Genomic DNA, 144,179 nt, shown 5'->3' on the forward strand with positions numbered 1-144,179 from the left:
ACTTTTGATTAGCTTGTATAAGGCAGGGAACTTCTATTATCCTCTTGGTGCAGCTGGGTTCTTTCATCATTTTGGATTTTTTTTATAGTGCACTATGACTGACTGAAGACATGGGAGTGAGGAGGACAGTGGTACATAACACGCCTGGGCTGGTTTTTTGAAATTTATTTTACCTTATTTGATACCTTTTTCTAGAACTTCCCAGTGACTGATTGATGGAGGAGGTGGGAGGGGTGTTGGGACATAGAATATAGTTGAGCTAGTCGGATTTTTTTTTATTTTCTGCCAATATTAGTTAAAATTTCTCGCCATCCGCCCTCATGGACTCTTTTTTTCAATTCCCTGCCGATGCTCACGAATTTCTCAGCATTTTATACGCAAGACAATTGGGCTAGTTTGAATTTGCCACCAATTCTTAATTCCCCACCGGCCACCATCTTGGATTGTGTAACATCCGCCATACACGCTACGGCGTCGCAACTGTGCTGTCACCTGGCAGGGGATACTGGAACTGAGCGACAAAGTGCTGTTAGGTATACTACTGCTATGAAACTTTCAGGTTCTCCTTTCCATATCAGAAGACTTAAAAGAGAAATTGTAGCTGATTATTTTATCTACGTAAAGGTGTATATAAAGAATTTTGGGTGTTTTACAGGATCATAAGTTCACGACCTTCTTTGTGTGATTCATATTACCTCCTAAAAGAGAGAAACGTTATCAAAATCTTGTAGAGTATTTTGCCCATTTGCGTCTGCTATGTGCACAGAGTTCTAGAGATTTTAAAGAAAAGTACTTTGGCCTTATGCGTTTTAAAGATACAAGTTACAATAACTGCAGTAACATAAGTGATAAGTATAGTGCAGTTCACGTCGTCATCAAAGAAAAGTGTGATTTGTATTTTCTTTAAATTTTGTATCAAACGTGTGTTTGAATGGTGTTCAAAAGCAGTTCGTATGTTCATCTTTAAGTTAAGTCCTTGTACATCCTTTTTCTTTTCGCCAAAGGCTGGCAGACATGGAAACCGAACTGTCAAATCATTGATAACATATCCTTCTCGACATTTGATTGCGCAATACTGTGTGCTTCTGTGGCTTAAGATACTGCAGAAATTTCTAGACACCAGTGTTCTATTTCAGTAGTCAGATAAAGATCTGAATCCTGTTTGTGCTTTACACTAACATTTTCGTTTACTACTGTTTTAACACCATAACTCTCAGACCAACATTTCTTTGATATTTAGGCATAAGGCATCCTTAAGATCAAAATAATATTTCACAGTAAAAGCAATTAAATCGAAAGCTTTACATTTCTCAGAAGGTTACTTTGAGTAGTATTGGAAGGTATCTAAACCTATTGGACAAAATCCGACTTAAAATATTTCTTATAACGCCGATTTATCCATATCACAATGCATTTAACCGAACTGAAGGGTAGATTTAGATTCTTAGTCGTTAATCAACGCATGCCTATGAGTAACTCGGGATAAGTGTATCTATATTTATCCCAACTTACGCCAGAGGTACGGCTAGTTTGGTGAACTTTTGAAATCTGACTTAGATAAATTCCAGAATGTCATAGTAATATTTAAAAATTAATATTGCGGCCCCTCGTAGCTGAAAATTCTTTTAGCTTCCCTTTCTTCACGTGGAAATTGCATTGATGATGGTTGATTTCTAAACCAAAAGGAATTGAAATGGAAGTGTGTGGTAGCAAGATTCAAGCAGTACTGAACGATCTATCTCTGGTAAGTAAAGAATTGCTTAGGAAAATGGCCATCTAATTAATAAAAAATAAGTCTGCAGTTGCTAGATGCCGTAAATGCGCTGTTTGTATCTAGCTGTAAACCTGATGGGTATCTTTTTGCGTTTAAATCAACAGGAGTGTTCAATTATGTTGACTTATTAATATTCTAATATAGATGCGTGTTTCTCATGTTCTTCCTTTTTGTGTTAAGTGTGACTGAGACCCATATATTTATCCAGTAATTCAGCGTCTATACGATTGTGAGTTGTCGCCAAAAATTGAGTCTCACAAACACAACCAACTCGGAACGACCTGGGTCCTGCATGAGGACATATTGCTTAATAGAGGTTCAAAGATCACCAGAGCTACGGGCAATGTGCACACTTAAATGAATGCAATACTAAAGGCACGCCATTCCTAAACTACTCTGCAGGCGGCATCTGGCTGCACTCGCTCTGGGCTGGTAGTTCCTGTATCCGTAGCTGCAGTGCCAGCTTAATTAGTGCAACATGCACTGCAAGTTAGCAATGCAACACAATGGCACATACCACAGCAATGCGGTACACACACCACCGACAGTAGTAACATAGGTTCCAACACACGATGTCAATACGGTATATTATTGCACCTTATTTAGAAAACTACGTATTTGTATACAATGAGCACATAAAAATGTACTTAAACATGAAGTCATAATATTTTAGAGTCTCTTATCTTCGGCGAAAACTAAGAAAACGTTAAATGCCTCGCATAAAAATCCTGTAAACTAGTATGATCCAACCATAACGATTTTTCTCTTTACACAGGAGCGAAATTTTTCCTGTCAGCTTCAAAATGTGGGCCAGATACGTACCTGAGACCTTTGCCTTTCGCGACAAATGCTCTACTGACTAAACTAACAAAGCATGATGCAGTAATCGATGTCACAGCTTAACTTACGGCAGTATCTGCTTTTCTGCCATCGAAAATTTCCAGAAATTCTGCATACTTTTACTCCTGGAAGAATGAATATTATAGAGAAATGGATTCGTCATGGCCTAGGGGAAAGTTCATCTCTGATGAGACAACTATTCGGATTTTCAGTTCCTCATCCGACTGAGAGTTTTAATCAGCCAAGAAGTAGGTAAACGAAAGGCAGGAGCACTGGTTAATGCCTCCCTAGCTCCCAAGAAAATCAGCAGTATTTGCTTCACAATTTTTTTTCTAGTGGCCATGTGGTCAAAAGTAAATGGAATGCTATATAAATGTAAACAGGACGGACCACTTTCACCCATAATGGGGAGTAACTCGGGATTGATATGAGATACAGCAAAATGTTTTCATAATAGTTGTAAGTGGCAAATAGGTTTACGAATTGCTACTAATGGCCGTGACCTTGAACGTGACTATCAAGGTAATTTTTTTAAGTTGAAGTGACTTTTTAGAAAGGAAGCCCTGATATTTAATATTTGACATTTTTCTGGGAATTTTACATACCAAATGATACATTACTGATGATCTTGGCAAGGCTGAATGAAGATCAAATAAGCAAATATATTTTTATGCTATTATGTTTTAATTTGAAGTAAAAGAGGGAATGCAGTACAATACAATATCAGATACAAACAGGAAGGGGCCTGAGGGATGACGCATCGTTGCCAACAACTAAGATCCTAAAGGTAATTATCGAAGGACAGTCGTAGGCTAACAGGCTTTCATTCGTGAAAACCTCTATTTGCGAAGAGAAAAGAGAGATTTGAATTATGAGTTTTAATCCACGTGTTTATTGACAAAAGTAATGCATTACAACATAAAGGTTATTTTGACATTTGCAAAACAGGTCTAACATAAATAAAAAGTAGAAAATTGATTTACTAGTCGTTAAATAGGTCCCTTCCCCTCTCATTCCTCGGTATGTCCCTTGCTATTTGTGTCTCAAGATTGTAGTTTGTTGTATCCCTTCTCTACTCCAAATTAATCCCTAGTAGAAACAAAAACAGATTTCCTTATTTGACCTTCATTGGACTTTGCCGCAACCTTGAATAACGTATCATTTTATACCTACAATTTCCCTCTTAAATGAAGTATTAGGTTTCCTGTTTAAATATCACTTTAACCTCAAGATAACCTAGAAAATCACTTTCAAGCTCATGGCCATTCGTGGCAATGCTTAACCCTCTTTGCTACATACAACTTTTATCTAAAACTTTTTGCTATATCTTATCTCTATCCCCTGTTATTTATCATTAAAGATTTAAAATAGTGCACCCTATATACAGATTGTTTTCGTAAGAGCGTGTAAAAATGTAAGAGGGCACAGAGAATGCTCCACTGAAAAATTTGAGGTAAGGATCCGGGGATCAGAGAAGCCAGCTTAAGGAGATATGGAAGTAAACTTGTCTACTGCTTTCCCTAGCATTACCGTTTTCCAGCTTTTTAACAACTAACATGCATACATATATATACGTATTGTCTTGTATATTTACATGTACATTTCTTATTTCTTACAAGTAGACAAGGAGGACGAGCCTGATTACTAGGAAGTCATGATACAGGGCTTGCTTACTTTACTTGTCCATAAGGTGGCTCTGTTGCATCGTATTTACGTTGTCCTATGACAGAACGTTTTGTGAATCAACGACAGACCCATTCTTTACTCAGTGCTGTTCAGAGACGTAAAATAAAATATTACTGGTACATTTTCATAGAACTCACTGACCTGCTCGCTGCTGAAAGGGTGCACAGGAACAGTTTCCTAGCAGGCATCATCCGTCACGATAATTGAAGACTGCGGGAGGCTGGTTCATTGGGAAGAAGAAACAATGGACCTGGGAACATGGGACCACACCAGGGATGTTTGTCAGGGTACGTCATAATCTTGTTCGTTGATGTCATGCTTCAGTTGAGGTTGTTGGCGAATTGTTTCAGCTCATTTTGTAAGATACAGTACAAGTGGTATGTTCATTGTATCAGGGATGGTATTTGGAGTGAACTGTAAGTAATGTAAATAAAAAAATACCCAGTAATATGATTTTATTTCTATTATCTTCTTAAGGTTGCTTCTTCGACCCTAGGTTCCTTACTTCAATTTGTTCAGTGGAGCATCTTTTACATCCTACTAAATTTTTGCACGGTCTTGTAGAAACTCCCTGTATAATAGAAAGTATCCTCTCACCCTACTTAATTGACCATTAGGTCAGTAGATGTCACGAAAGATAGACACTCCGGTGTAAATGGAGGGGGGCAGTACTGTGTTCCCAGCAGAGAAGCAGTAACAGAGGAATAGGCCGCTTAGGAGAGCTTAATGCCTTCGAACGTGGACCAGTCATTGCATGACCCTTGTGCAGGCGATCCACCAAGGACATTTCAACCCATACAAAGCTGCCCAAGTGGACTGTTGGTGATGTTATTGTGGAGTGGAAGCGCGAAAGAGCAACCACGGATAATCTAAGACCAAATAGATCTCATGATCTGACGGATAGTGTCTGTCAAGCATTGCGATGGGTCGTTATAAAAAAGAACAAGGAATGCGTGGTAGAGAACACCCATGAGTTCCAAAGGTGTACCAGTAATCCAGCTATCAGAATGATGTGCGTCGGGTGTTACAATGAATGGTGTGTAGTGGTGGACCAACTGCTCACCAGCCATATATTTCTGTTGTCAGTGGTAAGCGAGGTTTGAGGTGGCGTTGAGAGCGAGCCCACTGGGTAGCCTACGACTCAGAATGATTGATATCGAATGATGAACGACGCTCTACTCTGCGGAAGCCCAATAGAATGGTCTGGGTTTGGTCAATGTCTGTCATCACGTGTAGTGCCAATAGCGAATAACGGAGAAGGGCGTGTTATGGTAAGGGGGCGTTTATCGTGAATGGGATGTGGTCCCATTATTACACTTAAGAAAGCCTTAAATTCAGGAGATTAAAAATACATTTTTCAGCATTGTGAACTCGAAACAGTAGAGGAGTACTTTTCAGAGGATGAATGTATCAGCACGATAATGCACCGTGTCATAAAGCACCATCTACGAGGCAATAGTTTGTGGACAATAACATTCCTCAAATGAACAGTCCTGTCCGTAGTCCCGACGTGAACTCATTGGAACACTTTTGGGAAGATTAAAAATGTCTACTTGCACGGCAGCCTCCAAAGTCAATATCACCTCTGCCGTCGACTCTTGACGCAGAATGGGCGTCTTTCACAGATACATTCCAGCAGAATTCAAGCTGTCAAAAGGCGAAGGATGAATACAGACTTAATTACAGAGCGGTAATAGGTGTCCCCTTGCTTGCGTTACATACACTCTCAAGGTTATCATTTGAGTAATTGATATGACACGTAATATACAGTACATATGAACCATACCTGAGTTAGGTGACTGCTTACATTCGGTACATGAAGCCCAACGTTTGATCGTTCGAGTGACGTCTTTTCCGGACTGCGAGCCAATGGGATGAGGCTCTAAGAACCTGCAACATCGCAGCGCGTCACCAATCGTTGGTAAATATATTAAAAAACTAAAAACCTGCCTCGATTGAGAAAAAAGCACCTATTGTTAAGTGTTAACCCAGGTTTCGGCGTAGATAACTACAACTTCTTCAGAACAAAATAAAACCCACAAGTCCCTAAGAAGACCACAGCTATACAATTATAAACGAAAAAGAAAAGGAAAACACAAACAGTACATATGTACAAAGTCAAAACCACTACCTAACTTAATGGTCTATGCTCCACCTTACACCGGCCTATGTTCGATGGGCCATGACCCACCATAAACTGCAGCTACAAACGGTCGCTCACTTACAAGCCTGACACGCTATCTATGCACATGCGCAAGACAAGGCAAGTTACTTGAATGCGCATGCGCATACGAATACGAGAAAAATTATACATAGGCCGGGGCTAAATATCCAATATACTCCCAACCGTAGATCAACGTACATCAAAAAATGAAATCGATAGGACTAGAGACGAGCCAAATAGGAGATGAAACCTAAAAATAACCGCAAAGATGAACTCTTAAAAACTATACCTAAAGCCAGTAGTTAGCTTGGGGGGGGGGGGGGGGGGAGGGTGAGGGGACGTAATCTACAGACGTCGTGTTAATAAAGAGATAGGGATAAAACGTGAGGTGTTCAACAGGCTAAAATCACCTTCATCGTAAAAGGAAAATGAAGATAAAAAGAAAGAAGATGAACAGCTTTACTAACCGCGCTCGCCAATCAGCTCGCGCGTGTGATAATCCTCAGATCATCAGATTTACAAGTATGAAGAACAAAGTAAAGGCTTGAACCTTCAAAAAATCTTCTATTTCCGACAATATGATACCTGCAGACTCGGCCCGTCCGTACGCCCATAAGATGGCCATTTTTCATTCTAATATTCATCGAGTTACAGCTATCCCTCTTGCGCCAGATGCGGTAGAAACTGAATTGGTCACACTTGAGAATATTGCTATAAATATTGTAGTTATCTACGCCGAAACCTGGGTTAACACTTGACGCTAGGTGCTTTTTCGCAATCGATGCGGTTATTTAGTTTCTTAATGTATGAGGCTCTGTTATCTTGTTTCAGTTTGATGGTTCTACACATTTTACGTCGTTGAATCACACCTCGAAGCGTCTTCCAATACCGCAGTAAGAAGTGTATACTTTCATTAACCAAATAAAACCTAAGTTGGTGTCGTAAATCGGCAGGTAAAGGGTGACAATCATTGAACTATTGAAATAAAATCGTCATTATTTCTGAACGGTTTGCGTTATGACGTTCAAACTGCACGGGTGGCCGCGGTGCATGGTGGAAATTAGTACGTGCATGTATGACTTGGTTTAGCGACGAAGCCCACATTCATTTGGATGGTCGGTCAATAAGCAAAATTGGTGCATAGGTGAGGGGGGGGGGGGGGGGGGGAAACTGAGAATCTGCATTTCGCAATCGAGAAGTCTCTTCACCCTCGAGGTCACGGAATAATCGGTGCAGTATTCCTGGATGGTACTGTGACTACCGAACGCTACGTGAAGGTGTTGGAAGATGATTTCATCCCCATTATCCAAAGTGACTCTGATTTCGATAAGATGTGGTTCGCGCAAGACGGAGCTCGGCCCCATCGAAGCAGGAGAGTGTTTCATCTCCTAGAGGAGCGGTTCGGGGTCTGCATTCAGGCTTCTGGTTACTCCGAAGCTAGATTGTCCGCCATATTCTCCGGATCTGAACGTAACCGACTCCTTTTTGTGGGGCTATATTGAAGAGAAGGTATTCAGCAGTCACCCAAAAACCACTGCTGAGCAGAAAACAGCCTTTCAGGAGGTCATCGACGGCAACTATGTACCGTCTCTTCATCGGATCACGCAGAATTTCACTTTTCGTCTGCGGCACATCATCGTCAATGACGACAAGTATGCCGAACATCTCATAACTTACATCCGAATTACTATAGTGACATTTACGTATTAGATAAAGTGCGTCCACTCTGTAGTGTGCAACTAATTTACGTTTTTTTCTCATTTAGTTCAATAATATTCAGCCTGAATAAAAGTTAAAGTTGCGTTCGTACGACAGAAAATGCGTTAAATTGTCCACCGCATCTCACTGTAGAGTAATTATCCGTTCTGGATAAACCTGGAGCGCCCTGTCTGAGCTGTATCGCCAGTTGTACACATCGACTGAGTGTCCGAAAGCGTCAGGAAAGTAGGCTCGACTGAGGGTATATGCTGCGTGCGGCAGGAGTGTATATACGATATCTGAGCAATCTGTGACAGGTAGGCGAATCGAAAGGCTTTGGACGTGAGGGCAAAATCGGTGAACGGCGCATTGAACGTAGGCTGCATGAGACTGTTTCCCGAGTTGAACAGTGTCTAGATCGTAAGTTCAGTATTGCAGAGGCAATGTTTCGACACTTGTAACGACAGCACAGGATGATCGCATGTGTCGGACAAGAGGATATATAATGTCCGAAGAACCAAATACGGCGATCAACGGTCTAATGTGAACCGTTAGGAACCCAGTTCTACCACAGCTGTACTGAGACCCACGCAGCGTATAGGCTTGAGCGGCCAACGAGCGAATATAACATCCCATTGTCTTTTTAAGATTTTGGCCACTTAGTATAGCTCCAGCCAGATGTTTCAGACACTGCTCACAGATATTTTGTAAGTTTCAAATGAAAGTGTGATGGCGAGGAGTAAAATGTTGTTGTCAATAACAACTACGGTGAGTGAACGGATTAACATTTTTCCAAACAAGACCCACAGCGCATTTCGTCGACATTTGCACTGTTCAGTAGAAACTTTAAGTGCGATATACAGAAAAACGTAAATGGGGTAAGAAACAATAGGAAATGTAATTACTCTGTTAGAGCAAGTGGAGATCACGTGGCCCTTATACTAAAATACTGATTTGTCATGTGATACAGGTAAGTGCGTTAAGACGTTTGTCGTATGCTAATATTAACAGTAACATCACACTTTTCGCAGATAAAGCAGTTGTCTACAATGAAGTACTATCTGAAAAAAGCTGCGCAAATGTCTAGTCAGATGTTGTTGAGAAATTAGAGGGTTGTAAGGATTGACAACTTCATTCCAATATTCAGAAACGTAAAACTCTACTCTCACAAAACGTAGTCACACTTGGAATCAGTCAACCCGTGCAAAAACCTGGATATAATAATGTATAGGAATATAGAATTGAATGATCACAAATGCTCACTCGTAGGGAAAGCGGTTGGCTGACTGTAGTTCACTGGCAGGATACTGGTACAATCCAATGAGTCTACAAAGGTGTTTGCTTACAAATCAATTGAACGTCTCATCTCTGCTCAAGTTCCATATGAAGCAGGACTAATGGAGGATACCGAATCCGTCGCGCTGCAGTCATGGACTGTGCGGCTGGTCCCGGTGGAGGTTCGAGTCCTCCTTCGGGCATGGGTGTGTGTGTTTGTCCTTAGGATAATTCAGGTTAAGTAGTGTGTAAGCTTAGGGACTGATAAACTTAGCAGTTAAGTCCCATAAGATTTCAGACGCATTCGAACATTTTTTTTTTTAATCCGACGCGATTGGTCACAGATTTGTTTGACTCACGGAAATTTTGAAAATCTGAACTGACAGATTCCTGACGATAATCACCAATCATCTCGGAAAAATCTATTTACAAAATTACAAGAATCAGTATGAAGAGACGATTCTACTTTTCTGTCCCTACATATCCCACTCCCTTGCGAAGAAATGATTAGACGCTAAAAGGTATTTAAGCAGTCATTCGAATTGCATTGCACCCGCGATTGTAACAGCATCAGAAACACTTGGTAACACGGTAAGTACCCTTTCCCATGCCCTTCACAGTGATTTTGACAGTGAGTATGTAGATGAATATGTACATGTAGATGGTTCCTCGAAATTACGACTTGCGAACGGCGGATGGTTGCTGAATGATGCAACAGCTGATATTCGTACTTGTCCAGCTTCACATAATACCAGCTAATGTGCCGTCGCTAATATTTTTATATCGAAGGCAAGGTAGCCGATAAACATTAGTTTCCTGGATAATATCAAACGAGATATGTGAGCCCCCATTCAAGTTTTTCAGTGCTGTTGCTTTGTAAGCACTTTCTTCCGTTGTACAGATGGCTTTTCTGTGCGTTGCAGTCCCTTACAAAGAGAATGCGAATGGTGCAACAAAATGTACTTTGTGTTATAACCAGCTCCTCTTCTCGTCCACTCCATATCAAAAATTATCTTTGCAGGTATGAATGTGCTATTAAAATATACTGGTTGATGGTGGTGGTGAGGAGGTGGGAGGGGGTGACAGAGATCTTCTTATGCTCTCCGGTAGTGTAGTGTCAACCTTGATTTTCTCCAGAGAGGACTGGCAAAATTGCATCTTTTCGAGTTAGAAGACTTCTCACCTTATCTTTCCGAACTACCGATTGCGGCATCCTCCCTCACTCCTTTAAGAAAACGGGTATTTGCTGCAATCTCCGCAGTCTCCCTCTGTTGAACATCATTCTCGGTTCCGTCGCCGAGTTGGTAAGCTCAGTAGTTCATTGTAACATATTTTGGTATGATTTCCATTTTGGACAGTGAGCTCACATACTTGCCTTTTGATAGAAAATCATTAATTTCATGAAATCCTCAGTAGTGTTCTTTATTGAGAACTGTGAATTTTGCCCATTACTTTTCGCAGCTGATGTTTGAACTTCCGTTCTTTGTTCATACCAGTACCAACCACGTGCCAGCACTGTTTCATTAATTGAGAAACCTTATGAGTTTATTTAAAACTTGTATTCTCTCAGTTTGGTCGCATAATGTGAAGTAAATTAATTTCTTGCAACACAAGTAGATTGATGATCTCGTGTAATGAGCCTCGTGTAGATGTAAAGTTTGCAACATCGTAAGCAAAGTCGTCGCTTTCAGTGATCAAGTCACAGAGCTGATGGGTATCTGTGTGAACTTGACTGTGGAGTTTTAGGGTTGGGTTGGGTTGGGTTGCTTCGTGGAGAAGACCAGACAGCGAGGTAATCGGTCTCATCGGATTAGGGAGGGACGGGGAAGGAAGTCGGCTGTGCCCTTTCAAAGAACGATCCCAGCATTTGGCTGGAGCGATTTAGGGAAATCACGGAAAACCTAAATCAGGATGCCCGGACGCTGGATTGAACCGTCGTCCTTCCAAATGCGAGTCCAGTGTACTGGCCACTGCGCCACCTTGCTCGGTGGAGTTTTAGGGTGTTTGTTTCTGGCCTAAGAACCTTTGTGTGGCCTGACCAACAAGCGTAAAGGAAGTAAAGATATTGTGAGCACAGGCTGTTCTGCTGAGTTGAGTAAATGATTCCACGCACAAAGAACTACAAATTTCTTAATGTTTTCTAAATTTAATGATATTTACAGATTAATTAATGTAGTAGTGGGGATGCTCTGACATCGATTTTATTCTGTAGCTCAGTGTCTCTCGCCTGCTTGGTTCAGTGGTGGAGGAGAAGGAACTGACTCTTCTGATCGCTATTTAGCCTGTAATTTCTCAAATGTCAGTGCTGGATTTTGTCCTCTTTGTGGGGTCTCCAAGTTTTCATGTCCTCATCTCTGAAGCTGTTCACACCTGTTCTCGCCTGTCATTTCATTTAACCATGATTATCAAGCAAATAAGATTATTTATAATGTTCCACTGGTTTGATATCAGTTCATGGGTTTAAGCGGATTGTTTATCTCAATATTAATCAGAGTTGCTTTATATATATTCGTCCTCGCCAAGTGCTCCCGCATCCAATATTAGTTTACCCAGAAACACAAAGATGTCAAGTCCTTATCGATTGAAAATAACAAATCAAATTTGATATGGGACGATTCAGGAAGAAATTCATATTAATTGCGAGGTGATTATACATGTCACATGAAACCTAACAAGTTCTATGAGCAAGTGTCCGATTTTCGATTGTTACGGAACTGGAGCAGGTTGAAGACACACACATCCATGAATGATTATGAAGACATGTGTTAATATTAGTTACCGAAATGTTGTAAAGACGCTGTGGTGAACAGAATAATGGTGCGACAGATGACTGATCCATCCTGCAAGCGGGGTTCAAGAAGTCCTCCACACATATCAATGCACTTGTCAACGTGTTGTCGTATCGGCGGTCCTTAACTCGGACAACAGCGTTGGAGATGCGAGTCTCAAGTTCTTCACATGCATCCACCCTCCGTAGCGTACACATCCTCTTTAATCAGCCCCTTGAACAGAAATCTAACGGAGTTTAGTCTGGTGATCTGGCAGGCCAGTTAATTCGTCTGTCAGACCAATTCGCCGTTGGGGGATGTGTTATACAAATACTGAAACAGTGAATCGATGATCCATCATGCTGAAGATACGTTTTCCATCGTTGATCTAATGTCACGTCCTTAAAACGTGCAGGTCGGTCTTCCATCAGTAAACGTGCGTATGCTGCGGCTGTCATACGATCTGGCAGAAACACAGGTATTATCTCCAAGACATCGGTCATACCACACCAGACGTTCACTGAGAATCTAACTTGGAATCTTCTTTCCTTACTGTCATGTAGGTATCCATCACTCATTTACGAAAGTTACAGGATTCATGATACCATTGTTTGTAAATGTAGCCTCATCTGCAAATAAAGTGTACCGCACGACATCTCTGAGTCCAGCTAACGTAAGGCAAACAAGACAAATGTACAAATGGCTCTAAGCACTATGGGACTTAACAGCTGATGTCATCAGTCCCCTAGACTTAGAACTACTTAAACCTAACTAACCTAAGGACATCACACACATACATGCCCTCGGTAGGATTCGAACCTGCGACAGTAGCAGCATCGCGGTTTCGGACTGGAGCGCCTAGAACTGCTCGGCCACAGCGACCAGGTGCAAACAGAACACCTGTTGTTAAAATACACTAGCATGTGCAGCAGTGCTCAAATGGTACCCTTCCTGACTACAACGTCTTACTTATTGTTGTTGACGGCTACAGTCAATTCCCGCGCCCGGATTCCCGGGTTCGATTCCCGGCGGGGTCAGGGATTTTCTCTGCCTCGTGATGACTGGGTGTTGTGTGAATTCCTTAGGTTAGTTAGGTTTAAGTAATTTAAGTTCTAGGGGACTGATGACCAAAGATGTTAAGTCCCATAGTGCTCAGAGCCATTTGAACCATTCTACAGTCTATCCCAGTTTTTATACCGGCAATACTTTACGTATGCTCCTCAAAATATCAGTGTGACTTAAATACTGACCAGCAGAATTTTTCTAACGATATCGATGTGGATTGTGACCTCTGCCTGGTCGCTATTCTACTGTCTGTACCTATGTTGAGATACACAGATACCTTGCAAACTGGTACAGCTTGTTCAATACTTCTAGTGAACATAGTGCTGTAGCTTTATGATTGTAACTTGCTTCTAAATTATTGGCGTTGTAGCAGTGGTAACACCGGTTCCTGTTAGATAATCGAAGTTAAGCATGTGCGGCGTTGGGTAGCACTTCGATGGGTTACCGTTCAGGTCTTCCGAGTGCTATTGGCAAGTGGGGTGTACTCAGCTCTTGTGAGCCCAGTGGAGGAGCTACTTCATTGGAAAGTAGCGGCTTCCGTCACGAAAGCTGACAACGAACGGGAGAGCGGCGTACTGACCACATGCCCCTCCATATCCGCATCCAGTGACGCCTTCGGCTGAGGATGAGATGGTAGTCGGTCAATACGTTGGGGTGTCCGAGGCCTCTTCGGGAGGAGAGAGAGAGAGAGAGAGAGAGAGAGAGAGAGAGAGAGAGAAAGAGAAGGGGACGGAGGGAGGGGAGAGACCTTGCTACCAAAGGCTAGTCAATCTTTTATAAATTTACAAATGTTAGCACAAAAATCTGTCTTTACACAATAACCTGGAAATGAGAGGTAACTTATAAATGTTTTTACATAAAACGAAACATAAAAACATAATTACAACTGTCTGTCTATACCATTTCGAAATTTAGTAAAAGTTGGTTTTTGCGGAAACTAACTATCAGATCACGCTGAAACTCAAAATAAGTGGGGCTGGTATGGTTTCAGGTCATCTGGCAAAGTATTTTGACGTAATTAAAATCTATGATTTTACTCTAGATCGTTGTACGATACTTTGTCGGGCATGGCTGTGTGTGATGTCCTTAGGTTCGTTAGGTTTCAGTAGTTGTAAGTTCTAGGGGACTGATGGCCTCAGATGTTGAGTCCCATAGTGCTCAGAGCCATTTGATACTTTGTCTTAAGTCTCGTGCATATGTTTAGTGTGACTGTGTGACGGGGAAGTACCGGTTTCCTTCGCTCACCACCGTTGCTATGTAGCCACTACACTTGCTCCTCCACAGGCTCTCCTACTCTGTGAGTGATTTGAAAATTCTCACGCCTAGCTTGGAAAACTCAGTCACAACAATGCGCAACTAATGTCCATCTCCCAAAGAACTTTGCACTTCGGTCGTGTGACTGACATATTACAGGAGGATACTGGGCGGAAATCAGGAGGGTCTCTATATCATTAACGAGGAAACGAATAAGTGGAAAACATGAGCAGAAGGAACATGACGATAGTACCTGTCTTAACACGTCACTTAGTAGCTTCCATGGTGCTAGATAAAACTGCAGATGATAAAAACTATGGAAGAAGGCAGAGATTGGAATATGTACAAGTAATAACTGAGCATGTCGAGTGGAAATACTACTCTGAGATGAGGAGATAGGCAGTGAATACTAAATACAGTGTGCCGCATCAAAGTAGATGGCTGATGATGCAGACAAAATGGCGGTACGTGACACATGTGACTAAAGGTCTGCGCAGCTGCAGCCGGGTAGGGCGCAGGGTAGCGGTGTCTTGCAGCTGCGGCGGCTGCAGCTGCAGGCTTGGGCGCGTGCCGACAGCTCCTGGTCCCGTTAAGAGGGTTAACTCATAAAGAGAGGCGCTGACGCACTTATAAATAAATAACGTCGTCCCAGCCGCTCTCAAGGAGACCCGAGCGGGAGCTGAAATTCGGCGGCCAAAAGCAACTTCCTCTCTCGACTTCGTTAAAAGTTTAAGCATTTCTCAACGGTACTTTAATGGCTAATTCAGCTACGCTCCCTCTTTTGAGAGTTATTGATGCCTAACTTGCTTGCGGTATCGCTGCTCACTTCAAGTCTACTTATAAGCATCTCCAGCGTCTTCGTAGGCTACGCGCTCCTCGACGAAGGAACTCTTTCTACTACAGTTTACTTCCTTGGGCAGTAGAGCGAAAGTAATAACCAAGTCGAAGGTTTGTCTTAAAGCACGCCCCCTGTCTTCATTGGACTTGTGAAAGTAAGAAACAAATCAAGGTCAGAACTTCCATATACTTATGGTACTCTGTAGAATCACAGGAGAAAATAAGGTGCTGTTCTGGTGTATTCATCTTCATTCACCCACGGAACTCCCGCGACCAAGATACTCTAGTGTAGTTGTATGAATGACGAATAAAGTACCTGTTCGATCTCCATTGACCACGTAGACTGATGATCATATAACTTACACAAAAAGGAGGACATATGTGGTTGAAACACCAGAATATAGATACACAGCAATACACATGGGACTGTGAGCACAGAGCTGCTCATGACTGCAGACATGAAATCAGGGAGGTCTTGGGCACAGTACTCGTTAACGACCCACAACGCGTTCTGCGCGAGAATCCGTACAGTTGGCAAAGTATTTGTTTCAAGGCAGAAGTGAACCAGTTGCCGTTCGACTCTATCCCACGCGTACTGGATGGGTGAAATGTTAGACAAAGCCACAGTTTGGCAGACAAGAGGGAAGGAAGCTTAGGGTTCAATCTTTCGTTGCGGACTACGATAGAGACTCAGCTCAGGCTCAGACTGAGGCAGGTTAGGGAAGGAAATCAATTGTATTTTTCAAAGTAACCATCTCAGGAATAGTCGTAGACGATTTAAGGTAACCACAGAACACATGTCAGAGTGGACAGGTGGAATTTGAACCGTTATCCTCCCGAATACGATTCCAGTGTCTGACTGCTAGCGATCTTGCTCGGTGCGTCTGTTTAAAACTTGCTTAGGACTTTCTGGAAGAGGGCACAGTAAATCGACGGCAATAAAGTCCTTTCAGCTCTAGTTATTACCCATACTGCCAGCAGTACAAATAAGTAGCGATCACATGCTGAATACCAGCACGCTCTAATTTATTACACTTAGCGTTCAACTGGCAACTTACTAAGGATGAACGTCACCATGGTAACACCCGATATGGCTGCAGCCATCATTCGGGAAGCGTTACATTTTTCCACTAACTACGCCAAAGACTGCCACCATGTACTTGAAGTTCTTTGACACATTTCAGATTTATGACCAGTTGTAGCCATTTGTACATAGGTAGCCACCCCCTTTCATACACAGATTCAGTACAGGCATCATTGATGAAACAGCATGCTTATATGTGGCGAAAACATCACAGTACGTTGTTCGGGAGAAAGATTATTGTTTCTGTTTTACCTGATATATGGAGGAAAATGGGCCTTAGAATGCATCAAGGGTACGTATTGATAGCTTACTAGGTGTAAAGTTTTGACTTCGACTCACACCTCGCTAAAGCGTCCTGTAACGTAACACTTGTCGCAGAACACTGCCCAGGCCTATATTCACGCTGTTCTTCTGTAATATTAGTCCCTCATTTCTGGTGTAGTCCTTTACACTTTCTAATAATTTTTTGATGACTTTCACAAACTACACTGAATTTTACCATATTTTAAAAATATGATACACGTTTTGTCTAGCAGGACCGCGATAATTTCATTAAACATTAAGTAACCCCTATCAAACCTTCAACAGCTAACTGTGTGAGTTAGGTGACCGAGAGCTCGTACAGTGGATTTGAATACAGAAGATGGAATGTTTATCATGAATGTTAATGGAAAGAAGATAGCAGATAACGATAGGAAATGAGCAGTGGAGGGAACGAAACTACACTGAATTTTACCACATTTTAAAAATATGATACACGTTTTGTCTAGCAGGATCGCGATAATTTCATTAAACATTAAGTAACCCCTATCAAACCTTCAACAGCTAACTGTGTGAGTTAGGTGACCGAGAGTTCGTACAGTGGATTTGAATACAGAAGATGGAATGTTTATCATGAATGTTAATGGAAAGAAGATAGCAGATAACGATAGGAAATGAGCAGTGGAGGGAACGATGGTTATATGGAAGCATTCTTCAGTATGGCAAACACTACATGGAATTTTTGATGGATTAACATTTCATTCTTGGATCTACTTATCAGGCATATTTATTAAGTCATCATGCATAGTAGAATCTACTGTGCACCAAGATACTCACAAGAATGTAATTTCTCTCTTACTTATCATATTTCACGGACTAAAATTTAATATTCTTTCAGTTATACCCCTGATCTCTAATATTTCTAATAAACGGAACTTCAGAACAGCTGGAAGTAGCACAAAAGTGCTAACCCATTATCTTGACTCTTTTGCTTCAAAATGATTTAATTATAAAAACGAAAATAATGAAGGGAAATTCAGATCGAAAGATATCAGCATTGAAGGAGCCCACTGGAATATATATACAGATTGCACTTTTTGGACACCAAAATAACTGAACCAAAAAAATCAGAAATATGAACTGAGGGATTCAGAACGTGGTTGACTTTTGTAAAATATTATCATAGATTTGGCTAAGAAGCTATATCTCATATTACACAGAAAAATATGGACCACAAGTTAAATTAAGAATTCGAAACCGAAAGTATTAAAATAGCCGCGATGTAAAATTACAGTAAACACCGATCGGAAAGCAGCCATGCTCTAGTGGAGTGTGAAGGTCATAAGCAACGGCGGGCGAAGACTACCGTCATTCTGCTAAAGTCCTTGTGAAGAGGGCAGGAGAGCAGACAGTTTTAAAGTAATCTCTGGCCTTTATGGTGACAACTTTCCCGTAAACGTGCAAAACCATCAGTAATCAAAAGCAGAGGATACAGAAGGCAATAGAAACAACGGCTTTAAAGACACAAAATGTATATCCACACATAGGTCCTGTAACTGAAAATGAAAACATGTTATAATGATCGCTTCATTGCCAAAAGTTTGCCGATTAGTTCCCATTCCTGGTGTCCGTGTGAAAACTAGCAAGGAGTAGTTAACTATGAAAAATAAATTGAATAATCAAAGGGTAACATGCTACAAGCCCGACAGTAGGATGTCAGATTCGACGCGGTAGGAAAAGTGGAATATCTGGCAAGGGGAATGCAAAGGCTCAATCTAGATATATTGTTGGTCGATGTCAAGTGAAAAGAAAAAAAGGATATCTTGTTAAGCGATCAGTATAACGGGAGTAGAATTCGCTATGAACTAGAAGGAGTTCAGAGAGTGAATTACTGTGAGCAGTTCAGTTATTTGATTTCATCCTATTCGACAAAAAGTTGACGACGACAATGCTTCATGTCAACATGCTGACATTACAAGCAGAAGATGAAGAGATAGGGAAAGTACATATAGACATTGATTGGGCAGTTCTGTGAGTAAAGGAAGATGATGATCTAATAGGCAAGGGTAATAGGAATGTGGTCGCAGGGGAAGAAGGAAACGACGTAGTTACGGATAGAATACAGTCTTGCAACTTAGTAATGATTAAGAGCAGACTGAAGTTTTCAGGGAATTGTCCAGAAGAATCAGTCTGGCAAGAAGTGAAATACTGAACTACCGAGGAACGGTCAGAAGCGTTCCAAGGTCTATAAGGCTGTAGATACTGCGATAACGAATACCACTGTTGAGGAACGGTCAGATGCGTTCCAAGGTCTATAAGGCTGTAGATACTGCGATAACGAATACCACAGTTGGAAGTTCTGTTAAAGAGGAATAGACAGCCCTTGAAAGGCCAATCGCAGAATTAGAACAGGCAGATATACATGCAAGGAAGGTGACTGTGAAGAAAAATGGACTGGGAAAGACAGGAACACAGCAGTAAAACTCAATTAAGAATGAAATAAGTGGGGAGTACAGGGCAGCCAAGGCGAAAAAGCTGCAGGAAAAAGTGTGCAGAGATCGAAATGAAATGTTCTTCGAAAGGACTGTTTCAGCATATCGCAGAGGCAAAATAAGCTTCGGCGAAAGTAAAACGAGGGACGGCAACTCGATGAGTGCAACGGGAATTCCAGTCTTAGACGTAGAAAGGACGGGTAAGTGGAAAGAGTACACCGAAAGTACCTACAAAGCGGAGATCTAGTCTGAGGAAGTGTTGGAAGAGGAATTGTCAATATAGATGGAAGTCATAGGATGCGAATGTTTCAGCATTTAACAAAGCTTTGGAAGACGTACGATCGAATAACGCAGAAGGGATAGACAACTTCTGAATTTATAAAATTATTTGTGGAAGTGAATGAGTTTTCTTTCTTGGGCAGCAAGAAACTGATTATTCCCGAGGTAGAAAGGATATGAAATTCCGACCGGCAGAAGCATGAAAATCATTCTGAAAAAGAGGAGTTTATCAAAATCTAATATTAATTAAAGTTCATGATACCTTTTCTGACAATATTTTGTTGGAATATAGTCTTGGACAGAAGTGAGACAGACAATAACCAGGTCTGACAAGGGGAGAATACAAGCTTTGGGTATGTGCTGCTACAAAAGAACGCCCAAGATTGGGTAAGTGGAAAGAGTAACTGATCAGGTGGTGCTGAATGGAACTGGTGGGAAACGAAATTTGTGACTGACGGGGCACATTCAGAAACATCAAAGAATCGTCAGTTTTGTAATGGAGGGAAATGTTGGTGGTAAAATACTTTGAGGCAGGCCAAGCAATGAGTACAGTAGGCAGGTTGAAATGGAGGTAGATTGCACTAATTATTCAGAGATGAAGAAGCTGGTACAGCATGGAGTAACGTGGAAAGTTGCATAATTTTCTTTTTTGTTTCTTTCTCCCTTTTTTATTTTTTATTTTATTTTTTTTTTTTTTTTAGACGATCAGTTACCACAGTATCTGTCGTTTCGGCGGTCAGACGATTGTTGAAAGCAGAAATCGTACACATGAAAGCATTTTGGCGGTCCTTCTGCTCCCGCACCACGCAAAATTTAGTTGTCGCTTTGTTTTCATACCAAGTAATACTCTCACTGATTTTTTTACGTCTGATTTGAGGCAATCGATTATAAAATAATACTGTCATGTTTGACAACATGTCAGAGAATATCAATTTTAGTACGTTTCTTTTAAGTGGTTTGAAGCATCTTAACCGGTCATAGTCAATATGTCATGGATTTTTATCGATCTCAGCGATTTTTCAAATAAGAGTAACATTTTTCTCTGTACTATTCTCAAAAACATATCAAGAGAACTGCAATTATTCGCGAATGCCTGAAATCTGTGTTGTATTAGTTTTTATCCATCAGCTCGAACCTATTGTCCATCCACTACGTGCAATGGGGAATAACTAGTAATGCGAGAAAAAGGTGAAAGAAAATAGCTATAATCGTACATACTCTTTGTAGCGTGGAGCAACTATGGAAATGTTTAGTCTATAAGACAGGCGTAATTACTTACGACGTACGAGGGTCACTACAAAAGAAATGCACACTATTTTTGTAAAAATACAGTTTTCATTCTGCATGTCTGAAAGTTTTACAGTGTGTAATACATCCTTTCCGCTTGTTTGGAAACTTAGTTCAACCTGTTCTCGTGAGTGGCGCCGTCACAGCATGTCTTCAAGGTGGCTGCTACACTTGACGTTCGTCAGAAGCAACATACTGTCATAGAATTCCTGTGCTGTGAAAACGAGACAGTGGGAAACATACACAACAGGTTCAAAAAGGTGTATGGAGATGTTGCTGTCGATCGCAGTATAGTTAGTCGGTGGGCAAGCAGGTTACATGATAAAAGCGGGCACGGCAATATTGAGGATTGTCCTCTCAGCGGCAGGCCTCATACTGCACACACTCCAGACAATGAACAGAGAGTTATTGTCCTCTCAGCGGCAGGCCTCGTACTGCACACACTCCAGACAATGAGCAGAGAGTTAACGAATTGGTGACTGCTGAAAGACGCATCACAGTGAACGAATTGTCACGCTACGTTGGGACAGGGGAAGGAAGTGTTTGCAGAATACTGAAATTGTTGGCGTTAAAAAATGTTTATGCCAGGTGGGTTCCCAGGATGTTGACAGTGGCTCACAAAGAAATAAGAAAAACGGTATGCAGCGAAACACCCGCCTTACAGTCCTGACCTCTCTCCATGTGACTATCATCTCTTTGGGAAACTGAAAGATACTCTTTGTGGAAAAAAGTTTGAAGATGATGACTCCCTTGTGCACGCTGCCAAACAGTGGCTCCAACAGGTTGGTTCAGAATTTTACCGTGCGGGTATACAGGCGCTGGTTCCAAGATGGCGTAAGACAGTTGAGATGGATGGAACGTATGTGGAGAAATGAAAATATTGCTCCTAAAGGATGTATCTACACTCTGTAAAACTTTTAAACATGTACAATAAAAGATGAATTAAAAAAAAAGGTGTATTTCTTTTGGAGTGACCCTGTTAATAAGCACTTGCCGAAGTGTAGTTACCAATAAAGGTAGTTGCTGTTATAGTTATACAAAAGCGCAGCAATGTCTTAGCGTGTTAATAACACTCACCCCTCTCGCAAGCAAACAATGATAATGATATGGATAATATCTTACCACACGTAACTTCAGTACATATTGGGCTATTCACCTTAATGCAACAGACTCGTTGTCGAGCCCCCAAGAGCTGAAGGAAATTGCTGAGCAGATCCGCACGGACGGCGCCTCAGTGGGGATTAGGGTGGGCTCCGTCAAGCTGGTTTCTTTTGAGCACCTCTCAGGGGACACATCCTGGGTTCGGAACGGCAGCGGCCCACGACCTTTGATCTGCCGGCGACTCGGCGGAGTCTCCAGGCGTGCCGAGGAGACGAGAGGAGAAACGACGCATGCGCAGCACATGGATCCCGTGCCTGCTGTCCGCTGTCCGCTGTCCGCCGTCCGCTGTCCGCTGGCCTCTCTTGAAAACGAGAGAGGGGCGAGGAGACGGGTCTTGTGAAAGATGCACTCTGTTCCACTCTGTTCCCCTTAGGTTGTACAATACTGAAACACGACTGATAAAGATAAAAGTAACGAAATGGTTGACGCAGATATAATGAAAAGTTGTAAAGAAAATGTATAGACATGAACCAGTCAATATCAAAATATCATACAATTTTCTTCGCAACAGTACTCAACTTCTTCACAGTGGTAGTACTAATAATGATGATAAATCGTATTTAAGAGACTGATGGCGTATTGTAAGCTCTCATGAGGGCGTTTTGGATATAACGACGGCCAGTTACGCAAAACACCGTTTTTTCATGTGATCCAAACACGTTTCAGTACCTCTGCACCAGCGATAGTGGGTTCCTTCATTAAAGCCTGTAAAATATAACCATATTCTTAAGTTATTAGACCTGAAGGCAGTTTTAGATTGTTTCCTTTGTTACCTCGATTTTACGTTACATGATTTTCCAGGACCATTTATTTGTTTTCCTGTACTGACGGCTTGTCATCTACAGCCAAACGATGTCAACTTTCCACGGCCATATGTGTTTAAATGTGATATTTCCCACATTTATTGGCTTTAACTTAGGAGTTATGCTCTGGTAAGTCGTGTTTCTTTTGCATTCTGATATGTTGTGGAGCGATAAATACAAACGCTTCGCATATTTTGTAGAAATTCAGTTTACGGAAAGGACACCACAAACAGCTAAAGGACCTTACATACACACATTCACACACATACACACACACACACACACACACACACACACACACACACACACACACACACAGAGAGAGAGAGAGAGAGAGACAGAGAGAGAGACAGAGAGAGAGAGAGCAAACAGTAGTCAAATTCGGCGCCAGACTTACTTGAGAACAAATGAAGGCTTATTGGGTTAGGACACACAAAAACAACGTACACACTGTTTTCTGCTGAAGTGTAAAACGCTCTTTACAATCAGATTTCTGGAAAATAGGAATATCATTTGCGCCTGGTGTTCCACAAGTCATCAGAACGCAAAATAAAAAGGATCTACCAGCGCTAACCGTAAGTGACAGAAAATATACGCGCGAAATTTCGTCTCACAATAAAATTACTTTGAACATAAAAGGCTGTGTTAACTCGCGAATAAAACTCACACGAACATCGTTTGGCCACAGACAAGCCATCAGTACGGGACAAGACACAAATGGCCCAGCAAAACATTGTAATATAAAATTATGACAATAAAAACCAACAAAACCTATCGCTAGGCTAATTTTCTTAAATTAATTATAACTCTAAAAAGGAAAAAGTGCTTCAAGAAAAGTAAAGCCCCTGATGATGGCACAGAGGGGCTGAAACAGTTTTCGTTTACGCGTAAAAACGGTGTTTTGCATAACATCCAATAAGTTGTACTGAAAATACAGGAAATACAAGAGCTGCAAGCGCAGGAGATGAATGTCATGGAAGCATGTAATTACGACTTCATGCAGAGATGAATCAACATTCCTTTATGGACATAACGTTGTACACACTCCGTAAGAATGACACTTTGAAATTCATTTATCCCATATACTTCCATTCCTTGATGTCATGTGGGACAATGTAACGTGGAAATTCAGTTTACGTAGAAAGAACATTTCCAATCGAGGAATAAATTTTCCCAACTGCACCGTACATAAATTCTTAACTAAATTTAACGAGTCTTAGACTTATTGTAAAATAGGTGTACATCTACCCCCTTCTGACTTTTGGAATCAAAATAAACAAATTATCCCAGCTACTTTTCCAACAAATCTGCAAAAATTTTCAACTGGCTACTAAATTAATTATTAGATGTCAGTGACAAATAGCAAGACATTCATAGCTTAGCTGAGGGTTTGTTTCCTGCCGTCTCAAAGTGTTCATTACACGAATGTTTTAAGTCGATTTTCTAAGGCTTCTGACAGCGATATCCGAAGCAGGGCAAATGCAGATCGATAAAAGCGTAAGTACAGAAGTACGTGAAGAGCCTGAGGGGGAAATAGGAACTAGGAGATCCTGGTGTAGTGGAATCTAGTCTCGGCATGAGCAGCATATGATGATGGTGTTTGGTTTGTGGGGCGCTCAACTGTGCGGTCATCAGCGCCCGTACGAAGTCCCAATCTTCTCACAGTCCAATTTATTACACAATCCAATCTACCCACTGTCACGAATGATGATAGAATGAGGAGGCCAACACAAACACCCAGTTCACCGGCAGAGAAAACCACAACCCTGCCGGGAATCGAACCGTGAGCAGCAGAGTACATACTGCCAATGAGAATGCATACACTCCTAAACCGCAAAATGGTCTCAGGTAAAGAACACAACACAGGGAAGTGGGTGCCCATAGAAGTACGGGAGCCGCTATAAACAGCACAGGTAATCAAAGTGAGTTAATGAACGATCGCTAATGATTTTAAAGCAAGTCAAGAAGTCAACGCTGAGAAAAAGAAAGTCAAATGTGTAATATGCATAGCGACGTTGCGCCTATGAACCAATTAATCACTGTTTAGTAGGCGAAGATGAAAGCCCCGAAAAAAGAGCTGCTAGAAAGAAAGCACCTATATCAGAAATGTAAAATATACTGAGCTTCGTGCAACATAAAGGGATCGTAGCACCTGCGATAAATCGAAAGAACAAGAGCTGATCAGCGCCTGTAGTTGCTCAATTTGGAAACAATGATCCATGAAGTAGTTGTAAAACGACGATTTACCTGAAAAACATGTGGATTATAGGAATGAGAAATAAAGGACGGGAAGCCAAAAATGTTGGACCGAATAAATGTATGGAATCTCTACTCAGTAGCAAAGGGAGCTGAAAATCGATATGGCACCTGAACTTTCAATACTGTGTGAGCTGATCAGGAGAAATTGTTACAATTGTGTCAGGTTTCTCCACGCAAAAATTAAAATACATATTAGTTTTTGTTCGTCGACATCATTCGGTAAAAAGGATTAAAGTAGCCTTTCAGTTATCAGAGGAAAGTAATTCAGATGGATACAGACGTATATTCTATGCAGAATTTGACCCAACTTTCTTAGTTAAATACTGACCTAGGAATAAATGCATTTGAAATTACAGCTTCAGCGCACCATAAGAGAATAAAGAGGCTTAAGCTTCACGAATATTTATAAAAGTATCTTTAAAACCAGTACTCGCAGAGACCGTTTGTAGAGAACAATGAAATATATTGAAACTTTCAGTGTTTTCTCAGAGATTTCCGTGTTGAACTAATCTGTGCAATAATTGATGAAGGTAGACTTTCGATCCGATGAAATAAATAATGAAATATCTTACTTCCAAAGACACGAAAAGTGTAGAAAAGGGCGAAAAGACTGGTTCAAGCCAGAGAGAGTCGGCAATTGGTTTGTTAGTTACTAATCGTATAATTGATAAAAGTTCCACAGATTGGGGAGAGCACTATAACATACGATAACCACAATCCATAAAAGACAAATGGAGGAGAGAAGAGCAGAGGAATTTGAAATTCATATTATTACAAAGTCGCAAATAGTAACAGTGGTAAATTGCAAAGCATTTGCCAAAGGGTTCAACAGTGAATAAATAGCTGATGACACGAAAGAGCAGGAAACATCAGTAATTAAGAAGGAAGCGAAAACTATAGAAGAGCAACTAACGCAAAATGATGAAAAAGACACGGTTGAAGTATAACCTTCAACTGCAGTTATAAAGGTGTTTTAAAAAAATATGAATACAGTAATAATTTTTTCTTATATAATCTGCTAAATGTTATTTTAGTGGGTGTAGTTATGAATACAGTGGCAACAAAGTCGTAGAATTTCGGCCTGTCACTCAGAATGTATTACTTGAGAAATATATCTTCCGTCAAACTGGAAATCGGTGTCTCTTACGGCTGCAATAATAGCTGAATGAGGGAGATAGAGTAGCACAGGTTTCCGTGTAGTGGAGTTTAGGCGGGGGGCTGTGTAAACGGGCGCTTGTTTTACCACAGCATTTGTTTAACAACATACCGAAACAAACCATGACGTGAATAGAAAACACTGACATTTAATGAGATATCAGCAGTATATTACCCATAAATAATTGTTAAGTAAAAATGGACGTCACACAGTAATACACAATAGAATAAGAAACTCGTCCTAAGCACATCACACTCTTCATAATCTGAGTTCATCGTACCTTATATTCCGGCAATAATGATAACACAGTGTGATAAACGAATAAAATCTCAACAGGAACTACCTCTACTACCAAAAGACTCTACCAGTTATTCACTACTGATACGGACAAGATGATTACACCGGCCACCTAGTCTAGTGACAACAGTCATCATCTCAAATTTAAGAAAACATGTAACTGTGTACAACAGTAGATCACAGCATTACGCTGAATAAAAAAATAATTGATTTCTCTTTCGTATATGGTTGAATATGCCATCAACGTGACAAAAATACACACTACAGAACGTATGCTCTTGTGTACACACAACGTGCAGTACCACAGCTTGTAATTAACGCGTAGCATTGAAACACATACACCACCCACCGACTACCATCACTGTGCTCAGTACTCTCCATACAAGAAAACCAGACTAACACGTGACAGCTACGCACCCATCATGCCCTAGCCTAGTACTCTGTAGGCTACACTACAGCGAAAACTATCTCCATTGTTCCTCATCTCTGGCGGTGATTGCCGTCTTGTCTGGACATGGGGATAGGCCACCAGACGTGTAATGCCGTGTCTGGCTCGACGGATAGTCAACAGAACTGCGAAATTCAGTTTCACAGCACAACAAATACAGTATGAGTGTTATGATCGGCAGAAATGATGGTCGTAAAATTGACCTTATTCCTGAAGTTTAAATTCATTCACGCTTATTTGGTCCGTTTTCGTTGTACAATGGAAAAACTTTTAACTTACCGATAAAGGCACGACGGGCCAAGGAATAGCAAATTTGGATTTTTTTTTTAACCCATGCAAACAGATTGCGATCTTTTGTAAGTTAGTTCACTTCAGCCTAATCCTGGTAGACGCTAACATTCTATAAAAATAATCCATTTTGACAGCGACCTTACGCTGCCCTTTCTTATTTTCTCGTAGTTTTTGTCACATTGCCGTTAATTTCTTGGAATATGAACATAATTAAATAAAATATTTCAGAATATCACCTAATCACAAATTCATCAAAATATTTTGGAACGGTAATTTCCACAGGTCTGTTACTACCTTCAGGATCTTATTTCAGGTAATATTATAATTTCTTAACTGACACTTCGTTCAAAAGCGTGTGACATGTTGTAACGTTCTTTAGTAATGATGAGTTAGTTGTGTTTGTTATTGGATGTGCATTGCGTAACGTTCGTCTTAAGAAAAGTTACTGTGTAATGTGTTGTCAAGCAAATTGTGTGCTTAATCAGTTTTACAGTAATCCAAAGAAAAATTAAACAATTTGACTAGTATGTAATGCCTATAAAGAAATCAATCCCTCTACAATTTACTCAGTCTGGTAAGCTCCGAGTTCGATGGTAGTGTGCAATAAACTAATAAAATTCCCTATACAAATAAACAATGAAATTCATTTTCGGCCTTAAAATAGCTTCATGGACATAATGTCAGTAGATTAGTTGATAAATGAATAATGTAGCAAATGTTCAGTGATAATTTTGGGTATTGGCTCAGCGCTGTGCAGTGCTGTCGACATTAAATTTGTTACAAACATTAATACTTTTCTGATTCTGATTGAAAAAGCATTTCTCTTAAACAAGATTCATTGGATTTAAATAAACACGATGTGGAAGAGGATGATGTACCGATAAGAGGATATGCTAGGACCGATTGCTAGAAATTTGCATTCAAAATAAAGTTTCTCCTTCACAAAATCTGATATGAAACATTTTACGTTATCCTCAAAATCAAGGAATTTCTCAACTATACTACAGTTCTCATTTACTGACGTAGTTAACACTACTTGGATTGTTACATGACGAAAGGTCTGACATCGTTTGACAAAATAGATTCCCAAATTTAACTTGTATCAGATTTACAAAATACGCAAAGTATTAGAAATCGAGCGTACCATATCAACCTGTACATTAAATGTGATGGCAAATACTTCTTTCCTACATACAACGGTCAGTACTGTTAGATTTAGCAAAACACATAGTCGAAAACGAAACGCCAGGGGAGAGTTTTATACATCGTCCCAGGCCTATCAGCCTGGAAGTCTTAAGCGAATGGAAAACGATGTTTCTTATGGCTTTTTCCTACTTGCTTTAGTTTGGGCAGTTTGACTCAGTTTCAGTAATACTGTCATAGTTGGAAACAGTTCCCATATCTAGTGAATGTCTGTTTCCGTACATCACTCCTCAACCGGTCACAAGTTAATTTCCACTACCTTGGCTGCCAAAAATCTGAGGCCAATTGTTAACTACTGCCATAATAACCACGAGGGCTAGATTACACTACATTTTGCACAGAAGGGATGGAGCTGTCAGTCTTTCTGCACTCCATAAACGAGTGATGGAACAGGAAATCACCCTAATATGCAGTACAATGTGAGGTATCCTCTGCCACACATTTTAAAGAAATTTGAAGATGGTAAAGTAATATTGGGGAGTTTTTGGAAGAAATTCGTCCACATTCACAATAGAGGAACCATGCTAGAATCTGCTGTACGTGGCTCAAGTAAACCGGTCAACATCCGAATATGGATGGCAGGTCTGGACTTGAACTGCTATGGTCCCACATATAAATGATGTATTAACTACCTGAACACTTGTGAATGGGCTGGATGTGGGCTGTGGTTGGCGTGTGGGTTAAAAAAAATTGAAGTGGTTATATTAGAAAAATCTGTTGTCTGTCTTAAATGAAAGTAAAAACGGACAACAATTTTATGTGTGTTCCTTCACACTGAATCAAATAAATTATATGGCAGTTGATCGTGTGCTGCAATATAGGAAAACAAACTCACGCTAAGCCATCTTTTTCATTTTGTCGATTCGGTGAAGTTTAGTAACACACTGTTCCTTGGCTCAGAAATATGGAGAACACAATGTGGTGTTTGTGGTTCAGTGGTGAACGTAACGCTGGGAATAATTTTGGTTATTTATGACAGAGCGGCAGCAACAGTAAAGGACGTAGTGGCGCGCCAGCTGCGGTTATCGTCACAACAGGGGCGGGCAGGCGGGCAGCAGTTGCATCACCGCGTGCCACTGGCTGGCCTCACCAGGTCCCTCCCACTGCCCCAGCTGGCGCGTTGCCAGCCTGGCGGCTAGACGGCGCCACGCCGGGTTGGTGTGTGTGTGTGTGTGTGTGTGTGTGTGTGTGTGTGTGTGTGTGGCCGGTATTGCTCCGTGTAGCTGGTGGCTGCCTGGTGCCGACCAGCCCGCAGCAGGTGCTGCAATCTCACTAGTTTCCAGACAGACTAGGACCACCGGCGTCTATAAGAGGTAGCCCCCAATGCAGTTCAGCGGCAGTGTAGTACGATGGAAAATGGTATAAACAAAGTTGAAACTTTTAAGTAAAATTCAAGCAGCATAAGTAAGTGAAAATAATGTAACTATATCGTTTTAATGGGAAACATTTTCACGTCTAAATTTCGGTAACATATTCTGGTCTAGAAACGCCTTTGCTACACTACTTTTGTATATGAACATTAGCTGTGTAAATTAATTTCCATGTATGTGAACCAATTAATTTGCAAGCAACTGACTATCTGCTCATGAAATTGAACGTATAGAATGGTTATCAATACTACACGAAATGGCTTCCTCGAAAAAAAGTTCCCAAATATTGTCCTGCTGTAGTGTATTGAATATGTACCTTTTGATACATGATTTTCTCCCAGTGCATACAATGTTAAAGTAACTTACATGAATGCAGCCGGATGACGTCGTCAACAACCGCCGATTTTTCAACAGGACCACGCCCTGCAACATTGCCTTGAGAATGGCAGTGTGTGCTCCTGTGGAAATATCGGCGGTTATCGACGATGTCAGCGAGCTGCATCACTTTAAGTTATTTGAATACGGCCTCGTTAGAAAAATGGACCTACAGTTCCTAATTTCATCTCAGCAAGTGCTAGAGGTCCTACAATTGTTTCTTACCTTCCAGCGAATAACTGCACTCTTCTCTGGCTGCACACTGCGAAAATGTGAAATACTGCATATACATGTAACAAATAACTGCTCAGGAAATTGCCTTCTCTTACAGCACTTCCGGCTGCTTTCATATTTCTATCTTTCTCAAAAAATGTGGGCCCCTGTCAGCGTTATAGTTCAAAACGTGACAGTGCAAAATTTAACCCTATTCACTATCCATTAAGCTGTAAAAATAGGCTTCAATGAAAGTTTATAAAGGATTAAAAACCATATTTTGAAACTAGATTAAATCCTTTTTATAAAATAGAAGTGACTCGTCTAATATGGTCTATAACGTTTCCTCAGCATTGTCGTACACCATAAAAATTATTCTTACACACAATATTCAAATTACGTAAACTTTACTCTTTGCTTTCCTAATGAGATAATTTTAACTAACAGTGGAGGGAGGAGGCTAATTAGAATACCGATAATGTGTCCGCCTCGACACCAACACGTAAAAAAAAGGAATAATAAGTTTGCTGATCATATTGCAATTATGTCGGAGGAAGCAAAGGACAGCAGAGCAGTGGAAAAGCATATATAGTGCCTTGAAAAAAGCATTTAAGATGATCATCAACAAAAGCAAAATAAGGATGATGGACTGTGGTGTAACTATATCTGGAGATTCTAAGGGAATCAGATTAGGAGGCAAGACTCTTAAAGTAGTAGATAACTTTTGCTGTTTGGGCAGCAAAACAACTAACAATGGCTGAAATAGTGAGAATATAAATTGTAGACTGACAATGGCAAGAAAATCGTTTCTGAAGAACAATTTTTTTTAACATCTAATTTAGATTTAAGTGTTAGGAATTATTTTCTGAAGGTATTTGGGGTGTAGCCGTGTGCGGATGTGAAAAATGGACGATAAACTGTTTAGACAAAAAGAGAAGAGAAGCTTTGGAAATGTGGTGCTATAGGGGAATGTTGAAGATTAGATGAGGAAGTACTGGGGAGACAAGAAGTTTGTGGCACAACTTGACCAACAGACGGGATCGACTGATTGGACACATTCTGAGACATAAAGGGATTAGCCAATTAGTATCAGAAGAAAGTGTGAGGGGTAAAAATCATAGAGAGAGACCGAGAGGGGAATGTAGTGAGGAGATTCAGAAATATATAGGTTGCAGTAATTATTCAGGGATGAGAAGGCTCGCTCAGGATAGAGTAGTATGAAAATCTCCACCTAACCAGTCTTCGGACTGAAGACCACACCAATAACAACAACGACCTTCATGTATATTGTGTTGAACCAATGGTATCTTTTCACTAGAATAATTACAAGGACAGCGCTTGCAGCAATTAACTCACAGCTAATTACCTTTTTCAAAATGACCCGTTGTGCATAGATACGTTTTAAAATAATTCTTTCTCTTTAGTTCTCAATAACACATCTGGGAGCACCCGAAACAAAATACACCCTTTATACGGCTCGTCCGCCATCCAAACTCCTCACACTGTGACCACTCATACTCCCTCTCTCTCTCTCTCTCTCTCTATCTCTTTCTCTCTCTTCTTCTCTCCCTCCCTCTTCCCCCCTCGCCACAGCAATGCTCCGTAATACGAACTCTTGTAGCCAAAGAATACGTATTTTTCATGAGTTCTGGGATACAAAGATTACTATCGCAACAAACATACCAAACAAGCTGAGATTTCTCGTGATATATACACTGTTCAAGGTGAGGTCGTACAGAATCAGCCTTATAGCCTAAAACTTTATGTTCGATCAAGGCGCTACTCATTCAGCGGAGTAAGATCCTTTTATGTTAATAAACATTGCACAGTTTTTCACTGTAAAAAGAGTATAATCTTAAATTAAAGTCCTGCAAATTATTCATCTTCATTATATTGTAACCGTGAAATGCAGTTCAGAAAATTATGCATCGCGATTAGAGTAACACAATTTTAGAGGCACAGATTCTCTTAAATATGCGATATGTGGGCAACAGTTATATTCTACTGAATTTGTAGCCTGTCATCAGTACCCTAACACCAAAAAAGAATTCTTCCCAGAAATGCTGATATCTGTTATTTTCATTCATATGGTCCAATACACTCCTACAGTTATTGTTACTGGACTGTGACACGTTTGGCTAATGAAATGGATTTCTTCTGTTGGTCAGCATCATCAATCTGCATGTATTGTGTAATAATTTTAGTTCCTAGAGTGAAGAATGAACATATTTCCACAGGAATTATCCGTTTAAAAACTATATGTATGTTCACATTTGGCGTTCAGTCACACTGCCAGCACAGACCCTTCATCCTTTGAAGCACTCATTATATACAATACATTCGTTAGCCACAAATCATTTACCAATTTTCCACTTGTATCCTACTTTACGAACCATTCTCGAAACCGCCATAGAGTCTGATTTAAATAGTAACGTGTACATAGCAACGGCACGTCTATAATTCGCAGCTGAGGTGGAACGTGATCCTGTGGCCACTGATTTATTTGTCCGAGATTTTGCACTCACGCAAGACGTTAGCTTGCTCATACTGCTGCTTCCACACATGTTACCTACATTTGTCAATCGCATGTCTTTCTGTACGACCAGTACTGCGGTATGCCTAGTTCTGGAAACATGTTGATTGTATCTGGATCCTCTAGGCATGTGTGACGAATCAATGCAGTTGATATCACAGTTGTTTTCTATAACAGGAATTCTGCACATTAATAAGTGTTTTATAAGAAATTGTAAAACATTTTGTTTTTTAATGATACAGTGTTCCAAATATGCAAAATGTGTAGTTATCTGTATACAATGGACTTTCACACGGCAGACAATTGTAACGTGAACTTGTTACAAGTAGGTGCTCTCACAGAGTTCATTGCAAACCAAATAAAAGATCTCCTTGAAACCTACTCAAGTACTCCTCCATTGTTTGTAATAACTATGGTGCTGACACGTAGCATTCGCAACTGGCTACTAGCGCTGCTGTCATAATACTGAATCAGTCAATATCTACAGTATACACTGATTAGCCAAAGCAGTATGACCATCAACTTAGTAGCAAGCTGGCCAACATCTAGAATGCAACAATACAGCGATCCTGCGTGGCAGGGATTCAACAAGTCTGATATCTATGCACAGACAATGCATCTATGATGTGTTTCATTGGATTTTAGGAGGAAAATTTCGCGGCCAAGACATGAACGCTCCTCAAACCACTGTATTACAGTTGTTGCCTTGTGCTACGAACAGTGATCATGCTGAAACATTACATCGGCAACGTTACGTCATCATTGAGAAGACATCAAACGTGAAGGAAGGCAGGTCATGTGCAATAGAATGGGAAGTAGTCCATAGGTCTCTTGGTACTTTTCGTTTTATGCACACGCCCTTCGGGATCCCAGGGGAATCTCCCCCATAGCATAATACTGCTCTCACCGGCCTGCGTCCATGGCGCTATGTATGTCACAAGCAAACGTTTGCGTGTCAGGGCTCAAATTTTGACTCGGTGACACAGAAAAAGTGATTCATCCGACCACGCGATATGTCATGTTTCCATTAACTCTAGAAAAACCAATGCATTTTCCATAATTATAATGCCAAGTGTCTGGGGGGTGGGGTGGGGGGAGTGCAAATTCTGATATATGTATTTAACTTTCATTAAAAACATATTTTCTAATTAGATAACGATGTACAGAAATGGTAGAGAACCTGAAAATATCTTTAAGGACAATCTTAGTTAAACAAACGCATTTTCCGTAATGTTTAAATCGGATGTAGGGGTACCTTGTGAACACTACAAAAAACTTTAAAAAGACAAATTTCGTTAATTCTCGTTGATTTTAATTAAGAACATACTGCTAAAATTATACGGATGTCTCAGAAAGGTTCTCAACCTGACAATATGTATATGACATTTGCTCCGAGAAGTCACGTTCGCTACTAAGATTTAAATTTTTGGATTAAGTTTTATTCAAAAACATAAAACATTTACGGATTTTGATATAATGGATCAGTAGAAGCAATAATTTGCTTTTTCAAAATTTTAAAATATTAAGTATCAGAGTAGGTTACGATATTTTTGAAAGGTGGGCACAAAGTACTCCCGCTCCCTTCCCACCGCCGTTGGTATCGCAAGGGTTAATCCATGGTCAAATCACGAAGATTCCGTAATCACAGCTATCGGAACTGTCGATGTTGCTGCAGCTACAGGGAAATACGTTGGGTCCGCCTACTGCGGACTGCAGAATTATGAATACTGACAGCGCTCACAATCGATAACATAGGACGGTTGTTTATAACTGACTTGTGTATTGTTAATCTACGGTTGTTTGTTGAAGACGGTAATAAATTCTGTAGCTGGTCAGGTCTAATGGTCAATTGCATCGTATTCCACATACAAAAATTTTAAATATTGCAATACAATGTAATTTAAACTGTATTGTACATAGTGTTTCAAAGTTAATTATGCAAGAAATTAGTGGGTTTCATAGGGGACGAGACGGTTAACATTTAACCTCCTATGGCTTCCGAGGACGACTGGTAAGTGACGAGCTTTCGGATATTCAGCTGGGTGGATTCCGAAAACAGGTATCAACAGCCAAAACGACACGATTACAGTTCATATCTCTGTAACCGGACACTGGTCGGAAAAGTGAAGTCTTTGAAAGGAGAAAACAAAATTCTTAAATGTTCTTAAGAACGAAATATTAACAATTTTTGAGTGGTTATAAAGCACTTACTTATCTTTAGTCGACAGTAAACGTTTTAAACATGTCTTGTGATCCCGGTAAAGTAGGGAAGATGGACTTATATAGTTGTTAATCAGGTCTACCTATTCAGGAACTGGCCTTCACAGGGAAATCCCGGAAAACCTGGAGGTTAGACCCCAACTAGGTATTACAGATGATAGGAAAGACAGAATAATTTAGAAATTTGAGAGATGTTCTAGAATTAATAGGAAAGATAAAATCTGCCTCATAGCAAAAAAAAAAAAAAAAAGAAAAAATCTTCACACATGAAAATTTTTTTCAATCTTCTGAAAATTTTTCTTCATCGATGTCTAGCTGAACTGCGGTGAAACTGATCGAACAGGAACATGGGACACGGCACGGAGGACAGGCGTCGCATTGGCGTTCCGGACAGGAGACGTAACGGATTTGAGAGACCAGAAGGAACCTCAGGAACAGGTACTCAGGATTGTGGCATGAAACAATCAAAATTCGTCTAGGGAATGGTCAACTAATAAAGATTCCTGGAAGAGAAGGGTTAGTCGAGTTTCTCCAGATTCATTTTGAGCTCAAATATGGACCTGACCCATCCAATGTTCCATCTGAGGAATGGGAATATCCATTCGTCTTATACTTTCCACACCTAAGTGTCTTAATCGATACTGTAGTTGCACAATATCACAACTCCAGATCGGAAAACAATTTTTGAAAACATGGATAATTTCATCCATCTTCTTGAGTAAGCCGAAAGGTTCTAATCCAGGTTTTAATTCTTTTTTTCGTTGGCTTTTCCAGGTGGAAGTAGATCTGAATCTTTCCTAATTTGGTTTCAAGTACGAATGTAGATAGCATGTCAGAATATTAAAAACTTTATTATTTGAGACAATTTCAGAAAAAATGATTACAATGAAATTTTGCTGAAAGAGAACGTTTAATTTAGTCTTGCTGCATGACCTCTCCAGCTGAAATTAATCTTTGTTAGTAGTGATTGACGCAAATTTTTCTCTTTTAAACTCCGATTGCCGCATTTTCGCATGAACATTCATGAATGCAATATAGCAATAAACAAATCCAAATGGAAAATGACACATTATTATAAATTCAATGAAGAACTTTCTTACTAACTCTAATTGTATAAACACACACTAAGGTAGTTAATTAAATTGTCTTGAATAGAATTTAGCTCGCGCAAAAAAAAAAAAAAAAAAAAAAAAAAAAAAAAAAAAAAAAAAAAAAAAAAAAAGAAACAGCGAGTCTTTATGTCTGTGAACAGTTGCAATCGATTCTAATTTCCTAACGCGGTTCATTTGTTCTCCTGTGAACTGTCAGTTTACAAACACTAACTTCACACGCAAGCGCCGTATTCGATCATATAGATTCAGTAAACTTATTATCACTGGAGATTAACACTCCCTGAATGTATATTATTTCACACGCACAAGCTTCTTTAATGATCATCGCGTAGACAGATAACCTGTAAGTCTTCACAGCAGCAATAGCTACAGTTCCACTTACTTTTCTAAATATTCCTATACTGTCACAGAAGCAATCGCTTACTGTTCATTAAACTATCACAGATGGTTGGCATGCTGTCATTTAACCTATCACAGTAGCTGATGCATACTGTCCTTGGCATATCAATTTTTTTTCAACACCCAAATTCTTCATACAGATATTTCATTTAATTTGAAACACTTTCCTTAAAAGTACCTCTTTAGATCTACGTGGGGAAATAATCCTTTTATTCTTCCAGAATCCGGATATGCTAATAAATACGCACCAGGATTCGGTATATCAACCATTATATATAGACCTGCATAAATTAGATTCTATTTTCTGATGGTCTTCTTCAACCTTGATGACTTGATGTGTCTTCTTAAAAGAATTTTCTGTCCGATATTGACAGTCTGAATCCGTCTGATGTTTCTATCATGGATTTCCTTTCGCTGTCTTTCTTTCTCCGTAATATTAATAAGAGCATTGCGAATTTTTTTTCCCATGACATTTTGGTATCCTCGAGTTTAGGCAAGCTATCTACCCAAAAGTTTCTTTCGTTATCTCTGAACATCAGTTCATTCGGGGTAAAGTTTGTAGAACTATGTGGCAAATTATTATAAATCTGCTCAAACTCGGTCAAATAGTTTATCCAGGTAGTTTGTTTATCATGACAGTACGTTCTCATGAATCTGTTTAGTTCACGGAAAACCTGTTCAATTAAATTCCCTTGTGGATGGTATCAAGATGTAAATATCTCATTTATTCCTAGTTGTGATACTAATTTTCTCCATAATTATCAAGTAAATATCTTCGCATTGTCAGAGATTATAGATTTTGAAATCCCTGCATGAGAAATGTAGTCATTTATAAACTTTACTGCGGCAGCTCTTGCAGTTGCTGATTTTATTATATAGTTTAACATATTTTGTAAACACATCACAGAATCCAATAATGTACCTCTGGCTCTAGGAGGTGGTCCACAAATATCACATGATATATGTGATCTTTGTGCTTCAGGTATTATTGAGTGAAGCACAATTTCATTTCCCTTGTTGTCCGGCTTAGCCTTTTGACAGAGAACACGTTTCTGTATGACTTTGTGCACTTTTCGCCTTATATTTGGGAAGTAACAATAATATCTAATCTTATTAGCACACTTTACAACACCAACATGACCCCAGGTCAAATGTGTACACCAAATTAATCGTTCTTCATATTCTTCGGGTATGCAGACACACCACTTTGCATTCTCAGTTTTCCCAGATTTAAGAAATAAAATATTATGCACAAACCGGTACTATTCCAAATTGACCGTAGGATTTTGTTGATTGAACTGTCGTATTATAGCACTCCATCGCCCATCCTTCTTCTGAAGCTGAGCGATTGTCTTACATAAATGAATATAATGTAACTTATAATTATTTTCTTGAAGAAGAAGCACTGGAAATTCAGCCTTATTATTTACATCCATTTCAGGTGTTATTCATTCTGGAGATCTTAACAACGCGTCAGCTATAATATTTTCTTTTCCGGCTACATGAATAATTTAAAACTGATATTCTTGCAGCGCCGGAGTCCACCTTGACAAGCGAGGATGCAGCAACTTACAAGTTTGTAAAAAGGCTAGTGATTGGTGGTCACAATAAACGGTTATCCTTGAGCCATATACATAATAATTAAACCTTTTCAAGGACCAAATAACTGCTAAAGCTTCCAATTCCGTAGTGGTATATGCTCTTTCACAGGTGGATAAAACTCTGCTAGCAAATGCAATTGGACAAAAGGTTTTTACACCGTCGATATACCTAATTTAAAATAAACAAGATCCTAATCCCACATCTGATGAATCAGTGGCTAAACAGAATCCGACATTCATATCAGGGTGGTATAATAACGTAGAATTTGTCAGTTGATCCTTAATTTCACAAAAAGCCTTTTCACAATCATTAGACTATTCCCATGGTACATCTTTCCTCAGGAGCCGGTTTAGTGCTTCAGAGTTCACTGCTTGAGTTTTAATAAATCGTCAAAAAAATGAAGCCAAGCCTATAAAGCCTTTCAGTTGTCTTCTGTTTCTTGGAGTTGGAAATTTTTTTATCGCACTAATCTTCGCTTCTGTTGGAAGAATGCCCTTTGCATTAATCATATGTCCTAAGAATTTAATTCTCTGTAGAGAAAATTGGGATTTTTTAGATTTGCAGTTATGCCAGTTTGTTTAAATACAGCAAAAATCCTAGTAATAATAAGTTGTACATGTTCCGCCCAAGTTTTAGAGGCAATTAATAAATCGTCCACAAAAATTGTTATTCGACTACGTAGTTCTGGTCCAAGGGCATAGTCCAACGCAGAAATAAAAACTCCAGAGCTGATATTGAGACGAAACGGAACGACCTTGAACTGATAGCTTCTCCCTCCATATATAAAATCAGTATATTTTCGTGAGTCCTTGTGTAACTTGACTTGCCAGAACGAAATTCTCAAATCAATACTGGTTAAATAGAATACATCTTGAAATTTCTGTATTAACTCATCGATGTTCTCCGGATGTGTGCGCACAGATACTGTAATTTTGTTAATGTCCCTTGCGTCTAATACCAATCGAACTTTTACTCCTGGCTTTGGTGTAACAATATGGGCTGTTCGACGGTTCAACAAGATTCCAGTTTAACATTTTTTGTATCTCTTCCTGAACTGGTTGCTTTAATCGCCAGGGAATGGGATAGTGTGTGCGGCAAAATGTCTTATGGGGCTTAATCTGTAATGTACAAACATATCCTCTAATATTTCCGGGCTGTTCACCGAAAACTGACTCATATTCTGTTAAAATATTGAATAATTGTTCCCTCTGACTATCCGTTAGGCAATCTGACTCAGCAATCTTTTGTTCGACTGTTTGTCTGCAATCCTCTACTTGAATTGACTTGAACGGTAGTCGGTACATATTATCATTTTCAGCACAAATCAACTGCACAGCAGCACCACGGAAATATCGCTCATACACTGCCTCCTTTCTCAGTACGATCAGTGTAACAAATTGATCTTCGATTTTAAAATGCACCTTTCCTTCTACCAAGTCCAACTCACAATTGCAGGATTACAAAGTTCCAGTGCCAAGAATACAATCTACTAACAACTTTTCCACTACAAGGAATGTGCATTGTTTACCTACATTTCCCAATTTTATCTCTATAAGCGTTTGTATCTTGACGTTCCGGGATTTTGCTCACACTGCACCTATAACTCGGCAATTTTGTACTGGTATGACAGGGATTTTCTTAATTTTACTAATTCTGCGAAACAAAGTTCCTGATACTACGTCTGTAAATGAAGCTGTGTCCAATACAACATTGGTTAAAATTCCTCCCACTTCTGTGATGATCTCAGACACAGGAACCCATTTATCTTCGACTACACAGGCCTCTAAGTCTGTCGTCAATTCATCTGTCATTAATTCGCCTCCATTGTATCTCAAAATTGCCAAGGAATTAATTTCGTTTAAAACAGGTTTGCCCCTTTTGTATTCCGCGGCCGACTTTAGGGAGCATAAAGTGGCCCTCTTCAGTTTAAATGTCGATTATTATTTCCTCTTGAATCATCATCTACTTCTGTTATGACTGGTTGTTGTTGATGACTGGTTGTGTTATTTGCTTCAAATCGAGGGTCAGAATATCTGCTGCACGCATTATTATTGTTTGAAAACTGCTGGTTCTGATAAACGCTTCCGTTTCCAAACATTGGGTTGTATCTGCGGCCTCTTCGATTGTCTCTGAACCTGCCCCTCGCAGCACTCTTATTGAAATTTCCATTTCCGTTGCAATTGTTTCCGTTGAATCTCTGACTATTCCTAGTATAATAATTATTAAATCCGTTTCCGTTCCGGTCTGCGTTTGGCGCCTCAATCGCTCTCCTCTGCATAACCTGTTGTCTTCGCCGATGTTCATCTTCCTCGATCATATCTATAGTGTCAAGCGTAGTCATGAAAGAGTCAAGGTCATGCACATTAATATACAGCATTCTATTTCTGATGCTGGCCGGAAGTCGAGATTTTAATATGCAAATCACGTCTTGTAGAGGCATAAGCTTATCCCAATACCGCGATTTGTTTATATATTTCTCAAAGTATTTCTTTAAAGAGCCACGTGAAAAGGAAAAAGGTTCCGGGTATAATACCTCCTGCCTTAAACGTTCTTGTACTCCTTCGGACCAGTATTTGGATAAAAATGCTCGTTCAAAATCTTCATATGTGTCCCAAGTTGTTATCATATAAGATGCCCATATAGCTCCTGACCCCTGAACCGCTCACGAAACTAACCTTTTGCCACTCACTCCAATTTTTTGGCAATACTCCCCTAAAACTTTTTATAAACACTACAGGATGAACATTTTTCTTGTCTGGGTTGTAGATCTGGAATTGACGTTGTTTCAGCATTTTCTCCTCAGTATTGCTTTTACAATTACAGTCATTATGACTACCCTCATAGTGTTGTGATTGATGTTGATTGCAAAACCGAACGTGTGCATTAAAGTCCCTTTCTGTACTTGATCGGTTAAATAATGTAGCTTCATTGATAGATCTTGTTATGGGTTTATTTCCAGTTCCTGACCCCTGAACCGCTCACGAAACTAACCTTTTGCCACTCACTCCAAATTTTTGGCAATACTCCCCTAAAATTTTTTACAAACACTACAGGATGAACATTTTTCTTGTCTGGGTTGTAGAGCTGGAATTGACGTTGTTTCAGCATTTTCTCCTCAGTATTGCTTTTACAATTACAGTCATTATGACTACCCTCATAGTGTTGTGATTGATGTTGATTGCAAAACCGAACGTGTGCATTAAAGTCCCTTTCTGTACTTGATCGGTTAAATAATGTAGCTTCATTGATAGATCTTGTTATGGGTTTATTTCCTTGCGTGGAACGCAAATCTCTTCTTCGCCTAGTTATTCTCTGACTTCTCGCAAATCTTTATTAAATAAATTTTCTTCAGAACTTTCGGTCATAGATCGTATAGTTGCTCTGACCGTTTGTTCAATATTGACTGAAGAAATGCTTTGCCTTTCCAAACTTAAATGCGAGAATTTTCCTGCGAGAATGTTTGCCTTATGATCAATCTCGTCTTGTCTCTCCTTTATGTTGTTTATGGATTTATCCAAATTTTGTATGCGCTTCGGAATCGTGTCTTGTGATTGTCTCAAATCCTCCATATCTGCTGACATCTCATTTACTTGTTGCTTTAATTCAACTTGAACTTCAACTAATACCAGAATTACTGACACAGAACATTGCATCTGTTCTTGTGCTTGAACTATCTGTGGGATTGACTCGACCTGCTCTTTAATACTATCAAGCTTAGTAGCAACATACTCGGTTAGCTCTAGGCGTAACTTCTTCGTATTTTCATTACACTGTTGAGTGAATTGCTCAATTTGAGCAGCTAATTTTAATTCTGTCTTTTCATTCTGAATTTTCAATTCTTCCGCAGTTTTATTTAATTTATCATCAAGTTTCTGAAAACTCTCTACTAATTTATTATTTAATTCCGCTTGATTAGCTTCTAATTGCTCATTCAACTTCGTTTGATTAGCTGGTAATTGCTCCTGGACTTTCATTTGATTGGCTGCTAATTGTTCCACTTGCACTTGATTGGCTGCTAATTGTTCCACTTTCACTTGATTGGCTGCTAATTGTTCATTGATTTCCCTTTTAGTCTCTATTTGCGCTTTAGTTAAGTCAGTTACAATTTTGGCCATTTCCCTTTTAGTCTCTACTTGCGCTTTAGTTAAGTCTGTTACATTTTCGGCTAACAGTGTTAACTGCTGCATGATTACAGTCAATGGGTTTATTTCGTCCTGCTCAGATGACATCGAAACGCTTAAGCTTTGTTGTAGCGCCTGATTAATGCTGCCGCTAGGCACTACTTCAGTTAACCTAGCCTCTAATGTTTCACTAACCTCAGAAACAGTTGAGGGCAGTTGTGATTCCCTCTGCTGTTGCATTGCCATTTTATAAGCCGCCCTAGTAAGAACCATTAATACACAGAACAATAAATATATAAAGTCACTCGCATCTGAGTTAATAATGTCACTGACCTAAACTTTGCATTATTATCTCTTATAATAAACACTTCGTATCAAAAGTTCAACCCAACAGTCACTCAATCAATCTGATTCAAAAAATATTCAAAGTCCACCGATAGACATTTCAATAGTTATTCTAAATTTCTATCTACAAAAATTTAATTGTATATTGTCTGGCCTGAACGACGTTCTCGTAGGGTGTGGCGAAATTGTGGCTTCTGGAACAGGCCTCGTCTTCTTTCCTCTCGTGCACATGCAACATAAAATTCACACAATGTTTAAGTAATGCTCAAAAATGTGTCCTGTCACAGTGAAGCCAAATTTAATATTTTTGTGGGATCTTAAATTTAAATACCTCTCTCACACCGGCCTTATTTAGCTTCACTGATCAGGATAGTAAAAAACATGCGTATATTAGCGGAATTTTCATTCACAAAGCAGGCTTGTCACATTCACACAGTTCAATACTGTTCTATCCTGATTAAATTGACTTTAACTTAAATTCCATAAGGCAGTGAAGCAATTTCGAAGTCTCCGTGCGACGAAAATTGTCAGTCGATCTCCTAAAAACATTTGTAATAATTATTAACTTTCGGTGATCACATGGGGAAGACCGGAGATCTGCTGGTAAGACCGTGTTAGCCTATTTATTGGAAGTAATAAACTGGATATCTTGAGCATACAAAATGGCAGGTTCGTCCAGTGTAAATTAGGTGCTCCCCACTGATCCCGTGCAACACAGCGTAGTAAGCAGACACTGTCAATAATAATCAGTTACATAATACGTGAACACACTTACTTTTGTTTAGTTCATGTATGAAATTCCTTCTCATACAGAATCTCATCAAGATGGCGACTCGCTCAACAATACATATATATACATCTTTGTTCTTTCCTGGCTAATCCGCAAGATCTCAATCCTTCTTTCCATAAGAGAAAACATAGATAGCAGAGAAGCTATTCCATGGAGTAAATGCACGCTCCAAGGATTAATAGGGCTTGAAACTACTTTGCATTGATAATCATCGTATATTAAAGTTTAGGAATCGGTAAGATAAGAAGAGAGATTTCGAGATATGTACTGAGTTATATAGTTTACAAAATTTCTGAAATTATCGCGGAGAGACCGCCGCAAGAGACATTACACTCGGCAATGGAAATGCCGTGCGGCTAGGGCCTACCGTCGGGTAGGCCGTTCGCCGGGTGCAAGTCTTTCGAGTTGACGCCACTTCGGTGAATCGCGTGTCGATCGGGATGAAATGAAGATGATAAAGACAACACAACATCCAGTCCCTGACAAAGAAAATCTCCGACCCAATCTGGAATCGAACCCGGGCCGATAGGCATGACATTTCGTCGCCCTGACAACTTGGCTACCAGGGACGGACGTTCTTTGCAATATTTATCTACATAATTCTTGTACACACTTACCAACATACGGGTAGTTCGTACATTGAATAACATGCGCAATTAAAATTACTCAAGAGACATCTAGTCTAAGGTCTGTAAACGCTTCATTAAACTAAACTAGTGATATATACACCCAGACGAGACCCAATATGGTTACTTCTTACCGGAATATCAAAATCGCTTCTTTACATGTATCTGAAGTAAAAGACATGTCGTAGAATCTTGTTGTTCTTGTCTGTCAGTGAGAGATAAGTGTTAAAGTCACACAAGTTTCCTACATATATCCCAGGAAAATAAAAAAAAATCAATCAATATATCGATCTGTATAAAGCGCAACAATTCACATTCTTCTTTTTGTATGTGTATCTAAATGGTCCTGTATTATTATACAACTTTCTCGTGAAAAATAGTCTTTGAACATTTCTAAATCTCACAGATAAATTATATATAGAGCATGTTCGTAGTAAATATGTATTCTATCGTGTCTTCTACAGCATATCGGCAATGTACTGTTTATTTTCCTCGATTATTCAGTTGATGTTCATTGTTATCAAGCGTCAGGGAGAGAGTGTGTACAAGCACCGAACTGAATACGTTATCGAGCGACCACTCTGCGGTTCCGTTGATTGTGTGAATTCTTTAGCAGTATTAAATACCGAAGCGTAATTTTAAGCGCCATGCCATCGTGGAAGCACGTGCGTTATTCGCGCTGTCGCTATAAGCAAATATGTATCCCTGGGCTTCGCTGTGGCCTTCCAGGGAAGCAAGAATTCGTCGATATCGGCAGATGAGAGGGTGTGGAATATGCAATATTGCTTGCGGTTATTGCTACAAACAGTATGAAAGCGTTGGAGAGCTCAGAAAGGTTTACTGTTTTGCCTAAGGGATTTTATAGAGTGGACAGTGTTTCGTTCGTGGTGTAAAATTTACACACGAATTCGCAACTGCAAGGTAAAAATAGACGTAACAATGGAAAGTGTTTCCCGCTCCAGATACAAATCATCTGTAACAGTTACGTCGGATTACCACAGTAAGGAAGCTACTGAGGTTCCCTGAGGTTCTTACAAGAATCTCACAAAGTCAGTGTGGAAATAACATCAACACATGTATGGACTCCAATTGATTATCAGACCATTTGTATACGAGGAAACACATAAAAAATGTATGCGTCAGCGTCACAAATTATAGAATATGAGCTGTTGTTAATCGGTATATTACTAATTTTTATTTTATTGTACACCCAAATTGATGATTTTATAGAAAAAGATTCAGGTGTGTGCGTATGCAAAAGTGTGCCAAGTTGTATGAGGTATCATACGTGGTTACCATTTTGAGGTTGCTTCAGAATGAATGTTCATGCATAAAAAAAATAGAATTAAAAAAAAAAGTCCTGTTGTTAGCAATGGGAAATGCCGCCAATGCCCGGTAATAAGAAATGTTATTAAGATCCTGGACAGACGACATCTTCGTGATTGCTGACATGTTCTCGTGCCATCTCCGGAAGTTAATGTATTTAAGTTCTTCTGAAAAGTGGAGCTAAGAATAGAAGTGGTACCCTGATATTTCATAGGAAAATGGTTCAATCACACACTTGATTAACTAAAGTGTAGTTTCCTTGATAGTAAAAGTAGTACAAGCAATTCCCTACTCAGCTCTGCATTCTGCGACGATATAGTTTAGGCTCCTGAAATGGATTTAGAGTAAATCTAATGAGACGGCCGACGAAAGAAGAATTACTGCTATATGTAATTAAACTTCAGACGTGCATTTTTCTTGGAAATAGTGCTATAGACTAAACTGCAAGCTTTTGAGCTTATTAATTGTAATATTTAATGCACGTTTAAAGTGGCCGTGTTTTGAAATAATGGGTATACATCTTGATGCAAAAGCAGGATACTGACGCAGTAGGTCAAAATTTCCTTGAACCTGGCCGTACGTACGTGGAATATTTACTATTTACCCAGACAATATGGAATCAGTGAAGAAGATCTGGCTACAGCTTTTCGTAGTGGAAATGAAAACAGAAAACTTCGCATCAATTAAAGTCTATACGAATTATATAGTTGAAGACAATCTGTTATCTAACACACCATTTATCTATAGAATGTTACTGTGTGTTATGCACTTCGGTGAAAGATTTCCACGGTACTGTTGATCAACAAATGAGACAACTGAATAGTAACAAAAGAAAATTTCCGCTTAACTGTCCATCCTTTCTTCTAGTAACAAGACCTACACATGCTCAGCCCTGCACTTGAATATTTTCATGGACAGATATCTTGAACGGAATATGGGAACGAAAAATACACCGTTAACTTCTCTAACATTTAGAGCGTAAGCTCGAGCTTCGGTTCCTTACACATCGTTCTTTTCACTCGATATGTACAGAAATCATAACCACTCCAACTTATTCTTGAACAACGGCCATACCATTCAACAATTACATGGGCAACACCTTCATTTTACCATTTATGACAAATGTGTTTCAATAGTACGGTTAAAACGTGCACGACAGACTAAAATGGGAAAGTTATCTTCGTAATATACAGAAAAGGACTACAAGTGCGGGATGTCAGGAGCTGAGTCTTTACATTTGGTTAGCAGTATTTACTCATGAAATGGCAACTGCTGGCTGTTAAATATTTTCTTGTATTCACTGAGAAGCTATTATTTCTCCTCCATTAGGTGGTGCAATGCGGCACCGGGCAGGTGGCCAGAATGTAGGAGTGGACTTGACTGTGCCAGTAACACTCGGCTTTGTTTCATTTTATAGCCCATCTACCAGCTCTGTGTGACTTGTTTACGCAGACGGGGATGCAATAATCTGCCGATGACTAGACAAGGCCGAGGGTAGACGCCTAGAAGGTCGAACTTACGGAACTCCATTTTGTACCACATAGTTTCAGCGGCGTATTATTTCTTTACCTGAATTTAACTGCAATCTTTTATAAGATACCGTGTAAACGACAGCATTCAGTCAAGTATAACACTAAGGTACCGTAGAAATTTGTTACGGGCCAGGTGTTCAGTTCTCGATTGTCTAGTATATTACACAGATACAAGCAATACATTCAGTTTTGATATATCTTCGATGACCTCGATTTGTTTGTGCTGCGTTGCTATGGCTGAGTTATAACAGTCACCAAACTTCCTGGATCAATAAGATTCCGAGCGATCGTTGCACAACGAATGTCTTCAGATAGACAGGACTTAACTGAAAAATTTGTGGACTCATTTCCCCACCAAACTGACACCATGGTCAATGCTGAAAGAAGCGTTAATTGTATAAATGTGATGTTCGACGATATTTTGCCCCGTCCGCTTATCTCCAGTGCTGCGGAAGCGTTGGTAAAATCAATTTGAAGACTATACTGACAATATACTGTCGCAGTTGCAATGTAATTTTTATTTAAAACAATGCGTTTCCCCGTGGTTACGCATCGATAGATTACCCAGAAAAGAAAATGAAGTTAATTGCTTAACTTTCCTACAGTTAATGTATGGCATACTTAGGAGAAAAAGAACTTCCTGGACAATATTGGTGTAAAAACTTTATTGTAGGTAATCGGTTTCGGCAAAACTAGGTTTCCATCTTCAGATCTTCGTAAACGTTACTACAAACATCATGTGCCAGCTACACAAACAATCTTTCCGTTGGATTTCCAGGTAAATAAAACATGAAATGAGCGATGCATTAGCACATAAAAATCAAAATTACTATTTACATCACGGTTCACCAAAACATCGTTCCCATTACGTAACACGTCACGCCTACCAGGGCGCCACAAGACTGTTTGGCAGTTAGTCTCGTGGCGTCCTGGTAGGCGTGACGTGTTACGTAATGGGAACGATGTTTTGGTGAACTGTGATGTAAATAGTAATTTTGATTTTGATGTGCTAATGCATCGCTCATTTCATGTTTTATTTACCTGGAAACCCAACGGAAAGACTGTGTGTGTAGGTGGCACATGACCTTTGTAATAACTTTTATAAAGATCTGAATATGGAAACCTAGTTTCACCGAAACCGGTTATCTATAGTAAAGTTTCTATAGCGATATCGGCTGGGAAGATCTTGCTCTCTTAAGTAAGCACTACAGATGGCCCGCTCGATCTCAACATGAGTAAACAAATAATTACAAGTCATGGTTCCAAGCCGTGCAAAATATGTAATTAAAAGTGTAAACAGCACTCACTTAAAACTCTCAAATGAAGTCAAGGCTCTGTGTCAACCGTATACACATAAAACTATCTGGATGAAAATCCGATTTGTGTGGTGTACAATTTGTTTTAATTCCATCAAAACCATGTACACTCTCAAACGTTGAGGTTTTCATAGCACTGTATTAACATTCAGTACAATTTGCGGTGTTTGTGACAGTGCATTTCATAGTCGAGTGTCATAGCATTCTACTCCTCACATAGAGCAATGTGGTTCTTTTAACATTTTTGAGACCTGTGAAAATTTATTCCAAATTCACAGTTGATTTACACTCCTGGAAATGGAAAAAAGAACACATTGACACCGGTGTGTCAGACCCACCATACTTGCTCCGGACACTGCGAGAGGGCTGTACAAGCAATGATCACACGCACGGCACAGCGGACACACCAGGAACCGCGGTGTTGGCCGTCGAATGGCGCTAGCTGCGCAGCATTTGTGCACCGCCGCCGTCAGTGTCAGCCAGTTTGCCGTGGCATACGGAGCTCCATCGCAGTCTTTAACACTGGTAGCATGCCGCGACAGCGTGGACGTGAACCGTATGTGCTGTTGACGGACTTTGAGCGAGGGCGTATACTGGGCATGCGGGAGGCCGGGTGGACGCACCGCCGAATTGCTCAAAACGTGGGGCGTGAGGTCTCCACAGTACATCGATGTTGTCGCCAGTGGTCGGCGGAAGGTGCACGTGCCCGTCGACCTGGGACCGGACCGCAGCGACGCACGGATGCACGCCAAGACCGTAGGATCCTACGCAGTGCCGTAGGGGACCGCACCGCCACTTCCCAGCAAATTAGGGACACTGTTGCTCCTGGGGTATCGGCGAGGACCATTCGCAACCGTCTCCATGAAGCTGGGCTACGGTCCCGCACACCGTTAGGCCGTCTTCCGCTCACGCCCCAACATCGTGCAGCCCGCCTCCAGTGGTGTCGCGACAGGCGTGAATGGAGGGACGAATGGAGACGTGTCGTCTTCAGTAATGAGAGTCGCTTCTGCCTTGGTGCCAATGATGGTCGTATGCGTGTTTGGCGCCGTGCAGGTGAGCGCTACAATCAGGACTGCATACGACCGAGGCACACAGGGCCAACACCCGGCATCATGGTGTGGGGAGCGATCTCCTACACTGGCCGTATACCACTGGTGATCGTCGAGGGGATATTGAATAGTGCACGGTACATCCAAACCGTCATCGAACCCATCGTTCTACCATTCCTAGACCGGCAAGGGAACTTGCTGTTCCAACAGGACAATGCACGTCCGCATGTATCCCGTGCCACCCAACGTGCTCTAGAAGGTGTAAGTCAACTACCCTGGCCAACAAGATCTCCGGATCTGTCCCCCATTGAGCATGTTTGGGACTGGATGAAGCGTCATCTCACGCGGTCTGCACGTCCAGCACGAACGCTGGTCCAACTGAGGCGCCAGGTGGAAATGGCATGGCAAGCCGTTCCACAGGACTACATCCAGCATCTCTACGATCGTCTCCATGGGAGAATAGCAGCCTGCATTGCTGCGAAAGGTGGATATACACTGTACTAGCGCCGACATTGTGCATGCTCTGTTGCCTGTGTCTATGTGCCTGTGGTTCTGTCAGTGTGATCATGTGATGTATCTGACCCCAGGAATGTGTCAATAAAGTTTCCCCGTCCTGGGACAATGAATTCACGGTGTTCTTATTTCAATTTCCAGGAGTGTATTTATTTGTTTATAGACGCTGTGTTTGTATGCTTTGTCCATGTCATATATGCTGCATAGCTTTTAATATTACCGCCGTTTACCACAATACTGTTTCACTGTATATACAGTAAGCATCACTTAACTGCACTTGATTTGAAGGGCGCATATTACTTTAATTTTAATCTAATTAATCCGTTACAAATGGTCCGGGCATACACAGACCAACCGGTACGGCATGCGACTCATCTGCAAAAAACACGACTTATTTTTCAAATTGACATTTTTCAAGATAAGAGACTCGAGAACCAAAACTTGGACCTCACCTAATATATTACTAGGTGAATATCAGTTGGATCATGTAATGATCTCGCTCGTAAATACAGTAGATATCATGAAACTTAAAGTCCTCAACGGACAAGTTCTAGATTCCGACAACCACCCAACAAAATTCTCCCTAGATGTCATTCCAGAAAGAAGAAAATTCACTAACAAATCTCCAAACCGTAAATATGATGTACAAAAGATAAATTGTAATGAACAATTTATAAAAGAAACACAAAATTTAAAACCACAAAACTGGCAACAACTGCAAGCAGGACTTTTTAAAGTAGCTGAAACTGTAGCACTGCAAACAAGAACACGTAAACATCTGTGATTGATAGATGAGTGTGACCAACTGATTGATCTCAGACAACAGGCGTGGCAAAATTGCTTGTGCAACAAAAATCAAAAGACACTGGATTATCTCAAAGATACCAGGAAAACAGCCACAAATGCAATACGAACAGTTTGTAAACATCACGAAGACAGAAAATTGCAAGAAATAGAAAATGAGTTCAAGAAAAACAATTCCCGAAATCTCTACAGAGTGTTCAAACAAAAATTAACAAAGTACTCTCCTCCATCACTAAAATTCTGAAATGAACTTGGGAAAATTACCCGTACCAACACGTTAAACTGTGAAATTCTAGCCTAATACTTTTCTAAATTACTGAATTGAGGAAAGCCTCCAGAAAAGTTTGAGTTCCGTCATACACAAAGCCACCAAGTTCACAGGAGATTAAAGAGATAATTCAGTCATTGAAAAACAGCAAATCATCAGTAGAAGACCAAATCATCGCACAATTATGTAAAATAGCAGGAGAAAATCTTATTACAGAATGCAAAGAAATTATAGATGAAATCTGGAAAATCCCCACAGATTGGAAGACAGCAATCACACATCATCTGTACAAAAAAGGAAGGAAAACAGACCCCAAGAACTACCGTGGAATCTCTTTATTGTCAATAATATACTAAATTCTGCCTAAATCCCTACTAAACCCTCAGCTGGATTCAAAATTAGGCGACTACCAAGGTGGAATCAGCAAAGGTCAATCATGGGTATAACAAATCCTTAAACTGAAAAATTCGATGAAATAATTGCATAGCGCTTCAAACAAAAGTTGTGTCATCACGTTTGTCGACTTTAAAAAAGCATTATGACAGTCTAGACCGAGAATCCCTTTTTGAAGTATTAGCAGAATTTGGACTAGATCAAAGAACAACAAAAATCATAAAAGAAACATTCACTGAGATCAAATCCAAAGTAAAACTTACTGGAGAATTCAGCACAGAATTTGATATAGACACAGGCGCCCGACAAGGGGATGGACTGTCCCCAGCGCTCTTCGATTTTGCTCTTGAAAAAGTTGTTCGAGAATGGAGAAAAGTAGGTGCACCTGCACACAGTCCGGGACCAAAACGTAAGGGCATAGAATTAGACTGTTTAGCATTTGCTGACGACATGGCACTGATCGCTCAAGACACTACCGATGCACAGAAACAGCTAGAATTATTACAAGAGCAGGCAGCAATAATAGGATTAGAAATTTCATTTGAAAAAACAAAATTTGTGACTGACATCGGAGATGCACCTTCTGATCTCAAAATTGGTAATAACTACACCTCTCGACTAAAAGCATTTAAATGTTTAGGTGAATGGATTGTAGAAAATTGTAATGAAAAGGAATCAGTCAGATCAAGAGTCCAGAAAATGGAGATGGCGTTTCAGTTAACAAAAAACGTTTACAACAAAAAGTGGCTCTCGTGGAAGTGCAAAATACGACATTACAACAGTAATTAAACCCGAAGCTCTCTACGCATCTGAGACACTTAATCTTCAACACAGAACACTAAACGGGGAATTAAAAGTGAAAGAACGTAAAACAATGAGGAAAATCCTACGACAAAGAACTAAAGTGGTGTGCATTATCCAAAACGCAATGCAGAAATATATAAAAATGAGCATGAGAAGAATCCAATTCATGGGGCACATAAAAAGAATGGTCTCAAACAGGTTAACGCACTAAATCCATCCATTTTTAAAGAACTAAACTACAAGACCGAACTGGAACAAACAGACGGAAAAAGACCTGAGAGAATTAGGGCCTCCAAATCTACATGATAGAAATGAAATCAGAAAAATCACAAACACACGGAGTTTTGATGAAAGAAAAGAGAAAAACTAACCTACATACGTGGTCTACGCAACGAAGGCTAGCCCATTCGTTGCGTATGAAGGAATACTGGGCGAAAAGGAAGGCCAACAGATGTTGATTACGCTTGGTCTTAAGTGATCCAGTCGCAGGCTCGAATCCTGCCTCGGGAATGGATGTGTGTGATGTCCTTAGGTTAGTTGGGTTTTGGTAGTTCTAAGTTCTAGGCGACTGATGACCTCAGAAGTTACGTCGCATAGTGCTCAGAGCCATTTTTTAAGTGATCCATCCGCGAAGATGAAGAAGAAAGTTACACATTAGCCTTGTCCGTAACTGATGAAACTAGCGCCATCTGTTTCGTTTCGTTTATTAGCGCGGCTGTATGCGCCAATCCGCAGTTTAGCAATTCCAGTGCCATTGCCAGTTTGACCTCCCAGCTGTTTGGCATGCAGGCCAATATAATATAACGCCTAGCTCCACGCTATCTTCTACTTCGTGCTGTAACAGATCGAAGGTATTGGGAATTCTTCGTTAGTTTCCTATATCAGTTTGTCAGACCTCGTTTCCATTGTGGCTGAGGACTCATACACGAAATGTTTCCTTCTACGATCCAACATCAACTTTTCGTTACTCTGACGACCAGGTTTTCATCCAGACGGTTTTATGTGTACGTGGTTGACACAGAGCTTTGGTAGCCGGCACACTTCGTTTGACGGTTTTACGTGAGTGTTCTTTAGCGTTTTAATTAAATTATTGGCACAGCTTAGGACCATGCCTCACAATGTTCATAGATTAGTTGTTATAGGTCAGTTACTGTTCTTTTAGATAATCTGGTAATCGATAATTGCGGCGAGACGCTATATTTTAAGTAAAAATAACGTTGCAACCATGACTGTTCTATTTTCAGTATAACCATGAAAAATTCGGGAGGATGACTGTTCAAACCCTCGTCCGGCCATCCTAATTTAGGTTTCCCGTGATTTCCCCAAATCGATTCAGGCAAATGCCGGGATGGTTTCTTTGAAAGGACACAGCCGATTAGCTTTACGACCCTTCCCTAATCCGAGCCTGTGCTCCATCTCTAATGACATCGCTGTCGACGGGACGCTAAAAACTAATCTCCTTCTCCTCTCTCTGTAACAATGAAATCGGTTTCTGTATCGATCAGCCAACAATGGATTGGAATGAATACTACAGTTATGACGACGATGCTGTAACATAATACATACGCTTCCGCCTCCTGCCGCGTGTATTTCCACTGGTATCGCCCTACTGACCCCCCTACCTGACATGAAACCACCCCGGGTGCAGGACGTAGGCGAGCGGTTCAGGCAGTGAACGGCTTTGTGAGTCGGCCAGCAGAGGTGCCTCTCTTCGCCTCCCGCCCTCGTTGAAAGTCAGATGGGGGTGGCGCGGTTCTCGCCGGCAGTAGAGCAGAAGGGCACAGGCCGGGGCCGAGCGGAGCCGAGCGCAGCGATATTAAATCAAGAGACGCCGCCGCTTCACGGCTCAAATATGAATTTCAGCGTCGCTACGCTACGCGAGCCGCCTTGCCCTGCGTTGCGCTGCGCCAAGCCGTCTCCGCCCTTCAAAGGGAAGGAAAGGCGAGGCGTGGCGTTCGCCGCTCCGGCTGAGGCGGTGGGCCCTGCTGTGCGGCGCTGCCTAACCGGGAGCGAGCCAGGGGCCACGACTCAGCTGCCAGCCGGCCGTCTATCTCATTAGGGAAACACTGCCCAAATTACATTCTATCTCAATCTGAAGTGCAGCCAGCTACAGTGAGAGACTACCAGCAGCTTTGAAACCGTGCTCCAAGACTGATTTCGTACTGCTTACACCAACTACAAAAAATATTTCTTGTAATGCCTAGCACAGCAATATTGATGGTTGATTATCAAGGAAGAAAACTAAAGTTACGGTGTTCAAAAGCAAAGTGATTTATAATGAAGTGTACTGCGTTGAAATTGAATCTAGTGTTTGGTAAAGTGAATATTAGTGATAGGAACGAAGTATCAAAGAACCATTAGACATATTGCGAACAAAAATGGCTTGACCATTAATTAAAAGCGAATTATCCGCAAGAGATCATCCTATCTAGACTGGCACACACTGCACACCTTAGTGTAGGCAAGAATTTACAGAAATGTGTTGGATGCATGGTCACTGATAACGTAGATCATCTCACTGACATTGAACAGCAAGTTATCATACACAGGCATGATAAGAAAATTCAAGAACTGGTAGTGGTTTGTAATAGTCTGAACACAGATGGTGACTCAGATTTAAAGTTTTATGATAGCATTGTAAATTTAATGAATGAACTTCTTCACTAAAAGGCTTAAAATTTAATGTTGCAACCACACTTGATGATATAAACGTAAAAGGACTGGTTGTTCATACTAGACTTTCAATCGGTTCAATGACAAGTTCAAAAAAGAAGATAAACGAAGTAACATTATAACATGTAGTAACTGATAATAGACAAAAGTAACCATGGTATAATTATAACAATTAATAGCAAATTTGATGAAGCAACATCATTAATTCCCAAGGCAGACTAAGGCAGTTCTCTTGCTACCCATACCGAAGATGAGTATGTAAAGAAGAAAGGGAACTTCTTTAAAGATAATTCCGTATTGAGGATTCCTATGGGTCCCGTTGATAAATACAAGACCAAATTAAAGACGCAGTTAACAGATCTTCCTACCTGATTACTGACTTTCAAAAGGAAACGTGAGTAGTCGAGAACTGAAGTGCTGCTAAATTTATAATTCAGCTAAGAATACATAAAATTACGTTTCCGATTGGATCAGTGGTTAATACTACTGATGTGTGATTTACTTAGTGCAGTTGCATCTCACAATTTCTTTGTGTTAAATAGTGCTTTTAATAAACAGCCACATGGATCAGTGCAGCGATTTGACTTATGATAATTAAAAAACAGTCTTGAACGCAAATTTCTTTTAATCGGAGTGACAGGTTTCAATCCCTAATGATCACCTTCAGACTCTGAAATTACATACATACAGATAGAGGGATCCTCACTGTATCGTATATACACAGAAATACAATTACAAACTCCATATACCCAGAACGGCAGGTGGACTTTCATGGAGCAAGCTGCGCCGACCCACAACGCTGAACTGACTGCTAAATGGATAGCCAGGGAGTGGAATTAAATAGCACTAGTCCCGCTCACCGTTCTGTGTATGGCATCAGTACTAACCAATGATAAGTATAGTGTGTACTTTTAGCATAAAATGCATTACAATAGCTATATTACTAAGATCTGAAGAAGAGTTATAGTTCAAATACATCGTAGAGTTGCTATGCAACAGCTATTTGTCAGAAAATATAAACTGTATTAAATAATTATCCTAAAATAAACTAGGCTGCCCTCTGTTATCCGTTCTGTAAAATACTTGCTGTTGGCAAGGATATATGGAATAGCTGTCAAAAGTTGAAATAGCGATAGAGAGAAGCTACTAGCCAAGATAATTTATATAGACAATGAAAGCTGCCGTTGAAACGGCGTCCTCTATCGATGCAACATTCTGAGAAGCTAGCTCAGAGTGCTTTAACGACAGCAAAGACGATCTATGTAGACGTTAAGGGTTCTCCAAAATTACATATATGGGGAATGTTTCTGACAAAATAAATCAATAATTCAAAAATACCGAATTGACAACAGCTTTTACCACCAACAACATGCTTCAGAATAGACTTAGACATACAATTCGTCTAAATGACACCAAATATCAGAATTCTGGAGTTTATAAAATCTTATCTAATGATTGTGAAAAACACTATATTGGACAGACAGGTCGCAATTTTGCCGTACGTTTTGAAGAACACACCTCAGGTACTAGTCCAGGTAAATCTTTATTGGGCCAATATTTAAAATTCTGTGATCATTCTGAAGGGTCAATCCAAAATAATTTAAGAATTCTCCACATTGCCCCTAAAGGACCTTCATTAAATTCACTAGAAGACATAGAAATTTATCCACTTCACAAAAACGTGCCTCTAGCTGTATTGAAGGAGCAGCTTTATTTTAGGGAAAAATATTTCTTTTATCTTTTTGAAGACTTGTTATAATTTGGCTGTTCTTTCGCTTTTTCTCCAATTTATGTTTTAGTTTACATTCTTTCTATGCAAATAATGCTGTCTCGTGATTTTATCATTAGCATTTTTCTATGATTAATGACGTTATAGTTACTTTATATTTAACACTACTGTTATGTTAGTATTCTAATGTTCTGTTCCACCCCTCCTTTCTGTTCACAAACTGTTTTTTCACTAACAGCCTCTTTTTAACGGATTTTGTATCCTTTGATGTGGCATGGGTTTTTTCCGCATCACCATTACTTTACACAATATTATCTATTATATGAATTTACATCCATTTCCTGTCTAACACGAGATTTAATGGAGCTCTGTATATCTAAAACCTTATGCTACCCTTTGTGTCTATGTTTCCTTTCAATATGTTACGCAAGATTGCTTGTTAACCACCACCCCATGTTTCACTATTCTGCCATTCATATTACTATGAATAATCTTTACCAACTATTATATTCACTTCTATATTTTCTATTTCTTTTTTTGTGTCACAGCGATAGAGGACGCAGAGTTTACGGCAGCCCTTAACGTTTACGTAGATCGTCGTTGCTGTCGTCACAGCACTCTGTAGCAGTATTTCAGAATATCGCGTCCATATAGATTACTTTTGGTAGTAGCTTCTCTTATCGCTGTAGCAATTTTCGACAGCTATTCCATATATCCTTTCCAACAGGACGTATGTTACGGAATGCATAACAGAGGGCAGCCTAGACTACTTAATTTTAAGCTTATTATTTACTACAGTTGCTATTTTTTGACGAGTATCTATTTCATAGCAAGTTTACGATGTATTTTACCTATATCTCTTCTTCAAATCTTAGTAATATAGACTGTTGTAATACATTTTGTGCTAATAGTACACACTGTACTTCAGACTGGTTAACACTGATGTCATGCACAGGACGGTGAGTGGGACTAGTGCTATTTAAGACCACTCCCTGCCTATCCATTTAGCAGTCAGTTCAGTGTCGTGGATCGGTGCAGCCTGCTCCATGGAAGTCCACCTGCCGTTCTGGGTATATGGAGTTTGTAATTTTATTTCAGTGTATATACGTTACTATCTGTAGGTGTGTTATTTCAGAGTCTGAAGATGATCATTAAGGATTGAGCCCGTTGCTCCGATTAAAATAAATTTGCGATCAAGACTGTGTTTTAATTATCACAATTATTAACTTTCATTAAAGCTGTAGGACACACACCTACACAAAAATGACTTCGTACTATAAGTTCTTTCTTCTATATAGATGCACTATCTGATCACACGTAGCCAGACCACTATTAGTGGACATCAATGTGGGATGCGTCCATCCTTGGTGTTTATGATAGCTTCATCACTGTTGGTAACAGGTTTAATAGAGTGTTTGAATTTATGTGGATGGATGGTAGCTCATTCTTTGACTAGAGGTGAAACCAGAGAGGGCAGTGATGTTGGATGCTGGTGCCTACAACGAAATTGACATTCTAATTAATTTCAAAGGTGTATATTGCCTGCACGTCGGCACTCTGGGCATTCTATTTCAGGAACATTATTAGTCACAAACTGTTCGGCCACAATTGCTGCTTTATGAAAGGGTTCATTATCATGCTGATACAATCGGTCATCGTGTCTGAGCTTTTCCTCTACCATACGCAGCACACAATGTATTAAAATGTGATCACATCTAAACAGATTTAGTGCTTTCTTAAGCTCAATAAGGGAACGACCTTCTTATAACCGTATCATACCTCACTGTTGGCACTATACATGATGGCCCGTAACATTCTACAGGCAATCACCAAACCCACGCTCTTCCCTCACGGTATAGCTTGATTTATCACTCACACTCACAAATCTCCAGCCATCTAATGTGCAAAGGCGTCACTCTATATAGCCCCTCCAGCATGGCTCAGGCACTGACTATACCGATAGTGTGGCTTGTGAGGAGCTGCTCGAACACTGTACCCCATTCTTCGTAATATATCAGTCACAATCATTAAGACACCTGAACTGTTCCTAGCACTTCTAAACTCACGATTTACTCCTTCCACTGATATTGTTCCACGGTTCCCATAGACCATCATCAGTTCTGCCTTCTCGTGGTTTAGCTGCGTTACCTTCGCGTTTCCACTATACAAGTACGAGCAGCAGTCGATGTGGACAGCTTTAGATGGATTGTTATGTCTCTGACGAACATGTTAGTCAGTTGGCTGAACTCTCCTGACCGACCCAATAGGCTATTACTGCTTCTCTGGAACATAATATTCCAGCATTTCCTTTCCTAGTGATGGATCAGCATCTCGCAACAGGTAGTAGTCTTTTCCATTTTCTACAGTGGTTTCTGGATACTTTTGATCAGTGTAGGGTGTATGACGGAGGGTATCTTGAAGAAGTACCTTGTATCATTGCTAGTCATTGCTTTTCCTTTCTTGCCCAACTCGCAAATGAAGCTAGGAGAAAGCACTAGTCCGTACGAGGCCAGATTTCTGTTCTCTTGTTTCAAGCTCTATGAGTAGCAGCCGTGCATGCTCGCAGCGAGTTCGCATTGTCATATTCTTTTTCAGTACACACACGCTGACGTTGGTGTAATACTCTCATTGTAAGATTGCAAGACAATGTGTCTTATTTTATCAGTACATTAAGAAACCCAACAGGAGAATGTGGATTCAACCACTTGTTAATTTACGATTGCTGAGAAAAGCTTTCGTTACCTGCCTATAGATTTAAGAGAAGATGCAATATCAGCCACTTGAAAGCATATGCCTCATCAAGGTATTCCTTACGAGACGTATCTCACGTTCCAGTGTATTTTTCCACGTCTTTGTGAAACAAATTCCAAAGAGGTTGGATGCATTACTGTCTGACGATAGCGGTTTATAGGGTTGCGAAGATATGTACATTGCCTGCTTCATCCAGAATTGATGCTTAGTGGCGATCGGCGAGATCACTGTTAGCATAATTGTCTTGACGGATCTTCGTAACGAGTTCAAATGGCTCTGAGCACTATGGGACTTAACTTCTGAGGTCATCAGTCCCCTAGAACTTAGAACCACTTAAACCCAACTAACCTACGGACATCACACACATCCATGCCCGAGGCAGCATTCGAACCTGCGACCGTAGCAATCGCGCGGTTCTTAACTGAAGCGCCTAGAACCGCTCGGCCACCGCGGCCGTCGTGGTTTCACTGGCGTACTGTGCGTGGCTCCAATGTTTCATACGTATTATTGAAATGTGAGAGAACATGACACTTGAGAGCTCGTCATTATAAATCACACGTGTGCGTCGACCCTTAGGAAAGATGTACGTTGGTGGCAGTCTGCTTCAAATATCGATTCTCTAAACTTTGTCAGTAATGTTTCAAGAAACTTTTTTCTTCATCCCAGGCATTCCTGTTTGGTTCACGGAGCGTTAGCGTAGTACTGATTTATTGTTAGAACCTACGATCTACAAATCTGGTAGCACGACTTTCAAATTTTCTTTCTTTAATCCGAATTAATAGAGATCAAAATAATCGAGCGCTACTCAATAATGAGTCATCATTATGCTCTGCACGCCTTTCTCTTTATATATATAGACACATTGTTAAAATTCTCCAAATAAATCGTCCCTTCGCCTTCTCTACAACCGCCTTCCATTTCGTATCTCTTTGGAACGTTGCACTTAGACATTTAGCCGATGCCGACATGCTAAACAGCAAAACAAGAAACTTTGTTGTTCACCTGCATTAACTCTCTTATTTGTATTTATTTATTTATTGGACGGCCGTGGTAAGCAGTCATTCATCACGCCGAATAGAAATTACATCAGAGTCCTGCTGTAGCGCCCTACAGTCAATTAACTTTTTATACCTGGGATTTACAGTCATGTAGAACTTTTTCTTTCATAAACTTCCTACAGTCACTCAGTAACAGCACTATCATACACTACAGAACGCTCAGCTAACTGTCGCAGATTGCTATTGATCTTTCCTGTTAGATCACTTATGGGCTCAGAGAACTTCCATGGAATAGTCCTGGCGATGTCTTACTCTGTGAGGATAACTCGTCGTCCACTATAGCTTATTGAAGTCTGTTAATTAAAAAGTTCTCAAGTCGCTCACATAGAATTAATTCCGTATGCTCGGACTTTCATCAACACTATACAGTGGAGAACCGCGTCCAACGTATTCCAGAATGCAAGAATTTTCCAGTTGCTCTTCATCCATATTTTCGGAAACTAACGTGTGAGATAAGGGCAAGCTGTGTTTCGCAAGAGCGACGCTTTAAAAATTTAACGAGTTTTATTGTATTCAAACATATAACACACTGAAGAACTTTTCAAAAACCGGCTTAAGGACATTTTTACGCAATTTTCCCGCTCTCCAGTGTGTCTTGTCATAATGTCTTTCTTTTTTCTAGCCGATGTTTCAGGGGTATTATTTTCTTGCTACGATCCAGTCACATTTTTCCTCACTTTTTCTTCAAGTAGGCTCACAGTCCAATAATACGTGGTACGTCCCTATTGCTCGAATAATTGCAGTCCCCATACCAAACATTCCTCTGTTCGTACACTTAGGGGACGGTTGTCAGTCATATCTTTATCTTGATGATGATGTTTTGGTTGGGGGGGGGGGGGGGCGGCGCTCAGATGCACTGTTATCAGTGCCCGTGCAAATTCACAAACTTTGCCACTCTCATGAATGAGGACAACACAAACACACAGTCATCTCGCGGCAGGAGAAAATCCCTGATCTCGCCGGGAATCGAGCCCGGGTCCCCCTGCTCGGGAAGCGAGAACACGACCGCCAGACCACGAGCTGCGAACCTCTGTATCTTGAATTACTGCATTCAGCCACGTGATATTGTTCTTTCTCTTGATCTACGAGTTTCGGGATAACAACGTTCTTTTCCAGCTTCATAATAACGAAACTGCGTTAACAGATTATGGTGTGTGGGGTCCTCACTGTTGCGACAGTCGCAGTAACAGCGTGACGTCCTGCGGTCTTCAGTTGCGGCGGTTAGAGAAAACCTGTGTGGCCTCCGTGTCGCTAGGGAGCGCTCACTGTTGAACGGTGTTCTAAATAAAAGTAAAACAACAAAATGACGTAATATATTTTAGCTGATGGACAGGAAACCTTCTAATGATGTACAGTGTGGGATCAGGAGAGCATCCGCAACTGAGGACTATACTGACAGAATAAAAATCCGCTTCAATTGACAGTAATTTCTTACTTAATCCACGACCGGTGTCGAAGCATAAAACTTCATCTTCAGGTGACACAAAATGATTAAGGGAACATAAATACTTGACAACCGTGCCACTCAAGATGAGGAGTCATACGCCAAAAGAACGCATGGAAGCTTAGGATCACAGGGAAGCTGCCCTCATAACTGACTAGCCCGACTGCCACACATTTACGATGTTTCCATGATTATTCAGTGAGCTCTAAATATGAAGGTTTAGGCTTCGAAACCGGTCGTGCTATAAATCAGAAATTACTGCAACTGAATTGGATTTTGTGGTGTCACCGCCATACACCACGCTTGGTAGGTGGTAGCCTTTAAATCGGCCGCGGTCCGTTATCATATGTCGGACCCGCGTGTCACCACTATCAGTGATTGCAGACCGAGCGCCGCCACACGGCAGGTCTAGAGAGACTTCCTAGCACTCGCCCCAGTTGTACAACTGGCTTTGCTAGCGATGGTTGACTTACAATACTCTCTCATTTGCTGAGAGGATAGTTAACATAGCCTTCAGCTACGTCATTTGCTACGACCTAGCAAGGCGCCATTATCAGTTGCTATTCATCTTGTGATTAATGTACTGTCAGACCGACGTTCACCATTAATGGATTAAAGTTAAGTATTCCACCAGCTACGTCCGTTTTTCTAAATTCTAATTTCTTTGCCCTGTTCCAGACCTCACGCCAGCCTGCGTGAGCTAAAACGCGTGCCTTTCGGCTTCCTCTATTATTAAGGTGTGGGCTCTCCTGCCAACCCACAACATTGGCGACGAGGCCAATCCGCGTTCTCATCGATATTGCCCTGATTTACTTGTGTAATGGCTTCGCCACGATCTCCAGATGTACTGTCCGAATTTTATCGCTTACAGAATCAGCAGACGCAGGCCTTACTGGCTGTCCTTGGACAACTCGTCCACGGTCAACGTGCAATGCAAAACGATGCGGCAGCCGCCGCTCCACCGCTAACGCAGCCACAACACGCTGTTGCACCAACTTTTCGATCTTTTGATGCTGCACTGGAAAGCTGAACGGAGTGGTCACGCCAATTTGGATTCCATCTCGCCGCCTACAGAATTAAAGGTAATGAGCGGCAGCCTTTTCTCCTTTCCTACGTCGGGGTATATACGTACTATGTGATAGTCAAATGTTTTCCCCGATGCGACATAGCAACTCTGTCCAACGACGAAATTTTGTCTCCATTAGATGCATATTTCAAAGAATCAGTCAACGTAGTTGCGAAAAAGTATACCTTCTTTCGTACAAAACGTACGGCAGGTCAAACTAATCGGGAGTGGGTTGCCACTTTGCAAGGCCTTGCTAGGGATTGTGCTTTTGAGTGTCAATGTGGACTCCTTTATTCAGATACTATGGTACGTGATGCAATTGCACAGAACGTTTCTGATGTTCGTATAAGGGAACAGATTTTGAAACTAGTCGATCCCTCTCTTCAACAGCCAGCCAGTGTGGCCGAGTGGTTCTAGGTGCTTCAGTCCGGAATCGCGTGACCGCTACGGTCGCAGGTTCGAATCCTGCCTCGGGCATGGATGTATGTGATGTCCTTAGGTTAGTTAGGTTAAGTAGTTCTAAGTTCTAGGGGACTGATGACCACAGATGTTAAGTCCCATAGTGCTCAGAGCCATTTGAACCATTTGAACCTTCCTTCAACAAGTGATAGACATATTGAATCGGCAGGACACACTTGACTTTGCTCAGGAATCATTTGCAACTTCACCAGCCATGCGTCAGGTCAACCGGCCCGCCGGGTGCGCTGCATGGAACAGTAAACAGTTCTCGCGGCCGGCCACGCAGCTGCCGCCAGGCTCTCAGCCACGTGTGCCGCGCAGGCAAGCAAATACAGTGCTAAAATCTTGCCAGCGGTGTGCTACTAGACATTCGCGTGAGAATTGCCTGTCACGCCAGGCTATTTGCTTTTTCTGTAATAAAAAAGGCCATGTTCAGAGTGTTTACCAGAAATGCTCAGATCGGACACTCACAACCATTCCAGGCCCTTTGCTTCACGCCGAATTCGAACCGAGGATACTAAGGGTCGTGAAACTTCGCCCATGGAAATTCATGTAGTTCATTCCACTCTGCCCAGTGCCACTCTCTCTAACAGTGACAGTGTTCGTCCCACAAATCGTGTGCGTCGACATCGCATGAAATCCCGTCAAGTCGCAAGTGATTCTGTACCAGTGTTAGTTCACGTTGCACGAGACAGTCGCTCTTGTCGTCAGCAGGACAATAAACTTTATTTAGATTTGGACATTAACGGCAAAGTGATACCATTCCAGCTCGATAGCGGAGCTGCAGTTTCACTGATCAATCAAGACACGTACAAACAGCTGGGCACGCCTCCGTTGCGTGCCGCTAATGTTAAGTTAACTAGCTATTCCGGGCAAGATATCCCTGTATTAGGACAGTGCAGCCTTCTTGCAAAATACCAAGGACTAACAAAACTTGTGTCATTTTACGTCTTTCGTTCTTCTTCTGCAGTGAACTTGTTTGGTTCAGATTTATTTCAGTTGTTTAACTTGTCTATAGTAAATCAGGTCCTATCAGTGAACCAGACTGTTTTCTCGTGTATGTGAAGATTTTGCAGACATTTTTGCACCGGGCCTTAGTTGCGCTAAGAACTATAAAGCACATTTGGAACTGAAAGTACACGCGCAACCGAAATTTTTCAGAGCGCGCAATGTTCCCCACGCATTGCGTGATGAGGTCGCAAGAACATTACACGATTTGGAATCACAAGGTGTAATCGAACGTGTGCAGGCTTCTCTCTGGGCATCACCATTAGTAATTTTGCCAAAACCTTCGGGAAAATTGAGACTTTGTGTGGACTTCAAGGCAACAGTGAATCCACAACTAGTGACTGCAACTTTTCCTTTACCCCGCTCGGAAGATCTTTTCGACAAACTGTGCCCGGGTAAGTATTTTTCGAAGTTTGACCTAGCAGATGCGTACTTGCAAATACCGGTGGACGAAGAATCCCAGCGCGTTTTGGTGGTTAACACGCATCTTGGTTTGTATCGATTCAAACGACTGCCATTCAGGTGTGCATCCGCCCCTGCATTGTTTCAGCAATATCTACAAACTGTTTGTGCGTCGGTCCCTACTGCAGCAAACTATCTGGACGATATTGTGATCTCCGGAAAGACGGAAGAAGAACATTTAGCCAATCTCTGAACATTATTTCAGGTCTTGCGGCAAAATGGTCTTCGCTTGCGGAAGGACAAATGTGTGTTTTTTGCTCGGGACTTGCCCTACCTGGGACACGTACTCAATGCCCAAGGCACACATCCTAGTCCCGAGCACCTCCGTGCCGTACAAGACTTGCCTTCGTCGCAGAATTTGAAGCAGCTACAGAGTGTGCAGGGAAAAATCCACTATTATCATACATATATATGCCACACGCTTCTTCCATTTCAGCTCCGCTTCATCGCTTACGCCGTAAAGGTGTTCCGTTCATCTGGACGACGGAATGCGAACGCGCCTCTCGCCAGTTGAAGTCGGCGTTGCTTTCCAATACTTGCTTTACGCCATTCGATCCCCAGAAACCCCTTTTGTTGATGGTGGATGCATCGGATTTCGGGATCGGTGCTGTGCTTGCGTACAAAGATGGCTCGCACGATCGTCCTATTGGCATTGCGTCCAAATTGCTCTCGTCTGCGCAAAGAAATTATTCACAGATCGAGAAAGAAGCATTGGCTCTCGTATTTGGTGCTACAATGTTTCATGATTTCTTGTATCGTCGTCACTTTACCATCATCACAGACCACAAACCTTTGACATCGCTTTTTCATCCGAACAAGCCTGTACCTCCACGTACAGCGCAGAAATTCATTCGCTGGTCTGTTTTCCTCTCGCAGTACCGCTACGATATCTTGTATCGGTCCACTGCTAAGCACGGAAACGCCGATGCGTTGTCCCGTTTGCCTGTTGCTGAAGATAGGGCATTCGTTTCCTCCGAACTTGCTTGCATGTTCATTGATGCGGAAACCGATGGCGTGGTCGAATCGTTTCCGATTGATTTTCGTCGTGTAGCTACAGCCACAGCTGCCGACCCTGTCCTTGCTACCGTTCTGCGTTTTGTTGCTACGCAATGGCCCTGGTCAAAGTCACGAATCGGGGATCAGTTGGTTCGCCGATTTTTTGCTCACAAGGAGAGACTTTTTGTACGACGTGGTGTTTTGCTGTTGCGTTCAGATAATGATCAGTCCAGGGTCGTGGTATCACTTTCGTTACGGTCCTCTGTCTTACAGCTTCTCCACTAAGGACATTGGGGTATAGTGAGAACGAAACAACTTGCTCGTCAGCACTGTACTTGGTTCGGAATCGATGCCGCGATTACGAATATGTGCTCTTCTTGCATGGTGTGTGCCGAACAACAATCAGCACCGCCGCGGAAATTCTTTGCGTGGCCAAAAGCCACTTCCCCTTGGCTACGCTTACACATCGATTTTGCTGGTCCATTCTGGAATGCTCGCTGGTTGGTTGTGGTAGATTTATTCAGTAATTTCCCTTTTGTTGTCCGGATGTCTTCCACGACGTCATCTGCCACCATCCAAGCGTTATCTGCTATCTTTTGCATTGAAGGTCTTCCACGCACTATTGTTTCCGACAATGGCCCACAATTCATGTGCGCAGAATTTCAGTCATTCTGCAAGGCCAATGGTATTCAACATCTGACGTCCGCCCCGTTTTCGCCACAGTCAAACGGTGCCGCTGAACGATTGGTCAGGACTTTCAAGTCATAGATGTTGAAGAATCGCATTCTCGGGAGGACGCGTTATTGCTCTTTTTGTCCTCGTAACGCTCTCAGCCCCGAGATGGTCGCTCGCCGGCTGAGTTGCTCCACGGTCGTCTTCATCGAACCTTGATGTCTTTGCTACATCCGCCGCATCAGGATCTTGTGCAGCGGCAGACACCTGCTTTTGCTCCAGGCGACGTTGTCTACTATCATCACTACCGAGGTTCCCGGCGTTGGCTCGAAGGGCGCGTTCTTCGCTGCCTCGGACGCGCTATGTATCTGGTTTTTGGGGCCTCTGGTGAGGTGCGTCGGCATCTCAATCAGCTGCGCCTCTGTCGTCGCATGGGATCTGCCGCTCGCCGTCTGTTTTCAGCGACGGTGCCGTCCAGTCAGCGCCCTGGGGACCCATCTACTGGCTCGCCTCAGCCCCAGGTGTTACCGACGCTGCCTTCCATTTTGCCCCATGGCGACGCGCCGCCGCCACCGCCGCCGCCGCCTGTTCTCCCGCCGGCGACTCCCGCCGTGGACGCGTCGCTGCAACCGCCGGGCGCCTCCCTGGGTCACGCGCCGCCGATCGCTTCCTGTGACCGGATTTTCTCCGACGTAGAACTCTTGCCCGCTCCGGACCATATGTCGTCTTCGCCCGTCGGGTGCCTCGGCCCGATGGAGGTCGACCCTTCGGCCCCTCCTGTCTCTGTGCGGGCGCATACACCGCATATTGGCGTGCATGCTGGAGCAGGTTTTCAGGCGTTTCCTAGTTCCCCGCGGTCCGAATGGCAGGGTGCGGGTGCCACAGCCTCGCCTATTGTTCCGCTCCCCACCTCGTCGCATACGTCAACATGGGGTCCTCCCCACGGCGGGTGGAAGCCTTATAACACAACCGTACGCCGATTTGCGAGGGAGTAACGTGGTGTCACCGCCAGACACCACACTTACTAGGTGGTAGCCTTTAAATCGGCCGCGGTCCGTTAGCATATGTCGGACCCGCGTGTCGCCACTATCAGTGGTTGCAGACCGAGCGCCGCCACACGGCAGGTCTAGAGAGACTTCCTAGCACTCGCCTCAGTTGTACAACTGGCTTTGCTAGTGGTGGTTCACTGACAATACGCTCTCATTTGCCGAGAGGATAGTTAGCATAGCCTTCAGCTACGTCATTTGCTACGACCTAGCAAGGCGCCATTATCAGTTGCTATTGATCTTGTGATTAATGTACCGTCAGAACGACGATCACCATTAATGGATTAAAATTAAATATTCCACCAGCTACGTCCGTTTTTCTAAATTCTAATTTCCTTGTCCGGTTCCAGACCTCACGCCAGCCTGCGTGAGCTAAAACGCGTGCCTTTCGGCTTCCTATATTTTTAAGGTGTTGGCTCTCCTGCCAAACCACAACAGATTTTTTATGACTCATGGAACATTTGAAAAAGACATGTTATTGGATATACTTGAGCGGGCGAAGGCCGTTAATTTCCCTTCGTTGCACTGAGCTGTACATTAATACACTCCTGGAAATGGAAAAAAGAACACATTGACACCGGTGTGTCAGACCCACCATACTTACTCCGGACACTGCGAGAGGGCTGTACAAGCAATGATCACACGCACGGCACAGCGGACACAGCAGGAACCGCGGTGTTGGCCGTCGAATGGCGCTAGCTGCGCAGCATTTGTGCACCGCCGCCGTCAGTGTCAGCCAGTTTGCCGTGGCATACGGAGCTCCATCGCAGTCTTTAACACTGGTAGCATGCCGCGACAGCGTGGACGTGAACCGTATGTGCAGTTGACGGACTTTGAGCGAGGGCGTATAGTGGGCATGCGGGAGGCCGGGTGGACGTACCGCCGAATTGCTCAACACGTGGGGCGTGAGGTCTCCACAGTTCATCGATGTTGTCGCCAGTGGTCGGCGGAAGGTGCACGTGCCCGTCGACCTGGGACCGGACCGCAGCGACCCACGGATGGACGCCAAGACCGTAGGATCCTACGCAGTGCCGTAGGGGACCGCACCGCCACTTCCCAGCAAATTAGGGACACTGTTGCTCCTGGGGTATCGGCGAGGACCATTCGCAACCGTCTCCATGAAGCTGGGCTACGGTCCCGCACACCGTTAGGCCGTCTTCCGCTCACGCCCCAACATCGTGCAGCCCGCCTCCAGTGGTGTCGCGACAGGCGTGAATGGAGGGACGTATGGAGACGTGTCGTCTTCAGCGATGAGAGTCGCTTCTGCCTTGGTGCCAATGATGGTCGTATGCGTGTTTGGCGCCGTGCAGGTGAGCGCCACAATCAGGACTGCATACGACCGGGGCACACAGGGCCAACACCCGGCATCATGGTGTGGGGAGCGATCTCCTACACTGGCCGTACACCACTGGTGATCGTCGAGGGGACACTGAATAGTGCACGGTACATCCAAACCGTCATCGAACCCATCGTTCTACCATTCCTAGACCGGCAAGGGAACTTGCTGTTCCAACAGGACAATGCACGTCCGCATGTATCCCGTGCCACCCAACGTGCTCTAGAAGGTGTAAGTCAACTACCCTGGCCAGCTAGATCTCCGGATCTGTCCCCCATTGAGCATGTTTGGGACTGGATGAAGTGTCATCTCACGCGGTCTGCACGTCCAGCACGAACGCTGGTCCAACTGAGGTGCCAGGTGGAAATGGCATGGCAAGCCGTTCCACAGGACTACATCCAGCATCTCTACGATCGTCTCCATGGGAGAATATCAGCCTGCATTGCTGCGAAAGGTGGATATACACTGTACTAGTGCCGACATTGTGCATGCTCTGTTGCCTGTGTCTATGTGCCTGTGGTTCTGTCAGTGTGATCATGTGATGTATCTGACCCCAGGAATGTGTCAATAAAGTTTCCCCTTCCTGGGACAATGAATTCACGGTGTTCTTATTTCAATTTCCAGGAGTGTATATTGAGAAGTATACAGCTGATAAGGAAGTTATGTCGTATACATTTTAAAGAGAAAAAGCAAAGAAAGGAAAGGCACCGGCGTTCTCGCCACAGACGGGCCATTCGAGTCCGACCGGCTGCCGTGTCAACATCTGTCAGCGACGTCATTACGATTCGGTATGCAAGGCACGGGGTCAGCACACCAATCTCCTAGCCGTCGCCACTTTAACAGACCTGGTGCCACTAGATCCCGTTCAGTTAACTCCTCAACCATTCGCCTCACGAGGCTGAATGGGTCCTGTTCCCTGCTTTCACGACAATTAAAAATCCCTAGCACTACTGGGAATGCAAACAGGGTACACCGCACGTCAGTCAGCGTCGCCTGTCACTCAGCTGCGGAGACGTGTATATTTTGGTATGGGAGAACTGTTAATGTAGTTTCGTTGCACTGAACCTGATGATGGGAGTTTCTTCTTTCGAAACGTTTAGGTCAAGTAGAGCATTACTACGTTACTGAAAATGGCTCTGAGCACTATGGGACTTAACATTTTAGGTCATCAGTCCCTTAGAACGTAGAACTACTTAAACCTAAGTAACCTAAGGACATCACACACATCTATGCCCGAGGCAGGATTCGAACCTGCGACCGTAGCAGTCGCGCGGTTCCGGACTGAAGCACCAAGAACCGCTCGGGCACCGCGGCCGGTCACGTTACTGAATGCAGTAATAGAAGACAGTAGTGTGTCTGCTTTATCATAATTTTATATTTTAATGTTACCTCGAAAACTGAATGTACATAAAATATCATTCGATTCACTGTTGACTATATTTTTTTTTATTTTTACTTTTTATATTTCAGGAGCACCGTTGCAACTTGAAAACATAATGTTAATGATGGATTAATTTTAGTTTTGGACTTAAGTCGATCCTCAAAAGGTAATTTACTAAGTTTGTGGGACATTACTCCTAGACAGCTATACTTACATGACTTGCTTTTCATTTTTTTTTTCAATCTGCGCTCATGTTGGTTGCCCCGAGATGTAAATAAAGTGTAGATTCGTATCTGCACAAATTACTTTCACAGTTGTTTATTATTTGTTTCCAACCAGCAGCTTAGAGGAAGAACGCTGTCTTTTAAAACTGAATTCTGTATTGATTTTTTATTAACAGTATTTTTTACTAAAACAAACTCACTACATCGATCACTATCCTAAGCGCATTATCTCTCATGTATGTCGTCGTTCTAGACGCGAAAGAACTTGCCCCCCTTCTAACAGCCGTGTACCGCAAGTCTCTAGAGGAACGGAGGGTTCCAAATCATTGGAAAAGAGCACAGATAGTCCCAGTCTTCAAGAAGGGTCGTCGAGCAGATGCGCAAAACTATAGACCTATATCTCTTACGTCGATCTCTTGTAGAATTTTAGAACATGTTTTTTGCTCGCGTATCATGTCATTTCTGGAAACCCAGAATCTACTATGTGGGAATCAACATGGATTCCGGAAACAGCGATCGTGTGAGACCCAACTCGCCTTATTTGTTCATGAGACCCAGAAAATATTAGATACAGGCTCCCAGGTAGATGCTATTTTTCTTGACTTCCGGAAGGCGTTCGATACAGTTCCGCACTGTCACCTTATAAACAAAGTAAGAGCCTACGGAATATCAGACCAGCTGTGTGGCTGGATTGAAGAGTTTTTAGCAAACAGAACACAGCATGTTGTTATCAATGGAGAGACGTCTACAGACGTTAAAGTAACCTCTGGCGTGCCACAGGGGAGTGTTATGGGACCATTGCTTTTCACAATATATATAAATGACTTAGTAGATAGTGTCGGAAGTTCCATGCGGCTTTTCGCGGATGATGCTGTAGTATACAGAGAAGTTGCAGCATTAGAAAATTGTAGCGAAATGCAGGAAGATCTGCAGCGGATAGGCACTTGGTGCAGGGAGTGGCAACTGACCCTTAACATAGACAAATGTAATGTATTGCGAATACATAGAAAGAAGAATCCTTTATTGTATGATTATATGATAGCGGAACAAACACTGGTAGCAGTTACTTCTGTAAAATATCTGGGAGTATGCGTGCGGAACGATTTGAAGTGGAATCATCATATAAAATTAATTGTTGGTAAGGCGGGTACCAGGTTGAGATTCATTGGGAGAGTCCTTAGAAAATGTAGTCCATCAACAAAGGAGGTGGCTTACAAAACACTCGTTCGACCTGTACTTGAGTATTGCTCATCAGTGTGGGATCCGTACGAGGTCGGGTTGACGGAGGAGATTGAGAAGATCCAAAGAAGAGCGGCGCGTTTCGTTACCGGGTTATTTGGTAACCGTGATAGCGTTACGGAGATGTTTAATAAACTCAAGTGGCAGACTCTGCAAGAGAGGCGCTCTGCATCGCGGTGTAACTTGCTCGCCAGGTTTCGAGAGGGTGCGTTTCTGGATGAGGTATCGAATATATTGCTTCCCCCTACTTATGCCTCCCGAGGAGATCACGAATGTAAAATTAGAGAGATTAGAGCGCGCACGGAGGCTTTCAGACAGTCGTTCTTCCCGCGAACCATACGCGACTGGAACAGGAAAGGGAGGTAATGACAGTGGCACGTAAAGTGCCCTCCGCCACACACCGTTGGGTGGCTTGCGGAGTATCAATGTAGATGTAGATGTAGATGAAATAATCTTTTAATATCTGTCGAGCCACAGGATTTATTTGTAACATGCAATATTCTTGCAAGTTTGCTTGCATTTCTACAGTTCCTTGCGAAACAAAAATTTTCAGTAATTTTTTTTAACTTACATTTCATTTAGCACATTGTATGGATTCGGTTTTTCAACATCGTCTAAAATATTTAAGTGCTAACAATTTCAACAACTGTAGTCCTAACTGGTAAGCACTTCCTACTTGACTCTATCAGCATATTTCGGCAACTGCATCGTCTTAAAGTGTAACAGAACCATATTATTTGTTAATTAACAAAGAATAAATAACAGAAAGAGGAACATCCGGGAAAACTGCCGAAAATTATTTACTCAGAATATTGTCAATGACTATTTCGCAAAATTGACGATATTATCATGCCTCTAGAAGTAGCATACAACTAATCATCGAAATTTGAGCATTCCATATTTGCGAAAATTGTCTTTATTATCATTTTGTGATCTAGTACAAATTTTAAGCCAATGCAATTCGTATCAAGGGGAATGTGGCAACGGAGAGGAAACTACAGAAATTGGAAGGACGGACCCAAATAGAAGCACTTGACCCAGAGGTATTCTGTTCAACAATATTCATGATTTGATAAAAAATACAAACATATCTTTGTTACATAAATAACAAATGTCAGCAGTTAACAAATGCAGCAGATTAATGAGAAAATTGAATGGGTGCATTAAAATTGTTAACTTGCCAAGATATGACAAGGAAAAAATTTAAGGCCAAAAATTATTGTACCATAAAAAAAAAAAACAAGTCAGTGTCATAATTATGGCAGAACATACATCCAAAGGTTTCAAACGAATATATAGTTCAATATTGACGAAATCGTCGTCTTCATTAGGCGACTAACATAAAAGCATTAACTCCAACAATTTCGTAAGTGCTCAATATTACTACAGGACGTAAGTGAACTTACACCACTTATTGCCTGAACCACCCAATTCTGAGCCACAAATATCCCTTAGAGTGGGAAGAGTTACCCCAAAATACAATACCATACGACATAATAGAATGAAAATAAGCAAAGTAGACTAATTTTCATGCCGAACGATCACTCACTTCTGATACCATTCGAAAAGTAAAAATGGGTGCATTAGGTCTTTGACAAAGATCCTGAACGTGGGCTTTCCACAACGGTTTATTACCTATCTGAACACCTAGAAATTTGAACTGTTCAGTTTTACTAATCTTATGTCCCTTCCGTGAAATTAAAACGTCAGGTTTTGTTGAATTGTGTGTCAGAAACTGTAAAAACTGACTCTTACTAAGATTTAGCGTTAGTTTATATTCTACAGACATTGATCTTAGGTCATGAACTGTACTCTTTGAAGCTGAGCGAATGTTGAAAACCACATCCTTTACTACCAAGCTAGTGTTGTCAGCAAACAGAAATATTTTAGAATTATCCATAATACTAGAGGGCATAACAGTTTTATAAATAAGGAACAGGAATGGGCCCAACACTGATTCCTGGAGCCCCCTCCACTTGACCATACCCCACTCAGACCCCACATCACAACCATTCTCAACATTGTGAATAACGACATTTTGCTGCCTGTTGCTAAAGTAAGAAGTGGACCAATTGTGAACTACTCCACGTATTGTGTAACAGTCCAACTTCTGGAGCAATATTTTGTGATCAACACCAACACCTTAGTTAAATCAAAAAATATGCCTAGCGTGCGAAACCTTTTGTTTAACCCATCTGTACCTCACAGAAAAAAGAGAATATAACTTTTCAGTCGTTAAACAACTTCTATGAGCGAATTGTACATTTGATAACAAATCGTGTTATATAAAATTATCAATTATCCTTATATACACAGACTTTTCAACAACTGTAGCAAACAATGATAACAGAGTAATAGGTCTAAAATTGTCTAGATTATCCTTTTTTCCCTTTTTATAAAGTGGCTTTACTACTGAGTACTTTAATCGTTCAGAAAACTGATCATTCCTAAAGGAAAAATTAGAAATATGGCTAAATACAGGCCTAACATGTGCAGCACAGTACTTTAATATTCTGCTAGGCACTATCATATCCATGAGAGTCCTTACTCTTGAGTGATTTTTACTGACTCAATCTTCCTCTTGTCTGTATCACAGAGGAGTATTTCAGACATCAATCTCGGAAAGGCATTTCCAAAGAGAGTTACGTGATTCCCTGCAGAAACTAAATTTTTATTTAACAGCCAAGCTTTTAATGCTACATTCCTGTGTGAACTTTTGAAGAAGAGTACCGTTTCGGATAGGAATCCTGAATGTCAGGATGTTTCAATGAGATCAAAGGTCAGTTCCATCAAAATTAGATATTGTTCAGACCATATTTGTCTCTTCCTTTTTGTATTACGACCGACAAGTAATTAATTAGAGAAAATCCAAACAAACCCTAAGAATAATTAACTAGCACAAACTATCCAACAACAACATAGAATTAAAATCATTCAGTTTTAAAACTTTACTTTCAAATAAATTAACAGTTTGAATAACTTCTTTTGCTGATGCTCTATTACAGAAGGTACATCAAAATCTGACAATATAGCAAATACTACTATTCGATCAAATCTCAAAGCCACGGAGCGAAAACTACACACAATAAATTCTGATAATGAACTTAACTTGTCCACGCATCCGCAATTTGAGAGCAGCTGGCTGCATGTACCTCCCGAGGACCCCATTCCGCCATTACATACACCGGTTAGCGTTTGCGAAGTGGTTGTTGCCTTGGCGTAAACCAGAAAGCCGGCGCAACCGACTGCACACTCCAAAAGACACAAGCTCGTTCCCGTGGCTGGAAGGACTTAAATAACAAATACGACAGGCGCACCTGAGACACAAAGAATCGTATTACTTAAGGCACAGATACCAGATATTAAGCAAATCTTCATGCTTGGTATTTATATTTTATGTTGAAAAAGGCGTGGTTCAAATGGCTCTGAGCACTATGAGACTTAACTGCTGTGGCCATCAGTCCCCTAGAACTTAGAACGACTTAACCCTAACTAACCTAAAGGCATCACACACATCTATGCCCGAGGCAGGATTCGAACCTGTGACCGTAGCGGTCGCGCGGTTCCAGACTGTAGCGCCTAGAACCGATCGGCCACTCCGGCCGGCGAAAAAGGCGTGAATCATCGGCCAAAATAAAGGGGCACCTCTAATTCCGTAATCTTAGTAACAAGTGGTGACTAACAAATACAACGAAACAATTTCTTTTTAACATTATACGCCTTAGGCGACACAAAAGGTATGAACAAATACAAAAGCTAGTCTTGTACAATAAATACGATAATTCGCCGGCCGTTGCGGCCGAGCGGTTCTTTTCGCATCATTCCGGAACCGCGCTGCTGCTACGGTCGCAGGTTCGAATCCTGCCTCGGGCATGGATGTGTGTGATGTCCTTATGTTAGTTAATTTTAAGTAGTTCTAAGTCTAGGGGACTGATGAACTCAGATGTTAAGTCCCATAGAGCTCAGAGCCATTGGAAGCATTTTTATGATATTTCAGCTTCATTACATTAAATGGATTACTAAAAACAAACTAGGTCCGTGACGGGTGTCCTGTACCGATCAGCATTCAGTACAATTTAGGAAGTGGGGAAGTGAAAATCTCTACTAGGTTACAGTTCATTCCTCTCCCGACAGCAAGCACACAGGTAAATAACAGGCCATAGGTATCAACCGCACGGTGACTTAGGACACATCTTAGACAGCGGGCCTCGTGGACAACATTAAAATACACATCAATTCGTTGTCCAAGCAAAGCTCTATAAACATTAAATTAAAGGAACTCACAAGCAGCACATCACACACATAAATATTACAATTTCGTCGAGACAGCAAGGCTGTAATAGTAACTCTGTCTTTCTCTCACACCACCAAGAAGTGAAAGACCAGTACAAGGCGTCACAAATCATGGATAGAGCGTGCAAGGACAAGAAATACCTCAGCTTCCTAAACAATAACCTTCATTCCTTTCAAGTTCGGCCAGAGGTACCAAGAGAAATGTCCGAAGAAAATGAAGTCATACATGTAAGGAAAGATGCAACAAGTCCAAGGCTCCAGTTTAAGGATGATGACAAAGGCAATGTACTGCCAGGCCCAGAACAACTCGGGCCGCAACCGGCGAGCTGGGCGTCGTACCACAGACTACCACAGATTCTCTTGCGAGACTGCGACCACGACCTAACTTGCTTCTAAGGAGCCACATCACCTCACACCCCGAGCACCACCTACCATCCTCTTAAGGCGACCGATTAAAGATTGTGATTTCGGTGGAATATTCAATCTGAGCGAGTTTCCACAGTTCACCCAAAAGGGAAGAGTAAACGAAACATCACCGTATGGAAGTGTAGCTTACAAAAGAACTTGGCAGTATGAGATAACCTACTTGCACGCCACTGCACCCCGTTTAGCCTGGATGCATGCACTGATTCGATTGGGAAGATTGTTATAATGCTGCTTTTTCCTCTCCTGAGGCAAGTAGGACCATAACTGTTGTATCTGGTTCTTGATGTCCTGGATACTGTTGTTGGGACTAACTTGACGTCCGATGTTCTATCGCCGATAGATCTGGTAATCTCTCTGGACACAGGTGAACCTCAGCATTACGTAGTTAATACAGACGGGTGCCATGTTTGGACGATCTCTGTCTCGTTAAAAATGGCACCACGATACTGTCACACAAGAGGTAACATATGTGGATGCGGGAAGTATGTCACGTACTGTTACACAGTCAGAATACCCATAATAACTACCAGCCTACGACACCTGGAGTAACACAGCAGTGCCTCTCCATATCACTGAATATATGAGTCTCTCCCAGCATCTCCACAATTTTCGCCGACGAAGAAACACTGTTCATCACTAAATGCAACTCGTTGCCATTCTTAGGCAGTCCGTGCTTCCCAATCAGAGCACCGCTCTAAATGCATTGTTTGTTTAGTGGTGTTCAAAGCAGCCTACGCATGTGTTGGTAATTCCGTACAGCGGCTTCTGCAAGTCTCGACCAGTGGAGTGGGTGAGGAAGCACACTACAGGGAGTCCATAACTTGTACCACTGGCAACCGGATAGAAAGTGGCCACGGTGTGCATAGTGTACAATAAGGCTGTCCTTCACTGTGGTGTTCACACGTGGTCGGACGGAACCCTCACGACCAGTGTGTCTGCCCTTACGTTCCGAAATCCGGGCCACTATCACTTCTGAATGCCCCACAAATCAATTTCACAAGTAGAGCAGCTCGGCAAACAGAGATCCATAATAAGACAGTTTTCCATGTCTGTCAGGTGCGGATAACGTTACCTCACAACTGTATGAGTTATTGTAACTGGGTTTTCTCTTTTGATGCTAGTCAATTGTCAGGATGAACAATACTGCAAAGGGCATTTGATTTTTAAGCATTATGTCAGGGTGAAAAACACTAAATAAATTACTTTTTCTCTCTTAACAACATGTGGGCAGGGTGGGTTCTTCCTTGGCTCGGGTATGAGGTAGAAGGAAACAACATTTTTACATAAGATAACTTTTATGGAAAGATTTGTACAATGGTTCCCTTACTGGATTGTTCTGGCTGGGAGAGCGGCAGCTGTGTTGTTTGCGAAGCCTTTTGCTGTGTGAGCGGCGGCGTCAGATTACGATTGGCGGTGTGTATCCCGTGTCGCCGTCTCGCCCAGTTGACTGGAGACGCGCACCGTGATGTGGCCCGTTTAATTATTGAGAACGAAGTCGTGAAACGGATGGTGATACCTTGGATGTGGCGTCCCAGTGTTTCTCTTCTGTAATCGGCCACGTGTGTTGTGCGTCGGCCAGCGAGCGGCGCCGCGGGGGAAGGCCAGTGTTCCGGACTCGAACAACGGACTCCAGCTTTCCAGTCTTCGGCCGACAGATCTTCATCACCAGCTCACAGGTGACTGCTGATGTGAGGCCGTCTCCTTCCCGTCCTCACGAGTCACCCGGGTATGTAAAAGTCAGTCTTCAAATACCTTCTAACTTCTGTCCTCTGGCGGCGAGGCTGCTGCTTGCTATTCCATTACAGTGGCGGACTTGGTGCTTCTGTGTACGATATAGTCACTTCCTGCATGACGGTCTTCAGCACCGAAACTGAACTGAAAACTACCCTGTCGGGCCCACTGTGTCTTGCGTATTTGTTTACTTCAGTTCACTGGAGATGAACGACTTCACAGTCACCGCCTCTTCTGTCACGTTGAGAAGCTTCTCGAAGAATCTTCTTAACGTCGGTCATTGGCTCTTGGAATGTTGGCGAGAGCCTTTGATCACATGTGACAAGAGAAACACGTGAGCCGGTCGAGCGATGCCCTGATGGCTGAATCGACAGCGTCCGCTTATCGCTTATGTTGGGGGGGGGGGGGGGGCGATGGCTTCTCCTGAACGTGCTGACTTCAAGGTCATTGCCTCTTCTGCTCTGCCCGCTGTTTGCCAGTGTGTAACTCTTCTAAACTAAACTAAGTTTTTCATTTATTTTCTAATTTCTACTTCACTTCACATTGATTTCACTAATTTATTTACCTATCTTAAGTACCACTCAACAGTATGCCTGCTTTCTTTACAGTGATCACTTAACATCTGATGCTGTTCGCGTCCCTTATGCGCCCTGCCAGGCATGGAACAGCCCCAGATACGAACATCGGTGATGCACTCTGGTGGCCGTTTAACCTGCCACAGAGAAATATAACGCCAGCGACTCACATACCTGCCGATGGTGTGTAGGCAATGCTTACATAGTTGCACTGACACCAGAACATCTCCGCTGGGTTCTTCACTTCCTTTGACAGTTAGCGTATATAGAATAAAATCGTTTCTAATCACATTATCAAACAAAAATGTGATGAAATCATAGCGGAAATATGATTGATCAGGTGGTACGTGTATATAATGGAGTGGTACGTGTATATAATGGAATAAACTCCTTTCAATTTTGCACAAAGACGATACTTGTAATTGCCGTTGGGCAGCTGTAGGAAGCTGAATAATTTTTATTCAAATTAGTGGGCTTACAAACCATGAAGACTTCGCTAGTTTGCAACATGCATTAATCAAATGAAAAGTCACAAACATTTTTCTCATCACGAAGTACAGGCCCTTCTCTTAAAAACTGCCTACTAGCAATGAAGCTTGCGACTGTTTCATAACATCTGTAAGAGAAAAGTGAATTTACTTAGAGCTTTCGCAACTGGCATTCCATTTTGACTTATTAAACATCTTTTATTTACAAATACCATTACGTATTTTACGTGGCACAAGCTGAGAAGATAAATGGAAACTGACCCAAAAAGCTCAATTTTTTCTCTGTGGATTAGGCTGTTGGCCGGCAGCGATATATAAGAGAAAGGATTCCGAAAATATTTCTGTAGAATGTTTTGATTTCGGGACACATCATCACAGGAAACAAAATGTGAAAACTCGAGGCTGAGATACACCTTTAACGAGAGGATCTTCTGGGCCTCGTCCCTTCACTTATAACCCACAAGTATATCCCGTTAAGGTACTCGGCTGTCCCGAGCTTCTTAATGGATCTCCATTTTTATCAGCTTCAAATTTCTTTAACCGAAGTGGAATTTTAAACTAAATTTTACTCTCTTTAAGATTCGTATTATGCCTGAACACAGTTGGTGGCAGTCTCTTAAACTAAGTTTAACGGTAGCGCTAAACTTAATATACAGCCCAATATTTCGGAAACCTCCACCTCCGTAATCAATATTACAGTAGTTTTCGGCAACTACCGTTAAGATAGTCTTATCGTATCAATTGACGTTGGCTCTAGCAGAAAACTAAGATAACAAATTAAAAAGCATTTTAAGAAAATATTGCTATTCCTCATGCATTCTGACGTGATAATCTACTGCGTTGTAACGTCATTGAAGATGGAAATCTGATTACACTAACAGATTCAGTAGTTGTTCAGACGACAGCAGCTGTCACATGTGTAAACATCAGACTCAGACTTCTTGGTAGAAAATTCTTAATACAGCCGACAGCGCAGTGGACAATAATCAGCTCGCGCTTCATTATGAAGCAAACACTTACAGCCCTTAGTTATACAGCAGTCCTAGTCTTTTCCCCATGGCTTCGCCCACACACGCATTCGACACATATACTGCACACATTTCCTCCCAAACCCTCTCTGAGTCCGCCCATTCCTCCCCTCTCCCAGAACCGCCTCTCTGCACGGAAGATATGGATTGTTTATTTATTTCTACCTGTAATTGTAAATGAAATAATGTGGTCTTTATACTACAGTAACGAAAAAATAATCCTGTCGTTACGATTTTCTAGTCGATAGCGCATCACAGTTGAAAGCTGTCCAAATCGTTCGCAACTTTGAGGACTTTCTTTATGGTATATTGACTGTTGGGGTGTCTTGACGCCACGGCATATGTATTCATGGTGTATTTAAAATATGTACATATGCATGTCCAACGACTCCTCTCTCCCCTCATACCCTCTTCTTCCCACTGTCCATTTCAACCTCTACTATTTACGTCCTTCTCTCCAAGCCCATCTCCCCTTCGTCCAACGTATCTCGCTCTCTCTATGACAGTACCCTCACCACTATCTGTCCATCTCCAACTCCACCTTCCTCTTTCAACCTCCTCTTCCGCTTATCTCTGATCATACCCTTCCCCCACTCACTCTATTGATCTCCTCCTCCTTCCACTCTCTCTCTCTTTGTCTTCCTCCACATTCTATCTATTCCTCTCTAGTTACTCGCACCAGGTCTCCCTCACCTTGTTAATCTCTTCCCTTCATTTGCCTCTGTGCATCTGTTCCTACCTCCTCTCTACTTGTGTCTACATCCTCCTCACTCCTGTGGCTCAGTCCATCTTGTCCTGTCCTCTCTCAGTTTGTTTATCTCCTCTTCCCACCTCTCTCTCTGGCCACTTCATCCTGCCCATTCTGTCTCCTCATTACCCTTTCATCTCCTACTGTCCCTACGGTCATCCTATCTGCCCAACCCCTCCTTTCTCTGTTCATCTCATCCTCCCCTTCCCACTATCCATTTCCTTCTCCCATTCCTTTTGCTGTATCGACGTGTGGTGGCTTGTCGATATGTAATCTGTATCCATCGCAAGACGTGTGTCTGTCCACCTTCTCCTTCGACGTCTCTCTATACACTTCCCCCTCGTCTCTCTCTACGTCGTCTTTCCAACTGTCTGCGTCTATCTCACTATTTTATCCTACAACCCCCGTTTTTTTCGTCATCAGGCATTCGTTCAATGTGGCCCTCCACGAATTCCTGTTCTTCACCTACCTCTTCATCTCAAAGAAACTCTTACATCCTACATCATCAATTATTTCCTTAATTATTCCAGTCTTTGTCTTCCCCCATAGTTTTTATCTTCTACAGTTCCATTAGAACACCGGAGGCTATGCCCCAGTGCCTTAACACATGTTCTACCATCTTGTCTCTTCCTCTTGTAAGTATTTACCGTATGTTCTCCGCCGATTTCCTCATTCCTTACACTCTCAGTTGACCCGATTTTCAATATTCTTCTGTATCACGTCTCAGACACCTCGAATCCCTTCTGTTCCGGTTTTTCCATTGTCAGTGATTCACCAACAAACAATAACGTGCTCCGAATTTCTTCCTAAGGTTAACGTTAAGTTACAAACCGTAGGCGAACATTTGTGTTTAAGAGCAAAACTGGGAAGGTTAAATTAATGTAACGGTACAGCACGTATTTCACTACAAAATAAAAGAGGATGCCGGGGAAAAATGAATACTGTGTGTCCCAGAAGGAAACTTCAGGAATACGGCAGGAATGATCATTTGAAGCAAAAATATAAAAAAAAACTAGGACCCTAAAACGCTTATCTTAAAAGTTATGAGCACTTAATTATTTTCAATAGCGTGATCACTTCTACTGCAAGCTCTTTGCTTTCTGTATTCTGGCAGGTGATAGTATGGACCAAAATAAAAAAAGTATACTAAACTTTGAAGGTTATCATGGCATGGGACACCACATTGGAAGTTAACTTGTTGGCGGGTGAGACGTGCGTGGCTCGCGGTCATGCCGTTTGTTACTCGTCATCTTGTTTTGTGGTTCTGTCGCTTCGTTTTTCTTTTAATTCTGGCGTCAATGGGTTGCTGATTTGCTTGCCCGTGAGTAGCAGCAGCAGCGCTTATCGATAAGTGCACTGCCGTACTATCCCGGGAGCGACCGCTATTATTTCAGGGTCGTCGTCTGCCGAGAGTGCAGTCCGGACGCAGCAGCAGTGAAGGGGGACGGAGTGCCAGTGAGGCACGGACAGCCAGTACTTGCCGATCGCTGGCCACACACATGAACTGTCCGACGGAAGGAGATTGGAGTGGGAACAACAGCTGGTTGGTTGTTCGGTTGTTCGTCTCATTGTGCTACGTGTATTTGGTCTTTTGACCGTTTCTTGGTCTCGTCAGTTGGTCATCTTGCCGTACGTGGGTCGGTTCCTTCCTAGTGTAGAGATGTCGGGTGTCCAATGGGCAAGTGTTCCCTCTGCATGGTTGGGTCCAAGCCAGTGTGCCCGGGCCGCCTTGTCTCCGAATTCCGAACGGACATCGAGTTGAGTCGGGTTGGAGCTGCTATCAGCTTCGGACAGCCAAGACTCGCCCGACCGTTCCCGACACACGTAATTTCAATGAGAACGACCTGGGTTGGTCGTTCGGTCGGTCGTCTCATCGGACGACGTGTATTTGGTCGCCCACCTCTTGTGGAAACTGTGTGTTGAACTGATTCGTCCTTGTTGTTCCACAGTGATTGCTTTTACCATGGTTCGAGTTCTTGTGCCAGTGTGTTTACGTGGAACCGTATGTAGTTTCTGTGATTTCCACTGAGCAGATGAATGCTGTCTGTGTACTGGAGTAGTCAGTTGGTCGGTTGAGATAGAGCAGCGAGTATGTCGGGTGGAAAGGAATAGAATAGGCTGTTGGTTGGTTCTTCAGCCGTCCCTAGGTCGTGTTGCCACCCGATTGTGTAGTGTAACGCTTGGCTGCCTGTTTCACCTAAGCTGAGCTTAGAGGTTCCTCCACAGGCCGTTCCTTGGAACACTTCTGAGTACGACTGTTTGTTGTTTGTGATTGTCATTTTAGTTGGTCGCAGGTACTGTGCCAGGCCTTCAGCCGTCCGCTTTATGTTTAGTATATGGCCTTCAGCTTCATGTCAACTATTTTAACATTTGGCCTTCATCCATGTTTCGTTTAAAATTATCGTTGCTCTGAATTTAGGCCTTCAGCCGCGTTTGTTTCTAAATCTGTGGCTTTGGTATGTAAATCCTTGTCTGAAGGTTTCTCTTCAATTATCTTGGATTCCTGAAACGGCGTTCAGCAGTGTTCTGTAAATGTTTATCTTAAGGTGGTCTCTAATTATTCTTGAGTAATTGCTTGGGCCTTCAGCCGACAAGATATTTCAAGTTTTCTTAAGACGTTTTTCTGTTGTACTGTGTAAAAGCTTTTCTTTAAAGCCTCTCTTTTATTATTTAAGGATTTCTTTTATTGGGCTTACAGCCGAAGAATTAACTTGAATTTTTCTTCATATGGCCTTTAGCCGGATTTTGTAAATGCTCGGCTTTTAAAGAATTTCCTGAACTGAGCTGAAATATTATTTGGGGCCTTAGCCGAGAAGATATTGTAATTTTCATTAAGTAAGGCCTTCAGCGGTTACTCGAAATACTTGTGTTTTAAAGGCAATCATTTTAACTTATTCTGGAGAAGTAACTTGGGCCTTCGGCCGTGAATGGATCTTTGTTGTTTTCAAGAGAAAGCTGTGCATTGGTTTGAGAAATAAAGTTATGTGTGTTCTTGTATAAGTAACAGTAGTTGACCTAGGCCGCTTTCCACAACCTGATACGCTCTGTTCTGTGAAAGCGGATTTCAGGGGGCTATATAAAAATGATTGGGAATGTATGCAAAATCTAGTTTACTGACAACATTTATTTCCGATACCTAAGACATGATCTATGCTAAATACTTTATGATAGAATGTCGTAAACAAGAAACAGGTGGTTTAAGACCACAATGGACAAGGATCCTCGGTGACAGAAGCGAGTCAAGTACACCGACCCTAAAGAAATGACTAACGCAATCTGAATTAATCTGACCCTGCGAAATCTTTGACTGTTCATATCTACAGAAGTTTACATAGGTGCAGCTGAGAGCAAGTGCCCATTGGGATTTGTACACCCTGACAAGGCAGGAGCAGCAGTATGTTATCATGTTTACTTCGTGCAGCTATGTAGCTTGAAGCTGGCGAGATGTGTGCAGCGGAGACGAGGCGTAAGACGGCACCTGTAAATCGATCGCGACCACGAAAGAAATGCAAAATCTGACGATCCAGCGATCAGGCAGACAGATCGCAATTCACTCTCTACCAGAGCTCTGAAATAGTGGTGGATGCCAGTATGTGACACACCTGTTAGCCGGTCGTACCAAAGACCAGTTTGGTTCACTCATACAACAGAGTGCACAACGATGCCAAACGTCAAGACTGGTAAACCAAAAAAAAAAAAAAAATCTAAATAGTGTGCCCTCGGCAAACGAGTAGTCCGAGACATTTGAAGTCACACTGTCGTACAGTAAGAACTTCACCATAGGCTCCGCAGTCTATCTACTCACAAGTGAAGTCAGTCTTAGGACAGGTCCCAAGTACCAACCACACATGCCAGAGCTTCGACCACAAGTTCCTTCCAGACCGAAGTCCAGATCCCAAGTGCCTCGCACCTCTACAGACAAAAGAAAAACGTTTTTCCGCAAAATCAACGAACGACACCGCCTTCACCCTATCTTGAGCCATTCACAGGGCTTTAGTGGCGCTAAATCTCCCCTCCTACACGGCAGCACAAACTCATGTCGAACCAGAGCAAGAATTAAGAAACCTGCAGCTCTGGAAAAAAGAAACCGCCAATTACTGGCCTTTTTGAGTTTTCGCAGAGGGAGAAGTTTTTTCTCCGATGTTGCGTCGCTTCCCGCAGCAAAGAGTGAAGAGATACAACCGTAAAGATCTTCATCTAAATCGCCTGTGCCTTGGAGCGTGTTAGTCCTAGCTATGAGGCGCCATAAAGATCCTATATCAAAACGTTTCTCAGACACCAGAGTTACTTATACGACCGAGGCGGCCAATGGAAGTGGGTCACAGGCCTATTTGCAGTATCGGCAAACACAAAAACATGTGAATTTTTATTAGGCATGGCGCTGCACACAATGCCCGATTTATGTCTCCACTGTGTAGACACGTCCCTTCGGTCTGTCGCCACCAGCCCAGCCTTCGGCTGGCGCAGATGTAGGTATAGCGGCATTGTCCTACTGGAGACCTGTCTCGACTAGGGCGTGCTCTGTCTGCCCTGTGCAGCTCTGGACCTGTCCGCCAAGATTTACTGAGGGATGGGCTCGACGCCACTTGCTTTCAACTTCCAACATCCCGTTTCTACGAACTAAGAACCATAAAAATACGGCATGCTTTTAGCGCCCCACCAGGCTCTTTCAACGCCTGCTCGGGCCATTAACTTTCTCAAGTTGCTTAACGTTGTTATAAAATCTTTATGAAAAATAGGTGAGGGAGTAACTTCTCCTCTCTCAACGTGGGCTGTAAATGCATAACTTAAGAGCTACGAACAGTTGTTTAGTAGAAGAGATGTGTTCCACAGAAGCGAAGATGAATAACTCGTCATAGCTCTGAAGGTATGTAGTTTAGAGCTCATGTTTACTCATCATTTTTCATCTTGTTTTGCTCCATAATACCGCATATAGAAGGCAAATAGCAAAGAACAGAAGAGATTTACTTCACAGTATTGAGGATGAAGAAGAGCTCACGGGCCTTAAGACATGAATTATAGAGCCCATGTTTACCAAACTATTTTGTTCCAAATGATGGTCCCTGTTATATCCCTACATACTGATCATCCTTCTACACTCGGTTATACTTTTTACTATGGCAAGATTGTGTTTTGTCGAGAGTCCCACTCAGTAATCACTACGATAAACAAATCGCTGGTCATTGACGAACAACACCAACAAACCACAGGGTATGAAACATAGTCCATAGTGTTATTTCACATGGTCGAATTTGGAGAAATGCGATTTGTTGTGTTAAACTGTGAATTTATAAAAACGCGTAATGATCTATATAGTAATTTAAATTTTATTTCTCTACTAGTTTCAGTTTTCTGTGAACCATATTCAGATCATAACGAAATAAATTGCTCAGTGTACAACTGCCCAAGGTCAGAACGATCTGTTTGTCACTTGCTCAGTCAACTGTATATTTTGTTTCAATCAGCAGATGTCTTGTAGATAATCCGAAACTGGCAATCCAAATAAAATTAAATTAGCGAGCTTGGCTATTATAGGTTTTTCTGAATCCACAGCTTTAGTAACTGAAAGTTCTGTTACATTCAGTGCAGCTGAATTTTATAAAAAAAAAAAAAAAGAGAAGAAATAGACTCTGAACTAGAGATTTTTCAGTTTAAGTCATAGGTACTGCAGCAAGTTTGTCATACTTGTTAAGATACCATGTAACAGCAAAACTATTTCATACAAGCAGAACTTATATAAGCTGTTATAGCGACTGATAATTTCATTTGTCTTTCATTATTGTAACAGAAGTCTATGGTTTCTTTTATATTAACATTGGACCACAAGAAGAAAAAACTAACGCTTTTTTTAATTTTTTCAGGCATAATGTGTCAAATGAAACCATGATTTATTTGTAATCTCACAAACAGGCAGCCATAGATATTAAAAAAACTCACTGGTTAGAATTAAGATTAAATACAGTTCTACCCTACATCCACAGCTTATTATATACTTATGCAGATAGTTAACATTCTTAACACATTTGTCTGATGCACTTCTGTACTCATAAGCTTCTTCATTCCATTCAACAGATATTATATTTCTTCTTCAGTTTCACGCATCATAGCAATGTCACCAGAGAATCTTATCATCGATCACTTTCCACTCTGAATTTTATTAACGCTGATGAACCTCTGTTTATGTTAAGAGAAAAACGAGGAAACATAAAAGTGCAGCAAGTGAAGTAGACGAAAGGAATTATAAACGTTTAAAACATGTGATTGACAAGAATCGATAAATGATTAGGCACGAACACCTAGAGGATTAATGTAAGGATTTAGAAGCATATTTCACTAGGGGAAAGGTAGATACCGCCAACAGGAAAATTAATGAGGCCTTTAGGGAGAAGAGAAGCAGCTGTTTGATTATCAAGGGCTCAGATGAAAAACTAATCCCAAGCAAAGAACGAAAAACTGGAAGGTGGAAAGATTATATAGGGAGTCTATACAAGGAAGATGTTGTTGCAGGCAACATTGTAGAAAGGTAAGTAGACATAGATGGAGTTTAGATGGGAGATATGATATTAGGAGAAGAATTTCACAGAGGTCTGAATGATCTAAGTCGAAACAAGGCCCCAGGAGAGCCAGCTGTGACAAAACTCTTCAATCTAGTGTGCAAGATATGCCTGAATTTATGTGTGTACCTACAGTCGACATGTATATAAGGATAACCACAACTTAAAGGTGAGGTGTTGGGGAAATTCATGCTGGCTTTAGTCAGCTTTCTGTGGTGAGAGCAGTAGATGAATTTAGTTGACATCTCATTGAGTTGTGAGTAGTCACAAAAGAAGAAGCTTACAAAAAAGTAATCACATGGTGATTTAATAAAGATGGTGGCATTTGGTTATGAGGAGTCTATTATTTTACTAATTGAGATTCCCTCAATAAACAGATTTTTTCAACATAGCAGTAGAACAGAAATTTTCTAATAATTACTAGCAAAAAATTATTCTTGATGTCAGGGTCAGATTCACATGGTCGTCCTATTATCTTTTTTTCATTTACTTTACTATCTAGTATAAGTTTTGGTATTGATGCTCCCTCCATTCTCCGTACATGTCCACACCACTGCAGTTTCATATCGTTTACCACGCCGCACATTCCTTTTTATTTCCACTGTCTGTAACACTTCAGTGTTTGTGATCTTTCTCCTATAAATTCTTGCTGCTCACCTCCATAAGTTCATTTCTAATATTTTCAGGTTAGTAATCCAGACCTTTACTCCGTACAAGTCTGTACTCTCTGATTTCAATTGGAATATGATTCTTTCGGTCTGTTCATTAAATTCCTGTCCTGTAAGGTTTAACTGAGCACCCGAATGACATTCTGTCTTTTACTGATTCTAGAGAGAAAGTTTACAAATGTTAATCGTTCTATCTTTTATATAAGATTTTTTCTAATGACAGTTTACTAGACGTTATTAGACAGCATGGCATCGGATTGCCAAGTACCACGTTAACAATATCAGGGGACAGTATAGAGATAAATATGTGCAGGAAGCTCTACAGGCAACATCATTACTATAGTATTTTTATTTATTCTTTCGAGGGTAACTATTTCCTTTTCGACTTCTCCACATTTTTCCTGCAGGCATTTTACTTTAGCTTCCTTGCACTTCATACTTATTTCATTCATAGGAGACTCATATCGATGCATCTGTCTCTTTTCTTTCAGGTTTTCATATGCCATTCTTTCGATAGCCAATTGAAGTACTTTTCCTGTTGTACGAAGCTTTTCTCCTGTTACCTCCCTGTATCTAACGTCGATCTCTTGTCTGTGTGACTGCCCATATTTAAGACTATCTATTCCCCTTCAGCTGAACTGCCTAATGCGTCATTCATTTTCTCAGTATCTACAGCCTTAGTGAGTATTAGACACACATTATTGTTAATCAATACCTCAATATCCCATCTGCTTATATGCTAATTTTTCATGTCCATAGACTTTCCTATATTACTGACGCTATAATATACTGAAACATACGTGTTTTTTATTTCTACTACAGTACAGGCTGAAACACAAATACTTTGACTGATGTTTTATGACCTTCTTGTACTTAGTAATGCTTTGGTCATTTTATTTAATTTTCGGCAGATCGGTCACAAAATTTTTGTCTTCATACTTGATTTATGGAAAGTGATGTATTTCCTGTCTCTTTTCTCAAAGGACTGTGGTCACTGTACTATATACCAAACCAATGTTTGCTTAATTGGAATTGTAGGATTCAAATATTGATTACTTTCTTTGGGCTAATATGCGAGTTTATACATTGTGACTCGTTAATCAGTTAATTAAATATTTTAGTTGAGAAATTACCTTCACATCAAGAGCACAACCGTTAGCAAATATACTAAAATACATGGTTCGACAGGGTAGGCATCATCAGATAGTACTAAAATTAATGCCAGGAGTAAAGGTCACAATAAAATTAATGCGAACGTCATATATTTCATCGAGAGGAACACGAAACCAGAAGATACTTAGACCGTTTTTATAACGACCGTAGTGATTCTTTTATGACCTCCACGTTGGCCTACAGCTTGCTACCCCTTATCAGGTCGGCTACACGAAGTTGTCGCATGAGCCGCATGAAAAATTTTCTGCAACTATGCTAGCATCGAGACAGAATTCACTTCAGATGTAACAAATGCGACGTAGGTCCTCTGCTGCGGCTTTAGTAACACACTGCGTTCACGACTGTCATGCATTTAAATTATACATATGAATGTGTGCTTGTGGTAGGCAGGGATTGAGGGAGGGAGTGAGGGAGAGAGAGAGAGAGAGAGAGAGAGAGAGAGAGAGAGAGAGAGAGAGAGAGAGGGGAGAGAGAGAGAGAGAGAGAGAGAGAGAGAGAGAAGAGAGGAGAAGAGAGTGTGTGTCTGTGTAAGTGAGAGGGAGGGAGTGAAGGAGGGTGAGAAAGAGAGATTATCAGTAACTATGGTGCCCAAACTAGACGTTACAGAACGACCAAGAAACGATTCTTTAACATGGAGTAGAAAATGTACGCCATGTTGAAAATTGATTAAATCATTCAGATCATGATTTTGGAGTGACTCATTGTTACCATCCGAGAACTAATACCATTTACCAGCCGTTATCACGGAATATTTCCTAAATCACAAACAGAATGTTCTGTCACATAGCATTATACGTGTATCTGGGACACTTTCATAACATTTACAGAGGGGAAACTGGTACTTTGTTTAGGTTCTATGTGACCTGAATTACTGTTATAGCTGCTTTTCCATGCGTAGCCTTCAAACATTATCCATGCTACGCGGAAGAGCGAGATAGTATTGCATTGTTATTAGTGGTTCACATGGTTTCATTTTTTCGTTGAAGTAATAGTATAGATGTCAAATTTTACCCTGAGTTGGCAACTGATGTTTCTGTAAACAAGGAAGATGAGATATAAGCAGAGAGGAACAAGGCACAGATAAGAATGATTATTTTATGATAAAAGTATTTCATTTATACATTTTATTTATAAGTTAAAGAGAATGACAGACGAATCAAGAGAATAACGAAATGGTGACTGAGAATATTAGCTTTTCTTTTCATAGGAGGCTCTGGATATTACTAATTTACGCTCTGCGGCTAATCTCAAAAGCACACTCAACCAACGTACGCTGACAAATGAAGCCATCTGTCTCACCATTTCAGCAGCTGCGCTGCAGTAGGGTAGCTGGGTGTGATATCTCCAAGTGGACATACGAGTTACGTTGCATTTACGTTTCCTTCTATATTGGTGACATGGGCATCCGTGACCGCTATGGTCGCAGCTTCGAATCCTGCCTCGGGCATGGATGTGTGTGATGTCCTTAGGTTAGTTAGGTTTAAGTAGTTCTAAGTTATAGGGGACTGATGACCACAGATGTTAAGTCCCATAGTGCTCAGAGCTATTTGAACCATTTGAACATGAACGTCACTACCCACTTAGTTCACTAAGATAATGTTTTCGTATGGATTGATGCCACTTCCTTTGCTATTAAAATAATTTATTATCTACATATCACTAAAACTAAAAACTAAACTAAAATCCTCCCCCACAGGTCATGAAGGCCCAAAGGTACCGACTGGCCGCCGTGTCATCCTCAGGCAACAGGAGTCACTGGATGCGAAGATGGAGGGGCATGTGGCCAGCACACAGATCTCCCGGCCGTAGGTCAGTTTCCGAGACCAGAGCCGCTACTTCTCAATCAAGTAGATCCTCAGTCTGTCTCACAAGGGGTGAGTGCACCCCGCTTGCCAAGAGCGCTCAGCAGACCGGATGGTCACCCATCCAAGTGCTAGCCCAGCCCGACAGCGCTTAACTGCGGTGATCTGAAGCGAACCCGTGTTGCCACTGCGGCAAGGCCGTTGACTTCTACATATCACACTCCAGAGAAATAACTTACATTCTGACACATACCGACTACACTCTATGCAGTCATTTAATTGTAGCCGTTTTGCTGTTTGTAGAAAGTATTTGTATTATCCACTAGCTGTCTTTATGTGGTCGTTCGTCTATTAACAGTCGTCACCCAATAGTCGATGGTAGTCATAGCGGTTGACCATCACCTATTGTTTATCAACGCATCGTCAGGCTGTCTACAAGCCAGTCCATCAGTTGTCATCACTGAGTTTAAAAAACGTCTCTCGTCTTTCAGCCTGTTTCCATCACATAATTATACGTCGTGAGTAGATATGCACTACAGAACGATCCACAATAAAAATCTTTAGGTCAGTGGTAAGGACTTCCGGTGTCAGATTTCACAATTGGGAAATTTTCAATGTCATCTCGACTTCCCTCGCCAGGGATCACCAGCAATCGATCGAGGTCACCTAACCCCTTCCCCACCACGTCTCCCCCTCCCCACTCCTTCCACCCCAGAACGAATAGAAAGGCTGGATTAATGAGAATCCAGTCCTCCCCTCTTTTCCCCTTTATTATAACATGAATCCAGCTGCCTCAGTCCCCCTCATTTGAGGCCCAATGTTCATAGTTAAAGGATGAAGCGCTAGCAGGGCCCAGCCAGCACACCTAAATGTGATTACATACCAGCGTACACTGAAATGACAAAAGTCATGTGACACTTCGTAATGTAGCGTCAGGTATACATGCTGACGTTTCAAGCTGACGATGAAGAGACAGAGAAAGTATACGAGGATATTGCACGGTTAATTCAATATAAAGGGAGACGAAAATCTGATAGTCACAGGGGTAGGGAATGCTGTTGTAGGTGAAAGAGTGGAAGATAGGCTTACGGATGAAGACGGGCTTAGTAGAAGGAATAAGAGAGTAAAAAGACTAACTGATCCGGCAGTAAATTTCAGCTAGTAATAGCGAATATTCTGATCAAGAACCACAAGAGGAGGAGGTATACTTGGAAAGGACCGGAAGACGCTATGAGATTTCTGTTAGATTACAGCATGTCAGAGAGAAATTTCGAAATCAGATCCTGGATTTTGAGGTATACCCAGGAGAAGATGTATACTCCGATCACAATGTAGTAGTGATGTAAAGTAGGATGAAGTTTAAGAGATAAGTCAGGAAGAATCAATATACAAAGAAATCGGGTACTGAAATAATCAGGAATGAAGAGATATGCTTGAAGTTCTCTAAGGCTACAGATACTGCAATAGTACATCATGGGTAACAAAGGAAATACTTCAGTTGTCCAATGAGAGAAGAAAGTACAGAAATGTTCAGGGAAATTCAGGAATACAGAAATATATATACAGTGCAGGGAGGCTAAGACGAAATGGCCACATGAAAAGTGTGGAGGAATCGAAAAAGAAATGATTGTCGGAACGACTGACTCAGAATATAGAAGAGCAAAAACAACCGTCGGCGAAATTAAAAGCAACAGGAACTCCAATATAAAATGCAGAGGAAAGAGAGAATAGGTGGGAAGGGTACACTGAAGGCCTCTATGAGGGAGAAGATTTGTCTGATTTGATAGAAGAACAAACTGGAGTCGATTTAGGAAAGGGAGGGGTCCAGTACTAGAATCAGAATTTACGATAGCTTTCAAGGACTTAAGACCAAACTAGGTAGAAGGGATTGATAACATTCCATCAGAATTTCTAAAATCATTGGGGCAAATGTAGAATGTAAGAGTCTGGTGCACACGTTAATACATAATGTGTGTATGAGTAAAGATGCACACGTTAATATATAATGTGTGTATGAGTAAAGATGTTCCCCTTGCGTGTGGAAATCACACATGTGTGTATGAGTAAAGGTTGTAATGTAGAAACGGTGATATATGGAAGTTTCAGTCTGGCTGTGAGTCACGCACACATGACGTAAGAGGATAAGACAAACACTTGTGTATAGCGGGATATCCATGTTTAAGTCCTGATCCAGCACAAATTTTTATTGTCGTCAGTCCCTAGTACATCTGGCAACTTTCGTATTCGCAAGTGTGAATATGTTACATGTATGTCAGTGGAGTACTGCACTTATCGGTCAGAAAACTTATACAGCATTACAAGGATCACCAAGTTAAACAATTAACTTCATCTAGGTGGTGGCAGAGTTGTAGAAATTACTCGTGGCTCAAACAACAGTGCAATGAATAAGCTTTTATAAAACGATCTGTGAAAGGATTTGAATTACGTGCACACGTTAATATATATTAAAACACACATAGAAATGAGGAAACAGACAATACACTTTAGCCAGGAAGGTTCAACAATATCAGTACTGGATTTGCCAAGGAGTCAGATCTCAATTAGTAATACCCATAAAATTTACGATTTGGATCAACCACTGAATATTTAATCTATTACCGCTATCAATCTCGAGTGTAATACGTTGGTTAAATCATATGTCAAGAACAGGTTAACACACTATCTATAGATTTTTCCCTACGGTGGGATCGGAATATAAACTCACTGAGTTTCCGAACTGCACAATATAACCTCCAGTGACTGATCAGACATTAGACCATGTCAAATTGAACATTGTTATCCAGTACGGGAATTTAGTTGATTTTCAAACAGAGGAAATAGCGATATATTTTCATTTGAATCTGCAATATGGTTGGAAAGTATAAAACCATTCCACATACAAGTCAGTATAAGACTCCGCAAATAATAGCGAATTCCTCAACTTAATAGGACTGAAACCTTACAATGACATCAATCTCATTAACAACTCCAGTTAAGTATGAAAATTTGGACCTTTATGCTCTACAAAATGTAAAATGGTTCATACACGAATCGATAAGTGATAACTTTAGTATTTGTAGACCTCTGAAAATGTTTAAGGATTTCTTTGAGGATAATAAACACGTCATTGTGAATGCGAAACAGAATATGATTTTCGTTTGAAGGGCTACAGATAACAATGCATAAATTCAAGAAGCTCATGCAGGGGAAAATAAAACTATTTTGGATAAGTTGGTATGGAAAATACTGCACTTACGCATATCAGATGTTGTTCTTGTTGTGGTCTTCACTCCAGAGACTGGTTTGATGCAGGTCTCCATGCCACTCTATCATGTGCAAGCTTCTTCATCTCCCAGTACCTACTGCAACCTACATCCTTCTGAATCTGTTTAGTGTATTCATCTCTTGGTCTCCCTCTACGATTTTTACCCCCACGCTGCCCTCCAATACTAAACTGGTGATCCCTTGATGCCTCAGAATATGTCCTACCAACCGATCCCTTCTTCTAGTCAAGTTGTGCCACAAATTTCTCTTCTTCCCAATTCTATTCAGTACCTCCTCATTAGTTATGTGATCTACCCATCTAATCTTCAGCATTCTTCTGTAGCACCACATTTCGAATGCTTCTATTCTCTTCTTGTTCAAACCGTTTATCGTCCATGTTTCACTTCCATACATGGCTACACTCCATACAAATACTTTCAGAAATGACTTCCTGACACTTAAATCTATACTCGATGTTAACAAATTTCTCTTCTTCAGAAACGCTTTCCTTGCCATTGCCAGTCTACGTTTTATATCCTCTCTACTTCGACCATCGTCAGTTATTTTGCTCCCCAAATAGCAAAACTCATTTACTACTTCAAGTGTCTCATTTTCTAATCTAATTTCCTCAGCAACACCCGATTTAATTCGACTACATTCCATTTTCCTCGTTTTGCTTTTGTTGATGTTCATCTAATATCCTCCTTTGAAGACACTGTCCATTCTGGTCAGCTGCTCTTCCAGGGTCTTTGCTGTCTCTGACAGATGAATGCCATCTGAAACTTTTATGTGTGCTGCTTTTAAGTTTCTGTTCCGGGAAAAGCTAGCTACGAAAATCCAGATCTATCGGTAATATGAAGACAGTTGCTCAATAAAGACGACTCTTCAACCAGAAATTGGTCGACTCATTATTCCGGTGCAGCATACAGACATTGTAGAGAATGTGATTAAGGACTCCATCACATTCGACAACTCTAAAGAAACCAGTTCAAAAGTGTCCTTCAATTCAATATATCACCCATATAATAATCTACAACTAGACTAACACAATGACAATAACAGTGTACTGTACGATATATACTCAACTTTTTGCTCTTCTAGGTATGAGGGTCATGGATATGGATGCGTGCTCAGCGTACGGGAGTTTAATGAATTAGCGCCAGTAGTCTTAATCCATTGCTCGAAGTAAAGCAAGAGTATTACGCTCTACAATCATTCATATTGAGTTTTATTCATTATACGACTTCCCTCCAAGCATCACTGAACGCATTATGGTTGCATGATCATGTTATTAATGACTCATCTCACACAGGAATCATACAGAGGTTAGTATAAATGTCATGGATCTGTCTCACAGCAGAGCAATTCCACGATCCCACCTCTAAGTGAGATCGTCATAGATATGCATGTCTTTTACAACGAGTGTGGACAATTTTTGTTTAAAGATTTTGCATTTCTTGCTTTCGCCAACGCTGAACGAGTACTGACAACGTTCTCCACTATTGCCGCTTCACCCAAACCGTTCAGAACACGACAGAGTACCAAGGCACAACAGACCGCTGGTTGGTTGGCTCAGTATCACCACAGAAATTGATAGGACGACAACGGATTGCAATTTGAAGAAATACTGACATCAGTCCGAATCTAAGATCACATCAGCATATGTCAAATGCTGTGAAAAAGTGTTGCAGCTTTGTGACTGTTACGTCTGCCACAGACGGTCCCTGCCAGGCAGAATACAATGACACAATTGTGTACCACATAACATACACAAGCACTTGCAGGCGCAACCAAGAGGAAAGCAATTCTTCAAAATAAACAGAACTTGCTAGAGACTAATGCGAACCTTTTTCTGCAGAGGTCGCCTCACAGACACAGGGAAAGTTGGAGTACTCCGCTGACCTCCGCCGGCTTTATAAGGCCAGCGCAGCAGCAGTACAGCCAGTTCGTCGCCGAGCTAGGACCAGCTCCGACGGACCTCACCGACGCTCTTGATGAATAGTCGTCTACATGTTATTTGTTTTCTTTGTGTGTATATAGTGGTTGTTAGAGAAGTGTAGTTCAGTTTCAATAAACGACATTATACTGAGTGTTCTACAATACTGAGTATTCTTCAGTGACGTTTTCAGAAGTGGGTCAAAACGATAACTTGAAGGTAACAACTATACAGCTATTTGTAGACTCAGCAAAAAGTATGGTGGACACACAGTTGATTACATATTATGTACTTCATAAAATTAATAAATACTTTCATGTATGATTACCACTAAGTATTACCATCTTTTTTTGTAAAAAAATTTGTGCTTTCTTTTTATTTATTCACATCCTTCTCTTACAGGTTTCAGGTAAGTGTTCATTATATGATATCAGTGTAGCTCTCTGAGGTTGAAATTATAGTTCTAGAAGCGGCCTCAGCATGTTTCTTGATGGGCCACCTGTCCATAGCCACTTGTATCCAAGAGCCCATGTGCTTCTAATGGCCAGTCATGCAATACAAGGTACACTCCTCATCTGGAAAGTGGAGTTTTTTCATCATCACTGTGACGTCGATGTCACAATCATCTTCATACAGAGTGAAGAGAAATTGCTGCAGTTGGAGGTCCGCTTTCTCATCCATATTCAAGACAAAAGTTTATAAGACTAAAAACAGCCGACCAGTTGCAATGGATAAAATAATCTTTCTACATCTACATCTACATTTGTACTCCGCAAGCCACCCAACGGTGTGTGGCGGAGGGCACTTTACGTGCCACTGTCATTACCTCCCTTTCCTGTTCCAGTCGCCTATGGTTCGCGGGAAGAACGACTGCCTGAAAGCCTCCGTGCGCGCTCTAATCTCTCTAATTTTACATTCGTGATCTCCTCGGGAGGTATAAGTAGGGGGAAGCAATATATTCGATACCTCATCCAGAAACGCACCATCTCGAAACCTGGCGAGCAAGCTACACCGCGATGCAGAGCGCCTCTCTTGCAGAGTCTGCCACTTGAGTTTATTAAACATCTCCGTAACGCTATCACGGTTACCAAATAACCCTCTGACGAAACGCGCCGCTCTTCTTTGGATCTTCTCTATCTCCTCCGTCAGACCGATCTGGTACGGATCCCACACTGATGAGCAGTACTCAAGTATAGGTCGAACGAGCGTTTTGTAAGCCACCTCCTTTGTTGATGGACTACATTTTCTAAGGACTCTCCCAATGAATCTGAACCTGGTACCCGCCTTACCAACAATTAATTTTATATGATCATTCCACTTCAAATGGTTCCGCACGCATACTCCCAGATATTTTACAGAAGTAACTGCTACCAGTGTTTGTTCCGCTATCATATAATCATACACTAAAGGATCCTTCTTTCTATGTATTCGCAATACATTACATTTGTCTATGTTAAGGGTCAGTTGCCACTCCCTGCACCAAGTGCCTATCCGCTGCAGATCTTCCTGCATTTCGCTACAATTTTCTAATGCTGCAAGTTCTCTGTATGCTACAGCATCATCCGCGAAAAGCCGCATGGAACTTCCGACACTATCTACTAGGTCATTTATATATATTGTGAAAAGCAATGGTCCCATAACACTCCCCTGTGGCACGCCAGAGGTTACTTTAACGTATGTAGACGTCTCTCCATTGATAACAACATGTTGTGTTCTGTTTGCTAAAAACTCTTCAATCCAGCCACACAGCTGGTCTGATATTCCGTAGGCTCTTACTTTGTTTATCAGGCGACAGTGCGGAACTGTATCGAGCGCCTTCCGGAAGTCAAGAAAAATAACATCTACCTGGGAGCCTGTATCTAATATTTTCTGGGTCTCATGAACTAATAAAGCGAAGTGGGTCTCACATGATCGCTGTTTCCGGAATCCATGTTGATACCAACCTAGGTTTCGGTAGATTTAAACCTGTCTTCTTCAGAAGGCGGCCTAAGGACAATGAACATCGTAGTTTACATTAAAAGGTATGAAACTTAAGTCAAGAATAGAGTTTAACACATATTAGAGAGCTCTTGTATTACTAAATATGAGAAGGACGCCTGGTACTTACAGTATTACATTAATATGGAATGATGTATCATTGTCGTTTTTACAAATATCTGCATAGATCCATTAGTCCAAAATAAAATATAGCCCTGGAAATAGGGTTTGTCATGTAAATAAAAATTAGTACATGGATGTAGCAGAGCTCATAAGCGACTGAGTATAATCGGCCAGCGTAGTTACACTGCGGCCAGGGCAGATGGCGCTCATGTCGCGAACTATGTGGTGATTGGCGTACTAAAGCAACGTGTAAAATATCAATATTAATAGCGTCCTTAGATAAAGTGATAATAAATAGAAGGAAAGCGTTTAACACTCCTGTTATAACAGTATGGGACCATTGGTATCATTAACATAGATATATACATCAAAAAGGCAGGTGGCGTTTACGCCGAGAGTTACATGCAGTGGCATATATAGCCAGAATATAAAAGTTACATTACAATATTAGTGAAGCACACACACCGTATATAAGTCAAAACTTTAAAACTATCAGTAATGGTTCTTAAGACAAAATTACGAACCCTGGTCCACAATCCAGTTAATACACATTCTCAGGGAGCCATGGTTTTAGAGTCAGAGAAAATCACATGAGGGCCGATGTAGTGGCAGCCATACATCGTGAGAAAACCACATTATATAAAGGGTAGTGAGCTTAAAGACTTGAAAGTGCATTATAGCTTCCTGAGAAAATAGACTACTGAGGTTACCAGCATTAATGTTATACCATAAACAGTACAGGTTTAAAGCCTTCGAAAAATTGTCTACAAGCAAGGTTCAACTGGTCGTTCAGTATATTACCGTCTTTGAGCTCTAGATGTTTAAAATTTGTAACTCTTCCCACAGACCTAGTCCACGCCCTTTGACTTGTCTGTGTAGGATAACCGTATCTTCTAACTGTTTGGGCGTATGGCCGGCTATCAAGAGGTGTTCAGCAGAGTTGTGAATATTCGCTCCTTTTTCACCTAATAGATGTTCTTTATATCGTGTTTTCACACCTCTGCCTGTTTGACCAATATAATATGAGGGGCAGTTATTACAGGTTAGTTTGTAAACACCTGAATTGGGAAACCAATCACTGCCAATCTCTACTGAATGTACAAGATTTCTTTTTAAACTGTTATCTGTAGAGAAGGAGACGTTACAGTTATATTTTTTATTTAGAAGACGTTTAATCCTATACGGTATATTACCCAAGAACGGGATGGAAATAAATTTTTTAGTTTCTTTGGTATCCGTGTGAAGGTTATTTCTCAAAGTTGAACAATTTTGGGAAATTTTCTTATTGAGCAAGTAATCGATCATATTCTGATTGTACCCATTATTAGCAGCAATCGCTTTGATGACATTCAATTCCTTTTGTTGATCCGCAGGTGATAAAGGAGTAGTTACCATTCGGTGAATGGCGGAATGAAAAAACGCCAGTTTATGAGCTTTTGGATGAGTTGAGTCAGCAGGAATGACATTATCTGAATATGTTTCCTTGCGGAAGATATTGAAATTGAAGGAATTATCCTGTATAGAAATTGTTAAATCGAGGAAGTTAAGTTCACGTTTTTCATTTTGAAGTTCTTTTGTGAAGGAAATTTTTTCATGTAAACCATTGAAAGTATTGAAGAGATGCTCTAACTCATAATCGGTGTCATCAAAAGCAATGACAATGTCGTCAACATAACGTGCATAATATCGGATTTTGTGGCGTAATTCTGAACTTGAATTGAAGAACGTTATTTCCAGGGCGTTGATGAAAACCTCTGCTAAAATACCGGCGAGGGGGCTACCCATTGCTAGACCATCTGGCTGTACATACATTTTCCCATTAAATGTGAAACAATTGTATTTTAAAACGCCCTTAAGCAAACTAATCTGTTCCGCGATCTAAGTTTCACTTAGTTTTTTATGCTTGAGAAGATTCTTTTTTACAAGGTCTGTGGTTTCATCAACCGGGACATTTGTGTAAAGGCTGACGATGTCAAAGGACACCAGTCTAGTGTCAGGTAAACATCTTACAGATTGAATATTGTTAATTAATTCCTTACTATTTTTTACAGAAAAATTATTTTCAAATGTGAGAGCATCTTTAATTTTAATTTTAATACAAATGTCCCGGTTGATGAAGCCATAGACCTTGTAAAAAAGAATCTTCTCAAACATAAAAAACTAAGTGAAACTCAGATTGCGGAATTGATTAGTGAACCAATATGCTCCTTTCGGGACCGACGTAAGAAGAGAACGCCGCTCATTTTATGCCAAAGGCAAGCACGGCTCTTCCAGGGCAGTTCCGACCACTTGGTAATAGGCGGAGATTTCAATTGTGCCCTCAGACCATCCGATCAGATGCCGTACTGTACTACCGGTACGCCACTTCAGGCGCTTATAGAGAACTTGGCTTTGTCGGACACGTGGGTCATTCCGCGACCGTTTCGATCGAGTTTACGTCACACACGGAGTGCGATTGGCAGTTGTCGATGTTGAGATGTGGCCGTGAGCATTCATGGACCGCCAAGCGTATGCGTGTACTCTCAATCTCCCCCGCCAACGCGTCCGAAGCATGTAGCCTCAAGGCTCTTCTTGATGAGGTAAATTTCAGACGTGAAGTTGAGTCCACGTGTAGCAGATGCCAAAGGCGATTACCCACCTACGGTTCCACACTTCTGTGGTGGTTAGGGTGTGTAATAGCCACCTTCTGCCGAATATTAGCCAGCTACTGACGAGACAGAACTCGCTGGTATACTGCGACCAGTGATATATACTACACTGCGCTCCGCGAACTGGCTGTGCAACCGCCGTCGCCTGAACGATGATTGGCAGAACACCAAGTCAAGGCACAACTACTATGCATAACCGCGGTACGTCTCGCGAGTGTACGGGTTCGGGTGTAGACAACTCATGATGTTAGTTGAGAACGACTCTCCCTCCACCATATTCAAGACAGAAGAAGATGCAAGAGCCAGCTCATTATGGAGGTCGAGATGGAGGATGAACGACGACGAGCTGAAACGCAAATGGACATAATCCGAGTGTTTACACAGTCACATACAATTCTGTACGACCGAGAGTACAACATGTATGTAGAAGTCTTGGAGTCCTATCCGACCTACCCTATTCTCGGAACCCACAAGATGATGTTATACTCTTGACGGAGGTGACTTTGGAAGAACTACGAGAGGCTATGATGAGCGGTGCTCCCAACAAAACGCCAGGCCCTGACTGACTCGCTCTTGAATTTTACAAAAGGGTTTCTGATCTCGTGGGTCAGGATGTACAGATAACTTCTGAACCCTCATTTTCAAGTACCATCTGAATTCAGTGAGCGCCTCTTGATTACGGTGCCCAAACCGGAGGCTGTCGTCCTCTTGATATTCGACCATTGACAATGCTAAACACCGACTATAAGCTGCTTACACGCATCCTCCAGGAGTGGTTCAAGTCTATAGTAATGTCGACTATTCACACTGATCAAACATGCCTTGGAGACTAGTGTGTTTACAACTTTGAACACCTATGGAAAAGGAAGTCCTCGATCTGTGGCAATACATGATCGACGAGTTCCTGGTCTTAACGAAAAGAACGCAATACTACACGAACGACGACGAGCTGAAACGCAAATGGACATAATCCGAGTGTTTACACAGTCACATACAATTCTGTACGACCGAGAGTACAACATGTATGTAGAAGTCTTGGAGTCCTATCCGACCTACCCTATTCTCGGAACCCACAAGATGATGTTATACTCTTGACGGAGGTGACTTTGGAAGAACTACGAGAGGCTATGATGAGCGGTGCTCCCAACAAAACGCCAGGCCCTGACTGACTCGCTCTTGAATTTTACAAAAGGGTTTCTGATCTCGTGGGTCAGGATGTACAGATAACTTCTGAACCCTCATTTTCAAGTACCATCTGAATTCAGTGAGCGCCTCTTGATTACGGTGCCCAAACCGGAGGCTGTCGTCCTCTTGATATTCGACCATTGACAATGCTAAACACCGACTATAAGCTGCTTACACGCATCCTCCAGGAGTGGTTCAAGTCTATAGTAATGTCGACTATTCACGCTGATCAAACATGCCTTGGAGACTAGTGTGTTTACAACTTTGAACACCTATGGAAAAGGAAGTCCTCGATCTGTGGCAATACATGATCGACGAGTTCCTGGTCTTAACGAAAAGAACGCAATACTACACTCCTGGAAATTGAAATAAGAACACCGTGAATTCATTGTCCCAGGAAGGGGAAACTTTATTGACACATTCCTGGGGTCAGATACATCATATGATCACACTGACAGAACCACTGGAACATAGACACAGGCAACAGAGCATGCACAATGTCGGCACTAGTACAGTGTATATCCACCTTTCGCAGCAATGCAGGCTGCTATTCTCCCATGGAGACGATCGTAGAGATGCTGGACGTAGTCCTGTGGAACGGCTTGCCATGCCATTTCCACCTGGCGCCTCAGTTGGACCAGCGTTCGTGCTGGACGTGCAGACCGCGTGAGACGACGCTTCATCCAGTCCCAAACATGCTCAATGGGGGACTGATCCGGAGATCTTGCTGGCCAGGGTAGTTGACTTACACCTTCTAGCGCACGTTGGGTGGCACGGGATACATGCGGACGTGCATTGTCCTGTTGGAACAGCAAGTTCCCTTGCCGGTCTAGGAATGATAGAACGATGGGTTCGATGACGGTTTGGATGTACCGTGCACTATTCAGTGTCCCCTCGACGATCACCAGTGGTGTACGGCCAGTGTAGGAGATCGCTCTCCACACCATGATGCCGGGTGTTGGTCCTGTGTGCCTCGGTCGTATGCACTCCTGATTGTGGCGCTCACCTGCACGGCGCCAAACACGCATACGACCATCATTGGCACCAAGGCAGAAGCGACTCTCATCGCTAAAGACGACACGTCTCCATTCGTCCCTCCATTCACGCCTGTCGCGACACCACTGGAGGCGGGCTGCACGATGTTGGGGCGTGAGCGGAAGACGGCCTAACGGTGTGCGGGACCGTAGCCCAGCTTCATGGAGACGGTTGCGAATGGTCCTCGCCGATACCCCAGGAGCAACAGTGTCCCTAATTTGCTGGGAAGTGGCGGTGCGGTCCCCTACGGCACTGCGTAGGATCCTACGGTCTTGGCGTACATCCGTGCGTCGCTGCGGTCCGGTCCCAGGTCGACGGGCACGTGCACCTTCCGCCGACCACTGGCGACAACATCGATGTACTGTGGAGACCTCACGCCCCACGTGTTGAGCAATTCGGCGGTACGTCCACCCGGCCTCCCGCATGCCCACTATACGCCCTCGCTCAAAGTCCGTCAACTGCACATACGGTTCACGTCCACTCTGTCGCGGCGTGCTACCAGTGTTAAAGACTGCGATGGAGCTCCGTATGCAACGGTAAACTGGCTGACACTGACGGCGGCGGTGCACAAATGCTGCGCAGCTAGCGCCATTCGACGGCCAACACCGCGGTTCCTGGTGTGTGCGCTGTGCCGTGCGTGTGATCATTGCTTGTACAGCCCTCTCGCAGTGTCCGGAGCAAGTATGGTGGGTCTGACACACCGGTGTCAATGTGTTCTTTTTTCCATTTCCAGGAGTGTAGTAACTATTTGGGGTCGTCATTCATGGACCCACCGATCAGTTGGGGTGTGCCGGCCGTGAGAAGAAGTTGACCTGCAGACGTGATGTTTCCACGATTCTCCTACTGTAACAGAAACAGTCTCTGACTGTGTGCAGCGGCTCCGAACAATACGACTGTTGACGACTAGTGATGCCCATTGAAATGACGACCGCCTCTTACCGCACGCCCGCTCCGATAAGGTGATTCCAGCGGGCACGATATCACTGGTTAGTTCACATTACCGTCATACATTTTAGCGTATGGCTAGTTTGTATTTGTCGATTATTACATGAAAAAGAGAAGACAAAATGTAATGGTGCGCTTCGGTGGCAGGAGAAGGGGGACATTGTGGCCAGGCCTCAGAATTCGACCCCTGCCCGCCTTGCTTCCTCCATTCTGCCGCTGCCTGTGCTCCTGAAAAGAAATTTAAAAAAAAAAATAAAATAAAATAAAATTTAAAAAAATAATAATAAAGAAATACACTTGATATGCGGCCCCGGTTAGATTCCTGGGCGATGCATATCTTTTTAATTTTCTGTTCCGTTTCCGTATACAAGAGGTAGAAAAATGCCGTAGTTATTTGCCACGAAGGAAAAAAATTCTGGTAATCCGTTAGCTGTCTTCAATTCCCGCTGCTACTGATATATTTCTTTTCTTCATTTCATTTTATTCCTCGCAATGTTAAACAAGTAATTATAAAACTCATATGTATTTGAACAGTTCAGGTAAAGGAAAACATTAGAAACACGTTGATAGAGCGCTTGATAAAAAAGAAGAAGTTAAGGCGACCGCTCGCGTAAGCGGAAAATCCGGGTTCGAGTCCCGATCGCGCACAAATTATCATAGTCCTAATTCCTTATAAAAATATTTATGAAAATGTGCATACAGCATGGACATCAAACTCACATCCACCATTGAATCCTCGTTACTTTCTTTTTCTTTTACTTTTTAGGCATAAGTTCCCTAGTTCTCGTCGTTTATAAACGGATCATAGTCCTGTCAAATGACAATAGCGTATCACATGAGAGTGGGATCCATCAAACTGCATACTTGTGTACACTAATTGGGTAATGCAAAACCATAAGTGGTCATTTTTAAGTTCATGTAGGCCAACTTCCCGATGGAGTAAACAAATGATGAATACGTCGATATAATTTTGATACTGGGCTCATATGATAACCGAGCAGCTGCTGCTGCTCGCGCATACGCCGCACGATACCCTTAAAGGTACCATCCCGATAAGAGTGATTTTCGTCGCCTGTAACAACGCCTTCAGGCAATCGATTATCTTCATCCACAAATAATGGACAGAGTTGTCCAAGGTCTACACGTACTTCACAGAGGGCGCGATACTTCAAACGTCAACCTAGTCTTCTCGGCGAAGTACCCGTGAGAATGCGAAGCAGTCCAAGCTGTCTGAAAGCCCGATTATGGAAGTGCTGTACGATGAAGAGCTGACTCCACATCATTACACATAAACTCAACATCAGAGGCCAGAAGACTGCATTCGTTGAGTACATTTTTGTGAATGGTTTTTGTAGCAATTGAAGGATAACGAACGTTTTGTAAATAATGTGATATGAACTGACGAATATAGGGTACACATTATGATATTTTCAAGCTCCAGAACAGCCACCACTGGTCGGAAAACAACTTATGTCACCCCTTAACGGGGCTTTCAGGCACGTTTTTGCATAAACCTGTGGACAGAATTATTGGGAAGAACGCTTTTGGACCATTAGCTGTTGCTGGACAAATTGTGTACGTTTCTTTGCGACACTTTTTTCGACGCATTATAAACGTTCCGTTTGGTGTACAGTAACCGCTATGGTTTCAACCTGATGGTGCAGTGGCTGGCACATTTTGGAATGAGAGTTCGTAACTGTTTAAATGAAGCGCTTCCAGGGAAATGGATTGGTCGTGAAGGACCAATGTTCTGGCCTCCACGATCACCGGATCTTAGACCACTAGAATTTTATTTGAGGGAACACGTAAATGGTCACGTTTGTAGCACTCCACATACCGATGTACACTATGTGATCAAAAATATCCGGACACCTGACTGAAAATGACTTACAAGTTAGTGGCGCCCTCCGTTGGTAATGCTGGAATTCAGTAACGAGTTGGCCCACCCTTAGCCTTGATGACAACTTCCACTCTCGCAGGCAAACGTTCAGTCAGTAGCTGGAAGGTTTCTTGCGGAATGGTAGCCATTCTTCACAGAGTGCTGAACTGTGGAGATGGATAGATGTCGGTCGGTGAGGTTTGGTACGAAGTCGGCCTTCCAAAACATGCCAAAGGTTTTCTATATGATTCAGGCCAGGACTCTGTGCAGGCCAGTCCATTACTGGGATGTTAATGTCGTGTAACAACTACTCCACAGGCCGTGCATAATGAACAGGTGGTCGATCGTGTTGAAAGATGCAATCGTCATTCCCGAATTTCTCTTCAACAGTGGGAAGCAAGAATTTACTTAAAACATCAATGTGCTTGCTTCCACGATGCCGTGATAGTGCCACGCAAAACAACAAGGGGTGCAAGCCCCCTCAATTAAAAACACGACGACAGTATAACACTATCGCTTTGGAATTTTACTGTTGGCATTACAAACTCTGGCAGAAGACGTTCACCGGGCATTCGCCATACCCACAACCTGCCATCGGATCGCGACATTGTGTACCGTGATTCGTCACTCCAAACAACGTTTTTCCACTGTTCAATCGTCAAATGTTTATGCTCCTTACACCAAGCGAAGAGTCGTTGGCATTTACCGACGTGATGTGTGGCTTATGAGTAGCTGCTCGACCATGAAATCCAAGTTTTCTCACTTCCCGTCTAACTGTCATAGTACTTGCTGTTGATCCTGATGCAGTTTTGGAATTCCTTGTGATTTTCTGGATAGATGACTGCCTATTACACATTACGACCCTGTTCAACTGTCGGGAGTCTCTGTCAGTAAACCGACGAGGACGGCCTGCACACTTTTGTACTGTACGTGTCCCTTTGCGTTACCACCTCACTATCGCATCTGCAACGGAGTACGTAGGAATGTTTAGGAGTGTGGAAATCTCGCGTACAGACGTATGACACAAGTGACACCCAATCACCCGAACACATTCGAAGTCCGTGAGTCCCTCGGAGTGCCCCATTCTGCGCTCTCACAATGTCTGATGACTATAGAGGTCGCTGATATGGAGTACCTGTCAGTAGGTGTCAGAACAATGCCTCTAATATGAAAAACTTGCAGTTTGGGCAGTCCGGATATTTTTGATCACATGCTGTACACGACGTAATAGCTCGTGAGCATGCCGAGTCGGAAATGGTGGTTATAGTTGTTGCGAGGTTTCCAGCAAAGTATGATCCAACGAATGGCTAAATGTTGAATCTGCAAGGTGGTCGCTTTTAACATCTTCTCAAAAGTCCGGTTGCTTGCACGTGCAAGCTGTAAAGACTCTCCTGAAAGTCAAATGTACACATTGGATTTATTGTGCATAGAATAATGTGCAATCTAGCGTAGCCTAACTATTGACGTTTTGGCTGTTGTTGTTGTGGTCTTCAGTCCTGAGACTGGTTTGATGCAGCTCTCCATGCTACTCTATCCTGTGCAAGCTTCTTCATCTCCCAGTACCTATTGCAATCTACATCCTTCTGAATCTGTTTAGTGTATTCATCTCTTGGTCTCCCTCTACGATTTTTACCCTCCACGCTGCCCTCCAATACTAAATTGGTGATCCCTTGATGCCTCAGAACATGTCCTACCAACCGATCCCGTCTTCTTGTCAAGTTGTGCCACAAACTTCTCTTCTCCCCAATCCTATTCAATACTTCCTCATTAGTTATGTGATCTACCCATCTAATCTTCAGCATTCTTCTGTAGCACCACATTTCGAATGCTTCTATTCTCTTCTTGTCCAAACTATTTATCGTCCATGTTTCACTTCCATACATGGCTACACTCCATACAAATACTTTCAGAAATGACTTCCTGACACTTAAATCTACACTCGATGTTAACAAATTTCTCTTCTTCAGAAACGCGTTCCTTGCCATTGCCAGTCTACATTTTATATCCTCTTTACTTCGACCATCATCAGTTATTTTGCACCCCAAATAGCAAAACTCCTTTACTGCTTTAAGTGTCTCATTTCCTTATCTAATTCCCTCAGCATCACCCGACTTAATTCGACTACATTCCATTATCCTCGTTTTGCTTTTGTTGATGTTCATCTTATTTCCTCCTTTCAAGACACTGTTCATTCCATTCAACTGCTCTTCCAAGTCCTTGGCTGTCTCTGACAGAATTACAATGTCATCGGCGAACCTCCAAGTTTTTATTTCTTCTCCATGGATTTTAATACCTACTCCTAATTTTTCTTTTGTTTCCTTTACTGCTTGCTCAATATACAGATTGAACAACATCGGGGAGAGGCTACAACCCTGTCTTACTCCCTTCCCAACCACTGCTTCCCTTTCATGTCCCTCGACTCTTATAACTGCCATCTGGTTTCTGTACAAATTGTAAATAGCCTTTCGCTCCCTGTATTTTACCCCTGCCACCTTTAGAATTTGAAAGAGAGTATTCCAGTCAACACTGTCAAAAGCTTTCTCTAAGTGTACAAATGCTAGAAACGTAGGTTTGCCTTTCCTTAATCTTTCTTCTAAGATAAGTCGTAAGGTCAGTATTGCCTCACGTGTTCCAGTGTTTCTACGGAATCCAAACTGATCTTCCCCGAGGTTAGCTCCTACTAGTTTTTCCATTCGTCTGTAAAGAATTCGTGTTAGTATTTTGCAGCTGTGACTTATTAAACTGATAGTTCGGTAATTTTCACATCTGTCAACACCTGCTTTCTTTTGGATTGGAATTATTATATTCTTCTTGAAGTCTGAGGGTATTTCGCCTGTTTCATACATCTTGCTCACCAGATGGTAGAGTTTTGTCAGGACTGGCTCTCCCAAGGCCGTCAGTACTTCCAATGGAATATTGTCTACTCCGGGGGCCTTGTTTCGATTCAGGTCTTTCAGTGCTCTGTCAAACTCTTCACGCAGTATCGTATCTCCCATTTCCTCTTCATCTACATCCTCTTCCATTTCCATAATATTGTCCTCAAGCACATCGCCCTTGTATAGACCCTCTATATACTCCTTCCACCTTTCTGCTTTCCGTTCTTTGCTTAGAACTGGGTTTCCATCTGAGCTCTTGATATTCATAAAAGTCGTTCTCTTATCTCCAAAGGTCTCTTTAATTTTCCTGTAGTCAGTATCTATCTTACCCCTAGTGAGATAACCCTCTACATCCTTACATTTGTCCTCTAGCCATCCCTGCTTAGCCATTTTGCACTTCCTGTCGATCTCATTTTTGAGACGTTTGAATTCCTTTTTGCCTACTTCATTTACTGCATTTTTATATTTTCTCCTTTCATCAATTAAATTCAATATTTCTTCTGTTACCCAAGGATTTCTACTAGCCCTCGTCTTTTTACCTACTTGATCCCCTGCTGCCTTCACTACTTCAACCCTCAAAGCTACCCATTCTTCTTCTACTGTATTTCTTTCCCCCATTCCTGTCAATTGTTCTCTTATGCTCTCCGTGAAACTCTGTACAACCTCTAGTTCTTTCAGTTTATCTAGGTCCCTTCTCCTTAAATTCCCACCTTTTTGCAGTTTCTTCAGTTTTAATCTACAGGTCATAACCAATAGATTTTAGTCAGAGTCCACATCTGCCCCTGGAAATGTCTTACAATTTAAAACCTGGTTCCTAAATCTCTGTCTTACCATTATATAATCTATCTGATACCTTTTAGTATCTCCAGGGTTCTTCCATGTATACAACCTTCTTTCATGATTCTTAAACCAAGTGTTAGTTATGATTATGTTGTGCTCTGTGCAAAATTCGACCAGGCGGCTTCCTCTTTCATTTCTGTCCCCCAATCCATATTCACCTACTACGTTTCCTTCTCTCCCTTTTCCTACACTCGAATTCCAGTCACCCATGACTATTAAATTTTCGTCTCCCTTCACAATCTGAATAATTTCTTTTATTTCATCATACATTTCTTCAATTTCGCTGTCATCTGCAGAGCTAGTTGGCATATAAACTTGTACTACTGTAGTAGGTGTGGGTTTCGTATCTATCTTGGCCACAATAATGCGTTCACTATGGTGTTTGTAGTAGCTTACCCGCATTCCTATTTTCCTATTCATTATTAAACCTACTCCTGCATTACCCCTATCCATTTCCCTTTTCAAATTTTCTAACCTACCTGCCCGATTAAGGGATCTGACATTCCACGCTCCGATCCGTAGAACGCCAGTTATCTTTCTCCTGATAACGACATCCTCTTGAGTAGTCCCCGCCCGGAGATCCGAATGGGGGATTATTTTACCTCCGGAATATTTTACCCAAGAGGACGCCATCATCATTTAATCATACAGTAAAGCTGCATGCCCTCGGGAAAAATTACGGCTGTAGTTTCCCCTTGCTTTCAGCCGTTCGCAGTACCAGCACAGCAAGGCCGTTTTGGTTATTGTTACAAGGCCAGATCAGTTTATCATCCAGACTGTTGCCCTTGCAACTACTGAAAAGGCTGCTGCCCCTCTTCAGGAACCACATGTTTGTCTGGCCTCTCAACAGATACCCCTCCGTTGTGGTTGCACCTACGGTACGGCTATCTGTGTCGCAGAGGCACGCAAGCCTCCCCACCAACGGCAAGGTCCATGGTTCATGGGGGGGGGGGGGGGGGGGGGGTGCCCGTTTTGGTACCCACAATTATTTTTTGCTGGCTTTATTTGTGTCGTCAACGAAACAAATATTTCGTTTCCGACTGTAAGAAGCTAGGCATAACCTTCTGATAAGGGAACTAAGTTTTCAAAACCAGTAAAAATTTTAAATTTCTGCAACTGGTTGCTTATTATCTCATTATATTCATTCTATGCCCTCTGACGGATGATACGGAACAAATGATCTGACTGAATAGTTTCTCTGCAGATGCATTACCGTAGAATCAAACTGAATCGTTAAAACTGTTTTGCGTTACTAAGAATTAGTAGCTTATGGGGAAATCGATGTGATTCGTTAGATTTACCTCAACGGCTTATTGTTCTTTCTTGCATACCTATTTATAACATCTGCATTTCTCCTTGGGTTCCTCACTGTACTAACTCAAGAATCAATAAAATAAGCCACAGATTATAGATTACTGTACTCTGTTTTTGTAGTTTAAAACGTCGTATTACGTCGTCTATAGGAGAAAGCGACGTACAGATCACCATTCGTATCGCTCTATAAAATCGGAATTTACTGTGAGTCACGGTAAGAAATCGTTTTTTGGCCTGTTTGGAAATTTCACATGGCCTATTATTTGTTTCTGAGAATTCGAGAAACTCAGTGCTTAGTGATCCGCAGTCTAATTCTTTACCTTTATTAGGTACACTGTGTAAAGCGTCCCATCCAGGCACAGACGAAGCCGTTCTTTGCAGATGATAATCAGGACTGCTATAATTTCGAATCGCCGGAAATAAATGATTGTTTGCCATAGATCTTTTTCTTGTGCTGTACTCACACGTAAGTACTCAACAGGTTTCCCAACATTTGAAGTCTGTAAAATCTGTGTTCTTTTGTTAGCAAATAAAATTCACTTATAGAGAAGATTCAATGTCGTGAATTATAAATTTAGGTGCTCGTTTTACACTTTGTGAATATATTTTTCATCCTCCTTTTGATCTGATCTTTTAGACCGACGCTGTCGAACTTAAAAATACATGTTTAGTGTGATTTTTATTGTTTTATAATTTTTTCGAAGTTTTCACTGGTAGCATTGTTTTATTCGTTCTGTGCTGCGACTAGTAATTCTTTTTGTGTGGTAAATATCAAAACAGGGTACGACAAACAATGGTCCCTTGCGAGTTTTACATTCGCAACTGCACTCTCTGTTTCCAGCAAACAATGCATGTACGCGTTAGCGTATTTTTCTTGGAATGTTCACTTGTTTGGATAATGCCTTCCCACAAACCTTAGAGGATTATCATGAGAACACCTTCCACAGCTTTTCTGCACAATGAAGAAGAACTTCTTATACCACATCATTGTTTTACGTATACATCCATCAGAGCTAAGCAGCATATCAGAACGGTCACCTGCTTCCATATTCAAGTTGTAATCTACAATGGTTTGAGGTTTCTTAATTTTCTCTCCAGTATTCTAGTCAGTCATTCGCGTGTCATCTATTTATGTGGTGTTACATGTGGTCAACATCTACACTTCCCTTTTTTCAGATCACTTTATAACAAGCATTGTATTAGTACGCATATATTGAATATCTCCTCGTTTCTGTTTCTTCTGAAGTTTGGCCGTGTTGTGTCTGTTCTTCCGGACAGTATCACACGCGTTCGTCGCATCATGACTGTGAACCCTGGAAAATAAATCTAGGCTGACTAGCAGTTATCGAGGCAGGGGGTATGTCCATGTTCTAACCTGATCTTTATTAGGGTAGCCACTTAGCCACTACGTCACCACCTTTTTCCCACATTGCGGAACTTAGGTTCTGTTGATGCCCTGTATGAACAATGAAATCTAAGACTTATCCAGTCTTACGATTACGTAACACACATGTTTCTACTCCCAAACTACTCCATTTCGACGAAATGAATTGTCTGAAGGGTAAGGGTCCCTTGAATAATAACAAATTTTCATCAATGCAGAGTTTCTGATGTGGGTTAAATGCAGAACAGAAATCTGTACGAACTTTATCAACAATGTCCTTAATTTTGAATAATAGGTATCCTCCAGTATTGGCAAAGCTAACACTGAAATGTAACATTCTCATAAGTAACAAAATGCGGTCTCTTGACATCAGTTTACTAAAATTTGGAGTATTTAGAAAGACATCTCTGGTCCAGTATTCACTAATCTTCAGTTACTTCACTGGAGGCATAAGAAGATGAAGGTGCTTTGAAACAATACATTTCTTCATATCCAGTGGCTTTCCACTTTTATATTCGAAAATGCACTAATTCTGGGGTATTCTCCTTGGCGAATAATTAAAACTGAATCGTTTTGTCAGCTATACATTTCATCATTGTCTCTGTAAAGAATAACATAAAAACTAACAGAATACTTGGCTCATTCCCTATTTTACACACGTGTCCCAATAGCCTATCATCAAATGCGTGATTAACTAGCCGAAAATCATTTTCTTACCAGTCATATTTGTCGCTAAGACATGATTCCTTCGTAGACGTTTCACTATCACGTTCTGACTCTTCAGATACAGAACAACTAACATCTCTTGTTGCAATACGAGAATAAGAGACTGCATTGACACCCCGCTGACGCGAACGGCTTATGGCTACAGCTTTCTAATTCTGTGGAAGAGCTATCACATTCATCAAAATCAAGCAGTTCATCGTCAGTGTCGCTCCTCGTACGAATCTCCACGATTTCTTCGTCTGTGCAACCACGACGCCTTACCATTTCCTTTGTAAAATTAACGCGAAGAACACTGAAGTAAATTCCGATGTTCAGTGAACTGTAGTGCGAAACCTAGGCTCACAACAAACAAAGAATCGAACGACAGTATAGCTGCCAAAACTGCGAAAGGTTACTGAGGCATGGGACCGGAAGTCTGCTGTGCGAGTTACCTCGTCATCAGAACTCAGGTAGCGGTGCGTCTATACTCATCATCGGCGCTCAGGCGCCATCAAACGTGTGCGACATAGCTCGTTAACAGCACTTAGCGGGAAACAGGCGGCCACGACAAAGCTCTTCATTAGCACCCAGGGAGCGGCAGGTAGCAAGACGAGTAAACTCCTCAACAACAGTCAAAGGGTAAAATAAGCGCATTGCAGTGTGCTACAGTGAACACGTCTGCAGAGCTGCCATGGACAACGGGCAGCAATGTGTGCCAAGGCAAGCGCTGGCTAAGAGGAACGATGGTCTTTTCCGTCCAGGCAGACAATAACAAGGGATACCGACTAACAGAGAGACAGTGTTCTGCAGGTAACAGCCGCTTCCAGGGGGCCGGCGGCGGCTGTCTTTCTCGCATCTGGATCGCATGATAGCATTGCCGTTAACTGGGAGTTGGAAAGCGACAGAAGAAACTACTTTACTTTTGATCACCGGGTGCGGTGCTCATTGATCGTCCATCGTCGACACCAGCATGATAGTGAACAGGATGTGGCTCGGTCATGCATATACATGCAGGCTACAACCTTTCTACGGGCGACAGGCACACCCGATTACTACTGGTTGAAATAAATAATGGAAAGCAGCTCTTGCCAATAAATAACGGCCAGTTCAGTTTTGACGACGGTTCTGCTCTGATCGCTAACAGGAGCTACTTTCCGACTTCTGAGCAGACTGGCCAGAGGCGTTCACTGGTACTCCTCTGTAGCTATCCCAGCATTCCTTTCCGTCCTACACTGAATTGGCTGACTAGTCTATTGCTTCTCAATATCAGTTATCCAATCTGTGATTTCTGCTGAGTAGACTGGTGAGAGTACTCTCTAGTACTTCTCAGTATGAGACCATTCACCTGTTCCTTTTTCCGTTCTAGACCTTGCCAACATTACGTATTAATGAACCATGAAATACGTATTCGCAGTGGTGATGATGCCACTAATAAGTGTCCTAGACTGATTTCAGATGATTCTGTGATGGTGATTTCTGTCCATCTTTTTGTTTTTTCTCATAGTTTAGCTGCAGACTGACGGGTAATTTCTTTTTCTTCTTCTTCCCTTCTGTTGCAGATGGGAGCATGACGCTAATGAACTGCTGTACTCTGGAGGATTTTGTGAAGCAACCTGGCATTGCAAATGATGGCACATTGAAAACCACTTAATATTGTGAACGTAAGTACGCGCTTTTTTCTCTCTCAAAGTGTGTTAATAATGCAGCTTTCTAAGGTAATGTTTTTTTCTGATTGTTTCAGAAGTCTTTAATGAAATCGCCACTATGGCCATGGATCAGCTATCACTGATACTATCGCCGTAGGCTATTATTGTAACTGATTTGGAGAATGATGTTCAGATAATAGAGCCAGAGGCCCCTGTATCTGAGCCGTTGTTTTTCTCCACTATGAGCTCATTGGAATGACTCCAGTCATCATGCTGCGTTTCGGTGTGTATTAGTTCTTTTGCAACTAAATTACTTATCCACACACCAATGTATGCATTACTAACTTTAAATGTTTCTGTTTGCCTCTAGGTGCACTCAGTGACGATCGTAGAGATGAAGCTCCAGAGATGGAATTAGTCAGCGCCACAGTGTATTGTTCAGATCGCATTATTTAAGTCATCTCCATTCTCCAGAATTGACTCATAATGGACAAATACGTAACTAGAATTTATTTATAGTCTTCCAAAACTATAATTCTTTTTATACATTTGCGTACTTCCATTAAACCTTGAGCTGTTCTTCATTATTTCCAGGTGCACTCGATGAAAACTCCATGATTCAATGGAATATCGTTCAGCAAGCAGAAATGGATAATATCTTATGATGCACAGTGACCAACAATGACATGATAAACGTGCTGATCGCGGCGGAGGTTCGAGTCCTCCCTCGGGCATGGATGTGTGTGTTTGTCCTTAGGATAAGTTACATTAAGTAGTGTGTAAGTTTAGGACTGATGACCTTAGCAGTTAAGTCCCATAAAATTTCACACACATTTGAACAATAAACGTGCTATGTAACAATTCAGCTGCCTCTAATTTTGAATTTAAACTAAACTACACCACGTGTCTGCATATATCATTATTTTTCAATTATACATTATCATTAATTCTGCTTTCTGAGCAGATTATAAGGATGAGATACGTAGAAGGAGGCTTGTGTTCACAACAACTGACCCACTGATGATGGCGCACCTGCGGCTGGACATATCGCAGCCTAACTCATCACTGATGATGATGTACTCATGACTGGATGTGTTGCATCCCAGTCATTCATCAATGATGCTGTAACCGTTTCCAGATTTGTCACATCCTGATGCATTGTCTTTGATTATGCACAGCGAGTAATGATATATCCAAGGCCCAGCCTGTTATCGATGCTGATGATGTACCCACCCTGGATGCGGCACAGCCCATTCCATCATTGTGGCAGGCCATTGCATCTCCGGCTTTTATGCCATGATCTGGGCCACGCTACCTGAGATCTGGTCCATCGTGACCATGGTAGCTGCAGCAGAAATCCGCCTGCTATGCTATGGATTATCAAGTACGTCCTATAGAGACCATGGAACACGTTTTGTGACACGTTTGAATCAGTATCTCATAGGCCCACACTGGAAGCACGGATGTGGGTTACTGGGATAGAGCCATTGTCCTTATAGCTGGTAAAGGTGGTCTGTGGATTAGTCAGTGACATGTGATATCCCATCAAGGTAGTTCTGTACTGTGAACTCAGGCACTGTGCAAAGGAGGGTAGTGATGCTGTTTAGGAAATAAGCATTGTCCAAATTCGGGAGAAAAAAGGTAAGATATTGCGGGGCAACTCAGCCACAGAATGACTCAGAAATTTTACCAAGAGCATCATAGCGTCCATTTTTCCTAAATGCAGAAAAGGAGGTCCATTAAGGGTCTCAGATAAGTCCTCCATTTCGATATATACTCAAATATATTTGATTCACTTAATTAGGAGTCCAGTTTCATCTCTCTTCTGAAACATATTGGTTTGCATGGTCATTTGTGGCTTGTGACGGAAACTACCCATAACATGCAAGAGATATGAAAACATGTAAAACATTTTGTGTCCATGTCCATTACAATTTACAAGGCTTATCATTTATCATGAAATTCCATGACTTGACAAAATTGGAGAGGCGGAACCCTCAACGCTCAGTTCTTGTATACACTCTGGATGCTCATGATAGCAAGCCAGAAGATGATGAAGGCCTTGTGCAGATTGTGCAGAAGAAGGAAATAAAATGTAAAATACGATACACATCCAAATGAACTGATCAGCGCCCCAAACATGAATATTTGTTGCTGTTCCTCAAGGGTGAGATTTAACAGTACATGTGCATCACAAACATATCCATTCCTCCTTTGCCCCCAGTTAAACAAGAAGAATAGTGCAACGTATTTTTTACTGTACATTTTTGAAGCCGTTTACCAAGGGACAATCTCTTTAAAGATACCTCATTGACTATCTGAGCCAGGAACTTGTAGCAGAAATGGCTACCAAAGATAAAAAGTTCTTACAGTTTAAGAACACCCACTACCAGGGTTATGTCACTCCGTCATATATTCCGACTGCGAGTGGCCTACTATAGTTCAATTCTTTTATCTTAACGGCTCGCGCATGCCCGCTCAGACGCGGGAGATTGCTGCGTTGCCAGTTGCACACGACGCACGCGTCCAGGGAAGCAGCGCCATAGTATAGCATAGTTCGTAAGCTTACGATTAGGGGGGAGCGCGCAGTTAATGAAGTAAAGCCACCAAGGCCGCATTAACCCTTTCGCTGCTACAAAGACGTGCTCCCTGCATTCCGCACTGTGCGCGATTTTGTCACTGCACTGCTCGCCTGTGCAGACACATGGTGTCCCGACTGCTTTGACACTCTTATCATTCGATTCCACAAACACTGTTTGGACCAAAAATTTAATTTTTACACATCTTGTTGACTCATACCTTCCCCCCATAAATGACTAAATTTTGTTTCGATGTTCAACGCAGTTAATATGCAGCGTTAAATATAGTAAACCATTGCACGAAATTTTGAAGAGTTTGCAGAGGTAAAGTCCATGGAGTATACTTTCCATATGGTCGATTTTAGTTACCATAATGTTGAGAATGAAATGTGGACAAGATACCTAAATTTCATATAAAATTTACTGTATAACAATATCCCATTTAATTTAAGTACCACATAGGTGTCGTATGTAATATTGAGAAATATTCCATCTTTCGCAACTGTAACAAAAGTTTTATGTACACCGGGCACGTTTGGCTTTATTTTAAAGCACTTCAATCAATCAAAAGGAAGTAGACAAAATACATTAAACAAAACTGTGATCTTACAAAAACATTAGGACTTGAATATACCGTCTATCAGTGAAGTGCTCTGAGCTATGTCAAATATAATTTTTGTGTGTGGCACACACAAACAGCATTTATTTGCTGAAACACTGATCATCCGACACAAACGTTGAATATTGTGTTACCGCAGCACAAAACTACGAAAGGTGACTTGGCAATGGAGGAGACAAAGTACTGTCCACTAAAGATGCTTCAAAAGAGAGAAACGCATCTGGTGTAAATAGGTCGCTTATTACAGTTGCAGAAGAGGAATATATTTCAATACCACTGGTAAAACTGCGACTGTGGAACAAAAACAAGAAAGAGAGCATGAGTACCATTGTGTATGTGCCATACCCTTCATTGATTGAAGTGCTTTAAAATAAAGCCAAAAGCGCCTGGTGTAAATAAAACTTTTATTACAGTCGCGAAAGACGGAATATTTCTCAATATTACATACGACACCTATGTGGTACTTAAATTAAATGAGATATTGTTATACAGTAAATTTTACATGAAATTTAGGTATCTTGTCCACATTTCATTCTCAACATTGTGGCAACTAAAATCGACCATATGGAAAGTATACGCTATGGACTTTTACCTCTGCAAACTCTTCAAAATTTCGTACAATGGTTTACTACATTTAATGCTGCACAATTACTGCGTTGAACATCGAAACAAAATTTAGTCATTTATGGGGGGAAGGTATTAGTCAAGAAGATGCGTAAAAATCAAATTTTTGGGCCAAATAATTTTTGTGAAATCGAATGGTAAGTGTGTCAAAGCAGTGAGAACACCATGTGTCTGCACAGGCGAGCAGTGCAGTGATGACAAAATCGCGCACCACGCGGAATGCGGGGAGCACGTGTCTGCAGCAGCGAAAGGATTAATGAAGAGACAAATCACTAGAAATTTCAAAAAACTGCATTCAAACGAATAAAATTCGTGAAGTAAGACACTTCGACATTGTTTTCTAAATAAGGAAAATATTACTCACCACACAAGGTTTAAACTCAAAACCTTTCGCTTTGCAGCCCAACAACATAACCGTTGTTCTAACGCATCTCGTCTGGTAAGTTGGCTCAATGAGGACTCTAACATGTCACGCAAAATACTGACAAACACCGCTGGTATGATTATGAATTACTCATGCTTCGTCGAAGTACAATAGGAAATAAACAATTACCACTGTTCTTTATTGCGAAAAAGCAGTTCGTGAGATTGATACAAACACCTTTCCTTGCCATCGCCTGAATTAGGAGTCTTATTGCTTGTTTGGTTTAATTAATTAATAGAATATGAAGCAATTGGTATAAAGAATGCTTTTTCCAAACTGTCTATATAAGAAAGTCTGCTGTCAAGACATTGCTTTTGTTCTATTACTTTATTTACGAGTGAATGTCTCTAAAACTGGAGACACTCGTCCGTGCTCTACACTGCAGTCGAGATCTGGCAACGTCGTTCTCTGTTCATTGGCTGACTGTGTTTTGTGACGTCAGATGCGCAGAACGAACCTAAACTCGGCCGCCAACATAAATGACGCGCACTTTAGTTCCTGAGATGCACTGTGAAGACAATCCCACTGCCTCCTCTACAGCTTCCACTGAACGGCATGTACTGCATGTAGCAGTGTATCAAGTCGTATGCTTTGTATGACAGCAGCCACAACAAACTCAAACCACACAGCATGGATAATCCAGTGAAAAAAGCTACTCTCTGAACTCGAAAGCTTACATGGAAACTTGATAGGATTCATCACAACAACATTCCTATGACCAGTCCACGGAACAAGATCCATTATACAATAGGACAGTTAAATTTCATGTTTGTAGACTACTGTTGGATAGAAAAGCAAGAAATCCAAGCAGAGACCACTGTCATCTATCAGGGAAGATCTGTAGTGCAGCTCACAACATATAGAGCTTGAAGTACCAACTGCCACATCTGTCTTCTTTCATAGTTTCAGTGTCTAGCAAGCTCACTGCCTTGTTGAGCCGGCCGCTGTGGTCGAGCGGCTATAGGCGCTTCAGTCCGGAACCGCGTGGCTGCTACGGTCGCAGGTTCGAATCCTGCCTTGGGCATGGGTGTGTGTGATGTCCTTAGGTTAGTTAGGTTTAAGTAGTTCTAAGCCTAGGGGACTAAAGACCTCAGATGTTAAGTCAAATAGTGCTTAGAGCCATTTGAACCATTTTTTGCCTTGTTGAACACTTGTGTTATTTCCCAAGTGAATAACGCCAAAAATAACGTCATGCAACCTGAATTTGTTACATCTATTCAGGAACTTGGCAAGACAATGGGTCAGGAAGATATGAATAACGCTAAAGCTGCAATTCGCAATGACGTAAAGTTTCAGCTAGTGATGAAGATAGGGTCTTTCAGTATGAATACCTGACAGACGCCATGAAAGCATGTTGTCTGACACAATGGCATTCACCAGTAAACTCACAGTAAGAGCTGTAAAGAATGAGGATTATGAGTATATAGCGAATGTTTGGCAGGAGTATGGCATGTATGATTTAGAGGAATGTGCTAGATCATACAAGCACACCGCTATAAGGTTTCTCACGGGCATTTTCAGTGAATTTCAGAGTGTATATCTGGGCACACACTCTCTGGATGTCGCCTTCTATTACACCAAGCCACGGTTTTTGTGGGATGCAACGTTAAGAAAAACACATGTTAACGCTGAAATGTTGACCGGCATGGAGACGCTGCTCTTCTTTGAACGCGAGGTTTGTGAAACACTTTGCCAGAGCATGCACGGGCTTTCGAAAACGAATAAACGGTGAATAAGCGAGGAAAAAAGAAGGCCATCTGTCGATTTAAGTTACATCCTTTACTTGGTTACGACATATAACAAGTTTTACCGTTTTGACTGTTCTGATGGCTGTCTGAAGAGGAAATTGTTATACTGAAGGAAAATGTCCATGATGTGGCTGTTGATTAGGGTGAGGGATACATTTTACAGGTAGAACTGGAATATCAGACCCATTAAATTGACGCACAGAGTCACCTGCTGCTATGTTTGGTGTGCCTAGTTATATCAAACGGTTCCATCCTGAAGCTGTTGACAATATTATAAGCAGCGATATATTCTGCACTACAGAAACCTCTAGCAAAGTCTTCGCTTGGGGATGGAAGTTGTTAGAGTCACCCATGGCATCTCTTTCAAACATTGTTATTGGTAGAAAGAATACATTAATATAAACAGTAAATAAAGGGCCCTCATGACTTTGTAAAACAGTGTTTCAGATTAATGAGCCATTTAATTTGGTGAAAGCCGTAGGAAATGTTAGGAATTGAATCATGGTGGTCAAGGAGAGCAGAATTCGGTTACGATTGTGGATGGGGCAGTAATCATTAGTTTTGGTTCCATTTTGGCAATTCATTTATTCCAGACTCACCAATAAATAAAGAAAAAAGACTCGTTTTTAATGAAAGAATAAACAACTGTGTAATTAATAGTGCTTTCAGCGTGTTGCAATTTACCAAATGAGCATAAAATACAGACACAGCAAATAATGTTTTAAAAACAAGCCAATATGGTCCCAATTAGAGTTTTAAGGCAAGTAACCACAGTAACGGCTGAAGGCCTTTAACGCCACGAACGGCAATTATTAAAAAATTTAACAACACACTGTAAAACAGCAGTACAATAGCTAAGGTTAATTTAAAAAGACAGGCAACTGATCACCAAACGGGTGAGACAAAATGATCGCAAAATTGGTAGCACAACCCTTTAAACCTGCTGTAACGCCAAGAATGGCAATTATATAAAAATTTTGGAAACATACAATAAAACAGCAAACACAGTAATAAAACAAAGGGCCATTCACAGACGGTGCACCAGGAATCGACCTCTGAGTAGGTCCGGCAAAAAACTTTTTCGCGAGTGATGAGATAGACAGCCAAGAGTTGTATTCACTTCACAAAATGGTAACTCAGACTAGTGGAAGTCTAACAAATGACTAATGATAATCTTTCTGAGGCTACCTGACGTGCAATAAACCAAATTCAAAGATGTAAAAATACGCCAAAGACGGAACCGGTGATCTGGACTCCATCCACAGAATACTGTGATTAGAGCGCCCTTAAAGAGAAAGGAATCACTACCACCAGAGTAGAAGAAGCGCCAACCAACCTACAGTCAAGAAGTCTGTCAAAAGTACACCCCTCACCGGACAGGAGCGGCAAGGCTAGGAAACGTACACTGCCGTTCCACACACTAATCCCCAGGACAGGTAACTGCGCATTAGCAACCAAGAGGCAGGAAAAATACCGCTGTTTGAACTTAAAAAACAGCAACAAACTGAACTCAATAAATAGTAATTCGAAGTCCAGGGAAGCTAATCAGATCCGCCTTCCCCAAGCGCTCCACTCGGTGCTCTTCAACTTGGCAATACTACAAGCAGCAACACGAACCCAAGTAGTTGGAGATTCGCAAGATCTCTCAGTGATGGAGGTTACTCTACTTGAATCCAAATGCACTCAACTTAAAGCTTGCTGGATCCGATTTACGACGAGGTCGTGCACCCTCGTGACAACAGGCCTTCGATCCAGCAGTCCATGTGCGCCGTAAGTGGTCCCGGGGTGTTCCCGCACTGGGCGGATCTGGATCCTCCTGAGTCCCCAACCGAACTCACACTGACTCGACCCGGAAGAACAACGATGTCACTCCAAAGACAGGGCCAGAGTTACTACATATCGATAAGCACAGCTGCTGCCACTACTGGACAGGCGAAACCAAGTGGCGCCCATCAACATGAGAAGACCAACAAACAGAACCATGTCAACTACACGATACGGTCTGGCCTCCAAAAGAGGACGGAAACTTACAAACAGCACCAACGCGAGCCACAGCATGGGTCAAGAATACCGCGAAATTTATGGGAGGAGGATTCGTTACCAATCCACATTTCAAGTAGTCCACCATCTTCAGTGAAAGAGTAGTCACAGTGCAAATCGCTAAGGCTTCAGAGAAGTTCACAAAACCAGTCTATATCGGTACGTGTGTTCTGGATCTCTCCAAACTCCACTTGCATGGCTTTCACTATCAGTTTGGGAAGTGAAACCCAAGTTAGATTATATGGATACAGAAGAGATTCATCTGCTGGGTGAAAAGTTGGGATCTATCTGGAATAATTGGGTACAAGCACAAACAATTCGACATGTTTGGATATACAGCTAATAATCCTTGTCGAATAACACCACAAAAATAAGAAGGTTATCTTCCCGATAAATGACAATGCAAAAGAAGCAGATTGTGGGCTTATTAGGGAACATATTAAGAAGGTATGCATGTCATATGGATACAGGTGGAACTCAGAGGCAAGCTATGTGTGTGCATCGTGTAGTTTCAACGGCTCTTACAGTAGAGAATAACAAGAGGCGCCTGTTCGACGGTTTGGAGAGCCTAAACAACTGGTGCACAAGATAGTTTCGATTGTGAGGACTGTCCCATCATGATTACAGACAGTTCATCTGTGGGGACAGGATCACGACCCTCCTGTACTTACACTATTCAGTGAGTCACTGATTTAATTAATTTATTTGTAAATCGCGGCTGTGTACGTGGAATAGTTGGTCGTACCGTTTCTTATAGTCTTATATTGTATGTGAGTATACGTGTCTGATTGCAAAATATATATATATTTGTCCTATGTATACGATTGCACACAATGAGTGCATGTCAATATTGTAGATGGTTATGTGTATACGTTTGTATTTTCTTCCTGTGCTGCTGCTAAGCGTCGTTTACCATACACACTGTATATAGAAATAAAAACGAAACAAATGTATAGAGAGTGACCATTGATTAAAATAACGTAAACACTGTATATAGAATGATATAAAATCGGTATATGGGGCGATCAAGAAGTTTTCGCATTGAATGCGTATTCAATCCAGCGTCGCTCTGATGTGGATGTTTAAGCACCAACATGTTGGCAAGGGATTAGTGGACTTCCGTGTCCTTCCGACGTGCGTACGGTAAATGCGGAAAGGTGAATCCTATGAGACGTACAAACAGATATGAAACTTCCTGGGAGATTAAAACTGTGAGTCGGACCGAGACTCCAACACGGGATCTTTACCATTCACAGGCAAATTATCTATCAAATAAGCTACCCAAGCACGTCTGACGACCCATCTTCACAGCTTTACTTCCGCCAGTACCTCGCCTCCTACCTTCCAAACTTCACAGAAACTCTCCTGCTCTCCAGGAGTGCTAGTTCTGCAAGCCTCGCAGGAGAGCTTCTGTGAAGCTTGGAAGGTAGGAGAAGAGGCACTGGCGGAAGTACAGCTGCGGAAACGGCTCCTGAGTTGTGCTTGAGTAGCTAAATAGGTAGGCACTTGCCCGCCAAAGGCAACGCTCCCGAGTTCCAGTCTCGGTCCGATACACAGTTTTAATCTGTCAGGAAGTTTCATATCACCTCACATTCCGTTGCACAGCGAAAATTTCATTCTGGAAACATCTCCCAGACTGTGGCAAATCTATGTCTCCGAAATATCCTTTCTTCCAGGAATGTTAGATCTACAAATTTCGCAGGAAATCTTCTGTGAGGTTTGGAAGGTAGGAGACAAGGTACTGGCGGCAGTGAAGCTATGAAGACAGGTCGTGAGTCGTTCTTAGGTAGCCCAGTTCGGCTTCGAGCGCCGACCGTGAAGGTTCTTGTCTATTTAACTTACCGCAGCGTCGGTTGTGTCAAGTTTTCCTCGTTATTGTTGTTGTTCTGTCTACCCAGTGATTCGAGCGCCTCGGCTCCGCCTTACTGTTTAGTGTTCGTCTCTGTGCAGCGGCGTCGGCCGCTCCACTATGGCTACTATGGTTTCTACGTGTATTCCATGGATAGGTACTGTGAACTTTATTTTTTATAAAACAACGCGACACTTGCAGTCGCGGTCTCTATAAATTACGATTGGCTTGTGGATACATTTCATGTGAACTCTAATCAGGCCCACACCGCTTCTTTTGAAGCTGACGAGTACGTGTTTTACGTGAAATTTATGGCTCCCCTTTACGTTGAAAGATTCCTGTCGCGGCATGGTTCTCAAGTTCCGTTCAAGCATCTCGATAATTCCGTTAGTATGGTGGCATTCACAGATGCTGAAATTGACTATACCAATGTTAGAGTGTTCAACCTACAGTCGGAAGTTGATGATAACATTCTGAAGGACATACTGACTCCTTACGGTAGCGTGAAATATGTCCGCCGTGAACGTTGGGCTATTCAACACAGATTTTATTGTAAAACTGTAATTCTTTCGACGGAAATGCACGTCAAACGCAATTTTCCCTTACAAGTGTGTGGTTACCACGTTCGTAGTCAAGAGGGTACCTGCTTACTTTGTAATGAAAGAGGACACTTTCGGTCTAGTTGCCCGCGTAGGGTTTTTGTATTAAAGCCGTCATTAGTGCAGCGTCGCAAATTGACGGTTGCTGATCTTGTTCCTTCCGCTCCCGTAGTCGGAACTACTTCTGCTTCGGATCATAATAAACAAATAATCAATTCTGATAATCGTGTAAATGAATTTTCGCCTTTACCTCCGCTACAGGTTCAGAATCCTATTGATCCCAGGACAAAACCTGTAACGGTGACAAACAAGCGACGTCGCACTCAAGATGGAGAGGATTTGGCTGTGCCTTCTGTGCCAACCTCCTCGCATCGATTGTGTCCCCTACTTCTCTCGATGCTACTGCACCAGTCGTCCTTGGTACGGTGAGTGGCGAAGAAGTTATCTCCAGCATTCTTCCTGCTCGGGAAGTGGCTCCTTCTGAGCTACCGGTGTGTGGAGAGGATTCGGAGTCCCCCCCCCCCCCCCCTTCGACTTTGTGTCCTCCACTCCAGTTAGACGAAGCAATGTCCTCCTGCCCCTCTGTCTTCAGCCGCCGAAGGTTTCCTGAATTTGCCGCCTATAGCAACTCCCGAGGAGAATAAAATTATCTACCAAGTTTCACCTGTTGTATTGCCAGTTCCACAGAACGCTTCCGCCTTAGTGACTGGAACTGCATTACATGACTCTCATTCTGAGAGTCAAGAAGCTGTGCCTATTGCCCCTCCTACATTTCCATCCGCAGAGGCCGCCATGCCACGCAGCAGACAGAAACAGCGTATGCAACCTGACCGTGAGGTGGCACTTAATAAATATAAGAAAAAAGGTTGCCATGACGGGGATCCTGGTCTCCCGATGTCTGATTCCTCTGTGGATTCCGCAGTGGACCTTGACTCTAAGCTGTCTACCTAATTCTATTCGCACTTCCCGCACATCCCTGTATAGCTGTAATCAATGGCCCAAGCTTACATGTTCCTCTCCTTAAATGTCAATCGTGTGGAATCGGAATTGTGATTGGCCTCCAGTTCCTCTGCTGTTTATAAGCGGACATAGTCTTCTTACAGGAGGTGATATTTAGATATTTCCCCTTACCTGGTTTTCGTGTGATCTTTAATGTAGCACCCGAATATTGTACGGGGACCGCATTATTATTTCGCGAAGGCATTTCTATTTCTGAGAAGTAAATGTGGGATTCTGAGAGGGGCATAGTTTTTCAGCATTTTAATCTTACCTTGGTTCTTTTATATGCTCTTTGTGGCGCTGGCTGCGCATTGGATGGTTCGCGTTTTTATAAAGAGGATATTGTTTGTCTGTTGTGTAAGAGTCTTCGGGGAAATTCTGTTTGGTGGTGATTTTAATTATGTGTTGCGTCCTGCAGACCAGTCTCCAAATTTTAATTTCTGTCGCAAATTACATGAGCTGGTCCGCATCTTACGCCTAAAGACATCTCAAGACGTCTGGATATGTAAATACCAGACATTAGTTAAATTTACCCACTCTACTGTGACTTGTAGTAGCAGGTTAGATAGGTTTTACTTATCAGACTGCCTGGGCGAATGTATTCTTAATGTTGGAATCATTCCAGCTTCTTTTACAGATCACTGTGCTGTGACTACAACCCTCAGTCCAGAACGGCAACCAATCAAATTGTTTCGCCCTGCGTGGATGTTGAATGTCGCTCAACTATCTGACCCCTCTCTAAATGACGTGATGCGAGCGGTGTGGGAGCGTTCTCTACGGTCCACTGGGAAATACTCTTCCATCCTGGACTGGTGCACACATCTAACAAAACCGAGGATCGGGTAAACTTTGATACTTTTCTGTGCTACCAAACCACGAGACTTTCGGAGAACTTACGAATATTACTATTACATCCCGATTAAACTTTATGATGCTGTGGATCACGCCCCTTTGAGAATTGCGGATGTTAGGTGTGTAGAGGTAAAACAGTTGACCTTGAAAAGAATACAAATGGAAGTGTTGGAAATGCGATACAAGCCACTATCATTGGTGACGGATGAACTGACGTCGTTATATCATTTTCTTCGGCATCAGACTCGTCACCGACGTGCTTGTCTTCATTCTCTCACTACAAATAACGGACGTATCGTATCGGAGCAAGCTGATGTAATGCGTGTCTTACACCAACACTACGTAGAAATCTACGACATCGATGAGCCCAGTGCAACCTTTTGCGGCCCACTAGTCAACATCTTGGATACGGCACTTGCACCTGGACATAGTGAAACGCTCTTAGCTGCATTTCAGCCTGAGGAAGTTTACAAACTTATTGTGGTATCGCCTTCTCAAAAGCCTCCGGGTCTGGATGAACCTCCCAAGGAAATTTACGTGCGCTTTGGCCATTGTTGAGTGCTACCTTTACGTCTCTTTACTGTGAAGTGTTACAGGCTAGAGTTGTGCCGAATTCGTTTAAAGTGGGAAAAATTGTTTTAATCCCGAAACGGCCTGGAACGGCTTTCCCTTATAGCTTTCGCCCAAGTACTTTGTTGAATTTTGATTGTAAGACTGTGGCGAAGGCAGTTAATGCTAGGATGTCGGCTCAGATGGAGACGATTGTTGCAAAACATCAAAGCTGCGTACCTGGTCTTACCATTCTTACCCCTGTAATCGAGTGTCCTGACGTGGTTTCGGTCGCTACTGTAACGTCCGTCCCTTGTGACCTTGCTTTCCCAGACTTTGATAAGGCAATTTATCGTATTAATCACGCCTTTTTGCTTCTGATTCAGGAGGCAGTTGGTTTTGCTGTTGATACACGGCGAGTGCTCTCAAATCTGTTTACGGGTATTACAGCTTCGGTGGTTGTTAATGGCCAACTGACGCTCCCGATAAATATCCGTCAGAGTGTGCCTCAAGGCAGCCCGCTGTCAGTGACTTTGTTTTTCGTTGTCTCTAGAGACCCTACTTCGGATGCCAGCATCCCAGCTGAAAGGCTGGACGCTTTCCGGAGGGACTATAGCTGTTCGTGCATTGTTCTACCCCTCAATTATGCGGAGATGAAGGCTGTAATCGACGATTATTGTCAGAGTTCAGGTGCACTACTTAATGGAGGTTAATGCAGACCTTTTTGCGAGGTTTTGATGATGCTGTTATTCCATGGGCTACTACAGTGGATCGGCATACGTCTTTAGATATCATCAGTGATCGTTGTCCACTCAAAATGGCAATGCTCAGCTGAAAGTCTGCTACGAACATAATTCAGGCAGCGATACTAGAACATGAAAGGCATTCTCTTACTCAGCTCCAGAAAGTCCGAATACTCGATAGATATATCTTATGGAAAGCCAAAGTTTATCCGCATCCTTCGGTGATGGCGAAGAAACTACAGCTATTGTCTGGTCGTTTCTTGTGAGAAACAAGTATCTTTCGATTAACTTCTCATTGTTGGGATTCACAGTCATATAATATTTCTTAAAAGACATCATAGTCGCCGTTCAATGTATAAAATATTTATTGTTACTATTGCAATTTCGGCCTTATGGCCATTTTGAAGTAACATTGCAGTTACCTAAATACAAAAATACAAAAGTGAAGCACAGGGTGTATATGATGTGTCGACAGAAGTGCCGACACAGTGTGATTTGAGGGGACCACAATGCACGCTATAAACACACGAAGGATGGCGTGAGGTCTGAAACAGGATACGTAATGAATGCTATAAAGAAAAGTACGTAGCTTTTGGAATACTTAACTTTAATCCATCCTTGTTGTATACATCGTTCTTGATGAGACATGCTTTATACGATAAGTATCAATTGCTATGTAAGGCTAATGGCGCCTTGCTAGGTCGTAGCCATGGACTTAGCTGAAGGCTATTCTAACTTTCTGCTCGGCAAAGGAGCGAGGCTTCGTCAGTGTAGTCGCTAGCAAAGTCGTCCGTACAACTGGGGCGAGTGCTAGTCCGTCTCTCGAGACCTGCCGTGTGGTGGCGCTCGGTCTGCGATCACTGACAGTGGCGACACGCGGGTGCGACATGTACTAATGGACCGCGGCCGATTTAAAGCTACCACCTAGCAAGTGTGGTGTCTGGCGGTGACACCACAGTATATACATAATTAAGCAAACATTTCATTAAGAAAGTAGCTCAATTATAAATTATATTTAACAACATATTACGATGTAATAAGTGTCGTACTCATCGAATGTTGTGGGACTACCACAGTCAAAAGGCTGCATTTTGACGACGATATGTACTCGTGTCAGATACTTTTATATTCTGACAGAATGTAAGTAATGTACATTTATCTCCAATTTTTATAATTGAGCTACTTTCTTAATGATATGTTTGCTTAATTATGTATATACACCCTGTGCTTCACTTTTGTATTTTTGTGTTTCGGTAATTTTTGCAGTGTTACTTGAAAATGGCCATAAGGCCGAAATTGCAATAGTAACAATAAATATTTTATATAGTCAACGGCGACTATGATGTCTTTTAAAAAATATTAATGACTGTGAATCCCAACCACGAGAAGTTAATCAAAAAATAGTATGTCTCACAGACATATGGTTTGAAGAAGACGCACACAGTTCGAACGCCGGTCTGGTCAATATAGAATCTCGAAGTGGAACTAGTGGTGTGCTGCAAGATGTTCTTTATGAAATAATCTTATGTCTATCCGCTAAGGGATATTAGAGAAGGGGAAGTAGATGGTACATTAACACGAGACTACTTAGCGTGGAGGCAAAATTGCCTGTAGGCTGGTTCGGAAGCAAGACAGTGGAACCTAATGACTAGGATTCCATTACGTTTGGCTGCATATTTAGTAAATTAAAGGCTGGAAACAGTAAAAACAAAACGTTATGGGTGTGGAATATCGCCCTGCTGCAGCGAAGATTCCAGGAAAGAGGAAACTTCAAAGGCAGTACAGGTAAGGTCGACCACGTACTACAGTCAATATTAGACGTCCTACCTCCACAGCAACTGCTCTGGATGGAGACCCTGCGGCTGACTGTACGTTCATAAAATTTTGAGTGGGCGGCTCTGAGATGTTTCTCTGCATACTCGCCAACTCACTAAGAGTATTCCCCTCTCAAGCGATATCGTGGCTCGGTGAAAGTGATATGTTACCCGCCAAAAGTGGATACAAGAACAATTGAGTAGTGAGTTGCTCACGGATAAGTGGCGATTCGGTCTGGAGATTGGTTCTTGCGACCACGTGACCTTCCACACGGGCACGATGGAAACCCGTTGAGAATGTAGAAAGTGGCTGGCGTAGTAGGCCCAATACCCTTCCCTAGAGTGTGATCGTGTCAGCGGCACCTACGTCACTAAAGTCGTTTCCAAAGGGTTCTATAAAGGCCGAAGTGTATAGAAATGACATCTCTCAGCAACATGAGCGTCTACAACGTAATAAATTTGTACCTGGCTTCTTTCTGACATGTGATTATGCCTGATGACGCAAAGATGGTCTGAGTGATGAATGCTTTTAACTTAAGGCATTCACACGTTTAGCATGGCCAGGTCACTCCCTGAGTGAAATTCGATTGTACATGAATGGATTGCAGCCACTAACTGACATTTAGACAGCATCTACACGTATTCTGATCACACATAATCTATCTTAGTAGCGACTAGCAGACAAAAAAGTATGAGATGCGGGAGGATAGCATACACATAAAGATGTTTTTAACATTTGAAACTTTATTGCTTTTGGCATAATAACAGTTGTTTGTATTAATAACTATAATTAAAACATTTCAACTAACTGCATTTTAATATGCTACTGTCTAAATTACTTTGGCATGTTTGTGTGATGTTCAGATAGCAGTTAATAAGTGTCAATTTACAGTGACTGTATTGGTCAGCCTGAAGTATGACGGAGTTTCTGTACTATCCTCTTTTCTGCATTAAATTTGAAGGTGATGAAGATCCTTGTAACTGATAATTTACACTAAATCATAAAGATTTAGCGTGTTTCAACTTCATCTTTATTCTTCTAGCGTGACGAGAAATTTCGTTCCTGGATAGTTTTCTTTATGCTGATGAATAGATGTTTTGGTAAACACAGGGCACCGTTACGCCTCTACTCTGGTTTGCAAGTCACGTCTCAGTAATATACTGATCGGCCTTGCAGTGCTCACTAATTATGGATGCAAAGTCTCCTCGCTCAGCGAATGGAAGCCTGCACGTCGAAGAAAACAAAAGAAAAAGGCAAGATTGCTTGACTTTCAGCCCACGCACAGATACATCCGCCTCTCCCTTACTGTCAGACGTCTGCCGGGCTATTCGAATATAGTGTAACAATTGCGTAGCGCATTACCAACTTTGAATCTATGGAATGACTATAAAAGAAATAACTAATAGTTTCAGCATATTAGAATAATAGCTCATTAGGCTAACGATAATAATTGATTAAGTTTTATGTTTTGTGTTTTACTGTTTATTTTTCATCTTCTAATTTACAACCGATTTGGTTGTTAATGGCCAACTGACGCCTCCGATAAATATTCGTCAGGGAGTGCCTCAAGGCAGCCCGCTATCAGTGGCTTTCTTTGTGTTGTCTCTGTAGTCCCTACTAAGGATGCTAGCAACGCAGCTGAACGGCTAGGCGCGGTTTGCTACATACGAGCGCAGAACTGTTGTGCGCTCATAGGTAACACACCGCGCCTAGTACACGTCCACCACGGGACTCGGGGACCACAGCACAGTTACGACACCTGAAGATGAACTTATAAGATCCCGAACCAGGTCGTGTATAATAAAAGAAATTTACAACTGAAGCGGTATTTTCAGCCTCTGTTTACAATGCTCAGTTGCGGATGTTCTTCCAACAGGATAATTGTACGATTATTGCACTGCTTGTCTGAAATGCGTATGTGTTGGAATATAAAGCCACTGTGGTCTGTGTTACGACATGTGCCAAGAAAATGATGTGAGTGGCAAATGAACAATCCATGCCCAGTCGTAATGGAGCTGTAGTTTTTGATGTGTAAAATATCGATGTCAGTGCATCGTAGCTGTAAGAGGTATGAAAGATTTTACGTCCAAACTTATGCCCAGTCATAAGGAGGACACAGATTTAGATGGAAAATCGATATTTCCAGAGCCACGGTAATGACGATGAGGTATTTCCGACAATTTGCTCGTTGTCGAATGTCACCACATTGACACTGCCATCGTAATATTTAACTGTCATTAAACTGAAAAATACTGTTCCCGCCCGGGATAGAACCCGGTGCCTTCTGCGTGTGAAGCAGACGTGATAATCGCTACACTACGGAAACAACGGGCATGCTGAATCCATCTTTTGCACTCGTAGCTGCCTCAGCCTTTCTCTCGTCCGCGCATGCACACACGATAGTTCTTTTGACGGCCTGAAACCCATCACAGCCGGGGGCTCAAGAAGTCTTCGGGGTGCTCGAGAGGGTGCCTACCGCAGCATCCCGAACGAGATAGTGGCGTTTCGCGCAGTCGTTATTGCAAGTCATATCACCAAAAACAATCAATTTCTTAGCAGCAGGCATTGCGAGCCCAGCCCAGGATGACTGATTTAGGTCTGGGGACGTGGCCGCGGTGGCTGGTGGCCATAATCCAGGATAACAGTAGTTATACCGACGTACTGCAGACGTAACGAACGCTGAATTCTTTCATATCGATGGATTTTTTTCAATGTGCATATTGCACAGCAAACTTGGTTTACATTCACAAACGGGTCTCGGGCACTTCATTGATCAGTGGACAGTGCTGACGGCTGCTCACGCAGTGTACAGGAATCCCATTAACTTCATAAAAGCATACACAAGTGCAGGGCACATTATTCGAAGCTTCTACTGGACAGTGAAGTATGTTTCGTGATTGTTATTACCTCGGGGGTGTTTTTTCCTGCTCCAGTGGGACAGTGCATTGTGGTTATTGCACACATGACTTTTGTTCTCTTTCGCGATTTATCGTCTTTAGGACAGTGCGGTGAATTCCATTGTCTTTTGAAACACGTTACCTAACAGTGAAACATGCATTGGTGTTGAGACTCGTGGCACCTGTGTAACATGGTGTACGGCCCAGATTTGGAACTGTGGCTGATGTGATCGTTGGCGCCAGCCAGTCAACGATGGTAGCGGTATAACATGGTGTGTGTCCTAAAGTTTCTTACCTGTACGGTGTTTAGGAGTACAGTTTGGACTTAGGATGTGGTGACGTGGAGTTGTATATGGTTCTGTATTATTTGTTATGTTACTACTACTCATTCCACTCTTACATTTGTGGTAATTTTCCCTCACAAGTATAATACAGTAGTGAACTCCAGCTATCGGCGACAAGGGCTACAACACTGGTGAGGTGGTTATGACAGCACTGCACCTGGCCCTGTTTGCTGTCTCTGGCGGCGCGCAGCTGTGGCAGTCCCATGAGTGTTTGTGGACAGTCTGCAGGTTGTGAACTGAACAGAAGATGTCCTCCACGCCTTATGGCATACTGCTCTACAGGATTTCCACGATACTTTAGTGATGTGAAAACGTGTACTTGCTGAGTGGCTATGAATATTAGTTGGGATATACGTTTAGGAAGGGGGTGGTCAGCAGACAGGTATTTTGCTATTATTTACAAGGCTGGCATGTGTCAGTATGCAGAGAGCATTTCCCTTTGTGTTCAGGTATGTGTTTGAAACCGAAACACTTAATAGTTTGTGAGATATTCTAGGTGTGAATTTTGTTTATGGAGATTTCGAGAGGTATTACCTCCCTCTCTCTGCTGCGGGTGCCGAGACAGCTTTTAGCATTAATGGCAGAATGCTCTGGAAATAGCCATGTTATTGGCGGATGCTGCTTAAAGGATTTGCAATGGAGAGGTTACAGAGCTGTATCTCAGGAAGAACTTTGTCTGTTTAATGATCGGCAGAGTCCATTACTCACAAACGGAGAAGTGTTGTGAAAGTATGCTATTGTTCTAAAGTGGCGACAGCTGTTGTTTGTTCTAGTCCATCTATACAATGATGTTGAGTGCATACTTGTTTTTGGATTCTGAAGAACATATCACATCTCTCTTGTGAAATCATAACAGGACTCTGCATGCCGTTTTACATGGCAACCACTTGGAGCGCTGCGCTAGTGTCTCGCTGTAGTTCCGCCGGCGGCTGTCAGATATTGTGACGATCAGCAGTGCACGCAGCAGACCCGCTGCAAGCCACAATTGCTGGCAGAGAGCCGAGCCAGACACAGCCATAGTTCCGCCGGCGGCCCGGGTCTTCGCACTGCACCACGCTGTGCACTAAATGTATGATTATGGGCGTCGTTTGAAGTAGTTCTTAAGCTCCACTGCATTAGCACCCGATAATGTACAAAAAATTTTCATGTTGTTTCTATATTCTACAACTTACGGCTGTAATTAAGAAACGGAGTGGAGCTACTCATTGCGCTGCCGTTTATAGCATGGTGTTATTATCAGTAGCACGTATGTGTAGTGCGATCACATCACAGCACTGCAGTTCTCTCTGTAATTTCTGTGCATGTACCGGTTCTGTTGTTTTTTCAGTTGTTGTTTTACGCCAAATCTTTTTCCCGTCAATTCAGAAATGGAGCAGAGAGATTTATTTCGACTTGAATTTGCAGGGTGCGTACTGTGTAGAGTTACTATTTATTTTGAGTCCAGCTGTTACTAGTTTTTGGTGCTAACGTGAAATTTTTCCATTTGGATAACACCACTTGTTTGACATCGTGATTTTTGTGCCATATTGCAATTATAGGTACTTTTTGTGTAGTGCTATGCATATAGATGCATAATTAGGAGCGATCTCTACTTCAGTTTGCCCCCCAAAATAAATTACACTAACCTGCGCTTCCTCTGAGGCAGCTGGGCAGAGACTGGCTGTTGTGAATGGTTGGGTGATGTCATAGGAGTTGAGGGAATGGTAGGAAGAGTTTGGTTATTGGTGTTACCACAGTTACCCTATTTCCCTCCAGAATTAGAATTTCCCACCATGTCGTTAGTGTGACATTGCCGTATCGATGGTCACCATCTTGGATCTGGCATCTTGGATAAACTTGGCAACAATGCAAAGTGTGCCGAAACCGCCTGGCCTCACCACTAGCTGATTGTGCGATGTTTCTCGCACTTGCCGGCTCTTTCTATCTTCAGAACTGTGTGGATGATGTTTTACCAGAAGTCTGACGTTATATTGCAGGTTCCATACAACCTACCCACCAACGTGAATAGTCGTTTTGTTGCCACTTCCCCCAATGATTTTCGAAATTCCAATGAAGTCCGATGTATCTCTTCTGCCTTGTTTGATTTTAAGTTCTTTAAAGCTCTTTTACTTTTCGAGTCTAATACTATCACTTCCCTATTGACTCCTGTTCCTTCTTCTATCATGTCCTACGGAGTCTTCAAAGATCTCTTTCCAATTACCAACTCTTTCCTCTGCATTTACCTTGTACACATGTTGCATCCACTTCTCTTAATTCCACCAAAGATTGTTTTGACTTTTTTACATGCTGAGTCTGTCTTCAGAAGGTAATTTCGTTTTGGATTTCCTTATGACTTTCTTGCAGCTAATTTGCCTTAGCTTCCTCCTCTTCCTTTTTATTTCGTTCCTAAGTGATTTGTGTTTCTGTTTTCCTGAAAATCCCTGAACATTTTTGTGCTTCCTTCTTTCCTCAGTAAGCTGAAGCATTGCATTTCTTGTCCATGGTTTCTTCGCAGTTACCTTCTTTGTACCTTCCTTTTTCTTTCCAACTTCTTTGACCGTCCTTTTTTAGATATGTCCTAACTCTTCAACTAAACTGCCTACTGAGCTATTCTCTATAGCAGAATGTATACCCCAGAGAATCCCAAGCTTGTCTCTTCATTTCATATTACTTTTCTATCCCACTTCTTTGTGCAACGATTGTTCCTGACTAGTCTCTTAAAGTTGAGATCACTCTTCATCATTAATAAATTGTGATCTGCGACTATACGTGCTTCTAGGTGCGCCTTACAATCCAGTATCTGATTTCTGAATCTTAGTATAATCCTGATGTAATAAAACTAAAATATTTGTAACTAAAATCTTCCCTTGTCTCCCGGCCTTTTCCAAGTATACTTCCTCCTCTTGTGTTTAGTGAGGAGAGTATTCCCTATTACAAATCGATAATTACTGCAAAAGCCAATTAGTTTTCTCCTCTCACATTTCTAGTATCAAGCCCATATTCTTCCATAACCCTATCTTCTAAGTTTAAAACCGCATTCCAGTTCGCCACATGTATTAGATTACCATCAGTGTGCGTACTGAATTACCCGTTCAACATTCTCAAACACTTTCTCCAGCTCTTCATCCTGTGGCTGCGACGTCGGCATGCGTACCTGAAATACCGTTGTCGGTGTTGGTTTGCTGACCATTATGATGAGAGCAACCCTATCACTTAACTGTTCACAGTAACACACTCTCTGTTCTATCTTCTTATTTGTAACGAATCCTAGTCCCGTTGTACTATTTTCTGCTGCTGTTGATATTACCCTATCTTGTCTAATCAGATATCTCTGTCTTTATACCATTTAACTTCAATGACTTGCATTATACTTAGACTGAATCTTTGCCTTTCACTTTTCTGTTTTCCTAGCTTTTCTACCACGTTCAGTCGACTGACATTCCATGCCCCAACCCCTAGAACGTTATTCTTCCGTTGGTTATTCAGTATATTTCTGATGGTTACCTCGTACCTAGCAGTCTCCTCCTGTAAATCCTAATCTTTTGCCACTGGCGAGATCATCTTCACTTTTCTTCCAGTTAAAGGCCACGTGTCCTGTTGTGTGTCTTCCACGCAGTGATTTCCATTGCTTTCTGCATCCTCATGCCGTTGATTATTGCAGATTCTTCCTCCTTTTATGGTCAGTTTCCCATCCCAAGGGCAAGAGAGTGTCCCGAACTTCTGTCCACTCCCTCTGCCCTGTCTGAGATGGCCGTTAGCAGAACGGGGCGACCTCTTGTACCGGAAGACATCGGCCATTACTGATGATTTTTTCAAAATTTAAGCAGATTGGAACGAGAGACCGAAGAGAATGCCGACTGGTACACAAAGCAGCCTAACTCAGCTCAACATAGTTTCTTAGAATTTTCACGGTCCCCTTATACTGAAAATGACTTAATTTTTGACTTAATTTTTACCGCAAACAATAAATTAGCTGCGCAGTATTAAATTCTTTGCTATTTTCCTTGTCTTCTATACAAATTTTAGACCTATTCACTTCCGTTATCTATTTACATCTTTCAGCATCCCTTCTATCCTGTACGTCACCTTCTGTCACCAATTAACTATTTGCCACATCATCCCGCGATGTACTCGTGGTTGCAGTCCTCTGTCCATTCCTGCATACCTAATACAGCTGGTAAGCCTTAGCTCTCTTCACTTAGAATTTATTCAATAAAAAACCACTTCTTAATATTTTACAAATCGATGTAAATATTCATCTTGCTGAATCATCTTCGCATATCAAAACTTTTCTGCCTGAGGTGCTTAATGTCGTGCTGCTGTCAGCCAGTACTCTCTTGTGAAGAGCAATAGACTGAAATAACAAAAAAGGAAAAATTGCAAAAAATTAAGCGAGGAATAGTTATTTTCTAATGGAGTGAATAACGCAAAACCGTCGAACAAAGCAGAACAAAAAACGTAACGATTATTTATGTGAGAAATGTGTGAGAAGGGGTGTGCGATTCACTATCATGACGACTCGGAATGATAGAGCAAAACGTATTCCTCTTACTGGATTTTGCATGATATGGCTGATGAACTAAAATTACCACATAGCATTTTTTCTTGAGGGTTATTGTATGGTTTCTCCGAGAAGAAAGATTTTCTGCAGTTACCTTTATAGCTGCAACGATTTGCAGGGCAGAAATGATATATGCATGCAGTGAGGGGTAGATATCGTTGAATGAATTGCCAAGAATCGTGTAATGAACAGATAACTTTGGTCTACCGTTGTCTACGCATGTGAGCGTGCTACTAGGCGGATGGCGTGTCGTATAGCAGTTAACGTCCAACAAACATCAGGCGAGAGACGCGCGAACGGGGCCTACCGTGGCAGAAAATTTTTATAAAAATTTCTTGTATGTTCTTCAGTCTCAGTTGCATATTTGTTCAAATACATGACACGTTTCGATCTTCCTGGAACACCCTCAAATCTCTCTAGCTGTGTCAGCAACCCGTCGTGCGGTGTCAGAACCTCATGCCGATGTGATACGAGGTTCTGACACCAACACGGCGTGTTGCTGACGAAACTGCACAGATCTAAGGACGTTCCAGAGAGATAGGAAGATGATACGTACTTCAAGAAATGTGTAACTGAGACTGAAGTTGCCGTTCTCTCGGAACGAAACGTCGGTTACAGACAAAATTATTTCTTTGTTCTTCACTCCAGCACTGGAGCCAGTTTTGATAACAACATTACTGAAATGGATAAGAACATGTTAATGCTTTCATATCGTTAATCTGTCTGCATCAACGCACGCCCTTCCGAATTTTTTTTTATTTTCTGAAACGACTGTAGTATATTTAGAGGCATAAACAAACATCTTTGCCAAGCTCAGTGCCCAACCTACTGCTGCTGGCGCACTCTTGTGACTACGTTTGGCATTGTGTGATCTCAGTTCTCATCGTTTAAGAATATGTAATTTTGGTCTTTATTTGCCTTAAGCTTTTACTTCAAAATGTTAAGTTATTATGAAGGTAGTATTATGGTATCAGAGAGCTAATGTATGTTATCAGCCACGCGACAATATGTGTGAAACGTTCTTTGTAATTCACTTTACATGACTCAAATAGGTTTGAGTGATTCTTTGACAACTGATGGCATGAGCTTCATGGTAATTCCGGACTTTTCATTTCATGTTGTTTTACTTTTATTTTGCATACTGCCACTGTACGTATTTTTATGCTACTTTACGACTCTATTTCCGCTACCGTGCCCCATTTTCTCTCCCTTATAGTAATTGATGATTCCAAGCGTGATTTAAGAAGGGGTAGGAACCGGTTACCCATTAAAATAAAAAACTGACTTATACTAATTCGGTCTTCCTGTGTAGAAGCAACTTATTTGCTGTATTGTTTTACTGTATATTTTCTCTTCAGTGTGATATTTAAGGAACGATGTTCTCAAATTCAAATGGGTCTGAGCACTATGGGACTTAACATCTGAGGTCGTCAGTCCCCTAGAACTTAAAACTACTTAAACCTAACTAACCTAAGGACATCACACACATCTATGCCCGAGGCAGGATTCGAACCCGCGACCGTAGTGGTCACGCGGTTCCAGACTGAAGCGCCTAGAACCGCTCGGCCACTCCGTTCGGCGAACGATGTTCTCACAATTTTTTAAAATGAAATTATAAATTCCTCTTACAAATCTCATGGAAATCGAGTTGTTAACCTAAAAAATATAAAAAATTAAAATGAAAAGTAAAAAAAAATTGCAGTAACATAGCCAGGCACTGGTTTAAATACTGTTAGCAAATCAGAAGGCAAGACGCTCTCTCTCCTCCAGTGAATGTGAAGGTATCACTGAACATGGCTCCGCTGTACACCACTCATTTAGGAAGTCAAACGAAGGAGACGTTTGGCGACACCGTCTCTGGCAGGCCACTTGAATTTGCGCACGGAGGGGCCTGAGAGACTAATTCCAATGCTAATCAACCCATAAATGATGTTATGTATCAAGTTTTCTTTCCTTTTCTATGATTTCGCAGCACATCTTATCCTGTAACACCTTTGTAAGCTTTTCAGACTGTTTCTGACCGCCATGTCTGCTGAAAAATAAAAGTTAAAAACATAAAAACAATTTAAAAAATGATTTGAAGGCTATATCTGTACTGTTGGATCACAGAGGCCTTACGGGAACTGCGTTACATTGCGTCGCAGCTGCCACACAACCCTATACATGATCAATTATAGCGCAGGGTATGACATCGAAAGTAGGAACGATTTAATAGAAGTTTCAAAGAGTGATAAATAAATATAGAGAGACCTCATTAAACCGTAAAAAACACGTAGTGGCATAAAGGCGGAATTAAAATTCGACCGCTTCAAACGTAGAAATTGGTGAAGTAGTCCAGATTACATTGTCGGATGACCTCAGGCAGACTGTTGGACACAGAAGCTGCAGCGGCAGATCCTTTTGTCTGTTCCCCAAATAGCGGGACTTGAAGTGGAGTTTGCCATTCAAGCGTGTTTCGAATGCTGCACCAGTGTGTTTTATCCTTGCTGTATCAGCCTTTATTGGAATTTTTTCTTAAGAATATATTCAGCAACCTACCTTGCAGTTTAATAGTGACATCTGTAGAAGACCACAGGTGCTTCTTGTACAAAATGCTGATCACCTGTACATTGTGGGAATCTAAGAGGTGACGTGACGCTATAGCACGTTGTGTATAGGGGAAACATGGAGGAGAGAACCAGGATCGGTGGTCACTATAAGAACAAACGCTTAAAACGAGGTGTGATAACTGTAACCTCCCCAACTGTCTTACTATGCAATCAGAAAAGTAGTAACTCACCATGTGTACCCTAGTCCCATCTTTTACATTTCGAGTGGCACTCAGTGTCTGTTCGCAATGTCTTGCCACGCGTATCACAGCTTTCATCCTCGAAAACAAGTCCCTAAATTTGACTCGTCTTGTTAATAATTTATATTTAGAACTTGCCAACAGTTTAGGAATGGATGTTACTAACTACAATTCTGACACGTTTAACCGTTTTTAGCCTCTACCTGAACTATTATAAAAGGCTCTAGTATAAAATAGGAAGCATTGTCTGGATATGAGGTTCGACTTCCCTCACATAAAATACAATCACAGACACTTCACTGCAATGCCTACCTGTGTTATCGTTTTCATAACTTTGTTAATCCACCAAACAACAGTGACTATACTGACTGGCGGGATGAGAGTGGTAGATCACTTACCATTAGCACCTCCATCTCAAATATACACTAAAAAGGAAATATAACGGTCGCTTGTCTTGAAAGGGTTAATTCTGAAACTTGGTTCTGTAATTTATTGAAAAATGTTATTGGAAGTTTTCTTTTAATGTTAAAAGTTTGCTTAATGGAGGAGGCAAGATTATCATTACGTTGCTTTTTAGCTACCATGTTTGATAAGAGAAATGACGTAAAATCTTTAATTAAGATCATTTGGTGTGAGCTTGACAGAAACAAATTTCTAGTGAAAACACTCACTTCAATTTAAAAGGTGACCACCCCAAATACACATTCTCATTTGTAGTAGTTAACACAACCACCTGCTTTGTTAAGAAAACAATTTGTTACCATTGTCATTTAAGACAGCACATTTCTGAAACCATAGCACTTCACTAGAGAAACACTTCGTTAAAATGATAAATGAAAATATAACAATTAAACGATTTTGTCGTCAGTCTTCTGACTGGTTTGGTACGGCCTGCCACAAATTCCATTTCTTTCCTGTGCAACGCTCTCCATCTCGAGCAGCTCTTGGAATCTACAACCTCACTTATTTTCTGGATGTATTCCAATCTCTGTCTTTATTTACAGTTTTCTTTAGCTTCGTCTAGTACCAAGTAAGTTATTCCGTGACATCATAACAGATCTCCTACCATCCTGTCCCTTCTTCTTGTCAGTGTATACCATACATTCCGTTCCTCTCCGATTCTACGGAGAACCTGCTCACTGCATACTTTATCAGTCCACCTAAGTTTCAACATTCTTCTGTAGCACCACATATCAAATGCATCGATTTTTTTGTTTTCCGTTTTTCCCATTGTCCATGTTTCATTTCCATACAATGTTGTGCTCCAAACGTACACTCTCAGAAATTTCTTCCTCAGGTTAAGACTTGTGTTTGGTACTAGCAACTTCTCTTGGCCAGGAATGCCATTTTTCCCAGTACTAGATTGCCTTTAATGTTCTCCTTACTCCCTCCGTCAAGGTTTATTTTGCTGCCTAGGTAGCAGAATTCCTTAACTGCGTCTGCTTCATGGTCCCCAATTCTGATGTTAAGTTTCTCGCTGTTATCGTTTCTGCTACTTCTCATTACTTTTGCGTGTCGTCCATATACTCTCTGTCCATATTCTGTAGTCATTGGACTCTTCTTCCATTCAGCAGACCGTGTAATTCTTCTTCATTTTCACTAAGAATAGCTATATCGTCGTCAAATCTTATCAATGACAGTCTTTCATCTTGAACATTTCTTCTATTTCCGTCATTAACTCTGCAGTATGTAGATTGAACAGTGTGGGAAAGGACAACATCCCTCTCTTACACCCTTTTTAATCCGAGCGCTTCGTTGTTGGTCTTCTACTCTTATTGTTCCTTGTTGGTCCTTGTACATATTATATATTACCCGTCTTTCCCTATGGCTTACGCCTATTTTCCTCGGCATTTCGAACAACTTGCATCATTTTACATTATCGAATGCTTCTTCCGAATTGACAAATCCTATGAACGTCAGTTGATTTTTCTTTAGTCTTCCCTCCATTATCAACCACAAAGTCAGAACTGACTCTCTGATGCCTTAAGTAAAACCCAGTGATCGTCATCTAACACACCCTCAATTTTCTTTTTCATTCTTCTGTACATTATTCTTGTCAACAACTTGGTTGCACGCACTGTTAAGCTGATTGTGGGATAATTCTCGCACTTGTCGGCTCTTGCAATTTTCAAAATTGTCTCGATGACGTTTTTCGAAAGTCAGTTGATATACCGCTTGACTCTTACATTCTACACACCAACGGCAATAGGCATTATGTTACCACTTCCCCAATGATTTTATAAATTACAATGGAATGTTCTCTAACCCCACAGCCTTATTCATTCCAAAAGTCTTTTACATAGAGCTTCTAACATCGATACCCTATCCCTTCTATAACGACTCCTGTTTCTTCTTCTATAATTTCATCAGACAAGACTTTCCCCTCATAGAGGCCTCCAATGTACTTCTTCCTCCCATCCGCTCTCTCCTACGCACTTAACAGGGGAATTCCCATTGCACTTTCAACGTTATCATCCTTGCTTTCAATTCCACAGACGGTTCTTTTGACTCTTCTGTACGCTGAGTAGGTCTTTCTGTGAATCATTTCGTTTTCGATTCCTTCACATTTTTCATGCATCCGTCTTTTGCCTTAGCTTCCCTACACTTCGTGTTTACACCGATAAGCGAAAACATTATGACCATTGCCCGTCGCTACGTTGGACGCCGCCTGGTGGCATTGCGGTCACGTGACGCGGTAACAAATGTATGTAAATGGAGCAGACACAGACTGGAGATCACACTAGCGATGATAAGGGCTACAAATGGGGAAACACACTGACAGATTATTATGATGCAGAGCGTGTGAACGAGGTGGAAGTACAGTGACACTACCAGTAGGCGCAAAACGGTTGAACGTCCACGACTCTTCATAGAAGGTGGGGTTCGGAGTCTTGCTGCTCTGTAAAGTGGGATAAATGGGGATCTGTGGCGTCTCTGCGGAAGAGCACTATGCTGTTGCATGCACAAGTGTTTCTATGCGTACCGTTCATCGCACACTGTTCAACATGGAGCTCCGCAGTGTGTCACCGCTGCGTGTTCACACGTTGACTCAACGACATCGTGAATTAAGATTGCAGTAGGCACGGGACCATCAGGATACGACCGCGGATCAATAGAAACGTGTCGGCTCTTCGAGTGAATTACATTTTTGCTACACTAGGTCGATGATCGCTCCAGAAACGCTGTCATCGAGGTGAAAGGCGTCTCGAAATGTGCAGCGCGCCATAGACGTAGGCTGGTGGGAGCTGTATTATGCTATGGGAGACGTTCTCCTCCGCTTGCGTTGAACC

The sequence above is a fragment of the Schistocerca americana genome, chromosome 1, assembly GCF_021461395.2.
Source record: "Schistocerca americana isolate TAMUIC-IGC-003095 chromosome 1, iqSchAmer2.1, whole genome shotgun sequence".
NCBI lineage: Eukaryota > Metazoa > Arthropoda > Insecta > Orthoptera > Acrididae > Schistocerca > Schistocerca americana.